The 111,838-nt window shown below is 56.6% G+C and overlaps 4 protein-coding genes across 29 annotated transcripts; 1 reads left to right on the forward strand and 3 right to left on the reverse strand.

Moving 5' to 3' along the window:
• Positions 1-2,611: 2,611 nt before the first annotated feature.
• On the reverse strand, positions 2,612-36,462 carry LLGL2 (LLGL scribble cell polarity complex component 2). Of its 15 annotated transcripts, none has more exons than XM_060135137.1 (28): positions 36,310-36,441; positions 26,808-27,035; positions 26,078-26,163; positions 25,391-25,483; positions 15,988-16,085; positions 14,729-14,810; positions 14,319-14,434; positions 13,789-13,947; positions 11,626-11,788; positions 11,359-11,491; positions 10,989-11,043; positions 10,233-10,387; positions 8,318-8,535; positions 8,172-8,239; positions 7,882-8,035; positions 7,688-7,792; positions 7,016-7,308; positions 6,767-6,917; positions 6,242-6,392; positions 5,469-5,585; positions 5,188-5,354; positions 4,554-4,818; positions 4,160-4,313; positions 3,878-3,906; positions 3,606-3,653; positions 3,340-3,382; positions 3,174-3,212; positions 2,612-2,961 (listed from the first exon to the last, which is right to left on the reverse strand). In XM_060135137.1, the coding sequence occupies exons 4-28, from the start codon at positions 25,463-25,465 to the stop codon at positions 2,904-2,906; spliced, it is 3,096 nt and encodes a 1,031-aa protein (XP_059991120.1). In that variant the 5' UTR covers positions 25,466-25,483; positions 26,078-26,163; positions 26,808-27,035; positions 36,310-36,441; the 3' UTR covers positions 2,612-2,903. The 15 variants fall into 15 exon arrangements, 13 of the variants coding, with proteins under 13 accessions (XP_059991120.1, XP_059991121.1, XP_059991112.1 ...); XM_060135138.1 differs by having other exon boundaries at positions 3,151-3,212; positions 36,310-36,440; XM_060135129.1 differs by having other exon boundaries at positions 8,172-8,535; positions 36,310-36,442.
• Positions 36,463-37,474: 1,012 nt separating this feature from the next.
• Positions 37,475-45,264, reverse strand: TSEN54 (tRNA splicing endonuclease subunit 54). Of its 6 annotated transcripts, none has more exons than XM_060135196.1 (11): positions 44,423-45,264; positions 43,933-44,097; positions 43,771-43,834; positions 43,603-43,686; positions 43,176-43,274; positions 42,142-42,194; positions 40,495-40,596; positions 39,664-40,310; positions 38,916-38,988; positions 38,497-38,613; positions 37,475-37,989 (listed from the first exon to the last, which is right to left on the reverse strand). In XM_060135196.1, the coding sequence occupies exons 4-11, from the start codon at positions 43,666-43,668 to the stop codon at positions 37,839-37,841; spliced, it is 1,308 nt and encodes a 435-aa protein (XP_059991179.1). In that variant the 5' UTR covers positions 43,669-43,686; positions 43,771-43,834; positions 43,933-44,097; positions 44,423-45,264; the 3' UTR covers positions 37,475-37,838. The 6 variants fall into 6 exon arrangements, with proteins under 6 accessions (XP_059991179.1, XP_059991177.1, XP_059991178.1 ...); XM_060135194.1 differs by lacking the exon at positions 44,423-45,264 and adding an exon at positions 44,241-44,328; XM_060135195.1 differs by lacking the exons at positions 43,603-43,686; positions 44,423-45,264 and adding an exon at positions 44,241-44,328.
• A 183-nt stretch (positions 45,265-45,447) lies between these two features.
• CASKIN2 (CASK interacting protein 2) lies at positions 45,448-59,079 on the forward strand. Of its 3 annotated transcripts, XM_060135127.1 has the most exons (21): positions 45,448-45,575; positions 46,722-46,803; positions 46,957-47,270; positions 51,299-51,350; positions 51,876-51,973; positions 52,374-52,519; positions 52,622-52,717; positions 52,804-52,934; positions 53,121-53,229; positions 53,408-53,516; positions 53,708-53,802; positions 54,259-54,520; positions 54,643-54,764; positions 54,863-54,923; positions 55,037-55,128; positions 55,327-55,437; positions 55,516-55,617; positions 55,707-55,845; positions 55,983-57,449; positions 57,541-57,763; positions 58,203-59,079. In XM_060135127.1, the coding sequence occupies exons 3-21, from the start codon at positions 47,177-47,179 to the stop codon at positions 58,291-58,293; spliced, it is 3,600 nt and encodes a 1,199-aa protein (XP_059991110.1). In that variant the 5' UTR covers positions 45,448-45,575; positions 46,722-46,803; positions 46,957-47,176; the 3' UTR covers positions 58,294-59,079. The 3 variants fall into 3 exon arrangements, with proteins under 3 accessions (XP_059991110.1, XP_059991109.1, XP_059991111.1); XM_060135126.1 differs by having other exon boundaries at positions 45,466-45,575; positions 46,771-47,270; XM_060135128.1 differs by having other exon boundaries at positions 45,472-45,491; positions 46,771-47,270.
• On the reverse strand, positions 58,889-79,381 carry TMEM94 (transmembrane protein 94). 5 transcript variants are annotated; one of them, XM_060135123.1, is made up of 31 exons: positions 79,153-79,381; positions 72,705-72,824; positions 72,225-72,352; positions 71,425-71,561; positions 70,649-70,851; positions 70,143-70,294; positions 69,656-69,758; positions 69,355-69,441; positions 68,979-69,095; positions 68,533-68,589; positions 68,128-68,232; positions 67,835-67,999; positions 67,445-67,654; positions 66,466-66,781; positions 65,844-66,017; positions 65,350-65,452; positions 65,011-65,228; positions 64,136-64,314; positions 63,909-64,047; positions 63,546-63,661; positions 63,322-63,421; positions 62,868-62,976; positions 62,484-62,673; positions 62,169-62,246; positions 61,796-61,881; positions 61,454-61,535; positions 61,041-61,189; positions 60,865-60,959; positions 60,678-60,771; positions 60,333-60,503; positions 58,889-60,156 (listed from the first exon to the last, which is right to left on the reverse strand). In XM_060135123.1, exons 1-31 carry the CDS (start codon positions 79,204-79,206, stop codon positions 60,084-60,086), a joined length of 4,110 nt encoding a protein of 1,369 aa, XP_059991106.1. In that variant the 5' UTR covers positions 79,207-79,381; the 3' UTR covers positions 58,889-60,083. The 5 variants fall into 5 exon arrangements, with proteins under 5 accessions (XP_059991106.1, XP_059991104.1, XP_059991103.1 ...); XM_060135121.1 differs by having other exon boundaries at positions 64,136-64,317; XM_060135120.1 differs by having other exon boundaries at positions 79,032-79,167.
• Between the last annotated feature and the right edge of the window lie 32,457 nt (positions 79,382-111,838).

The raw sequence follows: 111,838 nt of genomic DNA on the forward strand, positions 1-111,838 counted from the left end.
TTCCACCTCTGGATGCCGAAGGCCCTCAGGTCTAAGTCTCCAGACTGGCTGCCTGTGGTACGTCTCCAGGGACTTTGGTTTTTTTTTTCTGCGGTACGCGGGCCTCTCACTGTTCTGGCCTCTCCCGTTGCGGAGCACAGGCTCCGGACGCGCAGGCTCGGCGGCCATGGCTCACGGGCCCAGCCGCTCCGTGGCACGTGGGATCTTCCCAGACCGGGGCACGAACCCGTGTCCCCTGCATCGGCAGGCGGACTCTCAACCACTGCGCCACCAGGGAAGCCCCCTCCAGGGCCTTTGGAATTGGCAGTGACCCCTCCCACTCACTCACCGGTCTATCTGGCAGCCATCCTGGTCAACTCAACCTCTCAATACGTCCGTTTCACCACTCCCATCACCTCTCCCTGGACACCCCACTTCTCCCTCGGGGCCAGCCCAGCTTCCGTCAGTCCCCTTTCTAGAGCACGCCTATCCATAAAAATGGCTGGTCTCACACTCCTAATATGAGAACTTTTCTTCTGAACTATTTGAACCACCAACGTAAGCTAACGCTTCAGAGCACAGTGTACTTAAGGCAAATCTCGTCCTTAATGCGCGCGGGGTAACTCCATTTTCAAAGAGCCCTCTTGGTATTTTCAGGTGCGTGTGTGCGCTTGTTGACTTCTTGTTCGAGCTGATTAGCCGGATCATTGCGGCAGCCACGAAGCCACGGAGGTATTGGCTCTGCCATTTTCTTCTCATTTGTTGGCGTTTGCGTTGTTACCGTGATCTTCAAGTCTTGGTTTCTTGGCAGGAAACTTCGTGTCGCTTGTCCATTAGTGTGAGGTAATTTAGGCCAACTGGATAAAAGACATGGAAGCCCCCCTAAACTGGCAGTCACAAAACCATACCTGTCTCCCTAGGTGGGGAGCCCAGCTCTCTGGGTGTGATGTTCCCACTCCTTCCTTGGCACCCACTTTTGGCGCAGGATCCTCTGACCCACAGACTGAGGACCCCAGTGCCAACCCGAGTTAGAGAAGACATCCTATGCCTCAAACTCTAAGATGTTCTCCCTGACCCTGACAGAGGGCCTCCCCCATCGTTAGCCCATTGACCTCGACGTCTCATAGGAACCTGGCAACAGATCACGAGGGAATACTGTTATCCCATTTCCCAGGAGAAGCTGATGCAGAGCAGGTAAGTAATTTGCCTGAGTGGAACTCGGTTGCTGTAGCTGCGGTTGAAGCTACAGTAATCTTTAGAAGAATAAATCTCCTCATGGAACTTCCCTGCTTAAAGCCCTCCAGATGGGACTTCCCTGGCGGTCCAGCACTTCCATTGCAGGGGGCGTGGGTTCGATCCCTGGTCTGGGAACTAAGATCCCACGTGCCACGCAGCGCGGCAGAAAAAAAACGTCCTTCAAAGGCTTCCGCTGTCTCAGGATGGAGTCCAGACTGTCTTGCAGAGGGTGCAGTTCTCCCCACCTCCCCCACACCCGTGGCTTTGTCTTTATCTGCCCAGCATCCTTTCTCCACTTCTTCCCGGGACAGCATTTTCTTCCTTTGGGGAGCTGTCCCTCCCGCTCCTCGCGGCTCTTGGGGCTCCATCTCAGTAAGCCCCCACTATTCCTCTAAGGAGAAACAAGGGATGCTCGAGTGGTCCAAGTTCCAAAATGCAGCGACTCTTGAGCTGGACGTGCTGGGCCGGAGGGTGGGTGCGGAGGATGCTCCCACGGTGTGTCCGTCCTGGGACCTGGGCCTCAGCTCCTCCTCTGCTCCCTGAGCAATCCGTGTCCTTCCAACAGGCCCTTTCCGCGCTCAGGCCAGGGTGGGTTCCTGCGGCCCGTGGTGGTGCCCTCGCCCTCACGAGGCTCCTGGACTGGCCCTGGCATTTTCAGCTCATTTCCTGCTGGCCACCCTCAGCTCTTCACTCGTTCTACGGCGAGCAGAACACTCCCTCTCGTGCTGCTGTACCTCCCCGCCCCCAGTCCTCTGCACAGAACAGTCTGCCCAGCCAGCTCCTGGTCACCTCCCCAGGCACATTTCTCACAAGCCCCCAGATGTCCCTCATCTTAACACTTCCTGCACTTGTAAGGACCCCACGAGGGCAGGGATCACATTGTCTTGGCCACCTCTGAACACCAAGCACCTGGCATATAGCTGGTGCTCAGTGAAGACAGGTGAATAAAGATGTGGCCCAAGTTGAATCAAACCCCGGGTTTACAAAGACCTTAACTGCCCCCCACGCCTCAGCAGCACCCCACAGTCCTTCCCCGAAGTCCGGAAGAAGCCATCGGGCCTGAGATACTGTGTCCATCTTCCCCTCCTAACAGCAAGGGAAGGCCAGCCAGGGGCAGCTAGGGGCCTCCCACTGCCCCCCACCCGGGGATGCAGTCAGACTCAATTCAGTTAACTTTTACCATTTATTCCCAAAGAGAGAAGGCATATAGCGTTCGGACACAACCAGATACAGTTTGATCTGATTCAAATAGCTTAAAAAACAGATTCTCCTGAGCACCAGCCTGGTCCAGGGGATGGACCCGAGGGGCAAAGTCAAGGAACCAGCTAACGATCATTTCTATTTACGTGGAAAATCTCTGCACAATTAAAAAAGTAAAGTCGTTGGGCCAGTCCAGTGAAGAGGTAATAAGGTGTTTATTAAAAACTTTTTCACCCAGAGGCAGTTAACATTTATAATTTAAAACCCAGCCCACTACAAAAAGCGGGGAGACGGGGATAAAAACTGTGCAACATTGACAAAAGGACCGAGAGGGTCAAGGCCCGAGGAGGGAGAGCCCCAGGGGCCTGGGGTCCCTCCTCTCCCAAGGCCAGGAGCAGCAGCAGGGTGGGCACTGGGGGTGCCCCCAGCCCCTGCACGGCCCAGTGCACGGGCCTCTCCAGGTGGGGCAGTGCCCCCAGGAAGAGCCGTCAGTAGTGTGTGTTCGTCGTGCAGAAGGAGAGAGAGCCACAGCGACTCAGGAGCACCCTGGGCGGGACGGGGGCCTCAGTCACCCGCCTGAGCCCAGACAGGGAGGTTTTCGGGCAAGTGGGGGTGTGTGTCAGGGCTGGGATAGGCCTAAGGGCCTTGGGGAGCGGGGACGGGGGCTCCTGTCCCTCCTATCCCTCCCCAGGAGCGTGCCCCACCCCACCGTGCAGCAGCACCCAGAGCCCCTACCTCCCCCATTGCTGAGGCTGTACCCCACGGCCACTCGCGGAGAACGCCAATCACCACAGCTCCTGCGTGGGCAAAGACAGGGCCGTCACCGTCCACGGGGGCTGCAGACAAGGACCCTCATTCCCAGAGCTCCCCTGGAACGTCTCCCGGCACCAGGGGCCCAGCCCTGCAAGCCTGAGGGTCACTCACCCTCGGTCTCCCTCCAGCGTGCTCTGGATCTCCTTCAGGACTCCTGTGGGGCAGGGGGGCAGGGGTGGGGAGCAGAGGCGTGGTGAGGCAAGCTGGGGCTGGGCCAGACACCCCCCTTTCTGCCCCTTCTACTGATGGGGTGAACGGGACTGCCCTCCTTCAGGAAAACGGCCCTCGTTCCCAGCCTGGCCTTCCAAGCACGCTCCCACCCTCCGCCCCGCACATCCCCCCTGCCAGCCAGCCCACCAGCACCTGCCCTGACTCACTCTCGTCATTGAGCAGAGCGTGCTCCATCACGGGGCCCGACCTCCTCTCTGGAAGGCAGAGGCCAGGCCAGGTGAGCCTTGGGCCCTCCTCTGCCCCAGCTCCCTGCTTCTGGGGGTGGGGTTGCTGAAGCCTGAGCCCAGGACTGGAAGGGAAGCTGTTTCGACTCCCAGCCCGAACACCACCTGCTCACCTGGGATCCCCTTCCCTCCCCAGGTGTGCTCACAACGCCTCGGCCCCCACACGCCCCTGGCCCCCGAGAGGCCTGTCTTACCCTCTCCATCACTCTGGCTCCCTGAATTCCTGTGGAGAAGAGACAGTAAGGATGGGGGGCCACTAGGCTCCCCGTTCTGGAAAGCCCTGGTCCCGTGAAGAATGAGGTCGACTGACCAACTTGCGTGGGAGGGTGGGGCATACAAAGGGGGGCAAGGAGGCAGAGCTGGGAGGGTGGGCTGAGTTCACGGGGGAAGGGGACTCTGACCAGCCCCCAGGGGGCACCCCAGGGAGGGTGGGGTGAGGAGGGGCTGGAGCAAAGGCCACCTGGCCTCTTACCCACCTGGCTCGGCCCGAGGCCTTTTCAGGGCCCGATCTGTCGCGGAGACGGCTGTGGTTCTTCGTTTCTGTGGAATCCACCAGGCACCGGGGCTCAACCAGCCACTTGGTGGAGAGAGAGAAGCGCTCAAACTCGGAGGGTGAGATCAGGTAGAAACCTGGGGGGTGGAGAAGCCTGGCAGGTGAGGCCAGCCTGAGTCTCCCGGACTCTCCTTGCGGCTGCCAACAGAGCTGCCCCCCCAGGGGGGATTAGGGGCCAGAGGCTCCCAAAGTTCTCTGCCTGAGGAGCCTGGCCTTGACCGGAATACCCCCGACTGCCCTTCCCAGCAGCCCTCGCAGCGGAGCAGGAGCCCCAAACGCAGCGGGCAGAGGCCCCAACGTGCCCACCGCCTGCACACCTTGGCCATATTTGGTGAAGACGCAGGAGGCGATGCCGCTGACGTCCTCCCGGCGGATGCAGCTGTACCGCACCTGGGGCTTGAGCAGGGGCAGCGAGACCACCTGGATGTCGCCCAGGTTGGTGAGGACAGCCAGGTGGTGCTCCCCGTAGTCCTCGGCTCGACAGCTGCCGAAGCGGGCCGCGCTGACCCGCCGCACCCGCGAGCCCTCCAGGGCGGTCAGCTTCAGCTTCAGCCTGGCACTGACCTTGGGCAGCGTGAACACCTAGGGCACAGGGCAGCCGGTCACGCCTGAAGCCAGACCAGTGTGCAGAGCTTCATCCAGTCAAGCGAGGACTTCCCGCTTCCCTGCCCGAGGCTGCCGCTGGGCCTGGCCCTCAGACGTGTGGTCGCTGTGCTCAGACTGCGAGGATGCCAGTCCCTGTCTGTGCTTTCTGTCCCTTCCCCAGACACAGGTCCTGCTTCAGTGTCCCCACCACTGACCCTGGGGTCCGGGGCTCCATCAAGACCCTGCTTCTTTCCTGGGCCTCTGCAGCCCTCACACAGCAACTACAAACACAACGTTAAGTGAGTCCCAGCCGTTGTCATTTGTGCCAGGGATTCCTGGGGGACCCCACCTCCTCCCATAAGGCACCTTGAACTGCTCCTCCGACACGACAAGCAGCTGGTGGCTTCCCTGCATGTCGGGGCTCTTTGACAGGTCGTGGGCCACCTCCAGGGGCTCGGGAAGCGGCACGCTGTGTCCGTCCAGCACCAGGATCCCCACCACGGGCGCTCGGTGCATCAGCTGGATCTCCTTGGCTGCGGGGACGGAGGGAGGCGATGGGGCCGGTGGTCGGGCGCAGCACGAGGCCGGACACACCCTCCCGCTCCCAGCCGAGGCAGACAAGCGCTCTCCCCCCGGCCAGCACTCACCCTGCTCCGCCCGCACCGGCTCATCCATCCTCCGCTCGGCGGGGGGCACGCGCAGGGCAAAGGCGTAGACGGTACCTCCATTGGTGCCAGCCCACAGCGAGGGGCAGTGGCGGGAGCCTGCCAGGAGGCAAAGGTTTACATCTAAGCCCTGGCTCTGGGGGTCAGGGGGAGCCAGGAGACCTGGCTCACTACCTGTGTGACTCCAAGGTCAAGTCAGCAAACTTTCATAAACCTCAATTTCTTCCTCTGTAAAATGGAGCTGCTGTGGGCCCTGCCTACCTCCTGGGTGTAGACGAAAAAGGCTGGGAAGGCTCTCTGACAACCCAGAGCCCCATGCAGATGATGCCAAACCCGGGACAGCTCGGCCCTCGAGATACAGCAGCAGACAGCCCTCAGCCCACCCTTGCCCTGGCAGGAGAAGAGAAACAGCCAGAGAGCTTCTAGAGGGCCTACTGGGTACCAGCAGGCACGTGGCACGTCCCAACGCTTGCAGCCACTCTAGGAGGAAGCTATCCCTCCATTTTACAGGGGGAGAAGCGAGACCCAGAAAGGCTAAGTGACACGTCCAAGGTCACACTTCTAGAGAGTGTTGGAGCCTGGATACGAAGCCAGGGCGATCAGACTCGGAGACCCAGGCACGGGAGGGAAAGGGGCGGGCGAGGGCTCCAGTCTCCCCTTGCTCACAGGGGGAACCCCTCTTAGGGATGCACCAGCCAGCAGCCTCCGACACGCCCTCACGCCAGAGGGCCCCCCACCTCAAGCTGGCCACTCACTGTCCCGCAGGTAGGTGTCAGCGAAGTAGAGGGTCCGGACAAAGCCCGTGAAGGAGTCCTCTGCCGAGCGGGCCTCGATCTTGCGCTGCACGGGCGCCAGCTCCATGTTCTGTAGGCCAGTCCTCTCTGCCCTGCTGCTCCCCTCCTGCACCTGCAGTCGAGTGGGCCAGGCCTGAGGGTGGGCTCTCGCCTTCCTTCCCGGGGGCATCAGATGGCTCAACAGCGAGCCTTCCAGGAAGAGTGGCCACAGCCCCTGCCACCGCCTGCCTGGTAATACTGAGGACGTGGCCCTGAGGCATTACAATGACTGCCTTTCACACTTAGGGAAGCCGAGGCACAGAGAAGCAGTGCGGCGGATCCGAGGTCACAGGGTTGGTGGGGGTCGGGGTCACAGGGTTGGTGGGGGTCGGGGGTGGCCCAGAGCCCGTGTCTATGGCCAAAGCAGGCGGGGCAGGGAGGGGTGGTGGGGACCTGCCGCTGGCTGCTCCGGGCTCTGCCCGGGCTCGTGTCCGGCCCCGGCCTCACCTCTCCCGGAGGGCCGGCAGGCCGCCGCTTCCTGCTGGACACCCGGCTGCGACGTATCCGGCGGAAGGACTGGCGCAGGGACTTCTTCAGGGACTTCACACGGGACAGCGGGCCCTCCAAGGCTAGCTGGTCATTGGGGTGCAGCGTGCACCTGGGGGGACGACGGGCCATCAGCGTGGCCAGGGCCTGAGGGACCTTGCCAATCCAGGCACCAATCCCAGACCCGGCCACCCCGGGAGGTCTGCTCACTTGACAAAGACCTGCCGCCGCTGCTGGTGGTCGAAGAGGCCAAAGCCGTGGCTGGTGCCGAAGGCCACGAGCCGCCACTCGGAGTGCAGGGCCAAGGAGGTGACCACAGCCGGGGGCTGGCACTGCACCAACACGAAGGGCTGGAAGCCGGGCTCGAAGTGCACGGGCCCCGGGCGGGCACACAGGCGCTCGTGCCCCTTCCAGCGGTAGCCCTCCTGGTCCTGCAGCAAGTCGGCCTCCACCTGCTCCACCGCGTGCTCCGCCGCCTCGTCATTCAGCTCCAGCACCAGCACCTGGGCGGGGCGGCAGATGGGCTGAACCACCCCCCGGCACCAAGGGACGGACGACAGGACCTCAGGGACCCTAACGGCAGGGGCGGCAAAGGACCCAAGCTCCACGCCAAGGCCAAGGGTCAGAAGTGCCCAACCTCTGGCTCTTAACCCTGATTTCTGGAGGAGAAAGGCCTCCCTCTAATGGGATCAGGGAACTTCTATTCACTGGGAGAAATCAGAGCCACAGGGGCAGGGGATGCACCAGGGGGGGCGCTCAGGAAGCTGGTTCCTGGCCCTGCTGCCCCCCAAGACTGAGAAGGAAGCTCGTGGGCCTGGACGCTGCCCGAAGGCACCGGATCAGCCCTCCCCATGGCTCCGCATGCCCAGCCCGGCCCGCTACCTGCCCTGCTGTGCCGGCCACAGCCAGGTAGCCACTGTATCTGCAGAGGAAAATCTTCTGGATGCCCAGCCGGGGATCGTCGCTGTAGGGGTCGAAAGAGCCCACCTGACAAGGGAGAAGAGCTCCGTGAGGGGCCCTAAGTGCTGGACCTGGCCCATCCCCGCCCTCCCCGGTTCCCAGGCTCCGGGCCTCACCTTGCGGAGGGGGGGCCACTCGTCCTCACCCTGGGCACTGAGGCTCTCGCTGGGGTCTGTGTCGGTGAGGAACACCCGTACCGTGCTGAGCTTGTAGAGCAGCCGCAAGCAGACGCCCGAGGCATCCCAGAACCGCACTGTGCCGTCCTCGTGCCTGTGGGCAGAGCCCGCCTGCCGCCGTGAGAAGGATGCTGGGCCAGAGGAGCCCGGGACTGGCATGCACACCCCCCGAGCTCTGCTCCCACCCCACACGTCCCACTAGGCAGGGGAGTACGATCAACGTCACCTACCCCGTGAGCAGCAGGTCCCTCTGGGGTGGGGCCGGGGCCAGGCTGGTGCCACCGTCGATGGGCCACTCCTGGAGGAGATGACGGAGAAGTTCATGGGCGAGCCTGGCTCTGGGCTGGGGCGGGGCTGGGGCCGGGGCCAGACCTACCATGGTGGAGAAGTGTGTGTTCTGCCGGCTGCCGGCAGCGATGATGCGCTCCCACAGCTTCAGGGGGATGTTGGAGACATGGTGGGAGCAGGTGATGGCGGAGCAGTGCAGGGAGGCCAGGTAGGGAGGCTGGACCGGCGGCCAACCAGCCGTCTGCAGGTCAATCACGACCAGCTCCTCCTCAGCCAGCACTACCAGGGCATAGGGGTCATCAAGGGCTGTGGGGACAGGCCAAGGGTCAGGGGCTGCAGGAGCCACTGGGAAGCAGTCTGTCCAGCCTGGCCCTGTAGAATCTGAGGCTCTAGGGTTGGAGCCAGGGAACCCACATTTTAAAAGCAAGCTCCAGATCCAACAACGCATAAAAAGAATTATATGCCATGACTAAGTGGGATTTATCCCAGGTATGCAAGGCTGCGTCACCTTTCGAAAAACAATTAATGAAACCCATTGCATCAAGAGGCTAAAAAAGAGAAATCGGGAACTCCCTGGCAGTCCAGTGATTAGGACTCTATGCTCTCACTGCCAAGGGTCCGGGTTCAATTCCTGGTCGGGGAACTAAGATCCCACAAGCCGTGTGGTGTGGCCAAAAAAAAAAGAAAAATCACATGATCATAGCGATAGATGCAGACAAACTATTTGACAAAACCCAACATCCATTTATGATTAAAAAAAAACTCTCAGTAAACTAGGAATAGAGGAGAACTGCCTCAACTTGATAAAGAATATCTACAAAAAACCTACGGCAGGCTTCCCTGGTGGTGCAGTGGTTGAGACTCTGCCTGCTGATGCAGGGGACGCGGGTTCGTGCCCGGGTCTGGGAAGATGCCACATGCCACGGAGCGGCTGGGCCCGTGAGCCATGGCTGCTGAGCCTGCGTGTCCGGAGCCTGTGCTCCGCAACGGGAGAGGCCACAACAGTGAGAGGCCCGCATACCGCTAAAAAAAAAAAAAAAAAAAAAAAAAAAAACCTACGGCTAATGTAATACTTAATGGTGAGAAACGTGAAGCTTTCCCACTGAGATCAGGAACAAGGCAAGGTTGCCTCCTCTCACCACTCATTTTCAAGTACTAGCTAATGCAATAAGACAAGAAAAGGAAATAGAAGGCATACAGATTGGGAAGAAAGAAGTAAAACCATCTTTGTTCACAGATGACATGATCATCAATGTAGAAAACCTAAAAGAATCGACCAAAAACTGGCCCTGGCTCCCACCATGCTGTCAGGTATGAGGAGGGAAGAAGAGGCTGAGAAAGGAGGAAAAGCAGGTTCAGAGCCTCCCTCCAAAGGGCCACTGGTGAGGCTGGGAGAACACAGCCCAGGGTGTCCTGAGCAGGCCTGCCTCCCTCACCTGGAGGCCTCGGGCCTGTCAGGTCAGAGTCATCTAGGGAGGAGGCCCACCCTCCTGGAGATCTCCCACCAGGCCCCCTCTCTAGGTTTTGACACCAGCCCTTTCTGGTCTTGCCTGTCACCCAATTTAGAAAGCTGACTCAGGGCTTTGTTGGCCTGGCTGAGTTCCAGGAGGCCAGCTCAGCTGGCCCACACTGCTACCTGCCCCACCCCACAAGGAGGGCTTCACCATGTCCAGGCCAGGAGCCCTTTGCCTCAGCCAGGTGGGTGTTAAGCCCAACAGTGCAGACCTGCCCACCTTTGGGCCAAGTCCCAGCTGAGCTGGGGAAGGGCAAAGAGAGCTTGGGGTGGATGGGAGGCGTGGGCAGCAAGGACAAACCATAGGCCAGCAGGGAAGAGAGGGAGCAGCCTCGGGGACACAAAGAAGAGGTGCAGTGGGACTTAGGGACTCAGGGGCGGCAGCTCTGGGAACGCCTGCAGGCCCTTCCTCTTTGTTTATGGATGGGGGTGGGCCGGATCCCCACACCTCCTGGTGGCCTGCCCTTCACACTCACTCCCGCTCGCCTACCAGCCTCAGGGTTCGCCTCAATGAGGACAGTGAAGTCGATGACGCGGGAGGTGAAGTCAAAGGCTGTCTGCTGGCCGTTGTGGATGACTGAGATGCAGTGGCGGTCCCCATAGCTGGCCCGTGGCATGCCGCCCTGGAAGATGGTGAAGGGCAACCTGGCAGGCACAGAAGAGCAGGGGGTGGGCTGCTGACGCCGCCCCAGAAGCCAAGGGCTGAGCCAGCCGTGGGGTGGCCCTGTGACTGGCCTCTGCAGCAGGGCCTGGCACGAGGGCTGGCCTCAGTGTAAGTGCTCACTCAAGGTTCCCAGGAGGGGCTGGAGCGGACCCCCGTCTCTTCCCAACTCAACAGCCCCGGAGAACTTGGGGGCCAGCAGCGGAGCACGCAGGCTGCAGGCTCTGAGTCTCTGCCACCACTCCCGTTTCAACCAGAGTGCCCTCTGTCCCCCTTTTCTGCTTATACATCAGGTCTCCCTGTATGATTCTGTTTGAAGAAACAGGTCTGCTCCTAAGACAGAGTTTGGAACCTGCTGGTCTGAATCATCTCTCCAGGAGGGTGGAAGGGAAAGAATGGGAATGAGTTTTCAGGAATTAGTCGGAGAGAGGTATGAACGGCACCCCCCTCCCTTCCCTGGAGACCCAGACATGAGACCTAAAGGCAGTCACTAGGCACCATCTCCCCCAGGCAGAGGTTTGAGCAGCCTTTCCAGCTCCCCAGGAAAGCTCTAGAAAGGGAACAGGACAGAGCACTGATACCTACCCCTGCTTGGTGGTCAGCCAGAAGATTTTGGTAATAGCTTTGCAAGGAAAAGGGCCTAAAAGAAAAGGAAATACCTTGAACGGCCCTCCCGCTCTCAGAGGCCCGCGGGTCTGCAGCACAGATCCCGCAAACCTGCGGAGCAGATCTAGGCTCGGGAGTCTTGCTGTGAGCAGTTCCCAGAGAAAGTCACAGTGCGTCTCAGAAAACCCGCTGTGTGGCTTCGGACACAGCCTTCACCATCTCTGGGCCCCAGGTTTTGCTTCTATGAGTTGGACACCTACATCTGAAAGCAGGAGAGACCGACTGGGGCCAGAGAGGACACCGCCTTGCTCACTGGAAGGCGGTCCCAGGTGGCGGACAGAGCACTGACCGTAAGGCACACAGCTGCGCAGGGGCTCCGGTTGCAGGGTGTCACTGGACACGGGCCACTGGCAGTAGCTGCCGTCAGAATGGCAGCTGACAATCAGATGGCCGTCCCGCTGCCAGCAGACGTTCTCCAGTTGCTTCACGGTGGGAAAGGAGAGAGGGTGCGCGAAGGCTGGGATTAGGGGTGCGGTTCCATCGCCTGCACCCCCATGCCTCAGATGGGGGCTGGATGTGTTATGTGGGGCCTGGGAGAACCACGTGGCACCCCTACCTGGCTGCTGAGGAAATGACAGAGCACACAGCTGCCCTGTAGGTCCCAGATGACGACAAGGCCCCGGCTGTAGCCAATGAGGATCCAGTTGGGGTCCCGAGGATGTTCCTGCAGAGCCTCTACCATCTCAAATGCCCGCCTGTGGCGGACCTCCTCTGGCAACCTGGGCGAGGGGAGCACCGTGAGCCCACGTCACCGTCCACCGATGGGGCGTGGCTGAGAGCGTGGCACAGCCATGCCCGGCATCCCCGAAGCAGCGGGCATGGAATGTGCCGGCATGGAAAGGCTGCCAGGACACGTCATCAAGGGGAGAGAGAAGCAACGCATAGAACAGGGCAGCGATAGAGAAAAGCCCCTAAGGATGCAAACGCAGGTGGCACAACTATAAGGAAAAGCAAGGAAGTGGTTTCCAGAAAAGTCGATGTGGTGGTCACCTCTGGGGGAGGGAGGGAGCTGTGACAGAGAAGGGCAGGTGGGGGACCCTGGGGGGCTGGAAAAATTTTGTGTTTGCCCAGAGTTGGCTGCAGAGACGCTCACTTAACAAGAATCCATTAAACTGTACATTCAAACCTAGTGCATTTCGGCAAGGTGTTGGTGTTTCATAAAAAAAAAAAAAAAGTTTTTAAGACCTACAAAACAAAACTCTCTATATCAGTTGGCCTGGCCTTGAGCCTTGACCCCCTCCTCCTTTTCTGGGCCTGGAATGCTGATGTGAAGTTTGCAGGTGCTACACCAACAGAAGACCGTGAGGTGGCAGGCACAGGACCAAACGCCAATACCGAGCAGGGCGAGTAGGAAATGGAAACAGCCTGGATCCCAAGGGCATGTCTACGCTCAAACCCAAACCAAACCCTCTACATTTAGAACAAGATTTAGACCAACAGGAGGGGTTCCCAGGGCACCCAGGCTGGGAAATCCCAGCAGGGGCTCCTCCTCGACTAGACTCCCACCGGCGCGGGTACGGTGGGCACTGGTACCGCCACACACTGAGGAGCAGGTCCTTCCACCGTCCTGCCCACAGGCCAGGCGCCCCGGCTGAGCACCAGCTGGGCCTGCCACCCTGTAAACAGTCCTGCTCTGACCATGGTCACGCTGCCCTGACTCTACCATGCCCAGTGCTCAGAAGGACCCGGCCCCAAGCAGGAATCCTCCCAACCCAGCAATGCCCAGCCCTGCTTGACCATCACCTGGGGCCTGACGACTATGAGTGTTACAAGCCTGGCCCAGAGCCCTTAGGAAGGTCGGGCATGAAGCAGCTCCACAGCCCAGCACACTGGCCTCCTCCCTGCCCTTTTTCTTTTTTTGGCGGTACGCGGGCCTCTCACTGTTGCGGCCTCTCCCGTTGCGGAGCACAGACTCCAGATGCGCAGGCTCAGCAGCCATGGCTCACGGGCCCAGCCGCTCCGCGGCATGTGGGATCTTCCCGGACCGGGGCATGAACCCGTGTCCCCCGCATCGGCAGGCGGACTCTCAACCACTGCGCCACCAGGGAAGCCTTCTCCCTGCCCTTCTTCACTGCAGAACACTCCACGGCCATCAACCTGGCTCCCGTGGGCTCCTGCTGGACTCCTCCATCCCCTCCTGTTTTGGGCCCTGGCCCCCCTCCACACCCAGACCTGATCTGACTCCCTCTCTCCCACGGACACCACCATTAATGAGCAAAGATTCTGAAATGATCTCAAGAAACCTACAGGTTGTGGCCGCCAGGGATTCGGGGCCATGGACCCTGCATGCAAACGAACATGTGGCAGAGACTCCAAAGCACACGCATCAGCAGAAGCTGCCCGGCTGATGCAGGGAGGTCTGGGCCCCGTCTGCCCCACTGTGGAGCCCCGGGGCTTTGAAAGAGGTGGTATCTGTGCCAAGAACGCTGGACTGAGAGCTGGTATCATTGCACAATCATTTTGAGCCTTGTTTTCCTTTTAAATGAGGTGACAAGTTACTCCCAAGACCCCTTTTAGTGCTGGGATGCTAACTCTTTTTTGGGGGGTGAGATTCTCAATTTGGGGGACAGGTGGAGAGCTGAGAGTCTGTCCTCCCATCCCTACAGACTTCCCAGGAGAGAAATCATAAGCTCCTGAGGCATAACCGGGATGGAAAGGAGAAGGCCACTTGAGGGGACAGGTTCCTTAGGGCACGAGGGTCTCCAGGCCTGGGGCTCACCGCTGCAGCACAGCATCTGAGCTGATCGTCTGGTCCTCCAGCGCGCGGAAAGCCGGCAGCTGCACCACGAACACACTGCCGCTCTCGGTGCCCAGGTAGAGCAGCTGGCAGGAGGAATGCGGCAGGACCACGGTGATCTGCGTGGCACTGGGGGCGGCCCTGCAGAGGGAATGATGGCCCGTGAGCTGGCCCTGCCCAGGCAGGGGGGACCCACAGATAGGATCCCCCACTCCCTCAGCAGCCCCAGGGAAGGCCATGCCTGCGGTGGGGAAGCAGGCCGGTGAGGTTCTTTGATGGGGTCCAGCTACTCAGGCCCGGACAAACATACTGGTTTTTTCTCTGCCAAGACAGGAGACAGATGGCAGAGAGCTGGGGCTAAGAAGCAGAAAAAAATCCCTTGGCGCCTCCCACGTAGGCTCTGTGTGGGGATGGGGGGAGGCGGGCCGCAGCCCTGCCAGCTCCTCCCAGGGCACCCTGGAGTTGGTGCATGGGTCAGGCTGGCTAGGAGAGCAAGAAGACTGAGTTCTTACCCTGGGGGGCCACGCAGCGTGAAACTCTCATCTTCCTGCAGCTCCGACACCCCGCCTTTGACCTTCAGGCTCCACAGGTGCAGGCTGTTGTCGTCCAGCAGGGTGACCAGCTGGCACTAGGCAGGAAACGGGGCAGAAGCGTGCTGTCTCCTTAACCAGGGAGGGACAGCATTCACCGTGACCTTTACACACTGGGGCGGCCCAGCCTGTGCGGGTCATTTCCAAGAGCCCCAGAACCAAGAGACCCCCGCCTCCTGTTAGGGTGGCCGTGAACAGCAGCTGGGGAAAGACAGGTTTGTCCCGGGTCCTCCCATCAGCACCAAACCCAGGGCCACCAAACGCCTGCCTTTCCATACGTCCTTTCTGGAAGATGGGAAAGTAAGAAGGGCATGGGGGCAGGGGGGCCTCACCTGGCCAGGCAGGAAGTGGATCTGCACTACCGCATTGTTCTCACGGTGCAACCCCATGAACTCCACCCCTGGGGCACCGTAGCTGGGAGTAGCAGGCTCAGGAAAAGCTCCACAAGGCAGGACCCCACCCCTCGGCCTGCCCGCTGGGCCCACGTGGCAAGGAGTGTAAATACCCAGCAGCAGAGAAGGGCTGCTGGGGGCGGGGGTGGGGGGGGTGGGGGGGATGTTTAGGGTGGGGAGGGGACAGCGGGGGGGGGGGGGGCCTGCCCTGAAGGCACTGGGCCAGTAACCTGACCCCTGAGGGTAAAGCCAGCCAACCAGGGAGAGCTGTCGCAGCCAGGAGGGGTGAAGCATTATCCTGGCAACTGTTAGGCTGTTCACTGTCCCCCTGTCCCCCGCCCCACCGAAACCCATAACCTGAACTGCAACAGACTGTCAGCTACCACGTGGTGGCACCTGTGAGAAGACGCACAGGGCACCCGTGGGCCCACCTACGGCAGCCATGGCCATGAGCCTTGGCGCTGAGAATCGTAACCGGGATATGGCCGTGGCCTGGCAATGATTAACCACCTAAGGAAGGGCTGAGCCGATGGAAGCTGGGCCTCTGCCCTCCTGTGTACACACCCCCTGCAGCCTCGTGCTGCTGACTTGCACCCCCAGGCTCCCTGCACCTGCCCTGCAGCAGTGGAGGGAGTTACAGCTTTACTGGAGGAGGTGGCGGCTGGGCTCTCCAAGGGTGGTCCCCCACCTCCCAATTCCCCTAGGTCCCACCCTGGCTCACCCTGGGGGCTCAGGTCAGATTCAGGGGTGGGACTCCCAGACTCGTAGCGCAGCCTAGGCCAGAGGACCCAAGCAGCGATTCCCCATCCTGGGACCTGTGGGCTTGCCTCTGAAATGGACCCACTGGACCACGTCCAGCCGCAGGCCAGGGGAAGACTGTCCCCACCAACTAGGAGTCCACTCTCCTCTCTAACCCAAGGCCACCCCATCTCTGGTTTGGACTGAGCCCTGAGCTTGGACTGAGCCCTGAGCCCAGTCTACTGATCCTTTGCGGGTGGGGCCCATCCCCGGCCTCCACTTACTGCATTCGGGGCTGACTCCTAAGAGGGTATTTGGAACGTCCCGGGAACAAGAGGGGTCGTCTGCAACTTGCTTTTCTATGGAGAATTAGGGGAGTCCTTCCTGAATCTCACCAATGCCAAGGCCCCTGGCCCTTCCAGGGCATCCCTGGGTGGGAGCTGGGAGAACGGAAAGGATACAGCTTGATGGCTCCGGAGCGGGTGCCGATGGCCAGGATGCGCAGAGAGGGGCTGTAGCCGAGGGCGCTGGGCTGGTGCGGGAAGCCATGCTCCACCGTCTGCAACGAGAACCAGGCAGGCACGGGCCTGTAGACGTGTCCCCTCTGCTCCTCCATGGCCGGGGGCAGGGGGTCAGTGCCGGAGGGAGGAGCCGCAGCAGAGAGCCACCCCCAGCAGGAAGAAGGAATTCAGTCTCGTTCAGGTCCCCACCTGGACCCACCCGGGCCCCACCCTCAGTCCATTTCTGACCCGGTCCTTGGCCGCGTGATGCTCCCTGGGAGTGCATTCTCCCGGGACACCGTGCTGGCCCCTCGCTCTCCAGGAACTCTGACCTGGTTCCTCCACCACCCGTACTGTGGGCCACCCACCCAGCCCTCCTGCAGGGGTGCGGGGGAAGCTCTGGGGGGCTGGCACAGGGGAGGCACCAGGTGGCTCAGGAAGCCCAGCTGCAGTGCAGCTCCAGGAGGGGCCCTGGGGTCTGACGGAACCCACAGCTGCCCTTCCCGACTCTGAGCCCCGCGAGGCTCCCCCAGCACTGAACATCTGCTCTGTCTCAAGTGCCTCATGGCCACTGTGAGTTCTCTTCCACCATCTTCCCAGGGAGGAAGCTTCTGGAGTGTTGTTGCAGACACATGCCTTGGCTCAGTTCTTCTTACAGAAATAATACACATTGTAGAAAACTTGGAACATATAAAGGAGTTTGAAAAAGAAGACAAAATCACCCACACTCCCCAAACTGGAGTAACCCTTCCTAACAAGTGTGTGTATCCGACTGTAAGCGTGTATGGGCCTATACTTAAAAACAGACACCTCAGAGAAAGACAAATACTGTATGATATCACTTATATGTGGAATCTAAAAAATACAACAAACTAGTGAATATAACAAAAAAGAAGCAGACCCACAGATAGAGCGAACACACTAGTGATTACCAGTGGGGAAGGGTGTTAAATTTTTTTTTAGATTTTGGGACTTCCCTGGTGGTCCAGTGGTTAAGACTCGGCGCTTCCACTGCAGGGGGTGAAGGTTCAATCCCTGAACTAAGATCCTGCATGTAGCGCGGTATGGCCAAAAAAAAGAAAATTTATATATATATATATATATATAAAATTTTTTAATGTTTTAAATTAAAAATATGAATAAAATAAAATAAAAACATATAGGAAAGGACAAAAAAAAAAACCCAGAGACCTATCTGGGACCATGCCACATGAATATACATACAGACACATAGCTCTGTGGTCTGTCTTTCCACCTATAGCCAGCCCAGGCTGTTAAAAGCAGTAAAACGACTTTTATTTTTCATTCTCGTTGCACGGTATCGGTATGGCTTGCAGGATCTCAGTTCGCCAACCAGGGATTGAACCCGGGCCACGGGCAGTGCCAAGTCCTAACCACTAGACCACCAGGGAACTCCCTAAAATGACTTTTAAACGGCTGAAGAATATTCCTCAGGGGCAGGTGCCCTAACTCACCAGGCCTCTGTTATTGAACATTTACTTTGTTTTCAGAGGTTTTGTAATTGCCAGTTGCATCGATGACTATTCTTGGGCTCCTATCTCTGCCTGCAACTCAGTATTTCCTTAGGCAGGTGTCCCAGGGGTGGAATTACAGATTAAAGAGGTATGGATGTAAGCACTAGAGATTGAGATTGACAAACCATCTTCGGGCAGGTTTTCGGTTGTTTCTCAGTCAGCTAACCCCACCCCATCCAACCCGCCAGGGGATATTGAACCTGTAGAGCTATAGATTCGAGCAGGATGCCAGCCAGCGATTTCAAAGTTTTCTGTTTTTTTTTTTTTTTGCGGTATGTGGGCCTCTCACTGTTGTGGCCTCTCCCGTTGCGGAGCACAGGCTCCGGACCCGCAGGCTCAGCGGCCATGGCTCACGGGCCCAGCCGCTCCGTGGCATGTGGGATCTTCCCGGACCGGGGCACGAACCCGTGTCCCCTGCATCGGCAGGCGGACTCTCAACCACTGCGCCACCAGGGAAGCCCTGTGTTTTGTTTTTTAAACCATGGAGACTGCCCTGCAGAAAAAGGGTGTCCCAATGAGGCAGCTCTCCTTAGGCCCAAGGCTCTACTCTGGGCTTCACTTGGCCTCCAAGGAGCAGAAACAGATAAGTCGTGGTGACAGCTGGAGCGCCAGCTTAGCAGACCCAACTGCTTTGCTGCCTGCCTGCCCCCAGGCCAGTGGCTCGCGGAAGAGGGGCCCTGTGCTGGGCTTGGCCCAGGGCTGAGAGCTCCAAAGACTGCCTATTCTGGGGACACGTAGGTGTGAGGGCCCCACAGGCTTGGTTCTCTGCCAGGAACACAGTCTGCCCTGCAAATGGCTGTACCTGGAAGGGTCAGCTGGGAGGGCAGCAGCACACCAGCAGAAGCCCTCCCCCACCCCACCCCCACCCCGGCCCCGGCCCCGGCCCGGCCCCCCAGGTTTCTGTTCAGCTATGTCAAAAATGCAAAGCCTGGAAAAGCCTCGGGGAGATAGCAGGGTATCTGGAATGTAAACATTTCCCAGGAAAAGGAGGGCAGGGCTCCTGACTCCGTGTGGGACGCGCTTCCCCAGGAGCCCCCACTAGGCCTTGGCTGGCCCCAGGCTGCTGGGGCCTCGGGAAGTCAGAGGCCCGAGCTCCAGAGAAGGTTCCTGGGATGACAGCCTTCTCCCATCATCCCCAGCAGCCGCAGCTCAGGATCAGCGTCTGGAATTTGGAGGACTCTGGGGGAAACACCCAGCAGGAGCCTGGTGGCCAGCAGGGGCCCAGACCCTGATGTCCAGTATAACAGCCACAAGCCGTGTGTAGATCCTGAGCCCTTGCAATGTGGCAAGGGCCACAGAGGAACTGAACTTTTAATTTTATTTAATTTCTATTAACTTAAATTCAAGGATGGACCCTTAACTCAGTAATTAGAAAACTTCCCAGGTATGTTCTTGGGTTCCAAAGGAACAGGGGCTGGAGTCAGGCAGACCAAAGCTTTGAATCTCCTCTTTCAACTGTAAATCTTCCAAACTCTAAACATAGATCACATATTCCTAAAGAAAATTTAATGGCCAAAGTGAGATGTGCTGTAAGTAAAAAATGTACCTTTGTATTAACAACAACAAAAAAATACTAAGAAAAAAGTCTAATATCTATTGACTACATGTTGAAACGATAATATTTTGGATATATTGGATTAAACAGAATATGTTATCAAAATAATGTTACTTGTTTAAAAAATTTTATAATGCGCTTCTACAACATTTTAAATTACATATGTCTCATCATATTCCTATGGGACCGAGGTGCTACCCTAGACATTTTTACCTCGGGCATCAGCAGGAAAGTCAAGCCAAAGAGAAAACAGTCTGCAGCTTTTTGTCAGGTGCTCAGGCCACACGTTATCCTATCAACTCGCTGGCAGGAAGTTCTCCTAACATCTCACCTGAGTCATACCTGCTGCGGATCAGCTCTTTTCCCTAACCCAGAGGGAGACAAAGGGCAGGCCCATCGTTCAGTCACTCATACTCATTCCTCATTTCTTCAGGGTCCTGAGGACACTGTGCCACCCCCTCACTCCCGAACCACCTTCTTTTCCATAGGCTGGTTTAGAAAGAACAGGAACTGAGTCAGGCCCACGAAACTTAGAATCCCCAATACCACTTAAAAGGTGACAGGACGAGCTCCTTTGCCTCATTTCACGTGTGGTAACCGGGGTGATGCGAATGACTGCGCTGAGCAGGGCTGTCCTTGGCTCCAACAAGACGAGCCTCAGGACAACCACCTGACCGCCGCTGGAGGGCTCAGCTGGCCTCAAGGCGCACACAAGCCTTGCTTGCCTTCCTTCAAAGGTTCTCCCTCATGCCTTCCTTCAAAGGTTCTCCCTCACGCCTTCCTTCAAAGGTTCTCCCTCACGCCTTCCTTCAAAGGTTCTCCCTCATTCCCTCATATCCCTCGGGGCATCTTCTCCAAGTTGACCAAGGCTCCCTCAAAAACAAAATAAGGGGAGGGAACTTCATGGTGACCCTGACTGGCTGGGGCCAAGAGGGTGGATTCAAATGTAAATAGCGTGGTGACAGGGGATTCCCCAGGTCCCAGAGGGGAAGCGACCGGGCTTCAACATGCAAATAAGACCCACAATCCCTGAATGAGGCAACATGATATGACGTAAAGCGAGTCATGAGGTCAGGGAACTGGTCAAGAAAGGAGGCGCGGGGACCCCAGGCCAGTTACGAGAGGCCCAGGGGGTCTTGCTGGGAATGAGGAAGGGAGTGATTTGGACATGGGGAGAGAACAGAGGTCAGTTAATTGAGGGGAACGGGGAGGAGCTGGACACCCAGGGCCCGAGAAGCCTGGGGAAGCAGGAAGTTTCCACGAGGCCCCTCTGCCTGCGCTCCGGCTGCCTCCCAAGGTGGGGTGTCCTTCCCATCCCCTGGTTCCCCCTCCCTCCGACTCCTAACAGCCTTTTAAGACGTGGTTCCCCCCACTGGAGCAGCAGGTCCACGTGGACAGGGACCCCTCCAGGCTGGTTTAGGGCTTAGGCACAGTTCCAGGACCCCAGAGCATAGAATGTATCTGACCTCCCTTAAGGAAGGCAGCCCCCGGGGCACAGGAGGCGCTCAGCCCCGGGGGGGTCCTGCTGTGGACTTCCAAGGCACACAGCGACCCCATCAGTCCTCCGCCCAGGACAGCGGGCCCGGGTTCCAGGGCCGGCCCTCCCAGCCGGAGACCCCAGCCGCCTCCAGCTCAGGTTCAAGCTAGGAGGCTGACCAAAGTGGGGTGTCCTCCCCTACCTCCTGAGCTCAGCATCCAGCCTACCTGGCACTGCCCCCACCCTGCTACCTGGCTCAGGTGACCCGTGCCAAGGGAAGAGAGAACAATGAACTCTTTTGACAGAGAGCTGGGAAAGGAGAGATTTCTAGGAGCCGCCAAACTGCAACATTAGCCCGGTGTGGGAGAGAGAGAAAGCCCGTCTGTCTCACACCGGCTCCGGGACCCCATTTCAGGTTCCCGGAAGGGAGAGAGCAAAGGTGGTTTGTCTGAGAGCCAGGGGGCCCTTCGTCCTGCCCCCAGCAAGGGGGGACCCTGTCCAAGATGGAGGGCTGAGAAGTCCCTAGCACTTGCTGGGGGGGCAGGAAGGAAGGCTGCCCAGGGGCACGGGGTGGGAGGGTGTGCAGGGGGTGGGCTGGGGGACAGGGAGGCACTGCCCCGTACTGGGTGTGGTCAGCCCAGATTCCTGGCGGTGGCAGCAACCTGGCCCTCCCTGTGCGGCTGTCACCTGACACCAGGGGCCCAGCCATGCAAAAGCCAAGACCAAACCGCCTGGGCCTGGACGGGGCAGCTGGTCAGGAACACACTGTTTGTTCAGGGCCTGGGGTGGGGGAGGGTGGCCCAGGCAGGAAGGGCGGCCAGCGGGTTTCACCAGGGGAGGCAGGGCCTCGAGGGTATTTTCAAGGAAGGGGTTTTAATTTAACATGAGCTTACGTCCCCTTGTCTCCTCGGAGTCACTGCCTCCCTCCTGAGGCGCCCAGTGGGTCCCGCAGTTCCCTCATTTGGTCCTCAGTGGCCCTGCTGGTACTGCCAGCTGACCTCTGTCTTCCCAACAGGCCCGAGGACCCGGCATCCGGCACAGGTGAAGAGATGGAAGGCCGCGCCCTGAGGCCACACGGCTGTGGGCAGACGGAACCGGCAGCCGCATCCCCAGCCGGTGCCCCCTCCAGGTACTCAGGCTGTGCAAGCCTGGAGGCCTCAGTTTCCCCACCTGCAGAGTGGGAACAGCGCCCACCTGTGAGTCGTCAGGAGGCTGAGGCGAAGGTGAGGCAGACCCTGTAGGGCATCAGCTGTGTGTGGGTGCCATTCAAAGCAATTTAACTCACTCAGCCCACCAATCTGGGTGTAGGGGTGATTACAACGCCCACTTTACAGATGAGGAAACTGAGGAGCAGAGAGGTTAAGTAACGTGTCTGCAGTCACTCAGTGAGGAAGCCGCACAGCTGGCATCTAGACCCAGGCCGCCTGGCTCCAGGGTCCCCGCCCCAACCACTGCACCACCTGGCCCCTTTGCTCCTTGGCATGGAGCCCCTGGTGAACCGGAGCTGCCCCTCGGACAATCAGTCCCCAGCAGGGGGTTCAGAGCATCTGTCCACAGACACAGCTCCTTCCCAGGTATCGAAGCCGAAGAAACAGGACGTGCTGCTCTCGGCCCGCCGGGGGCCATGTCCCTGCTCTCTCTGAGGCACCTCCCTTGGTGCGGGTATCAAGGAGTTGGGCCAGATGGTACTGGAGGGAGAGGCCCAGCTGGTGTCTGCGAGCCTCTTGGACTGGCCTATGATGGTGCCACCGTCCCACCTCCCAGCTCACTGCCCTGCAGACCGACACTTCCGGGATGGACACTGCCTGCCTCCCCAGACGTGAGGCTCTGAGCTCCAGCTCTGTCTATCCCACTGTCTGCTGGGACCCGCCCTCACCTGAGGGTGCCAAGATTCTCCACACTGAACCTCGAGCCAGATACATTCACAGAGCTGTGCTGATACTGGAACCACTAGCCACTTAGGCCCTTCAACTCACACACTAACTCGTTTAATCCTCACACCAACACTGTGGGGTGGCTTCTGTTACCCTCTCCACTTAGAGATGAGTGACTTGTCCAAGGTCACCCAGCTGGTGAACCCAGGCAGTCAGGTGCCGAGGTTGGCGCCACTCACCCCCGGGCAAGACTGCCTCTCGACAAGTGGTCGATCATAATTGTTGCTATTCTGTCGGAATCGAATGCATCACTTTCCTCAACCCTGCTCCTCGCCCCTCCTGGGCTCCCCAACCCAGGGGGTGGCATCACTGCCCAGCCAGGATGCAGGACAGCTGCCTCCCTTCCCTCCTACGCTCCGTCTATCACCAGGTCTCATCAACCTCTCGCCCTAAATAAGCCCTCAACCAGGGGCTATTTCACTGGCCAGGGGACACTGGGCAGTGTCTGGAACAGTTTTGGTTGTCACGTCTTGGGGAGGCAGGGCCAGGGATGCTGCTAAACAGCCCCACAACTCAGTGGGCCCCAAAGGCCCCAAATGTCAACGGTCAAGCCCTGCGCCCCAACCCCACTGCTGGGCCCCAGTCAGTCAATGCAACGTCTCCTAAGTGCTCTGAGCTTACCTGCTCCTGACTGAAAGGTAGGGGGAAAAAAAAAAAGGTCCCAGAGTTACCTCCTCTAAGTCATAAATGAGATCGCTCACTCCCCTGCTCAAAACTCACCAGGCTCTGGCGTGTCAGACCCAGATTCCCAGGTTCCAGCCTCCCTTGATCCCACAGCTGACTTCACAGCCAGGGGGCCGGGGCAGGGCTGGCGTGGGTAGGACCACCCAGGCTCACAAACCTTCCAGGATCTGGACTCACCCTCCAAGCCCAACCCTTCGGGCTCCACCATTCACCCAGAACCTAGGTGAGATGAGTCTAAGCCCCACCCCTCACCAACAGCCCCCCCCAAGACGTTCCCCTCCCAGGAAGTGGAATTTTAGACCATCAGCCCCCTTCCTTCCACCAGACTATAAATGTCCTGGAGGGCATAGGTCTTGTCTGAGATTCCCAAAGCCCCAGCGCTGGGCTGTGTAGGTACTCAGTGCATGTTTCTTGGAAGTGAATGGGAGGAAGAAGGAATTCCAGGAGCCTCCCCTCCCCAGCCAGGCCTGGGGGTGGGGCAGTCCAGTTTGGGGGCACGGGGTGGAGGGGGAGGCATGATTCTTCTGCCGCAGCCCCACCCCAGCCCCACCCTGCTGCTGCACAGTTGGAACTTGGCGCGGGGGTTCATCCCTCTTCATTAAGCCTGTCTATCCGGTTTCCACTGGAATTGGCCACCTTTTTGGGGTGTGAGATCCCAGCATCATCAAGGGCAATGGAAGGCGACAGGGGTCACCCAGGCGCCGAGGCAGATGCTGAGGTTCTGAGACCCACACCCAACACGCATGGGCTGCTCCCTTGTAAGTGAGAATGGCAGGCCGCGGGGGCCCAGAGATCCCCAATTCATAACATATGCACGCCCACATCCCAAGGCCCAAAAGCCGTGCCCACAGCTTCCTTCCCCCAGTGGGAGGAGGTGTTCATTTAGGGAAGCCCTGATCCCACAGGCAGTAGCCTCACAGCCACAGGTCAAGAAAATCAGAGGAAACCGGCAGAGCAGGTTGGGACCCTGACTCGCCTCGAACAAGCCCCCGGGAGCCCTCTCTCCCTGGCAGGCAGGCAGCCCCTGAAAACAGCACCTGACACTCCTGGACCACTGTGCTTAGCACTTCAATGATCTAATTCCGTGTAATCCTCACAGCAAGCCTACGCAGTGGGTGACGGGCACAGGGTCATCCAGCTTCTAAGTGGCTAAGCTGGATTTGAAGCCCACCCGTCAGCATGTCCCGGAGGGGTCCTGGGACCCCTGAGGGGAAGAGCATCTTGCTGCTGCCCTTCCTGCAGTCCACCTTCCAGGGTGGAGGGAAGCTGAGGCACGGAGGCCAAGGGCCTAGATCAAAGCAGAGGTGAGGGGAGCGAATTGCCCCGAACCGGCTGCGGATTCCTTCCCCTTTACAGGCCAGCCCCCCGGGAAGCCCCATGATCGTGGGTAAGAGGACACCCGCCTGGGGGGCCTTAGGAGCAGGTGTGGAGCTGGGGTGGTCAAATGCCAACCCCCACCCCCACCCCCCGCCGACACCTTCTCCCAGGTGCCTCTCCCTACTCACCCAGGCCTACAGCCGGCCAGAAGGAATTATGTGTTCTGCCTGCAGGGAAAGCTGTGTTTTCCTTTGAGGGTAATTTGAGGAGGGAGGGAACGGCCATGGCCTGTGGCCCCAGGGCTCCAAGGAAACTGGCATCACAGGAACATCTTATACTTCGCAGGGTTCAACACACTTTCACCTTTCCCGGCCCTAGGCCTGCTCCATAACCCCATGAGGAGGGAGGCAGGACAGGTTGTTTTACCCCCATTTTACAGGTGGGGAAAACTAGGCTGGAAGAGGCGGGGTGACCTGCAGAGGTCACACAGCCAGCGAGAGACATGGGACAAGGAGCGCTGACTCCTGGGCGTCCTGTCACCCTTTCCCAGGAAAGCCTCTAACCAGACCCCATTTCCAAAATCCAGTTCCCAGGAGGCACAGCAGGCAGTGCCAAGTAAGCACCTTAGTCCAGGGAAAAGCGACCCCGGCGCCAGCCCCAGCCCGTGGGGAGGGTGATACCTTTTGTTTGTTTGGCCACGCAGCGCAGCTTGCGGAATCTTAGTTCTCCAACCAGGGATCGAACCCGCGGCCTCGGCAGTGAGAGCGTGGCGTCCTAACCACTGGACCGTCAGGGAATTCCCTGGGCGCGCGACACCTTCGTGCCTGCCGTAAACGCCCGGCCGGCCTTCCGCTCCCCTTACCTTGTTAAACTGGAAGAGGTCCCGCTTGAGCCTCTCCCTCGCAGGGTCATGTCCCGGCCTCAGGAACCTCCTCATCTTGCTGCGCGCAGCCCCCTGGGGAAAGGGGGGCAGCTGCTGAGCACCGGCCAAAGGAGGCCCGGCACCCCAGAGCCCGACCCGGCGCCCAGGCCCGCTCGCCCAGCTTAGGCAGCCTCTGCCCAAGCACGGCAGGCGGCCGCCCCCGGGGCCGGGCCAGCTTCACCCTCGGCTTCCCCACGCCTCACGCCCCATCCGTGGAGCGCGGTTCCCTGAGAGGAAACCGGAGGGAGCTCTGGACCTGGAGGCCGGAGCTGGTTAATGCTCTGACGCTTGCTCCCGGCCACCTGTGGCCTAATAAAGCCAACAGGAGAAGCCGGGGGAGGAAGCCATTTAGCCCGGCTTTATGGGAACAAGGAGGGCCAGAGGCCCTGAGGTTTTAAAGCTTAATTGTTAACCTGTTTTCTGAAAAACCATAAAACTCTGGCTAAACAGAAAGGGCAACTTCACAAGCCGCTGTCTCCAGAGCCGGCTAGAAGGTGGGAACGCAAAGGCTGTCCACCTGGGCTCCCAGATCAGAACCCCGATGGGGGAGGGGAAACGCGCCGACAACTCCAGGCCAGGGCCCAGCAGAACTCCCTGGGGTGGGGGTTGGGGGTGGGGTCTGCACACCTGGGCAGATTCTTCCTTCTAACTTCAGGGAAGGCTCTCCAGCGACTCGGCTTAGGCTGCTCCCACCCGCCACAGCCGTCCGGAACCTGAGTGAGTGAGGTGCAGAGCACACAGTCGGGGGGTGCTGGCCCACCCCACCCCACAGCCGGGGCCCGCGGGGGAGCTGGGTCCGCCCCCACGGCTGCTGGGGGTCTCTCTGGAAGCCCAGGCTTGCAGGCTGCCCCACCTCCCACCCTCAGCTCTGGCTCTCCAGTTCCAGCTCCCCTGGGCTCTGATGGGGTGTGCTCGGAAAGGCTCCCTTTCCCAGGGGCCCAGTGGAGAGTAATCAGGGGAGAAATCTGCTCCCAATAAAGAAACCAGCCCCAGGCCCCCAACTGTCCTCCCACCGTAGAATGCATTCCCAGTCCAGGGGGAACTATTTCTGGCTCATCCTTGGGGGAAGCGGGTGGGATCACATGTGCTCCAGCTTCCGGCTTCCAGGAGCACAACCTCCCACTGACCACAGGACACCAAGGCCCGTCCTCGGAAACACAGGGGCTCAGGCCCACCCTGGAAATGGCTCCATTCACGCCTGACACTATAAGGGAAGGAGGCAGAGCCAGCCCCTGCCCTGGAGGAGCTTACTCTGGGGTAGGGGCAGGTAAAGACAGGACAGTGCACAGTGCCGGGTACCCTGATGGGGGGGCACAGGGGCATCCGGCCCAGACTCGGCAACAGGGGAGTGTCCTACCAGAGAAGAAGGTAGTTAAGCTGAGACCCGAAGGATGCCCTGAAGTTTCTGGCTTCTTGAAAGGTGACAAAAATTAACCGTCAGGCCAGACTTTGCATATGAATGGACCCTGGCAGGCACATGCGTGGCAGAGTTGGGGGGACTTTCTGGCAGAGAGCATGTCCCAGGGCAATCCAAACATCTCCAGCTGGGAACAGGCGGAGACCAGCCCTCTGAACGCCTCACCTTCTGGGGACACCGAAAAGGCCACCACTTGTGAGAGGGTTGGAGAGTAGAGGTCTGTGCCTTCACATTTTGGGGGGGCCAGAGCAGAACGGGGAGCCCCACTTCTCCAAGGAACAGCAGGTAGTCGGGAAACTCCCAGGTGCTCACTTGACCCGAGGCCCCGCAGTGGGTTCAGGGAACAAACACGGGAAAGTCCCAGAGGCTCCTGGGCCTGGGAGTGAAAACAGACTCGGGGCCTGCAGCGACCTCGGCCTCCTGGACAAACAGCTGGGCTGGTGGCCTCGCATTCCAGCCATGGGGGAGGGTAGCGCCAGCTCATCAACCTGCCACCCCAGGCTCCTGGCGATGCCCCGTCTCCCTCTCCCGGCCCAGGTCACTGGGTCAGAAGCCAGAGGAGGCTGGGAGGGACGCCCTGGAGGAGGAAACGGGCCTGCAGACTCCAGGGAGAGGCCACCCTGGGCTCTGCCCCGGGGACCCTCTCAGGCTGCAGGGTGGGGACAAGCGGGAACAGGGCCATCTGTGCCAAGGACCCACAAAGGCTCAAGGGTGACACCGCCCAGTCCCAGGGGCAGACGTGCAGGTAGGAGTGGGGGAGACAGGATGCGGAGCTGGGTGGGAGAAAGCCCCACTCGGGGAGGGAGGGCGGGCACTCCATCCACCCGGCTGCCCCTTGGAGCCCCTGCTGCCTACCAGGCACTGAACCAAACCTTTGTGTGTTAGAACAAGGTGCACCTAAACCTCATCCTGGATGCTCGTTCTCCTTCCAGAAGCCTCCCTGGAAGGTGAGTGGAACATCCCCACGCGGCAGACATGGAAAGAAGACCACAGAAGCTGGGCAACTCATCCAATCCCTAAGAAGGTACCAACAGAACTAGATTTGACCCCAGGTGTGGTGAACTCCCCAATCTTAGGTCTCTGGGAGGCAGCAAAGGATGCACAGACAGGACAGAGGATGCCTAGTTACAGCCGTGCAGTTCCAAGGCGCAGACACATGCAGACACACACACTCCCACATGCCTTCAGCTCAGAGCCAAGCAAGCAGTGTGGGTCCTGGCCTCTGGTGAGGTCTGGCTGGGCAGAGCCGGGGGCCCTTGCCTGGACCTGCCACTCATTCCAGCCGGGGGCTGGAACACCACTGGCCTGGGGTGACGGAGCCAGGACCTTCAGCGTAGCTCCCAGTACAGAAAAGCTGCCCATGTCAAGGCATAAAAAAGTACCATCCCTTCTTGAAGGCGGACAGGTCTGGGACTGGCTGGACTTACCTCCAAGCAAACCCTCAGCTCCACTCACCCCAGGCAAGAGGTTCTCTGCGGAGAAGCTTCAGGAACCTGGGCCTGGAGCTCCCTGGTGTGGAACAGATCCTACCTACTCAACCCACTCCTGACGGGGGCGGGGAGACGTAAGGGAAAGAGCCCAGGGCTTGGGACCCACAGCCAGGGCTCAAGCACCACGGCTCGGCTCCTCCAAGCTGGGTGGCAGCTCCTCGAGGTCCGGAGAGCTTGTCTGCTGCAAGCAGTGGAAGCAACGGCAGAAGCCATTGCCTGGCGCGGAGCAAACACTGTCTGAGGACCGGGCATACGACCATGACAGACAGACAAGATCCTCCAGCTCACCAAGCTTACATCCTGGCAGGGGAGCGCGATGACTAAGAGGTACACAAATCAGTCAGCGGGACGGTTTCAGAGAAAGCTCAGAGCCTACAAGAAAATAAGGGAAGATGCTCAGCTCGAGTGACTAGGGTTTGGTGGTCAGGATTCAGCGAACCTTCCCGAGTCTGGGTCTGCGCATTTGCCGTTCCTTCTGCCTGGGGTTCTTTTCCTCCAAATACTCACGAGCCTCCCTCCCTCGCCTCCACTCCAACGTGCGCACGCTGAATGAACGAACAGAGGTGATAATACCCAGTCCTGAATGGTAGGAAGTGGTCAGCCCGCGGGAGGATTCGGGGCAGGGCGTGTCAGGCAGCAGGCTTCCGTGCAAGGAGGGATGACATGGGTCAGAAGGGGGGTCTGGTGGGCCACAACAAAGAGCTTCAGTTTGACTCTACTGGGAACCCCCTGACAGTCCTGGGCAGGGGCCTGATGTGGTCCGCCCTCCCCTCCCCCACCCCATGTCCCCTTCTGCTTGGCCCTGTGTCCATCTCCTCAGCCCCCGCACCAGCCCCATTCACTGTGGTCTCCGTGCTTTCGTCTCCACGTTTCTCTCTGACATAACCTTGCCCCTCAAGCAGCATACAAAAAATCACCTTCCCAAAATCAACTCCCCCTGACCCCATCCGGACCACGGTCACCGTGCTCCCTCAGCGCTCGACTGTGCCTTATGCTAAAATGATGCCTAAAACCACTGTGGACTCGGGCACTCGTCTACCTCTGTGGACGGTCTCCCCCGCCTTGTCCTGCTTGTCATTAAGCTGCTGGGAAAAATCAGAAGCAACCTAAGCGGCCAACAACAGGGGGCAGGTGAAGGGTGCTCAGCCCGACGATGGAAAGGGTACAGTCGTGAAAAGGGCGGGAGACGATGGCCATGGAAACATACGTCCAATGTATCCAAGAGTCAGGTAGAGTCTTAAAAATATTTACATAAGTCGACAACACAGTGGAAGGGTTATGGGATTACTGGTGATGCTTTTCTTCTTTCTGTTTATCTGCCTCCCAGGCAGGGGAAATAAGAGGATCACACGGGAGGGGCCCAGGTCCTGGTCAGGTGTGAGGGCGGCCCTGCGCTCACAGTTGGCACTCAGTCCTGCTGGGGGATCGCTCCTGCCCCGCCCACGGCTATGGACACCAAATGGGCACAGAGGCAGGGAGTAGACAGGTGGGTGGAACCAGCTGTGTGGCCTCATGTTTCAGGCGCCCCTGGTCCGGGGCGAAAGGATGTTACTGCTTTGCAGGCTATGACGGGTGAGGTGGCTGTGAGCCTCAACAGGAAGGCCTGGGAGGAGCTGGCAAGCTCTCAGGTGCTGTACGCTTCACTGTCGCTTTTACCGCGAGGGATGTGGGGTAACAGAGCTCAGGGGCCCCCCAGGCTGAGAAGCCCCCCAAGTCTGACGCCAAGAAGGGTCTGAGGCAAAGACTGGGGAAGGAAGGAGCTCCGAGGGTCCCGGCTTCCTGCGCTGGGGGTGCCACCTGGCTAGAGCACAACCCGTGCCGGGGGCGCTTCCTGAGAAGAAACACCTTCTCCATCCGCTGAACTTCTAAAGATTGCCCAACCTCGGCCTCCATTCCTGTCCACTGCGCCCTCCGTCCGTGTCCAGACCTACCTCTGAGCCGCCCTCCCTGCTCTGCCGGGCTCTCTGGTCCCTCGGTGGCGGTGGGGGGTGCGCGTAGGGTATAGGGCTGGCTGGGCCATGAGGCTTGCTGACCTGTGGCTGATTCGTACTCATTCTCCCCACAGGTCTGTGCCGCGTGCGTGGAGCTGGCCTGAAGAGTCCCCCGCGGGCAGCTGACCTGGCAATTCCCTTCGCTCTCACTGCTCTAATCACCCAACACTGTTGCCCGCCAGTGAAACATACCAGGGCCTAGAATTGGTCTCCCCACACCCTGATGCCCACCCTGGAAAAGAAAAGGAGAGCTGCGTACTTGGCAACAGGCTAGCAAATTCACACCCTGTCTTCCCTTCCCATCCTCTGCACAGACCCTGTGGCAGGCACGCACATAGACCCTGCCCCCACCCCTGCATCTCAGGAGCTCAGGGCAGAGACCAGTGGAGGCAGAGAAGAAATAAGTGCAGGCGAGTGGGCTTGTCTTGTCTCCCCGCTCTCAGCAGCAGGTCTGATTGTGTCACAGGGAGGAAGACGGGGGTCCCCAGAGCAGACGGCTCATCCCACGCTGGCACTGTTTGGGGTGCCTGGGCTAATCTATCCCCAGGAGACCAAGGCTTGGCCAAGCTGCGTCAGCCTGTGCTGGAGGTGTGTGATGGGCCAGCCCCCTAGAAGGTCCCTCCACAGCCTGGGCATTTCCACTGAGCTGCTGAGAGAGGCTACATCCGGAAGCAGGACTCTGGACATCTCAGGCCCACGGGAGAGAAGGCTCTTGGGGCCACGCTAGCACCTGCTCGTGTTCACGATCTCCGGGAGCACGCACGGCACGAGGCGCAGTCCCAGGCTCCCCTCTGCTCGTGCTTCCCACGGCCGGCTGCTGCTAAGCTGCCCTCCCTTCCCCGACATCCTGCGTGTAGCTTTGGCCTCCGTCCGCCGGCTGTGAGTTCGCCCCTGCACCTCCCACGGCAGGGAGTGGTAAGAGAGGGCTGTAAGCAGCTGGGGCAGCTGCTGACCCTTGGGCACCTGTCCGTCCCAACTCAGATGCCCACGGCTGCTTTGCCAGCGCCTGAGTTATCCTGGGAAACCCAATCTCCCAGAGGCACTGGGCAGCCCCTGGCCAGCAGCTTAGCAACCAAACCTTGGCAGAAAGGGCACCTCTGTGGAGGTGGGACTAGAACGCCGAGAGCGAGGGGGTGGGAACCACAGAATGGTTGTCGCTGTTGTTGTTAGGTAATGAAAGGGATCGAGAGGGACTGTGGCCAGATGCTACTTGAAGCACTTTACAAGCAACATCTCATGTAACTCTTACAATTACTTACGAAATAGCCAGTTCTGAGAGCTACGGAGGCTGGGCAGTAAGAGTCCACGTCCCAGTCTGAACGCCAGCCAGGCTGCAGACCGTCTGCTCAGTTCAAGCCTCCCTCCCAGGACAAAGGGGCTCGCCAAGAGCAGGCTGGATGGGACCACCTGGGGTCAGCAACTAGAGCCTGACCTGGCCCTCCACCCCTCACTGTCCGTCCCACGGAGCCACAGGCCAGTCCCACAGCCCTGGGAGGGCCCTCCTGCCACCCCCAGGCTCTTCCTGCAGGGTGAGTGGGAAGTCGGAATGCGTGCGTCCTCCCCACGTCCCCATCCTGGGGGCCTCGGTCCCCTTCTGCAATCCAACACCAGACTCTCTCCAGGGAAGTGACAGACTGGATGTGGTCAAGCACAAGGAAAAGCAAAGCAGTTCTGGGGAGAACACTGACGACTTGCCCGGGGTGGGCGTGGGTGGGGGTGGGCAGGCTGCCTGGCTCATCCCATCAAGCTCCATCCCACGGCCTCCGACTTGCCTCAAGACGTGAATGGCTGACCCAAGCAGCTTCCAGGCTATGTCATCTCCAGGGGGGAGGAACCGGGCCCCACCTGACCTGTCCATGGTTGCATCTCCAGTGCTTAGTGCCCTCACACCTGAGAGGCACCCAGCATTTACTTAAAGAACTCCCTCACCTCCTGCAAGTCTGTGCTGAAATGTGACCTTTTTGACGAGGCCCATCCTGACCACTGTTTAAAGTTGCAACCTGCCCCCCTCCCAAGGGGTCTTGATCCCCGGCTTTAGTTCTTACTCTGTAGCTCGTATTGCCTTTTAACAGATTATTTACTACCTACACTCATTTCCAGTCACTCACGCTTCCCATCCTTTAGAATTTGAGTCCTGTGACGGCAGAGACCTTTGCTTGGTGCAAGGATCAGGCCTGGTGTCTAAACCACACCGCACATACAGAGGCACCAATAAATACTTGTTGAATAAATGAACAGCTGGGACTGAATGGGGATCAGGTAGGCAAAGGTGTTCTCCAGTCAGGAGCCGCTGACCCTCAAGAGTACTGGGCTGGGGCCCCACGGCGTCCTCAGGGAACTTCCCCGTCCTGTTCTCAAGTCTCTGACCAAGGCCAGGGCCGTGTGCCTATCACGCCTGACATACCTTACAGGTCCTGCCTCAGCCCCAGGCTCCAGGACACCCAGCTCCTTGGCAAGTAGAGCCAACAATAACATTATTTACTAGAATCAAACAGTCCTGTACCCAGTCCCTCTCATCAAACCCTGGGAACACCGAGGCAGGTGTCTCGAGAAAAGTCTCCTGTCTCTGCTGAATTCCTGAAGGGTACAGTCAGGTATCTAGCAGCTTCCCTGTCCCCACGCCCAGAGGAGCCTCTCCTAGCTCACAAGAATTCACTGTGGTCCCTGGGAAGGGGAAGAAGGGGAAGGAGTGGGGTGACTCTTCAAAGGACCAGTTTCCTCTGAGAGGCAGGGCGGGGAGGGAAGGCCACCCCCAAGGGAGCTGGGCAAGCCCCATGCTGACAGGGCACAGGGAGAGGAGGCTTTCCCGGGGGATCCTAGGGAGCCAGGGCTGGAGAAGAGCGAATAGTACTGGTGGCCCTACTGGGGGACGCCCATCTTCCATCCCATACCCCACTTTCTCCCTGAAAACTACTCCTGGGCAGGGGAAAACAAAGTTGCCAAACAGACCTGGCATGCCTCAGGAGACCCAGGGGGAGCCCTGATAGTGATATCGCCTGATGAGATAAGAAGGCCTCTCCGAGCTGAGTACTCAGGATAAGTGAGTCCAGGCAGCCAGTGCTCTTCAAGGCAGCCAACCCAGGAGCAAGGGCCATTGGCTTCTCGGGTCTCCACCCTGGCCCCCGATCCAGGTGTCTCAGAAGCTGCCTCTGCACGTCAGGAAGGACCCCCTTCACGGAACACCACATGGCCCCTGGAGACGCTTGCCAGGGATGCTCAACGTCTCCAGTGCGGTAGATAGGGGGTCACAGACTGATGGCAGAGAAGCCAAACTTTCCAGCTCCGTGTACCATTTTCTCTATGGGAGGGAGGGTCCTGGGGCCAGGAAGTCCTGGCAGGAGAGGATACCCCTTCCCTAAATGAGGTTGAAAGGAGGCACTGTGGCGTTCACAGAAAATCTCCTTAATTACAACAGAGCAGTGCAGGAATGTGCTACCCCAACCTATCCGCCCACCAGGGTGCAGAATGTATACAGCCAAGCCTTCCCCCCGAGCAGAAAGCAAAGCAGATTAGATTGTACACACACACTCCTCCCAGGAAAGGCCTGCCAGCGGGGGTCCGGCCGTTAGGCCTCACTCCTGGCTTTTCCAAGGAGCAGCAGAAGTCCCAAGGGCCCCTGGAACCCGAAGTGAGGTTAGGAGAGGCCACTGCCCTCTACCTCTGCTCTCCAAGGAGCAACATCCTCATTCTAAAAGTTCTGATCTCCAGAGGCTTTCAGAAATCAGGATTTCTGGACAGAGAAGCCAAATTCCCTCACAACCCGTCAGGCACATCCGAAAAGGCCCAAGTTCCCGCAAGTGACCATGCTCTGTATGCTTCGTGGGGACGCTAAGCAGCCCACCCTCACCTGGCGCCAGCTATGTGCCAGGCCACACGTGTTTATGACATTTTTCATCCTCTCGTCAACAACTGTAAAAACAAGGCTTGCTGAGGTTTGGTTAAGTGACAGAGCCAGGGTCACCCAGCAAGAAACCGGCAAGGCACAATTCAAAACTACACCTGAGTCGAAAAACACTAAAAAACTTAATGAGCACTATATCTGAGGAAAGACCGTGAGGCTCGAGAGAGAAGTTGTTTTCTGTCTTATTTTACACTTTCTAAAACACTTCATTTGCCCCAGTGGGCTCCTATTACCTTTTTTATTTTTTAAACCAATGGGGTCAGCTGGGATTAAGGGCCTTTTTCTTTCTTTTAATGCTACTGTGCATGAAAGCGCTACTAAGTGCTAAGTCACTAAGTGATTAAAATTATATTAATCTGGAACTTCCCTGGTGGCGCAGTGGTTAAGAATCCACCTGCCAATGCAGGGGACACGGGTTCGATCCCTGGTCCGGGAAGATCCCACATGCCGTGGAGCAACTAAGCCCGTGCACCACAACTACTGAGCCCACGTGCCTACAGCCTGAGCTCTGCAACAAGAGAAGCCACTGCAATGAGAAGCCGGCGCACCAACAAACAGTAGCCCCCGCTTGCCGCAACTAGAGAAAGCCCACACACAGCAACAAAGACCCAGTGCAGCCAAAAATAAATAAATAAAAAATATAAATTAAAAAAATTATATTAATCTGCTGCTAAAGGGGATACTCCATTGCCTCAAGGAAAAGTAGGGATGCAGGATGACCCCAGACCTTGGAAACACTGCCCAGTGGCTCCCACAGACAGTGGCCCAGTCTAACTTCAGAGAATAGGAGCAAGCACTGGTCAGAGCCCCCAGAGCTGGGTTTGAGCCCTCACTGACATAAGTGAGCACTGGGGTCAGATAGTTGAAGAAAACCAAATCTGAATCCCCTGTGCATAAAATAAAGAAGTTGGACCATTCCCATGCTTCAGCTCACAAAGACCCAGACTGTTCCTCAGAAGCCACTTCTGACTTGGGCTTCCCCTGGGCTGGGCTAGGGCTCTTCTGTTCTGCTGCTCTATTCCTCCCACCTGGGGTTTCCTGTCTCCCTGACACACTCCTCCCCTCCCTGCTCAGAATGCCCTCTGCAGCCTGACAGGACCTTGAGTTGTAAACTCTGCAGAGGCTCCCTAGAGCCCAGGTTAAGACGCCCTGCATCTGGCACATGGATCCCCATGGGGACGGCGCCGAGTCTACGCCCCGCCCACCTCACCCAAAGCTCACCTGTCTCAGGTGAGAGCCTCAGGAGGCCACACCACGGCTCTCCTAGTTACAGTCAGTTCTCCCCACAGCCAAAGCTTGGTGTGTCTGTGAACCGTCCAGCCTGAGCAAACCAAGAGCAAACTTTGCACACTTTCTTTGGCAAGACGGTATTTTTCACTTCTTGCCAAGCCCCAGTGTCCCGCAGCGCAGCCCAACCCCCGTGGTCTTGGAAAAGAGACTGGGTCTCCGTAACGTCCCCTAAAAGTATCCAAAGCCACCTGAGGCGGAGAAAGGCCCCAAGACCCAAGTCCCTTCCGCGGGCTTCCTGTGTCTGGGGATTAGGAGGCACAAAGGGCCGGCAGGGAGAAGGCCCAGATGGCAGAAGCAGGGGCTAAGCCGCCAACGTAAAGCGCTCCGGCCCCCGCTCGCGGAGAGAGGGCCACTCTGGAGACGCGCGTCGCCTGCCTTTCCGGCCAGGCGCCTTACACGTGGGGCCCGAGACCCGGAGACTCCGTCTCCGCCCGCAGTGACCCTCGCGCCCAGCCGGGCCGAGCACCTGTTTCCCTGCTCTCCAAAGCCAACACTATTGTGCAAACCCGAAACCCAGATTCTGTAATCGCGGGCGGATCAGGCACAGAAAAGTTCCCAGCGGCACTTTCTACAGGTGTTTCTCCCAGACGAGCGGAGCGACGGGATCCGGAGCGAGGCGAGCGGATCTGCGCGCAGCCCTCCCCGCCCAGCCCGGAGAAGCCAGGGGTCCCGGCCCTCCCCTGCCTCCCCGCCCCGAGTGGCGGGCGCCCCAAGTGGCGGGCGCCCCGAGGGGGCGGGCTCGACTAGGTGGGTCCCGGCCCTCACCTCACCTGGAACTCCAGGCCAGCCCCCGTCCGAGGCCTCCGCGTCCCTCGGCGCCGGCCGCCGGCTCCGCTCGCTCCGCCGCGGGCCCACGGGATGCTGGGCGACAGTCTCCTTCCTGCTCACCTCCGGCGCGGCGAGCAGGGGGCGGAGCCGCCGCTATTTACATAAAGGGTGAGCCGGCCGGGCCGCTGAACCCGGAGCGCAGTGCCCCAGCGGCCCGCCCCCCGGGCCTGGCCCCGCCCCCGGTAGCGCAAAGCCTTAGAGGCCGAGCGCAGCGCGGGCGCCCTCGGGGAGGGCGGCGGCCGTGCTCCGGCCAATCCGCGGCTCCGTGGACCGCGGGGGCGGGGCCGAGGTCTGCGTGAATATGTACGAGGCACTGCCGGCCCGCCCTCGGCCTCACCTGGGCTCACCTGGGCGCACCTGATCGCAGGACGCCACGCCGCGCCCAGTGTCCCGCCGCCTCCCAAAGGAGGAAATAGTTCCCGGAACGCGCGGCTGCCCCGGGCCACCTCCTAAACCAGGCGATCGGTTCCTCCCACAACCTGGCCCCGAGCTGTCCCGGAGGGAGGGGCATAGCCCGGCCGGCTCTTCCTGTCCGGGTCCCTCAGAGCAGACCCCAATCAGAGTGGGTGACCGGCGAACACAGGGCCAAGTTTCGGGACCCAAGAACTAGGGGGTTTGAAGACTGGGGTGTCGCCGAGGCGCCTCCTCTCTGGGCGGCCTCCAAGCCTGGACCTTCTTCCGAGTCACCGGCAGCAACAGCGACCGGAGTTTTCAGCACGACGAGGGAGGGGATTAGGAACGAGGAGACAGGAGCAGAAGGGGCGCGGCCCGCACAGCTCAGAAAGACTAGGATTCAAGCCACACCGACATGTCGCCTCTCGGCCGCCCCTCTACCCGGACCTGGCTGCGTTCAGGGAAGGAGCAGTGGAATGCCATCTTCCCTCTTCGGACCACCCTTCTGAAAGCCAAGCTAGCTAGACGTCAGTGACTTCCCAGAGAAAGGGTCGGGTCGCATTCCTGCCCTCCTGAGAGCTGCTCTTAACTCTAGCACCAGAGGACGAAGTACTCTCTGTGGGTGGATACAGCAGGGGCGAGTGCCTGGGGGCCAGTTCCACGGACAATGGGATGCTGGGTAGGGAGGACTCGTCCAGTATATCCAGCCACAGCAGAAAAGGGATCTATTTTTTAATGGCTTTGGCTTTATCGCAAGAAGCAGGCACCCTCTCATTTAAAGGCACAGAGTCCTCTCTTCTGCCCCGCCTCGCTGGTCTCTGAAATCTAGTCCTGAGTTCCAAGGGGATTTACTGCAAGGCAGCAATCTCAGGCCTGGGGCATGGAAGTGCTGCAGCAGCCAGGTAGGGGGGGCAAAGCTCCCCTCTCCTGCAAGCATCAGACACCCAGGGCCAAGGCCCAGACTAGCCTCTGAAGCTACAGGTCAGAGTCTGGGTGTAGGAGGCAACTGAGATGGTCCCTGAGAGCAGACAGTCCAGGTCCCTCAGAGCAGACCCCTGGCCCGGCCAGAGCTGCGTGGTCAGTGCTCCAGATCCCTGGGTAGCGTGAAGTCCCTGAAGCTGTAGAAGGAGATGTCTCCGTGATCCACCAGGGCAAAGATCAGAGGAACATCCCCGCTCTGGTAGGACAACCGCTTGAGGGTGCAGAGGTCTGGGACTGGCTCATCAAATCTGCAAGAATCAAGGTTAGACTGAGACCTGAACACAGCCCACCCATAGGCTTTGAGAACCCAGCCCTCTGAGGCTCCCAGGGAAGGGTAATTGTAAGACAGGAGTTGGGGGTACAAGAAGTCTGGCCCCTGGGCTCTCCTGTCTGCAAACTGCACGGCTCTGATTAAGTTCTCCAAGTAACACCCAGAGCCCTGGTTGGGTAAGGGGACTAGGAAGAGTAAGGTTCTCGCCACTCTTGACCTGGAAATCCCTCTGATTCACATCCCTTCTGCTGGGTGAGCCTGGGACTAATGTGGCACAGGAGAGAGACTACTTGAAAATGCCAGGAATGAGAGGTGAGGATTGGGAAGCCTGGGTTCCTGTAGCACTAACTGGCTATGGGGCCTCTCTCTGGACCGCTGGTTCTTTTCAGGGACTGACGAACTAGCCAGGGGCATGGAGAGGAGGTCCAGCTGGTTTACAAGAGAACTGGCAGCAGCCCGGGGGAAGTGCTCGCTGGTCCCGTACCCACTAATGCACATCCGGACATAGGGCTTGCCAGGGTTATTCTTTCGGAAGGTGGCCACGGCATCGGCCTGGTAAACATCAAAGCTGATCTCCAAGCCCCCAGACTTCTCCACCAGCCTGAGGACAGAGTGAGAAATCTTAGGAAACAGGGGCTCTCCTCCCCCATCTTTTCTTTCCACACCACCCTTTCGCTCCCCCAGTTCCTCCAGGGGGACTAAGGAGGGACAGCTACCTTATCTGAGAACCTGGGGAAAAATCTACTCTTGTCTCTCACTCCTCCCTCTCCCCTAGATATACATGAATATTAGCCAGGGTAGGGGTCTCTAGAATGATTCCCCCAGCTCATGCCCAACTTCAGGAGTAAAATCCCAGCTACCAACTCCTGCCGGCACCCGAAGTACTGTGGAGACAGGCACTACCTGGAAACTCGCCGCACGCCTCCATCAGCAAGGTGTGTCGTCTGCAGCACAGAGATATGCTGAAGGACTGTGGCTAAAAGGATGGTGAAAATAAGGCGTTGGTGAGGGGAGTCAACTCTCCAGACTCCCCCTGACATTTCTGAATCTGCCATCTAGTTTAGGGTTGCCAGATTTAGCAGATTTCTTTTTTTTAGTATAGGTATGCCCTATGCAACTTTTGGAATATACATATACTAAAAAAATTAGTTGTTTATCTGAAATTCAAATTTAACTGCTCTGACAACACTACTCTAGTTACTTACAACTCACCATGTTCCCATTAAGGACGGTAATTCTGAATTCATTAACACAATTCTTGCCTATTAGTTCTCTATTCTTAACATGCAGGGCATACAAGAAGCTTTCTATTTATTTGACCAATATATCACCCCCTTGTTCTCCTCTGACAGAGCTGGGAGAACAGGGAACCACAGCCAGTTGGTGGCAGAGCCACTCCACATGCATCTCGTTTATGATTTTAAGGATGTGGTTGTAGTTTGCATTCCTCCTCGCCTCTCCTTGGGCACTGACTTGCCATTTCTAAACCTTCCCACCTGGGTCTCTTTGCTGCCTCCCAGAATGGACTATCCTTGTGGGTTCCACTCCACTGACAGCTCTCTCCTCCCCCATCTTCCTTAAGCCTCCATCAGTTGTGGTCAATCCATGCCCCCTTCAAAGTCTTGTGGCCTATGGCAGGATGAGGGGGTACCTGGGGAGTCTGCCTGACCGGGACTCAGCAAGGGCGTGACAGGCTGGTCCCACAGGTGTGGGGGGCGGCTCTGGGTCTTCTGCAGGTGCCGCCTCTGCAGCAGCTGCTTGTACTCCTGCCAGCTGGAGCAGCGCTGCACCTCGGGATCCGAGTTTACATCCTCCCGGAAGTGCTGGGCCTCCTCTGCCTGTTGCTCCCGTTCCCGCCTGGAGAGCTTCTCCTTCCGCTGGTTTAGCTTCTGGCACCAGGACTCAGCGTCTGTCTCCCGCCCTGCCACGTTGGCCGGGAGCAGCTCTGGGGCGGGGGCAAGCAGGAGGGTATGGCGACTGTCTGAAGCCATGTTGGGGAAGGAGATCTGCTCAAAGTTCCAGCGTGGCTTGCAAGCCCCCTTGACCCCGTTCTCCATTTTGCCACTCTCCTGGCTGCACCGCACCCCCTCCCTGGCCAGCCCAGGGCAGGGCTCCAGGGACCCCAGAAGCTGAAAGGGGCCCATGGGGCCCTTTACGGGGCTTGACTCCTGGGATTTCTCCTCTGGGCATCGGCTGTTCTGGTTGCGGGGAGGTGGGCTGGAGGTCGCCAGGCTCTCGGGTGTCCCATCCACCCCCTGCAAGGGGTTCTCCAGGGCCTTGGGCTTCTTAGTAATGGACCTGAGGGACATGGGGAGGAAATGCAGCACATCTGCTCCTGACTGCTGAGGTGCACGCGACCCACACGTGCCCTACTGCCTCCCTGAGCCCCAGCCCAGCTCTTAAGCCCGGGCATTCTCCAAGGCCCAAACACCAGCACCCCCTCAAGGCTCTCCCTGGGGAGTGGCCATGTGGGGAGCATTACTGAGAGCTGGAGCTCCTCCTCTTCCTCTTGCCATTCCGATCCTCCAAGCGCTGGACACTGCCATCCAAGTTCAGCTGCCTCTCGTAAGGGGACAGGACAGAGCTGTGGGTGAGAATGGGGCAGGCAACAGAACCACCTCCTCAGTCTGGTGCTCCCCGTGGAATGTGTGAGGGACTGACTCAGAGTAAGTCATGGGCCAGGGCTAGAGCCATAACCAAGGGCTAAGGCCCCAGGCAGACCTGCACATGGGGTACGTGGGGGCAGACACAGGGGCCTGTCCATGCAACTCTGTCCAGGCCTCTGGGTCTCACCAATGGCACCTCTGAACAGAGGTTCCCTGAAACCAGGGCTCCTGCAGAGCCAGCAATAAATAATTAATCCCTAGTGAGAAAAATCAGGGGGACGAGAAAACTTGGAAAATCAAGAAAAATGAAAATAAAACCCGTAGATACTACTGTAACGTTGTTTCTTACAAACACGCATACTGTCTTTCTCCATGTTTCTCCCTCTCAAAAATGACATTGTACTAACATACTACTGTGTAGTCTTTTCTTACACTCAACAGTATATTATGGACATGATCCATTCTTCCCTGCCGTGATTTTTTTATGCCTGTGAGGCTGTACTGTCCAATATGGTAGCCCTAGACAAAAGGGACTATTTAAGTTAAATTTAAATCTATTAAAATTAAACAAAATTAAAAATTCAGTCCCATGGTTACACAAGCCACGTATACTGGATAACACAGACACAGACCATTTTTTTCACTACAGAAAGTTCTATCAAATAGCGTTGCTCTAAGGGATAAACTTTAATCTGTATGACCATGCTTTCCCTGTTGGGCTTATAGTATGTTTCCAAAATCACTGATTTTTGCAAAGTGATGGTGTTTCATGTAAGCTCCCCACTAAATACAAGTTCTGTGGGGGCAGTGATTTTGCTCTCTGCTATTCCTCAGCAACCAGCATAGGGCCTGGCACCCAGTAGGTAGTCAATAAATATTGTTGAACAAACAACTGAATGAATAAACACGTTTCACAGGTGAACTTACACACACATCTGTGACTGTTTCCTTAAGATATGTTCCACTTTCAAGAATTAAAGGATGTGCTTGTTCTACAGCATGTGTGACATACTGTGAACCTGCAAAGGCTGTACCAGTTTCTCCTCCTCAGTCTGAAAGTCTCTGTGGCTCTTAGCTGTGCTGGATTACTAAGGTGTTGATGCTCAGAAGACCCAGAAGGAAAGAACCTTTAACCTAGCAAAAGGAATGTGAAACCCTACTCAGCTGTTAATTCCTCACTTGGTCCTTCATTCATATTTTCACTTAACAAATCTGCTTGCACACCTACTAAGTGCCAGGCACTGTTCCGGTACTGTATCTCCATTCTCACGCTGAGCTGTAGGTGCTCAGTTGTTATCTGTGGAGTGAACGGGATGAAGATGGGGCTCAATCTGATAGCCCAGGATAAGGTGAAATGACCCAGATTTGTCCCAACATGCTTCTCGATGGAGCACCTCCAGCCTGTTCAGAAAGCTGCAGTTCCCCAAGGATTCCAGGTAAGGAGAGGCCACTTTCTACTTTGGGGCCAGTCAGCCAGGTTCCAGGACTAGAATAAATTCGAGGGCAATAAGATAGGGATTTACCTTGCTTGGAATCGTCGAAGCACATAGCCCAGTCTCTTCAGGTGACTGAAGACCTCAAAAGATAAAAAAGTAGAGGTCAGACGTCCACTTTTGAAAACAAGTAGTTTCTCCAGACAGAAGCCATTCACCACACCCCCAGATTCCAAACCCTGGGACTGGTAGGACCACACTCCATTATAAACGCTTTCCCCAAACTAAGGTCTCAAGTCTCTGAATTCCTGTCTCTCACTTACTGTGGGCACAAACGACATTTAGCGGTTTCTTAATTTAAACACAAATCCCAAAACGCTGATAGTTGATGGACCAGGAAAAAAACTACACCCTAGAATATTCTGATACCAAAGCTGTCACCAGTGAAGCTCCTGACTACAATAAAGACAAGATAGCAGAAGGTGGTGAACACCTGGCCGCCCCGCAGCACCTCCATAGATGGGTGGAATGGGGGGAATAGTCTTTGGATGAACCACATGTTCATCCTTGTGTCCCTGTATCCACATCTGAGAGATGTAGGCAGGAATGCCCCCAGCTTGCTTGATCTCTCAAGCCTTCAACATAGCCAAGCACTTCTTCCTGGAAAGACCTTCTCTTGGCGTCTGTGATGCCACCTCTCCTGGTTTTTCTCCTGCATTGCCAGACCCTCTTCAGTTCCCTTATCTTCCCCCTGACCTCCTCAGGTTAGAGTGCCCCAGTTCTCAGACACAGCCCTCTACTCTGGCCACACCTCTGTACAGCCCAGTGGGGTTTGAAATACCATCCATGCCATCATGGTGTCCACATTTCTGTCTCTAGCCTGGTGCCCCTCCACCTCTTTGTCTTTTTCCTGGCACTCAGCTGTGAAGTCAATCATCCATTTGCTTCCTTACTTATATATTACCCAAGTGCCACCACTAGGATGTAAGCACCATGACAACAGAGCCCTTGCAGGTCTTGTAGCCTCAACACATGGCTCTGTGCGTAGCACCTCGGAGGTACTTATAAATACTCATTAGTTCAGTGGATGGGTGGCTTCTGTCCCACGAGAGGGTGGCAGATACCTGGTACTGCAGGAAAGTCACAGTGTCCTCAGTCAGCAGCAGCTGGTAGGCCTCTTGGATAGACAGTGGAAGGTCTTGGTGGAAGAGCTGGATAGAGCCCTGGAAGCGGGGCCAACAGCTCAGCTTGTGAACCGTCCCTGCAGTGGCACAGCCAATGAGGCAACTTCCCTGCTCTGATATCCGCGTGCTACGCCCCCCTCATCACAGCAAGAATAGGGCCAACCAGGAAGGGGAGGGGGGAGAGGGAGGCAGCACCAATAACTTCGACTGGAATGCCTGCTCCCTGCGTGGTATTCTTGTCTCCTGCTCTAGAAATCAGGTTACAAGCTCCCTGAACACTCAGTTGTATATACTTTTTCTCCAATAAAAACGTCCTTCCGGTTCCTTGGTCCCAACCCCTTCTCCACTCTCCCAGGGCCCCACTCACACACTCCAGCAGATACAAGGCCTCTTCCGGGTGAAGCCGCTGCCGGCCCTGCTCTGAGAAGCCCATAGTCTGCCAGAATTTACCCTGCGTGGGATCCAGACCAAATGTCACAAAAGAGCCAGGAGGGCAGAGAAGGCGGGTCCCCTGTCTCTGAACCCCACCGCTCACCGCAGGAGACTTCAACTCCACGAAGCCTTCTTCCGGTCTCCACTCGGCGGCCACCAAACTGCCCCTGGCGAGGAGTAGGGAGGGGTCCGTCTCAGTCTACCGGATTAGTCTACCGGGTCCGTCCGCCCCGGCTTTGCCCCCGCCCCGGCCCGGCCCCCTCACAGACGCTCCACGCGCTCCTCCGCCAGCAGCTGCCAGAGCTCCTCGCGGCACACTCGCAGTCGCTCAGCCTGGGCCGCTGAGCCGTCGGGGAGGAAGTCCTTGGGGCCATGCGAGCGCTGGGGCAGCTTCTGGGACCTGGAACGGGCAGCGAAGAGCTCCGGGGCACTGGGGAAGGAAGGGACGCGGGGTTAGCGCCGCGCAGTCGGGGCCGCTCGGCCCAGGCCTGGATCCCCGTCCCGGGTGCCCGGGCCCTTCCTGGCGCCCACTCTGCTGTCCCGGCGCCTCCCCCGAGCCGGGCCGCGCCGCACCTGAGCACGCGCCCGGCAGGCACCTCCACCGAGGCTGACTCGAGTTCGGGCTCCATGGGGTTGCGGTCTGCCGCTGCGCGCGCGCGCGCGCCCCGCCCACGCCCCGCCCACCTCCGGAACTCCGCGCGGCCCTAGCGCCCGCGGATCCTACCTCTGCTCCTCGGGTCTCCGGATCAACCCACCTGCTTTCCACCTTCCTGGGTGTCCTGGGTCCTAGAGGTTGCCCACAAACATGTGCCTCGATTCCGGGGGCGGAGAGCTTGCAGGTTTCTGGATTGGGAGGCGCTCCCCTCTCCTATCCCCAGCCCGCCTCTGGGCTTCTCTCTAGTAAAACTTGAGGAGCCCGGCGTTAGAAAAGTGTAGTATGAAGAGTCAAATGCGTGACCCTCCCCTCCGCAGCCCTGGGCTGCTTAGTCCCCACCACCCAAGCTGGACAGGGAGGTTAGAAGAGGGGGTTTAGAGAAGGGAGAGCTTTGGGTTCCTGAATTCCACCTTCACAAACTGAAGGTCACCGAGGGCTGTCAGGTGCAGTCTAGGGAGGTTCGGAGTTCCTTCAGGGTCTTCCGTTAGGCCCCTTCCTAGGGGGTCCGAAGCCGGGTTTCCAGGGCCGGGGCGGGTTGGGGGGAGGCGCTGTCCGACCCACGATGGTGCTGAAGCGCCACCCCAGCCCGTCATTAGCACCTCCTCAAGGCTGGGGTCCCCGCCGCCGCCACCGTGGGTCGTTCCGACACAGTCCGCTAGGTGGCACCATTGCTCCGACCAGTGGCTGTCGGTCGGAGACTCTGGCCGCGGGCGGAGGTCGCCGCGGGAGTCCCGGGAAGGGCGAGGGTCAAAGAGTAAGGGGGTCTTCCCAAGTGGGATTCCTGGGTCTCGGTTCCCAGATCCCTTCACATCACGTCTTCTGTCCCACCCAGTCACAAATAGGGTATCTCACCATTCGGTCTGAACTCTAGAGCCCCGGGTCGCCCGGGGCTCCACAGCCAGGAGGCAGCTGCGCGCACTCTCGGCCCCACCCACGCCGCTTCACCTGGGCGCATGCGCTGACCCGGCCAGCGTCCTCGGTCCGGACCAGAGAGAGGGGGCGGGGCCTGACGCAGATCGGGGCGGGGCCGTAGGCACTGACTGACAGTCCGACTGCGCTGCCGGGACGGTCCCTCCGCTCCCGATCCGGCCGGAGGGAGGGGGGAGGGGCGGGATTTCCTGCGGGAGGCGCCGAGCCGGCCTTGGAAAAGGAGAAGGAGGAGAAAAAGGGTAAGGGGGGCAGTGGGAGCCGCCGTCCAGAGTGCCAGGGACCGAGCAGGACCTGCCGGATCCCCGGCGGGGAGGCTGGGAGAGGTGAGACTGCGGGGACTGATCTGGGGGTCAGCACCGTTGAGGGCGGGCACAAACTAACTTTTCTTGCGGGATCCGCGGGCGCCTTCATCTGTCGTGTCCTTCCGTCCTCCTCGCTCCCCTGTACTGTCTTCCCGCATCAATTCCTCCAGCGCTTGGCCCTCCCGGTCCCTCCCGCCGCTTTGTTCCCCGGTCCGCCTGGGCTGGGCTGGGTTGGGGGGTTGCGCGGCGCTGGACTGGCATTCCGGGGGGCGGGGGAGCCAGCCCGACCCCATGCACTGCCAGGGGCGCCCTCCCCCAATGTCGGCCGCGGGCCTTGAGCTGGAGTGCCATCTGGTTTGGGCTTGGGACTTTTGGGGAGTAAGAGGACCCCAGCTAGGGCCCCAGGCCTGCACAGGTCTCATGCCACAGGACTCGGGCAACAAATTCTCGGCCACCTAGGAACTGACGTAAGCTTTTCCAAAGTGAAGTCTGGGCTCTGGGCCTCAGATTCAGGCTTGGGAGGGCAGGCAGCCCCATTTACCAGCAGTGCCCCGGCTCTCACCTCTGTTCTCCGCCCAGCTGCTTCCCCATCCCACACAAGGGGTGAGGATGGGTCAACAACAGGTGCTGTAAAGCCTCCCTGTCCTGCAGGCAGACACCCCGCCAGAGATGGGGGGCCCTAACTCCCCAGTCCACCCTCTGAATTCATAAAGAGCCCTGGGGCTAGGGCATCCAGCTATTACAGCAAAGCTCAGATAGGGGAGGTTCTGGGGGCAGGCACCTTCCACAGGGAGTGACCCCTGCCCGTCTGCCTGTGCCTGACCCTCCCAGGCCCCACCTCCTGGCCCAGCAGTTGTCTGTGGGTGTCAGAGCCTCAGGCTGTGGAGAACAGGCTGCTGGCCCGACCTGCCCCAGTGTCGTGCTGCCAGGGCCCCTCCTGCCCCAGGTTGAGGTGCTGCCAGGCCCTGGGGCCTCAGTGACTCAGCCTCCCCCTCCCAGAACACCACCTCCCCGCTTCCAAATACTCCTCTCATGCATGGCGGCTCCCTCCCCCTTTTGAGTGGCTCAGCCCCTCCCTTGACTCAGAAGGGCAGCCAGGGTGATTGGGGGACTCCCTGGAAGCCCTGTCTATTCTTTCTCTGAGCCCTGCTTCTGGGACCCTTACAGACTCTGGCCCAGCCTTCAGCAGACCTTCAGCGGAACACACCTTTTGCAGACCCCTGAGACATGTCCACCGCTGCTGACTGAGGTGTGAGGGAATGCTAGCTGCTCTCTGGGTGGGCACTGGTGCTCCTGAGCCACGCTGGAAAGATTGGCGCCCCCAGTCCTGGCCCATCCCTGGGCTGTCGGAAGCTGCAAGCTGATATCCGTTCAGATTTCCACACAGCCTCTGCCCCCTCAGAGATCAGCTTTCCTGCTTGTGGTGGCAGCTCACGAAGCACCTTGAGGGGGTACCCGTCAGCGCCTAACAAGAAGCCCACTGCCTGGGACATCAGACACGCTCCCCCTGGACGCCTGGCCCTCCAGAGGGCCAAGGGATGGCACCCTGACACCTCGGCTTAGACCCGTTTCCCTGCCTCTGCCCTGGACTCCTGAGCTCAGAGCCCAGCCCAGGGACCAGGATGGGTCGAGAACAGGACCTGATCCTCGCCGTCAAGAATGGAGATGTGACTGGTGTGCAGAAACTGGTGGCTAAGGTCAAGGCCACAAAGACCAGTGAGTACTTGACGGGGTGACTCTCCAGCTAAGACCCTCCCCAGAGAGCCAGGCTGTGGAGAGAGGCCTGGGCGGTCACTCCGACCTGGGGACTTGGGGTGGGAGTGCCTCTGTGTGGGGGAGCCAGTGAGGAAGTTGGGTCCCCCTTGCTGTGAACCCTTAGGCAAGTCACTTTACCTCTCTGGGCCTCAGTTTCCTCACCTGTAAAGTAAAAGGATTGAAGTACATTCATTCTAAGTTTTTTGAGTGCCTATGGTGTGCCAGGCTCTAAGCACTGAGCCACAGCAGTGAACAAGACAAACTAAAAGTCCTGCCCTCGTGGAGTTGCCTTTAGCAGGTGGTTTTTCCAATGTGTTCTTTGGAGCCGTGGGGTTTCTGGCAGTGAGTTGGGAAAGACTGAACAGCTAGAGCTCAGCCTCCACGCCCACCCCCAGTTCAACCAGCGCATCTCTGTGTTTCTGTCAGCTTGTGGAGATATCTGTAAGAGAGCTTTTTAAAGGGAATTCTGCTTAAAACAAAGTTCAACATTATCTAACTGCTTACCAAAGCCCCCATCCCCCTGACTTATCTGCCTGTGTCCCCTGGGGGGGGGTGTCCAAAGTTAATTTTCTGGAGGTCTCTCTGCAGCCTGGGGTCTCTAGTCGACAAGGTTGTGGGAGCTCTGTGCACAGGTGGCTACACCTGACTTCCATCTCCTGAGTACCTCTGCAGCGAGACCCTGCAAGGAGAGTAGACCTCTGGGCTTCAGGGCAAGCTCTCTGGACTGTCCCAGGAGGACACTGGACTTGTCCCCTTGAGTTCCTGGACCTGCAGGGACAGGAGATGGCTCCTGCCACCAGACTTGGGCTGGGGGAGAGAGGGTCCTTCTGGAGTGCTGGGGCTCTAGCCCAAGACACAGCTTGGCCCTCTGCACAGGAAGGAGTCCCCCAGGCTACCTGAAGATGTCCAATTATCCCCACCCACACCTGGGAGTGTGGGGTGCCGGAAGGAAGGATTTTAAGGGCCTGGGAGTTGTGTACGTGTGTGAGTGTCCCCACTTACACGCCAGGGCAGGACACCCGGGGTGTAGGGAGATGGAATCCTGAGGGGTGCTCTCTGTGCCCTGGGGGAGTGGATGCAGGGTGAGCCCGATGGGGGAAGGTGCCAAGGAGGGTCCAGGGAGGGCCCTGGAGGCCCCAGGGTGGGAGCCACTGCCCCTCCTCCCCTCACCTCTGTGTTGCTTTTGGCAACCTGCCCAGTAGGGCCTTGGTTGAGCTGCTGCCGGCCTCACAGCCCTGGGCCTCAGACCTCAAAGTGAGGCCCTCAGGAGGGCAAGTGGCTGGAGGCTGGTGGCAGAAACCTTGCAGCCAGGCTCCTAGGCTCCGGGAAGGTCCCCTGTGCCCAGAGGGGGGAAACATCTGTGGAGGAGATGATCCTTCCCCCCACTCCCCAGGGGACTTGCACAGAGTGTAGGCACAGAGCGATAGGGTCCTGGAACCACCTGTCCCCCCTCCCAGTCCTCTGAGGAGCTGGGAAAGCTGGTGACAAAAAGGAGATCACAAGGTGACCTTTGCAGACCCTACAGTTTATGAAATATTGTAATCCCCTCCATTCCCTGGGAGATGGGTACTTCTACGTGCACTTTACAGATAAGGAAACTGACACTCAGAGAGGGTTAGTGATTTGCCCAAGGTCACACGGCCATTGTGTGGCAGATCAAAGACAAGCCTGAGCCCTCTGCCCTGTGCTGCCGCACTTGGCTGCCCATCAGAATTACCTAGGGATAGTTCTGCAAGTACAGACTCCCCGGTCTCTCCCAGAATTACAGAATCATCACAGAGAGCCTGGGACTCTGCAAATCCGAAAGTTCTTCAGGTGATTCTGAAGCAGTTCTGAGAAGGGAGGCTGGAAACTCCTGCTCCATACCCAGAAAGGCAAAGGAAACTGCTGGAAGGGAGGTGGCAGGGCTCCCTCTTTTCCCTCTGCCGGTGGCTAAAGCTTTCTGGCTGTCCAGAGAGAGGTGCTCCCTCAGCCTGCTGCATCTGATATGTGGTCACTGGGGGCCGGCTTTCCCTGCCTACCCAGGTCCTCTTCAGGGAGCAGGTGGCTGGGAGGAGAGGGCTACAGTTGCCCTGGCCTTGCCTCTGCCCTTCCTCCCACCCTCCCCTGCCCCCTTTTTTGAGCTGTCTCCTTCTCTGGCCAGAGGAAATGGAGTGGGCTGGGGGCGGCCTGCTGAGCTCACATCCTCTGCCCGAGCCTAAATCAGGAGGAGCGACCCTTCCACCCGCAGAGCCAGGCCTGGGAAGAAGGTTGTACCGCAGGGGAAGTGCCGGGAGCCACTGCCAAGAACCTAGGACCCTCCACCCTCCCACCAAGGTCCCCAGTTCAGTCACTCTGAGCCTCTCCCCACCGCCTTTCCGCCCATTGTTCTGGAAAGAACAGAGCCACCCAGCCTGGCCCTGCCCCTGTTCCTGTCCCTTCTGTCATGTTGTCCTGCCACTCCCCGGAGGGGCTGCCTCTCACCGCCGAGCTGCCCCAGCCCAGGCTGTCCAGGCTGGCAGTAGCTGGAGGGACTTTCTGTGCCTCTTCCCTGCTTGACCTCGTTGTCTTCACTGAGGCTCAGAGAGGTACCAGGGCTGGCCAAGGTCACACAGCCAGTAAGAGGGAGAAGAATTTGAATCACGCACTTCCTGCTTCTAGGGCCCCTGTTCTTTCCACTGCCCTGAATGGTTCTGTGTGACAAGGACTTTCCAAGGGGGCTACAGGAAGGCTGGGAGGCCTGGGTTTCTTTCCTGTGGCCCCCGCCCCCTCACCTCTTCCGTCACTCTTTGACTCCGTATTTACCTTTTCGCTGTAGCGCACTCGCCTCAGCCCTAAGCGTAGCTGTCTCCCCCTTCCCATCCTGTGCTCCTCACTGCAGGCTTGGTCCCTCCCTACTGGAATGAGGCCCTGTCTTGCTGGGGTATTCAGGGGCCCACCAGGGCCTGGGGGGCAGGCCTGGACCAGCATGCTTGGCGCCCTGCCCAGCCGGGTTGAGCCAGGCCTCCTCCTTCCCGGCAGGGGTGGGTTCCAGCAGGAGGCAGGGGCCCGCCTGTGACAGGCACTCTCCTTCCCCTCTGCAACACTCCTCGGGTCCCACCCCCTCCCACCCCCTGGCTCACACGTGGAGCACACCTGTCTGAACCCCGTCCCTGTCACCGAGAGGGGGATGAACCAGCATCCTCCCCTTGCTCCCCGGGGCACAGAGCTCTCTGCTAGGAGCCTGTGGGTGCAGAGTCAGCAGTTACTCCCCTGACAGGGGCCCTGGGGGGACTGTACCAGCTTTCGCTGGAGGACAGCCTCTTGGTAATAATGGCTAACACGTAAGGAGTGCTGAATGGTGAGAGCTCCCGTCTTTCACAAGGGTCAGGCATTGTACTCACAACCCCCGTGAGCAACTTGTGTGATCAGCCCATTTTACAGATGAGGACACAACCCGAGAGGTCAAGTGACTTGTCCAAGATCACACCGCTAGTATGTGGCAGAGCCAGGGCGTGGTGAGGTCTGTGTGACGCCACCTTCCCCACTATGCTCCGCTCAGGGATGACCCAGGGCCGGGCAGTGTGGCCTTTGAGTCCAGCCCTGGCATCCGCCCTCTACTCTCGAGCTTCTGGTACCCTCTCCTTTCTCTCCCAGCCCCCTCAGCCCGTGGGACAATGAGGCTCACTCCTTGGTCCATTCAGGCAGGAATGCCAACCATGCGCTCGTGGGACTGTCCTCTGAGGGCACAGCATGCCAGTCCCCCCCATCTCCGCCCCCTTTGACCCTATAAACAAGCGGGGCTGGGGGCCCAGGGAAGCCAGGCCACTGCTGCAGCGGCGCCCTCCAGCTGATGGGCCAGGGTGGGAAGCCATAGGGACCGACAGCTAAAGGGCCATGGGGCAGATGCTTTCCTGCACTCCAAGAGGTCAGCTGGAGGCGGGAGGTGGGCGGGGAGGGGGCGCTGGGTCAGGTGTGGGCAAGGGCGGCTCATTCGAGGGTGCCCTGATGCCTCCCGCTCTGACCCCCAGAGCTCCTTGGCTCCACGAAGAGACTCAACGTCAACTACCAGGATGCTGATGGGTGAGCGGGAGCCCCCGTCCCTCTTGAAAACTGTGGGGGGGGAGGGGCAGTGGAAAGACCTGGGGCCTAGAGTCCCTTCCCTTCTCAAACTTGGCCCTTGAAGCGTGTTTGCCGAGAGCTCAGGGCCCTGCCCGCGTGCCTGCCCGTGGAGCTATCCCTGAGGGAGGGGAGGGGGCCCTGGTGCCTCTCTGAGAGGCCGCCTTGGGTCAGATTCCTGCTGGGCCCCCCTTTCTCCCTGGAGGGTAGGAGCCCTCGGGCTCCTGCTCCCACGGCCCCCTCCCCTGGGCCGGCTGTGAGGGAGGCCAGACAAACAGGCCTGTCAGCGCAGACACTGAGCCCTTTCATGCTGCAGCCCGGCTGCTCTGCTCCCGTGGCAGGGCTGGCGGGGGGGGGGGGGGGGCCGGGGGTGCAGTGGCAAATAACTCATCCCTGACGGCCCCCAGGATGGGGCTGCTGTGAAAGACCAGGATTTGGGGGCGGGGGGCCGCTCCCTGACACCCCCGACCTTGTGTCCCACCACACCAGGTTCTCGGCTCTCCACCACGCCGCCCTGGGGGGCAGCCTGGAGCTCATAGCCTTGCTGCTGGAGGCTCAGGCCACCGTTGACATCAAGGACAGCAATGGTGAGAGCCCCGTGTGCCCGCACCCCAGACCCTGTGGTCAGAGTTTGCCCCTGCTACGTCGTAGCCACGCCAATAGATGTTGGCATAGCTTCTCTGAACTTGCAAACGCTTCACCTCTTCAGTCTTCACAGCCTTCTGGGGTAGTGGGTGGTACTGACGTCCCATTATCCAGGTAAGGAAGTTGAGGTTACGTCACCGTTACAAGGTCACCAGCTCACCCGTGGTGGACAAGGTGGGATTCTGGCTTCAGCCCCAGACAGCCGGACCTCTCCCTGACCAAACCCGGGTGAAGCCAGCTTCGCTTCTCCCCGCCGGCTGGGGCGGCTCCAGACTGCTCGCTTCCCTCCTCCGGCCCCACGCCATCCCGCGACCTCCTGTAGAACCCCCTTCCCTCTGGCAGGCATGCGCCCGCTGCACTATGCGGCCTGGCAGGGCCGGCTGGAGCCCGTGAGGCTGCTGCTGCGGGCCTCCGCGGCCGTGAACGCCGCCTCGCTGGATGGGCAGATCCCGCTGCACCTGGCTGCCCAGTACGGACACTATGAAGTGGTACGTGACCCTGCCAGCCTACAGGGGCGCGGGGGCAGGGAGAGGGGGGCTGGCACGGGGGGCGGCCAGGCCAGACCCCTCACTTGGCTCCCTCCACCCCAGTCAGAAATGCTCCTCCAGCATCAGTCCAACCCGTGCCTGGTCAACAAGGCCAAGAAGACGCCCTTGGACCTGGCCTGCGAATTTGGACGGCTCAAGGTAGGGCCTGCCGCCCTTGGGGTACTGGGTTCTGGCGGTCTCTGGGGTCTCAGGAGGAGGCCCTACCTGAGTGCTGGTTGCTGCAGGTGGCCCAGCTGTTACTGAACAGCCACTTATGTGTGGCACTGCTGGAGGGGGAGGCCAAGGACCCGTGTGACCCCAACTATACCACACCCCTGCACTTGGCTGCCAAGAACGGCCACAGAGAGGTCATCAGGTACCCACCGGGGCCCCCCCAACATCCTCATCCTCTTCCGCTGGGACTGGCGATGTCCCCTCAGTGCCCCGCCCTGCTGCCCTCTTCACCCTCGCTCTGGGTCTCTCTCCCAGCCCCCAGCAATCGGCTTCCTCTCCTTCCCCACCCCCTGTCCTCTGCCCCAGTAACTCACCCTCCCCTCCACAGGCAGCTCCTGAGAGCTGGGATTGAGATCAACCGCCAGACCAAGACAGGCACGGCTCTGCACGAGGCCGCGCTGTATGGCAAGACCGAGGTGGTGCGGCTGCTCCTGGAGGTGCGTGTGGGCCCCTGGTCAGCCCGCGGGTGTGGACCCCTGTGACCCTATCTCTGAGCTTCCACTTCCTCATCTGTAAAATCTGAAAATAGTAACTACCTGCTGGGTAGCTGTGAGAATTGGGAGACGCGACAAACCAGGCGCCCAGCACAGGCTTACCCCGCACTGTTGCACCCAGGGTGGGGTGGACGTGAACATACGGAACACGTATAACCAGACGGCGCTGGACATCGTGAATCAGTTCACCACCTCCCAGGCCAGCCGTGAAATCAAGCAGCTACTGCGGGGTGAGCGTGTGGGGAGAAGACCCAGCCCAGGGCATCCGGAGCCGCTCCAGAGGGTCCCAGGGAGCGGAGCAGGAGAGGATGCCACGCTCCTGGGCCCCGGGCTGGTCTGGGGGGTCATGAACAGGGGACTGGAGGGGTGGGAAGATGCCCTAAGGACCCTCAGATGACACCTGTCCTCCTCCTTCTTCTAGAGGCCTCAGGGATCCTGAAGGTCCGAGCACTCAAGGATTTCTGGAACCTCCACGATCCCACTGCCCTCAACGTCCGGGCAGGGGACGTCATCACGGTGAGGACCCAATGCAGGCGTTCCTTTGAGACACAATGATTGCTGTCACCTCCTTGGGCACCTACTGGGGATCAGGCTCTGTGTTAGGGTCTTTATAGGCACAACCTCGTTGAGTTCCTCCCAATCCAGGTAAGGTAGGTGCTCTTACCATTTCCTTTTTGGCGCTGACAAAATTGAGGCTTAGGGAATGAAAGCAGTCTGTCCAAAGTCGCAAGCCTGCAAGCAGTGGAGCTGGGACCTGAACCCAGGCTGACTCCAGACTCTTGTTGGTATGCCCTGGAGGCACCCAGGGGATTGGGCTGGATGCTGGCGGCAGGGCCAGAACTGTGGGCCAGCTTGGGCACCAGAGGCCAGCTCCCCGGGGGGAGGGGAAGAGCTGGACCGCAGCTGCAGGGCTGGGCGCTTGGTGCAGCACGTGACCGTGGCCTCGTCCGTCCCCCGGCCCCTCTGCCACAGGTGCTTGAGCAGCACCCCGACGGCCGCTGGAAGGGCCACATCCACGAGAGCCAGAGGGGCACGGACCGTGTGGGCTACTTTCCCCCGGGCATCGTGGAAGTGGTCAGCAAGCGGGTGGGCGTCCTTGCACCCCGCCTCCCCTGTGCGTCCACCACCCTGCGCCCAGGCCTCTCCAGGACACCACAGCCCCCTGCTGATGACTCCCTGCACCCCCTTACCTATGGCCAGCTGCCTCGGGTGGGCCTCAGCCCAGACAGCCCAGGTACCTCCTCCTGGGGGGGGCAGTGCTGGGTACTGGGGTAGACATCTGGCTCTGGCAAGCTGCCAGTCAGCTGTTGGCAGGGCCAACTGGGGCTCTAACCCCTTGGTTTCTGCCCCCCACAGCAGGTGACAGGAACAGTGTGGGCAGCGAGGGCAGCGTGGGCAGCATCCGCAGTGCTGGCAGCGGACAGAGTTCCGAGGGCACCAACGGCCACAGCACCGGCCTCCTTATTGAGAATGCCCAGGTGGGGGGGCGGGGGGGGTGTTGGTTGGGACCAGGGCCGGGCCCCCCACACCCGCTGCCAGTTCCCCAAGTGAGAGTCAGTTCCTTCCCTGTCTTCAGCCACTGCCCTCTGCTGGAGAGGACCAGGTGCTGCCAGGACTGCACCCCCCGTCCCTGGCAGGTAGGAAGGGAGACTGGGACCTGGGTGGGCTAGGAGCGGTGCAGGTGGGGAGGCTGAGGGCTTGGCACCCCTTTGTCCTGCCACCCTGATTCCATTTCTCTCCCTCCTTGAAGACAACCCAAACCACCGCCCTCTAGCCAACTACCGCTCCGGGGAGCAGCTCTTCACCCAGGACGTGAGGCCGGAGCAGCTGCTGGAGGGGAAGGTGTGACCTGCACTGGGGAGTGGGCTGCGGGTAGGGGTTGGGATGGGCCTCAGTGTGGACTTAAGTCCCTTCTCAGACCAGGCCCCTGGGGAGGCTGGGGTCAGTGGCAGGTCTGTGGCCTTGGCACCCCGCCCCTGCCCCTGCCCCCGCCCCAGCAGACTCAGCTCCATTACCTTCACCCCTCCCCCCACACCACAGGACGCTCAGGCCATTCATAACTGGCTCAGCGAGTTCCAGCTGGAGGGCTACACTGCCCACTTTCTGCAGGCTGGCTATGACGTGCCAACTATCAGCCGCATGACACCCGAGGTAGGTGTTGCAGCGGGAGGGCAGTGCAGGAACCAGTGGGCAGAGCAGGAGGCCTGATGGCATGACTCTGTGTGGCAGGACCTGACGGCCATCGGGGTGACCAAGCCCGGGCACAGGAAGAAGATCGCCTCAGAGATCGCCCAGCTCAGCATCGCCGAGTGGTTACCCAACTATATCCCGGTGAGTGGGCGACGGGCACGGGCTCCCACCTTCAGCGGCGGCTTTGCACTGCCTTCCTGGCTCGGGGGCCGACGGTGCTGCTTTTGCAGGCAGACCTGCTGGAGTGGCTGTGCGCGCTGGGGCTGCCGCAGTACCACAAGCAGCTGGTGAGCAGCGGCTACGATTCCATGGGGCTGGTGGCCGACCTCACTTGGGAGGAGCTGCAGGAGATCGGAGTCAACAAGCTCGGTGAGGACTGCCCTGGGCCTCTGGCTGGGCCCCCGCGTGCCCTGGAGGATCTCCAGAATGTTTCGGGGGTCCAGGAGGGATGAGGGTGACCCTTCCCAGCCCCAGCTAACCCTTCCGCCTCTATCCCCCCCTCCCAGGTCATCAGAAGAAGCTCATGCTGGGGGTGAAGCGGCTGGCCGAGCTTCGGCGGGGCCTACTGCAGGGGGAGGCCCCAGGTGACGGCGGCCGCCGGCTGGCCAGGGCCCCGGAGCTGATGGCCATCGAGGGGCTGGAGAATGGGGACGGTCCGGCTGTGGCTGGCCCGCGCCTCCTCACCTTCCAGGGCAGCGAGCTGAGCCCAGAGCTACAGGCGGCCATGGCAGGGGGTGGCCCCGAGCCGCTCCCCCTGCCTCCTGCCCGCTCCCCCAGCCAGGAGAGCATCGGGGCACGCTCACGGGGGTCTGGGCACTCACAGGAACAGCCTGCCTCCCAGCCCAGTGGCGGAGACCCCAACACCCCACAGGAGAGGAATCTTCCAGAGGGGACAGAGCGGCCCCCTAAGCTTTGTTCCCCACTTCCTGGCCAAGGGGCCCCCCCTTATGTTTTTATGTACCCCCAGGGCTCGCCCTCCAGTCCAGCCCCAGGGCCGCCTCCTGGCGCACCCCGGGCCTTCTCCTACTTGGCCGGGCCCCTGGCCACTCCTCCAGACCCGCCTCGGCCCAAGCGCCGGTCCCACAGCCTGAGCCGCCCCAGCCCGGCCGAGGGGGAAGCCGAGGGGGAGGCCGAAGGGCCGGTGGATAGTGCCTTGGGCAGTTACGCCACCCTCACTCGGCGACCAGGACGCAGCGCCCTCGCCCGGACCAGCCCCAGCCCGACGCCAACCCGAGGGGCGCCCCGCAGCCAGTCCTTCGCCCTGCGGGCCCGCCGCAAAGGCCCCCCGCCCCCGCCCCCCAAGCGCCTCAGCTCCGTCTCCGGCCCCACCCTGGAGCCGCCGCCGCCGCCAGATGGAAGCCCGGCGCCCAAGGAGGGGGCCCCAGGGCCCCGGAGGCGAACACTCAGTGAACCCACGGGCCCCTCGGAGCCCCCCAGCCTGCCCGCCCCGGCTGGCGCCGCATCGGACACAGAGGAGGAGGACCCAGGGCCCGAGGGGACACCCCCGTCTCGGGGCAGCTCAGGGGAGGGGCTCCCGTTCGCGGAGGAGGGGAACCTGACGATCAAACAGAGGCCCAAGCCGGCGGGCCCCCCACCCCGGGAGACGCCTGTGCCTGCTGGCCTCGACTTCAACCTCACAGAATCAGACACTGTTAAGCGGAGGCCCAAATGCCGGGAGAGGGAGCCACTGCAGACGGCACTCCTGGCCTTCGGGGTGGCCGGCGCCACGCCCGGCCCCCCTGCCGCCCTGTCCCCGCAGACCCCCGGCGAGTCCCCCTCGGCCTCTGCCAGCCCTCCCCGGCCTGACCCTAGCAGCCTCCCAAACCCCGGAGCTCCAGCCCCTCTCTCTCCCAGCCCCCCGACCCAGCCCCCCATGGCTCCCTGCCCGGGGCCGGCTCTGGAAAACAGTCGGCGGCCCGGGGAGATGGAGCCCCCGGCTCCCCCTGCTGCCCTCCTCAAGGTGCCCGGAGCAGGTATGAGGCGGGACCCGCGGGGAGAGGGTGGTGTTGGCAGGGCTCGTGCCCAGCCCAGCTGAGTCACAAGCCAACCTCTTTGTCTCTGCAGGAACAGCCCCCAAGCCTGTGTCTGTGGCCTGCACCCAGCTGGCATTTTCTGGCCCTAAGCTGGCTCCCCGGCTCGGCCCCCGCCCTGTGCCCCCTCCAAGGCCAGAGAACACTGGGGCCACGGGCCCAGGCCGGGCCCAGCAGAGACTGGAGCAGACCAGCTCATCCCTGGCAGCTGCCTTGCGGGCCGCGGAGAAGAGCATTGGTGCTGAGGAGCGAGAGGGGTGAGGGGTGCTGGGTGCTTCGGAGGGGGAGAAGGCGGCGTAAGAGCAGCTCCGCCCGAATCCTGAAGCCTTTTCCCAGGGTTCCGGGAATGACGGGAGGGGGATGTCACCGTCACGTTGGGCAGATCCTCAGGCTGGGGGGCCCCTATTGGGATGGGAGGAGCCTGGGCCTGGGGTCACCCGGATCTGACCTGCAGGGAATCCTGGTGGCTGCCACTTAGAGGCACGTGAGCTTGGGCAAGTCACTTCTCCCTGTGAGCCCCAGCGTCTCTGTGCAAGGAAGGGAACGGTAACTCCTACTGCCTCGGGAAGTTGTGAGAATTAGGAGAAGACGCACTCAAAGTGCGCACCAACCACGCTCCCGGTAGCAGCCCCCTTGCCCCGGGCCGGCAGGGTGCGGACCGCTGGCTGATCTGACCTGCTCCTTCCCCTGCTGCAGCCCCCCGGGCACCTCCACCAAGCACATCCTGGATGACATCAGCACCATGTTCGACGCCCTGGCTAACCAGCTGGATGCCATGCTGGACTGAGCCGGACCTGCTGGCAGCTCGCAGCAGTGCCCACCGTGACCTTCCTCAGCCACTGCCTTTCCCCCGGCATGGACGCCGCCCCTGCCGCCGTAGCGGGGTCCCTCCTGCTGCTGCAAGCCAACGGCTGTCGGCACCAGGGCTCTGGGAGGCGGCCCCCAGGGGAGCTGAGGGGACTCGTCAGAACCTGACACCTCAGCAGAGCCCCCTCCCAGTGTGTAACCTGACGGGACGGCCCTGCCTTTTGGGCAGGGACCCTGGTGAGAGCTTCCTCTCCAGGAAGAAAGAGGTGGTGGCCGGGCTTCTGGGGTACCTCCTCTGTCCCCCCAGTGTCTCAAGCCCCTGTGCCAAGGCCCTCTGGCCACCCACTGTGCTGTCCTGGCGCCCAGAGGCTGGAGGAGGCGGTGTGTCTGGCCTGGTCCCCCGCAGGTGTTCACAGGACATGTAAACAAGCGGCCAGGCCAGCCTCCGCCGCCGCCCCTGCCTGCCCTCAGTGAGGCAGAGCTGGCGGGGGTGGGAACAGTGGGATTCACAGGTCCCCCAAAGTCCAGACGTTCCCAACTGTAAATGTTATTTTTTAAGCAGAGAGAAATGCATATATTTTAAATGGAATTTATTCTATCTATAACTGCCTGAGAGGACGCAGTGGGGGAGGGGCTTCGGACCACAGCAAGAGCACCCACTGCCCGCCTTGGGGCTGGAAGCCTGACCTGGTTGGCCCAGGCCCCGGCTCTGTAACCATTAACCTCTTCCCCCAACTAACACCAATGAAAGTGTCATTCCACGTGATCGGGCTCTGTGTTTGGATCTGCACCACGGACCTCTGAGCCAGGGGTCGCACCTGAGCCGGACCCGAGCGCTCCCACTGACGCGCAAGGAGGAAGGCTTGGGCCCTCCCCTCCTCACCTTTGCGGAGGGGCTCCGTCACTGGCCGAAGCCCTGGGTAGGTCCGTTAGTGGCTGCCTCATGGACCAGCCACAGGTTTTTCTTCAGGAATTTATCAGTTTTAATACAAACCAGTCTGTATTCATTCCTAAAAGGCTCATTTCCAGTAAAAAATAATAATACACCAGTGAAAACATTCTCACAGGATAACTAGGGCCGGGGCTGAAAGGAGCCCTGGGCTGTACCCCAGGACTGGCTCTCTCCGTCAGCTTGAGGGCAGGCACAGGAGGAGGTTCCAGGGCCAGGCGGGGGCTCTGCTGCATCTTCAGGTTTCTGTGTGAGGCTCCCCCCTGACCACAGAGGAAGGGAGGGAAAGTACTCAGGGCCAAATCCAGGCCCCTGCCCCAGGAATACAGGATGAGAGGGGCACAGGGAGGATGAACCACCACCCCTGCCTTCAACAGTGGCCTAGAGAGCTGTTCGGACCTCCCACGGCTGCTCTCCCACAAAAGGTGGAAGCTCAGCCCCATGGCTCATAGCTCTGCCTGCAAACCCAAGAGCAGAGGGCGCTGCATTCGGTGACCCTGAAGGGGGGCGGCCCACAGGTGGAGGGGGCTGAGGGCCCCTCTTTTAAGCGCACGAGGTCATACATTCAAGAGTCCAGGGGTGCTCCCCCTGGTGAGGAAGAGCCAGACTGTCCTGACACCAAGGCCACAGCTCAGCATCTCTTCAGTAATTCCCCGGGGGGCAGGACGACAGCTGGGTCTGACGCCGGGAGTTGGGCCTCCAACGCCGTAGGGCGCAAGAGCAAACCCTGAAACATTCATGATATCAACTCCCCAGACTCAGAAATGGGTCTGGCTTTAGCCCTACGATCCAGAGCAACTATGACCACCACGGCCAGTGGCTCAGAAGGGAGAGTTCATGCCCAGCTTAGTTTCAAACTGCAGTTTCTGTCGCTTCTGGTAGCGGACCCGGACCCTGGTAGGGTGGGAGATTGAAGTCCAGGTTAGCGCAGACCCCCAGACGAGGGGACGGGCAGGACACCCGAGGAGGAGGGCGGGACGGCAGTGGGAAGGCAGGGGAACGGTGCCCCGGAGGTGACGGGCTTAGGGAACACACCCAGGCCCAGAGGGGGCACCCAGCCGGTGGCTCACCGAATCTCGTGCAGCTTCACGATCTCGTTGGTGACCACCACGAGGACCAGGGAGAGGCAGCCCAGGAGCCACGTCAGCAGAGGCACGTCCTCCAGGCCAAAGTGGACGCGGCTGTCCCTGTGTGTCCACAGCTGCAGGTCCACTGCTGTCTGGACCACCTGCCCCAGCAACCTGCAGGAGGTGGCAGCCCTGCGTCAGCGGGGTCTCCTGCTTCCTCCCCTGCTTTTCTCAGCAGGGACAGCTTAAGGAGGGCACCCTTCAACCTCTGGCCCAAAGCCCGCCCTCAAATCGCAGCCCCACTGCAGCCACTCCCCTGCTCCCACCCTCCATCCCAGAAGGACTCACACCACGGGCACGGTCACCGCCCACCAGAGGTTTGTCAAGGGGCTCTTTCTCCACAGGGGCTTGGTGCGATGCACGTGGGTGATGGAGATGAAGACTGGAGAAAATGGGGTCAGTGGTGGGTGTCAGACTTCTCACGGCCCGAGGCCTGGTCCCCAGGGTGCCTCACCAGCCCCGGGGAGCCCCTCACCAGTGTGCAGGACGGTCAGGGCGGCGGCGAGCTTCTGAGCCGGCAGCAGCCCGTTGGCGAAGTCGTCAAACCAGGCTGGAGCCGTGTCGGCGTGGCTGCCAAAGCAAGGTGTGGGCTCAGCTTCCTCTGGGCCCCGGGGAGGGAAACCAGGGCGGGGGTGTCAGGATGGGACCCACCTGGGCAGCATGATGGAGGAGCAGTTGGTGAGGTTACGGACCCGGGAGCTGTCGCAGAAGCTCTGCAGTGTGAAGCCAAAGCAGATGAGGCACGAGCTGATGGTGAGGCTGAACTTGAGCAAGAAGCAGAGCAGGAAGTAGTGCTGCGTCTGCGGGAAGAGGAGGCCCGTCACCGCTGCGGCAGCCGTGACACACGGCACACGGATCCAACGGGGTCCTCGGTCGGTGGCGGGCGCGGGGGTAAGGAGCAAGGATCTTGCCAGCTCTGTACCACCCCTCCCCCTTGGTCTGGCGAAGTTCGGATGGAATTCCTCCCCCCGCCCCAACCGCACTTCCCTCCCCCAGGGCTCAGCCCCCTCCACACCGACATTCCTCAGGAAAAGCCCAGGCTCCCAGGGCTCCACGGTGCTTACCTTCTTAGGAATGGACTGGAGGTTTTTCCCCGTTGCCATAGACATGATGGAGCTATGGGGGGGCTTCCCCAGCAAAGAGATGCTGAAAAGCAGGAACTTCCGTGAAGGGTGGTGACTGTGACCCTCTGTCCCCCAATTCTCATGTGGGAAGGACTTCGGGAGTCCTGAGAGTGAGGGCAAGTCTGCTGGGCAGATGGGATAAGACAAGGGAGAGGGTGCCCCCGGGCCTCCTGTACCAGAAGTGAGCACTGAGCATGGCTTCCTGAACCTGGGCTCCTGGGGACACTTGGTGACATCCCAACCCTGCCTGCCTGGGCACGGAGGGGCGGCCCGGCCTCTCACCTGAGCAGAGGGTAGCAAAAGCAGGACAGCCACAGGATATCGGTGGTGCTCAGGATTGGCGGCAGCTGGACGAGGCAAGAGAGGAACTGAACCAGGAGAAGCCAGGAAGCACGATGAGATTCTAGCAAAGAGTAAGACACTGGGAGCCCCAGGGCTGACTCGCCCTGTGCCCAGACGGAGACTCACGTCCTGGCTGAGAGGAGACGGCGCTGGAGGGGACACTATTCTGCCGGCGGGGTCATCTCCAAAAGCCCAGGGGGTTCACAGAGGCTGTGGGGGCCCCCCAGGCTGTGCTGCATCCTCCCAGCCTCTCAACCGGCCCTGAGTGAAGGAGTGAGCAGGGAGGGGCGGTGCCCGTGCCGGCCCACCTCACCTGGATGACCACGAGAGTCAGCTGGCACTGCAGCAGGAAGAGGAAGCACTTGCGAATGCCGTAGGTGGCGTGCCGAGCCTAGGGACCGGGAGGGGCAGGTTGGGGCCTCTCTCAGGCCCCACAGCTGAGATGGCCCCAAGAGCCAGATGCCCCAAATGTTCCCGCGAGGGAGGGGCGGAGGCAAACTCCACTGCCTGGGAGAGCTTCGCCTGGAGGTGAGCCACCCTTGGGAGCTCAGGCCGGTCCTGCGTCGCGACTGCCCGCCCCAAGCAGGACCTGCCCCCCTGCCCCCGAGCGCCCCCCCCGAGCCCCCACCTGCTCGATGAGCCGGATGACGCTGATGGTCTCCTCCTGGCGGAAGGTCAGGGAGCAGGGCAGGCTGTTGAGCTGCCCCGAGAGCTGCAGAGGAGAAAGGCCGTCCGAGGCCTGGGCCATGCTGGTGCTGGTGGCGTAGCCAAAGGTCTCCCAGGAGCAGCGGGACGGGTACAGGGGATCCAGGGCAATGCTGCTCAGCGTACGGGGGGAAGCGTACCCATCAGCTGAAGCGTGCCAAGACCCCGTCTCCCACGGGACTGAGCAAGCACCCACTCCCTCTTCTCCCCGCCAAGTCCAGGTTCCTTGGTCCCGACCAGGGCAAGATCCGTTGTGGGGTCTCCAGGAGGAAGAGGCTGGCCCCCGGCTCTGGGGTGTCACCCTGACCTGATATCGCTCTGGAGGAAGAGGCAGCTGTTCCGCAGGTTGGCAGAGCTGCCCAGGCAGCAGGTCACCTCCCCATATTCCTGCATGATCTTGATCATCTCACACATGGCTGAAGGGGCAGAGTCGGGGGGCACGAGAGTCAGGCAGGCAAGCCCCACGTCGGGTGCTGGGCAGAGACCCCCAGGACAAAGCAGGAGACAAGGGAAAACAGGCCCCTCTTTGGGACCATCCTGCCCCCAATTTCGTGAACATCGTATGAATACTGTCACTTCTGACTCCCTAGAACGGGCCACCAAGGCTCCAGCCCGCAAGACCCCCAGCTCCTCCCAGCCCAGGTTCCTCCGCTCCCTGCGTGGGAAACCAACATCGCTCCGGAGCCCGCGGGGTGCCCATGCACTGGCAGCGCTCCACACAAGGGCCGGGCTGGCCGAGTAGCCGCCACCACGGTACTCACTCTCGGGGGTGCAGTCGGTGAAGAGGGGCACGAGCAGGGGCACATTGTCGATGTTCTGCAGGTGGGGCCGCACCTGGTGGATGCCCCGGGGCAGCTTGGCCTGCAGAGAGCAGAGATGCCAGTTGCCTCAGGGTCCCTCCTCCCTCACTCCTCTGCCCTGGACAAGCCACGGGCCAACCCCAGGGCTCTGGGGACACAGACACCCCACCACCACCACATCGTACCCGGTTGCAGTCCTCCAGGAAGCTGGGGAGGTCGCTGTCGGTGGGCTGGAAGCTAATGAGGTCCGAGTGACCCTCCTCCTCCATTAGGAGGAGCCCTTCCGCATCATCTCGGGACACTGTGGGGACAAGAGCCTGTCCCTCACCTTGGGGCCAGACTTCTGGGGGCCCTTCCTCGCCTTGCAGATGACGCAAAACTTCCTGTTTCGAGGTGTCCTCCCCCCCACCCCGTTGACTGCCGTTGCCGCAGGGAGATCAGAGCCATCTTGCAAGGGGGGGATCAGTGGAGGCTCTTCCTAGTTGTAGCCCCAAGGAAGGGGAATGACTCACACCCGCCTCGTGTCCACACCAAACCTTTGCCCTCACCCTGATTCAGGTCATCGTGCAGGGATCCAGTGTGGCTAGGACTGGAGGGGGGGATCTCAGAGCCGGGCATGTCACCATTGGGCGTGAGGGAGATGTGACAATTCCAGCCCGTCTCCAGGCCCATCTTTTCTGCAAACACCTGCACCGGGAAGATGGCAATGAACAGATGGGCCCAAAGGGTCGCGTGGGGAAAAGGGTCAGTGGGAGCATTGGGGGTGCTCCCCCACCTTGCTTTTGAGCTCATCCTCCAAAGAGAAGTAGACGAAGCGGATGCAGGCGTTGACCAGCCCGTCGATGAGGCGCACGATGTCCAGCCGGGCCTGGTACTGGGAGGACACCATGCCCATGAAGATCTGCCCGCTCAGGGCCTGCATGCAGTCTTCCTTCTCCAGCACCTCCCCGATCCCTTCTTCAGGAGGCACAAGGCACAGAGCCCGGCCAGGGCACGGCCCAGGCAGGACACCCAGGAACCGGCAGATGGCAGGAGGCAGCCCGGGGCCACACATGCAGATGCCATGCCCAAGTCAATAAGCACGCGGGCCCCAGGGGACCACACACGCAGCCACACACATGCACAACCAAGACATAGAGAAGCCAACAGACACAGGGGAAAAGACAAGGAAAGGTACTCATCAGTCAGGTGACAATCCCTGGTCCAGGGCTAGGGGGCGGGGGGCGGGGGGCGGGGGGCGGGCCCCACCCTCAGCAATGGCTTCAGTTCATGGTCTCTGGGGTCATGAGACCCTGGAAGGCTGTGTGTTTGGCGGAGTGGGGAGGGGTGGGTGGAGCTCTGAGTCCCTCTGCTCCAGCAGGCTTTGTGACCCGGTCCTTTGTCTGACTCAAATAAGGCTAATGCTCTATACACGCTACTGCTTTATAACCTTCAAAGAAAGCACTTTGCTATCTGTCATCCCACTAGAGCGGCACAGTGAACCCGTGAGCAGGGCAGACAAAGCACCTGGTTATAGATGAGAATAAGGGACTCGCCCACGTCACCAGACAGTGAGAGCCACCGCGGTGTTCCAGGTCCTCTGCTACGATCTGGTCCAGGCCGCTGGAAGCCCTCCCGGCCCCCGGCCCCCGGGCACAGGGCCCACGGTACCGTCTGAGCTCCAGCTGCCGCGGCGGGCACTCAGCTTGATGGGAACGGTGCTGGGCAGCTCGCACGTGGTGAAGATGCTGCTCCGGCCGGGCGCCTGCACCAGCTCGATGCACTTGCCGTTGAGCTGGGACGACAGGGCACAGCTCATGGGCTTGTAGGCGAAGGCAGAGCAGTAACCAGACAGGCAGGCTCGCTGGTAGAAATCCAGCACTTTCTTTCTGCCGGGGAACCGGGGTGGAAGTGAGGTGAGTGGTCCTGGGATGCCCCACCCCTGGGAGCCGGGCAGGCAGACCACCAGAGCTGACTGCTCCCGCCCCTGGCATCTGCTTCCTTACCTACCTGTCGGAACCCGAAAGAGGGTAGATGTCGGCTCCATCCCAGAAGTCTGTGCAGGCCTCCAAGACCACGTCGGCCGTGCCGTGGGACAGCATCTGTTCTGTGCCTGAGGGCAGTGGCGGGGAGAGGAAGGCCAAGCCATGAGTGCCCAAGCTACCTCACCTCCGGGGACATACTGCCACCCTTGAGAAGGGCACTAAAGGAGCCCCTGGGGGATGGGAACTCCCCAGGCCTCATGGCAGCAAACCTGTAGGCAAGGCCACTGGGTGCATAGCGCAGGCTCTAAGCTGCCGGTCCTCCAGACAGTCCCAGCATCTGTGGCCACCACCATCCCAGCCCCCGTCCCCGAAGCCAATCTCTGCCACGTTTGAGATCTCGGCAAGAATCTAATGCTCGTCGGCCCAGCGCTCCCTAAAAAAAGACACCCTAAAAAGAGCCCCGCCCTGCCCAGCTCCCGGGAGGTTTGGCCTGATGCGGGCGGAGCCGGGGAGGCTCACAGGTGGTGGTGTCCTTGATGAAGAGGCTGATCATGTGGCTGAGCGGGGGCCGCCGCTTGGTGACACAGGAGAGCCTCCCCAGCGAGGTCTCCTTCATGGTCTCGGCGCTGGGGAGGCGGTAGAGCGCAAGGTGGTTCCCCTGCTTGAAGAGCTCCTTGGCCCCGGGAGTGAAGCCTGCAGGAGGAGGGACGGCACGGGGCCTCTGGGAGGAAGCCCACCCCCACACACCACCCTCCCTGGCGGGGAGGGAACCCCAGGCAGGCTGGGCGGCTTCCCTCCACGCGTCCATCCCGCAGGCAGTTATCTTCCCGGATGAGGAAGCGCCGTCAAGCGGCGGTGCCTGGTTAAAGGGGATGGTCAGGGAATTCCCTGGCGGTCCAGTGGCTAGGACTCTGCGTTCTCACGGCTGAGGGCCCGGGTTCAATCCCTGGTCGGGGAACTAAAATCCCACAAGCCTCGTGGCACGGCCCAAAAAAAAAAGGGGGTCGATCAGAAGCCCAAAGGGTTGCTGGTGCTCTTGAGCGAGGCCACGCCCGGGCCTGGCATGTTTGGAGCCGGGGGCCCAGCCTCTTGGAAGAGGCCGGCAGCTAGCCCAGCCGCCACCCCTGCGGTGGCCACGTACCAATGAGGCGGGCGAGCTCGCAGAGGCCCCAGGGCACGTGCACGGGCAGCACGGTGCTGTGGCTCTCCTGCAGGGCGATGTTGCACAGGTGGTCTGAGAACCGGCACAGCCGCTCGGTGACGCTGGCGTTGCACAGGTTCAGCAGCACGTTGAGGCCCAGGGGCTTGAGGGAGGTGAGGTGGAGCTGCCAGTTGGAGTCATCGAACTGGATGCAGGAGGGATTCTGCTGGTCCTGGGACAGGCTCAGCATCTCCAGGTGGTAGTCACACACGAAGTCCTCGGCCTCATAGGGCTCGCCCTCCAGCCCGTGCTGGGTCTGGAGGAAACGTGGAGGGGAAGAGGGGCCTCAGGCGGGGAGGGATGCGGCGGGTGCCCCCGAGAGAAGGCACCGCCTCCCAGCAGGGCGTGCTCATGCTCGCGCTCTCCCATCCCTCTCGAAACCCCTTCCCTGTCCTTCCCGGCTCCTGGCTGCTTCTAGGATCTGTGCCCAACAACACTGTCACCAGCTCAGAGGAGGTGGTCCAGACCGAGCAAGAAACAACGAAGCACCTTTCTCGGCCACGGGAAACGTTTTTAGAAGGAGCCACTGGCTTTCTGTCTTTTGTACTTTTTTTTGTTTTTGGCCGAGTGGCATGTAGGATCTTGGCTCGATGGGACCCGCGACTCCTGCAGTGGAAGTGCCGGCACCCCTGGACCACCAGGGAAGTCCCGGCTCTCTGCCTCTTGAAGGTTGTGATTAGGAGGAAGGGCCTTGCCCCAACCAATTACCACCATCAGAGAAACACGGAAAATGGGGAAGGGCCTACTTCACGGAAAAGCCGTGGGCGAGGCCTCAGGAGGTCCCGGAACAGAGGCCAAGACGGCTGTGCTTCGGGCTCCATCCGTCCAGGCCGGGCTGCACCCCTGTGGCCCCTTCGGCAGGGGAGGCCAGGACGCCCTGCGGCTGACAAGCGGGCTGCTCTCCGCCCTCTCCCCTCACCTTGCCGGGGTCTTCTTCACCGCCCTCTGTGTCCCTGCTGAAGCTCACGCTGGAGCCGGACAGGTGTTTGCTGCGGCCGTGAGCTCTGTGGTGAGAGGAGGGCTCGGGGGCCTTGGGGCCATCGCCTGGCCAGTTGCCGCTCTCCTGCTCATTGGAAAGGTGCAGGGTAGGGTTCAGGGAGCCGGCCAGGAGGGCGTCTCGTTCACGGGGCTGAGGAGAGCAAGGAACACAGGCCTCGGACCGGCGTCCCGACGGCTGCCACGGGCCAGTGAGGCAAGGCTGCTTCGTCCCCTCAGGGCGTCATCTCTGAAGCAGATCCTGAGGCCTGAGCCCTCCTCCCCGCTCCTCGCCTCGCCCTCCCTGAGGCCACCAGCCAGGCCCAGGCCATACCTCCTCCTCCACCTCGGGATGGCAAAAGGAGCGCGTGGACAGGTCATCCGTTAGGTCCTCATGGCTGCTGTGCGGGGGCTCCACCTTTCCGCTGAAGAACAGCACGGTCTCCGGGCTGGGGTTGGGCCATGACAGGATCCCCTGTTTGTCCACACAGCACAGGACCTGCAGGGAGAGAAGAGGACTGGGAAGGGGCCTTGGAGGTCCCCAAGCCGCCAGGGGCCGCTTAAGTGACCAGACACGGCCAGAGAGCAGCCTGTCGAGGCCAGGTCCTCCCACGGGGCCCCCCTCACCGTGACGGAGCCCAGGCTGTGCAGCAGGCTGGAGCTGTGGCTCAGCGTAGGAGACGTCCCCTGGATCACCCGCAGGAAGTGGCCCCAAATGCAGCGCAGCATCTCCTGAGGGCAGAGACAAAGCCCGCGAGGCCGGCTGGGGCTTGGCCGTATTTCCCTGGAGATGGCCTCTGGGGCCGACAGAGGAAACGGTCCGGGAGCACCAGGAAGTTGGGTGGAAAAGCCTGTGTCCAGCACGGCAGTGACACATTACCCATGTGGGACGGGTGGACTGAGGGGCTCCAGGAGCCCGTGGGAGGCTCAAAGGCCATAAAGTAGGGGAGTCCCAGGGTTCCAGCAGGGGCCCGAGGGAGCGCGGGCTGGGGGTACGGGGCCTGGAGCAGAATCCATCCTGGGTGAGCGTACCTGAGAGGAGACGGCTTCGGTATAGCTGCTCAGAGTGTCCTCCGAGAACTTGGCCAGCTGTGCGGAGAAGAGGGTGTGAGCCTCGGGGAGGAAACGGCCAGCCAGCCTCTCACAGGCCTCCGAGCTGGCGGGCGGGGCCCCGTGCCAGCAGGGCTCCCGACGCCTTTGGGGAAGGACTCCCGGGCAGCCCTTGAATCCCCCGTCCGCTGACAGCCCGGTGGACACTCAGCCACCCCCGGGGCCTGGTCTGGAGACCCTTCTGGCTGGAGAGGGCAAAGCCCTCGGAGAGCTGCCCAGGCCCTGCCTGTCGCTGGGCCACGGGGTAGGGGTGGGGCTGGACTCCTGCCCTGTCTGCTGGGCACAGCCGACTCTTTTCATTCCTGTCTTTGGTTCTTTTTGCACTGTCCCCCGACCCCCACCCGCCCCGATGCCTCGGAACAACCTACCAGGGAGCTGGGGGAAGCCTTGCTCATCTGGGCCAGGACACGGGCTTCTCCACAGGCAGTTGCCAGGACCCAGAGCACAGGGAAGAGCAAGGGGAGGATGGGCAGGACGCCATTCACCTGGGAAGGAGCGAGCCACACAGGCTCCCTGAGATGTGCTGGCGGCCGGATGGAGGGAAGGGCTTCCCCGGCCCTGGGGCCCTCCCCTGAGTAAAAAGGACAGCTAGGGGCAGGAAGGGAGGAAGGGACGCAGGCGTTCTGAAGCTAAGCCTAAGAGACCCCTGGGCTGCAGAGAGGGAGGGGCAGTCAGGGCACCACGAGGGGACGCAGTCTCAGGGGAAAGAGGAAAGCGCTACAGAGAGGAGAGGGCTGCCGCCACCTGCAGCTGGAGGAGGGTGTACTGCCAGGTCGTGACACCAGGGGCATTCAGCATGAAGCGCAGGGCGTTGGTGATGAGGAAGCCAGCCTGTCGGGAACAGGAGAGACGCTGCCTTATCCCCCACAGAGAGACACAGGCTCTAAGCCTCCCCGTCTTCTGCCCACTCACAGCCCCACCCCTGGCACTGGCCGGCTCACACTGGGACCCTCTAGTCTTCACTCACACGCTCGTCCGAGTCTGGCCCCCAGGCTCCCCCATTTCCTGGCCCTCCCCCTGCCCTGTGCGGCCCCGCCTCACGCACCAGGACCACGGGCACCGCGTAGTGCAGCATCACTGACTGCACCGTGAACCTCTCGTTGTCCAGAGCGGTGACTGGGCGGGACAGGGCCATGTCCAGGCACCACCTGCAGAAAGAGGGGATACTACACTCGGGCGAGCCCTGCTCAGGGGAGAGGCCAGAAGCCCACCCTTTCACCTAGCATCACTGGGTCCTGCAATTCCCTCCTATTCCTTGGCCCCGGCCAAGTGGCCTCCTGGTCACTGTGGCCAGGAGCTCGTGGCAGCCTCTGAAGCTGCCCCCTCGGAGTTCAGACTGAGAGGGGGTCAATCACCCAGTCGAAGAATTCTCACAAGACACTAAAGAGAAGACCTTCCGGAGATGCCTGTGCTAAGGGACCTCAGTATGGACAAGGCGTCTTCCTGTCACCGGCCCCACCACGCCCCCTGCTCACAGGAGGCACCGGGCCGAGAAGTCAGGGGACAGGAGTAAGGCAGGGCGGCGCCCTCACCTGATGTTGTCAATCACAGGGGTCTCGAGGACGCGGAAGAGCCGGTGCTGCTGGGGGTTCTGTGGCCCTTTCTTCACTTCTCCCCGGGGGGAGGGGGGCGGAGAGAAAGGTGGAAACAGGTCTCCCGGCTCCAAGACGATGTGCTCATCATCCTGCCAGCGACGAAGGGGAGGAGGTCGAGGGTAATTAATGGTTCCATGGAAGCCACTCTTCCTTGACCGTTCTGGCTAAGTGGAGACATCTCATTGGGTTAGGGACCATCAGTTAGCACAGAGTCAGTTAGGGTGGGGCCTAGGGGACTGGATTCCTAGCAGCTTGAGGACCAGACGGAAGAAAGAACAGGACAAGGAGAAAGATGTTCCAGCTTTTCTCCATTCTCCTGGAGCCCTTGCCAAGAAGCCCAAGAGCTGGGCTGGAAGCATCAGGATTAAGCCCAGGGACCCTCCCACCATTGCCGGTGGACACTCCCACAGCATTTCCAGGGAAGGAGAAAAGCCTCCAGCTACCTTGATCCCCCTCAGAGAAGCAAACGATTCTTGGCCAGGCCTCAGAGCTATGATGTCTCCTTCTACCAACAGGCTAACTGGCAGGTTGACGAGATGTCCATCTCTGTAGGCCCAGTGTAGGGACCAGGATGGTGCAAAGGGCATGTGGAGGTCTGGGTACATGGCATCTAGCCACTTGATCTCCTTGCCATCCCTGAGGGCATCTGATGAGAATGGAAAGAGGGAAACAGCCTCACCCACTGGATCCACACACCAGCCAGATCCAGCACACAGCTATGAAGCGCTGTCTGCTCTTCTCCCTTCCCCAGACGGCCTGCATCAACCCACGCCGCTCATTCCAACACTTCCCCTCTCCGAGGCCACCTCCCCACCACCCCAGCGCGGGCACTTGCACCTCCTCTGAACACCTGAAGCTCTTATTCTTTGTACCCTGCTTCCATTCAAATACATTTTGCTAACTTTGCTAAGGGCTTTGAGGGGTGTGCTGAGCTTCCTGAGGGGTACAAACGTCAAAGATTAAGCCGATTTGGCCCCTGGCTTTGAGGAGCCATTAGCCTTTCTGCCCGCCCCAGGCCACTGCCTGGGTACCCATAGCCGTCCCACGGCTCTCGCTGCACCACTGAGAAGAAAGCAGGGCATCCTTATCCCCCGAATGCTGACCGCAGGCAACGCCAATGTGCTGGGGCTCCTGGCTGGGGCTCGGGACGGGAGCTCCAGGGCTCTGACACACCCCAGGGCACCTTTGCCCACCTGACTCGCCTGCCCCTTGGCCTCACCTTGGATTTGGTCAATGATCCCTCGGAGTCTCCGTTCTACCTCTCGGCGCTTCAGGCGATCTTGCCGCCCAATGAGGACAAGGTTGAGGAGCAGCAAGAGGAAGAGCGCAGAGGCGTTCACCAGCTCCACCCCGTGGCTGGCAGGGAGAAGAGGGGGCACTGGTGGGGGGCGGGCCGGGGGGTCTCCAGCCCACCAGCTCCACCCCGTGACTGGCAGGGAGAAGAGGGGGCACTGGCGGGGGGGCGGGCCGGGGGGTCTCCAGCCCACCAGCTCCACCCCGTGGCTGGCAGGGAGAAGAGGGGGCACTGGTGGGGGGCGGGCCGGGGGGTCTCCAGCCCACCAGCTCCACCCCGTGACTGGCAGGGCGAAGAGGGGGCACTGGCGGGGTGCGGGCTGGGGGGTCTCCAGCCCACCAGCTCCACCCCGTGACTGGCAGGGAGAAGAGGGGGCACTGGCGGGGGGGGGGGCCGGGGGGTCTCCAGCCCACCAGCTCCACCCCATGGCTGGCAGGGAGAAGAGGGGGCACTGGCGGGGCGCGGGCCGGGGGGTCTCCAGCCCAGCCAACCCAGGGCCCCACACTCCCCTCCCCAGTCCCTTCTGAAAAGAGGGTCTCCTTCTGGTTCTGACACCAGCCGGCCAAGGGACTGTGGATCCCTACGCAACCCAGGCGCTGACTCTGGGGGCAGCTCCCCTCTCCCCGGGATGTCCCAGGCGGGTGTGGAGGCGGGAGGGGGACAAGCCCAGACCCTGCGCTGGGAGAGGTGGGAAGGAGCCCCTCCCAGGGCCTCGGACCGCGTACCTGCCAGCCGGCTGGCCCCCGTAGCAGCCCAGCAGCAGCAGCACGGCCAGGAGCATGAGTGAGGCGCCGGGCCAGTGGAAACAGGAGCAGCGGTTACTGTGGTGCAGGAAGCTGCTTCTCCACAGCTCCTGAGGAGGGAGGGGCAGGAGGCCAGGGAGTGAGAGGCCCCGGGGGGGGGGGGGGGGGGGGGGGCAAGCGAGGAGGGAGGAGCCAAGATTCTCTGCCCCGCATCCTAGCCGCCTTCCTCCCTCACCCACCCGACGGAGAGCCCAGGCGGCCACCTCTGTCTTCTCGCTTTGGTCTCGGCTGGGGTCAGGACATCACTCTGAAAGGAACCCCGGCCTCTTTCTGATTTTTAGTGATGCCTCAGTCGGGTCACACCGTCCAGGGTGACAGGGAGAGTCATGGCCCCGAGAATGTGCTTCCCAAGCTTTTCCACCGCCCCAACTAGGCTCTGGACTCCCCATGAGGATGTGTCACCTTCCATGTGAGACTTTTCTTCCGTTCTTTTAGGTGTCCGTCCAGCACCGCCTCCAGCTGCTCCTTCAGGATGCTGAGGGCCTTCTGGGTGGACAGGCCCAGGGCCAAGGGAGCCTCGCCCTGGAGGGAAGCAGGAGGCACTCAGCATCCCTCAAGCAGGAGGCACTCAGCATCCCTCAGGAGGCCCTCCCCGCCCACCTCCCCAGAACCTTCCTCCCTTCTCCCAAATCCTCACCCTCCCTCCCTCCACTAGCCCTGACTCCTCAGGGCGTGAGCATGTTCAGATCTCCACCAAATTAAAAGACGTTCAAGTACACAGTGCCCTGCTCCTCAAAGCCAAGTTTAAAACAAAACCAGAGGGCTTCCCTGGTGGCACAGTGGTTGGGAATCTGCCTGCCAGTGCGGGGAGCACGGGTTCGGACTCTGGTCTGGGAGGATCCCACATGCCGCAGAGCAACTAAGCCCGTGTGCAACAACTACTGAGCCTGCGCTCTAGAGCCCGCGAGCCACAACTACTGAGCCCACGGGCCACAGCTACCAAAGCCCGTGTGCCACAACTACTGAAGCCCACGCACCTAGAGCCCGTGCTCTGCAACGAGAGAAGCCACCCAATGAGAAGCCCGTGCACCGCAATGAAGAGTAGCCCCTGCTCGCCGCAACTAGAGAAAAGCCCGCACGCAGCAACAAAGACCCAAGGCAGCCAAAAACAAAAATAAATTAATTAATTAAAAACAAAACAAGGGCTTCCCTGATGGCGCAGTGGTTGAGAACCTGCCTGCCAATGCAGGGGGCACGGGTTCGAGCCCTGGTCTGGGAAGATCCCACATGCCGTGGAGCAACTAGGCCCGAGAGCCACAACTACTGAGCCTGCGCGTCTGGAGCTTGTGCTCCACAACAAGAGAGGCCGCGACAGTGAGAGGCCCGCGCACCGCGATGAAGAGTGGATCCCGCTTGCCGCAACTAGAGAAAGCCCACACACAGAAATGAAGACCCGGGCTTCCCTGGTGGCGCAGCGGTTAGGAACTCGCCTGCCAATGCAGGGGACATGGATTCAAGCCCTGGTGCCGGAAGATCCCACATGCTGTGGAGCAACTAAGCCTGCAAGCCACAACTACTGAAGCCTGCACGCCTAGAGCCCGTGCTCCACAACAGGAGAGGCCACCGCAATGAGAAGCCCGTGCACTGCAACAGAGATCCAATGCAGCCAAAATTAATTAATTAATTAATTAATTTTTTAAAAAAAAAGCAACAAGAAGAGAGAGTCTGGTCTTATAAAAAATTTTTTAAAAAAGAAACGAAGACCCAACACAGCCAAAAATAAATAAATAAAATTAAAACAAAATAAACCCCAAAAAACAAAACCAGAAACAAACCTTTCTTTACTCAGTGTCTTCTAACTCACCTTTCACTCAACTCCCAACCCACCACCAACAGCATCCCCCAGCCCCACTCAGACCGTGCTCACCACTGAGCTCCCGACTTACTGCACTGGGGCCATCTTTCGGATTTCCCGGGCCAGAAAATATGTATTGTTTACATGGGGAGAAGAGAACTAACCTGGAGATTCTGGCTTCACGTTGTTCCTAGTAAAAAACATTAAGGAAAAAACCCCACCGACTTCTGTTACCACCATTTCATAAAAGGGAGGCTACTGTAACCCTACAACATTGGGAAGGACACAGTCTCAGAAAAAAAGACAGCTGCTGCCAGGAAAGGACCTGCACTGACCGCACCGCACTCTCATCTCACCGCGGGTGGGTGGAACGTGGCATGGACCGGGGTGGTTCCCAGCACATTGTCCTATGTGACCCCATGGCCTGACCTCTCCCATTGAGACCCCTTGTTCCTGGGCTTCTCTCCTGTTTTGTCCTGTCCATCTACCCCACAGTCCACCCTACGACATCTTCTCCACAACTTTATGTACGTTTCCAGGGCAACCTCAGCCACATGGATTCATGTGCCACCAATAAGCTTACAACTGCTAAATTTCACCTCTAGCCTGACCGCCACCCCGAATTCTGACCCGTTCCCTAAACTGCCGCACAGCTGTTTCATGGGTACCTATGAGTTGACACGTCCAAACCCCCGAAATTACCACCCGGCCCTCCCCGCCCGAGCCAGCACCCCTCCTACAGTTACCATCACCCAGGCACCCCAGCCCCTCCCTGCAACCTCTGCCTCCCCCTCCCACCTCCCAGTCCCCACCTTTTCCAAACCAACCGCTGCACCCCAGCCAGTGAGCGCATGTCTGATGAACTGACCCTGTTTACCTTTAAAATCTAGCCCAGACTCCTGAGCGTGGTCTGGGATCTGTCAGCTTCTCCAGCCTCCTTTCCTGCCATTCCTGTCACATGCCGCACTCCCCCAGCTCATGTGTCAGCACCTTTATGGATTTTCCTAGCCAAGAACACACTCTCTGCCCCAGACAACTCTTACTTCTCCTTCGAGACTCAGCTCAAACACCACCCGCTCTGCGAAATCTTCCCAAAACCCAGGGCTGCACATACAGGGGGAGGTTTGTATTCCAAAGGCAGCCCGGGCAACCTCGCTCACAGGCGGCATCACGGAGGACCGTCGGTATAGATTTGCCTGTCTGGCTCTCCCACCAGACTGCCAATGCCTTGAAAAGGGTACTAAATTCTTCCATCTCCACACCCCTCCACCAACCACTAAGACAGTACCTATCACAGGGCAGCAGCTCGTGAATGCTTGCTGACTGACTGAATGAACGCCCATAGAGTTTCACTGGTCCCCATGACACCTTCGTCAGGGTTGTCAACCCAGGATCTGTAGCAGAAACACCTGGACCTTTTACAAACGTGGCTGTCCAGGCCCCACCCAGACCTAGTGAATCAAAACTTCTGGAGGTGAGGCCCAGTCCAGATTGGATCTGATGCACAGACCCCAGTTGGGGGTCCTGGAAAAAGAAGGCCCCCAGGAAAGGCAGGGCCTGGGGGAGGAGTGAGTGTTTCTCAGGGGCCACCTGAAGAGCACCCATGTGGGCTTCCTCCAGGGAAAGTTCCTGAGCAAGAGGCACAAAGGCCTGGACCTGGGGCACCAAGAAAGGGACCGGGCTTATCTACTGAGTCCTGGCCAAGGGTCACTGAGCCAGCGATGCCCTGGCTGCCTGGGCTCACGCCCTACCCTCTTCCCTCCTATCCCCGCAGTCCTGCCCCGGCTTTGCCCACCAACATTCTGGATTTCCTCCTCCCTGCCGGTCTCCACGTCCACCCACCCCCTTGGCAGGCTTGACCCTCGCCAGACACACATCTCCACGACTAGGAGTTGACGGACTGGGGGCCATATCCCCTGGCTGCAGACCCGGCATGGTGGGAGGCCCCTGAGTGGAGACCCCATGCTGGCCTGTCGCCAGCTCCCTCGGCCTGAGGAATGAGGACGGGCTTCGGAGTGGGCCCGGCCCAAGACCTCCCAGAGCCCTTGCCTAAGTCTCACCTAATCCCTGCTCTCCACGGTGGCTTTGGGGGATTATGAGGATGAGAGCTGCTGCTTCTCCGAGGGGATAACTGGTTATTTCCGCTCGGGAAGAAATGGCCCTCCGGGCAGGGAGCCGGCACCCGCAAGGGTAAATACGGTACTCCAAAGCACCCACCTCCCTCTGGCAGGGATCCGGGGCCTCCCTGAGAGGCCGTGGTCCAGGACAAAGGAGTGTCGGGCAAGGCCTGCATCTCTGCCTCCTTGGCTCCTGGCATGAGGGAAGAAAGCCTCCAGGGGCGGGAAGGAGGAAGAGAAAAGCAAAGGGGGACCACAGGCCTTCTCATGTCCAAGGCAGGATGCCTGCCCCTCTCAGCCCAAGAAGGCCCAAGAAGAATAGCGTTTGGGAGGCCCAGCCTCCCCTCCCCTTTCCGCTTCCTCCCTCAGGCTCGACCTGCCGAGCTCCCTCCCCGCAGTGGGATGTGCAGGTTCCCAGGGTGGACTTGCCTAGGCCAGGTCTCCAGAAATGATAAAGTGAGCAAACCTCCTGCGGGCAGGGAAGGGCTGGTCCGCAGAGGTGGAAAGGCTGCACGCCAAAGGGCGGGAGAGAGGAAGAGCTGACAAATCCCACGGGGCTGCACAATCACCCGGGAAGCTGCTCGGTCTGGAATGAGCGCCAGGTTCAGGAAGGCAGGGAAAGGCTAAGGGGAGCAGCCAGAGAGCCCGGGTGGCGGCCTCCCTCCAGCCAGGCCTTTAGACCAGGACACTCAGGAACTGCCCTCTGCTTGCCCTGTGGCTGCCCTGCCTCTGCTGCCTTATTTCCGGCACCCCCAAACCCCCTGGGCAACCCCACCCAGCAACTGTTTCTGCTCCTTCTCTTCCTCCAGGGTCTGAGAACCTGTCCCGTGCTCCTCTCCAGGTGTGGGAGGAGGGGCCAGAGGGTGGCAGATGCTCCCGGGGCAGGGCCGGCAGAGGCGGGAGGGGCCCTGCAGAGCTGAGGGCGTGCATCTGCCCCCGCACGTTGTGTCTGGCTTGGAGCACCAACTCCAGACTGGAGATTAAAGACAGCACAACAGAGGCAAAATAAGCCATTCTGTAATTATACGCCTCCTGAAGAAAGCGCCTGCCTGCACAGCGCCCCGGGGCCAGGACACAGCCCTCAAGGCCAGCCAACCCTCCACGGCCCCAACCCCACTTATCCAACTGCCGTGGCCGCCCGCTGAGGCCTGATGGCCACTCTTCACTCAGTCTCCGGCAGGAGGGTCCCGGGTATGGGTAAAGTCACTGTTTCTCTCATTACCCCATGGCTTTCCCCCACGCGGTATGAGAACTGAAGCTGAGGAAATTGGTGAGAGACGTTCACGCTTTCCAAAGGAAATTCAGAAAGGGCTCATGCGTGAGCTAGGTGGCCTTTCTCAAAGCATAGAGATAGGCTGGCACCCAGCGTGCCCGGGCACCCATGGCAGGGCGGGCGGGGGGGGGCGGTCTGTGCAAGGACAGGGATGGTGTGAGAAATAAGAACGCCTGTCATACACGTGCCATCTGAGCTCTGCTCTTCTTGCCTAGCAGGGCCAAGAAGGGTGAGGAAAATCTGCCCCAGACTTAAGTACCCAAAGGCAGGAAGCAATTCTTCCTACTTCCCAGGTGCTCAGAAACTCCCACTCCCCAGCCCCAGGCACCTCCAGGAGATTCCTGGAGCCAAGGAGCCAAGGCTAAGCAAGGCCTCTACACCAGAGGGGAGGCGTGGCCCTGCTTCTCCCCTGACACTGAAGCTTTTCGGGTAGAAGCAACCCCATCCCACTGTTTTAAGTGCTCAACCTCAGCTGAACCCAACAGAGGAGCTCGAGGCCATAGGAGGCGTAGGCTCAGGAGAGGCTGCCAGCACGTGCCCATCGCGCCCCGCTTCATTGTCAAAGCGGGACACGGGCGGGGCCTGGGGGCTGGAGGAGCAGCAGGTGGTGACAAAATTCTACTTGCTAAATCAGAACTGCAAGGAATCTGCTACCGAACAGAACCAGATCCCCAGGGCCCAAAGCTAAGCATCTGGGTCCGTCTAATGAGGCTTTAAGAGCCAACACGCCTGGGCTGTCCTGTGCCACCTCGGTCAGGTTTCCCAGGTGGCCCAGAACCGGAAGCCCCCAGCCCCCAGTCCCTGTCCTTTCGGGACTCCCCTGAGGTTCCCTCAGCACAGCAGCTGTTTTCCTTCCCATCCTACCTGTTTCGGGAGAAAGTGGAATCTAGGTCCCCTAGGCTCAGGTAGGCAGACTGTGAATTGGCCTTGGCCTTTGGCCTTGGCAACAGCAGGTAACCACTAATTAGAACCAGCTGGCCCCTTCGCCAGGTTTCCCCACGGTCACAGCCTCCTTGGCCAGTGCAGGTGAGCGGGACCCACAGCTGGACTCCACGAGGCCTGAACCAGTGAAGCAGAGATTCGGCCACTATCCACCAGGGTCTATCATAGGCGTCACCATAAATCTCTTCCGAGTTTGGCCAGACACAAATCCACTCTGTCTACAGACAAGCAGCTCAAAGCCTCAAGCAGAGGCACCTCCTCCTCTTCCTCACTCTTCCCAGCTCATGCTGACCTGGGCACTTTCAACTGTCTTCTTTCTCACCTCCTGCAGCCAAGACCTAGGAAGAAATCACCCCAGCCCCGTTGGCTCCCGCCTCAGTGACTCATGTGGTCCGGCGAGAAAAGCCTCCTTAATGGCCCCGAGGAGGGGTGGCATCCAAGCCTTGTGCCTGGAGACCCGGGTCCCAGCACACCTTGACAGGATGCCCCACGGGGAAACTTGGGCTCTGGTCCCGCTCTGGGTGACTCAGGAGCCTGGCAGGCAGCTACGCACACGGGCTTTCTGGCTCCCATCCCCAGCCTCCTTCCACGGTCCTCACTACCTCGTAATCCAAGCCGCCTCCAGCCCAGCTTCCATCTTCAACCGTTAACCCAAAGCCTCCGACACAAAGCGGGGAAGCGGGTGTGTGGAACGGGGGCATCAAGCCCAGCTGGCATACTCACTTTGCTGCCTTTGCCCTGGTGGGCAATCCATAGCTCTGCCCGTTTAAAGAGCATGGGGTAGAGCCTGAGCCACAGCGAGTCAGCCACAGAACTGCCAACACTGCTCTCCGAGAGGAAGAGGAGACAGAGAAAGACAGAGAAGGAAAGAGTGAAGAAAGAGAAGAGAGAAGAGAGCTGGAGCGCGTGTGAGCGAGGAGCGGGGCGGCAGCGGCAGCAGAGTGGAGCTTCAATCTGCTGATTAATTTAGCCTATTTCCAGTCACGCTGCAGATTTAGGGAGGGAGGAGGAGGAGACCGGCTGCCGGTACAGGAGGGAAGGACGGAAGGAGGGAGAGGCTGCGCAGAGGGTGGGAGGAGGGAAGGGGTTGAGAGGAGAAAGTTGGTAGGGGCTCTGCCAGCTGTCCAAGGGCTGGGCCCATTCATCAGAGGAGGCGCCGGAGGGTAAGCAGAGGGCGACGTGCCTCCCAGGGGTTCGGATGCGCCCACCACCCACCCCCACAGGAGGAGAGGCTGTGCAGGAAGTGGCTGCCGCCGGCCCGGAGCCCCCAGGGCACCCGCCAGCACCGAGGAGTACTTGGCCTCTCCCCCCGGACTCCCTTTCCTGAGCAAGGTGAGGAGCCCCACTTGGGGGAGCCCCCCAGATCCCTTAGAGACTCCAGCATGGAGTCACGCCAGCAACAGCTCTCTCCACAGTCAGAGCTGCGGGAGGCAGGGGGGCTGCTTATTAATAGCAGCACATCCTACGTGGAGGGGGAAGGACCGGCAATTGAGAAAACTGGAGCAGTGACTTCTCGGAGGGCAGAGCAGGGGGCTGGGAAGTGAGAGAGCAGAGGAAGCCAGTGGAAGAGGGAAGAGCCAGCTGAAAGGAAGGGCTCTTCCAACACCTAGGACCCAACATCTTCCCCCCAGGTGGCAGGGGGCTCCAAGAGCCGCTAATCAAGGCGAGTGCAGAGCTCAGCCAGGAGCCAATACCGCCCAGCCGCATCCAGACACACCTGCCCAGGTGCTGCTGGGACCAGGACACTGCCCGCAAACGCCGGGCCTCATCCCAGGAAGAAAGAGGAGGCTGGTGACCTGGGCTCCCATCTCCTCCCGGGGCTTCAAGCAGAGCCTGGGCATCACTCTGCGACCCCGGCTTTGACATACGGGAAGCTGTCAGAACAGACCCCCTGGGTGATGTTGGGGCAGGAAACTTCTGTGGCTCCATCCAGGCCACCCTGAGGATGGGGCTGGAAAACCTCGAGGGAGAGGAAATGGCCTAACAGGTCCAGTAACCGGAGCACGGGCTGGAGCCTGAGACCATTTCTCCAGGGCCCTGTTTCCTAGACGACACCATCTCATCGGCAGGAAAGGGAAGAGAGAGCCTCTGCCGAGTTCCAGCCGGCCTCTCCCCTCCCCCTTCTCCAGCACAGCTCCCTGTGGGCGCGGGGGCGCGCGCGCGCGCGCACACACACACACACACACACACACACACACACACACGCACACACCGCCAAACCCTGAGCTGAATGGGAACAGGAAAGGAGGGGCCCAGGCAGTCCAGAGGTTAAGGGCAGGAAGTCTCCGTGAGGCCAGGGGAGGAGGGGTCGGCTTCCGAGACAGTCACTCTGAGGACAGCTGCCACCTGTGTAGTCGGGCTGCAGCCTCAGCAAACTGCCAAGGAGACTCCTGTCCCTTGCTCCCAGGTCACACTCCCCTTTAGCTTCCTACCAAGGCACTGCTCTGGGGGAACCACACCCAAGCAAACACTCTCCCTCCTGTGCAACAGGCCCTAGAAGAACAGCTCATAGGGTCTAACCCAGGTATTCCGCAGCGCCCCCCAACACAGCCCTCTGGCGTCTGGCCCCCCTCTGACACTACCCACTTCAGCAAGTGAAAAGGGAAGCTCTGCATCTGGGGAGAAACCCAGACCATCACTGCCACGGCACATCCACCATGGGCTGGAGGACGGGAGACGGGAGAGGAGGGTCTGCAGGGGACACTGAGGACAGGTAGGTCACAAAGAGAAGGGGGGCAAGGTGCAAAGGATCAACCAGCAACAGCCAAACTGATCCTGGGCTGTAGCCAGGTGACGAAAGGCCACCTTACCATCAACTCCCAGCACGCCAGCTTGCCCACTCCTACGCCTCCAAGAAGGCTTCCACTGTTGGAGGCCCCAGGGATGCACTTTAGAAGCCCATATTTACACAACGTGCAAGGTACCTCAGGTAGAGACACCGTCAGATCTGTTACTTAGCTGCTTGTCCTATTAATTCCTCAACTAGACAGTAGCTTCTCCAAGCCAGAGGCCATCCCCCAGGGCCTAGGGTTCTACCACCCGAAGGAAGCATTCCATAAATACGGCTGACGATGGTGGTAATGGTGCTTTCTAGGTCAGGAAAGCATCTATCCAGAAAGAAAAAGAAGAGGATGAAGAAAAACCCTCCCCGACAAATGCCCCTGAGAGATATCCAGCCTGGGTTCACAAGTGTTCTTCCTCGGGCTTGAGAGAGAAGCCAGCTGCTGGACCACAGAACTTTGTTTCCCCGATTCACTAGGAATGGGTGATTCAGCCACAGGCTGGAACCGGAGGACAACACTGTCCTTTGTTTTCGGGACATTCAGCCCCACCCTAGGCAGGCCACCACATTGCACAACACCATAGCCTTTGCGGCGGGGGGGGGGGGGGTGCTCCCTGGAACTGAGCGGTGCATAGCTCTTGCAACTACGCAGCAGCCCTGCACCCAGGCTAGGGGACGGGCAAGTGTAGCTTTCCCTGTGTTCCAATCACGGCTAGGATGGATACCTGCAGAGCAGCCAGAGGCATCTGTGAACAGGAGGCTGAACACCTCAGCAGTCAGCTGGGCACCAGGTCTGTGTGGACCCTCAGCTCCTTCCCCAGTCCTCCCCAGACCTCCCCATATCTCTTTGGCAGGAAGATCGCTATCCATAAGTTCAAGTCGATAAATATTTACTAAGCCCTTGCTACATGCCAGGCTCTGTGCTAGGAGCCAGGGACACTGAGATGAAGTGGGACAGACAGATGGTGCCAACACAGCGTCGCAAGTATGATGGTGGAGGCGCTGCGGATGCTGAAAGGAGTGACCCTGGAGGGATGAGGAGGACGTAGCTGGAGAAGGTCATGCCTAAACCGGGTCTTTGTTTTTTTTTTAATTTGGGCTGCGCCGGGTCTTAGTTGCGGCATGTGGGATCTAGTTCCCTGACCAGGGATCGAACCCGGGTCCCCTTCATGGGGAGCGTGGAGTCTTAGCCACTGGAGCACCAGGAAAGTCCCTAAACTGGGTCTTGAAGAAAGAAAAGTAGGAGTTTGGCAGGAAAAAGGGTGGGGGGGGGGATTTGGGGGTAACGGCCTAAACGTGGAGCGTGTGCCCAAACTCTGAAGCGTTCAGAATTACCAGTGGTAAAGGCCGAGGCAGGGGAGATGAGGGATGCTGGGCCGACGGGCAGGAGTCGGATTATGGAGGGCTCTGGACCCCACGCTAAAGGTTGCGGCAGGTGGTGTGATGCCTTTTAAGCAGGGGCAACGAAAGGCCAGCTCTGCGTGTTGGAGAGCCTTCCCCGCCCGCCTAGTGGAGGCAGGGGGTCAGAGACAGAGGGACCTGTTAGGAAGATGTGGCAGAAGGCCAGGCAAGGTGGGGACTTCCCTGGCGGTCCAGCAGTTCAGACTTCGCGCTTCCACTGCAAGGGGCACGGGTTCGATCCCTCGTTGGGGAACTACGATCCCACATGCCGTGCAGCCAAAAAAAAAAAAAAAAGAAGGCCAGGCAAGGACCTAGAGGAAGGACGTCCCCTAGGGCAATCCTCGTCCCAGGAGAGGGGTGCTCTGTTGGATGACAAATCTAACTCCACGTAAAGATGGTATGCCTGGAGGCTGGGGTGCCTGAGCCAGGCTTGGGGAGGATGCCTGGACCCCCGGGCTGCTTACCCCCAGCTGATTCAGCAGTGTGTCTGGAGTCTGACAGGGGAGCTCTTCTCTAACCACAGAGAGGGTGCCCAACTGAGTACTCAACCCAGCTCAGCAGGTTGGAGCAGAGCCCAGCAAAGGGCAAACACGTGAAATTACACACCCCTGGGCAGTGAGTGGAAGACTGGCTCAGAGCCAACCCCAATCAGAAACCGGCTCCCATGCGGCTGTGTTAACTGGTCCACCCTTTGTCCTTGAGTCCCAGCTCCCTGAGCCTGTGTGTTCCACCCAAGCAATAGTACCGTCCAGGGATCAGACCACGTACCCCAAGCCTCAGAGCTGTGCCCCCTCCCTCACTTTTGGTGTAAGGCCTCCACATGAGGACCTCCCAGGCAAACACAGGTAGGGAGAGTCCAACAGAGACACACAGACAATCCCAGTTAGGGAACCGATCATGGCCTACCACATGCTTCTCCTTCAGGTCCATGGGCCCAGGGTACTGCAGGCATGCCCAGAGGAAGGTGGTCACCCCCGAAAGGAAGGCTCCTCCCCAACATGTACGAACCCCAGTGACTCTGTCACAGTCACAGCATCTGGGGAAAAAAAAGAAAGAGGTCCCATAAGGCCGGGTTGCTGGAAGGGGCAGCTACTGTGAAACAAAACAGTATCATCTAAACAGTTGAGCAGGACATGGAGAAGACGGTGCTGGTGACCTCCAGGGCCCCGGCCTGTCCTGGCAGCAGTCAGCTTTACAAATTCCACTCTCTGTGGCCAGGAGGGAGAGGGCTACAGCAGGGATGCTGGAGAGCTGCAAGCTTTCCCTCTTTTAACCCTAATTTTCGGAGGCACGTATGTTTTGTTCCCTGTGTACTCTTTGACTTGCTGACTTCCAGCAAGCAGGAAAAGCCATGGCTCATCAGCTCTTTATTTATTTATTTAGGCCACATGTGGGATCATAGTTCCCCGACCAGGGATCGAACCCATGCCCCCTGCAGTGGAAGCACGGAGTCCTAACCACTGGACCGCCAGGGAAGTCCCATACCTTCACTTTTAAAGAGGTGATAAGGGACTTCCCTGGCGGTCCAGTGGTTAAGACTCTGTGCTTCCACTGCAGGGGGCACAGGTTCGATCCCTAGTCGGGGAACTAAAATGCCACAGGCTGGGCATGGCGCGGCCAAATTTTTTAAAAAGTGAAGGTAAATTGGAATCTAGATACAACTTGAATAATCAGGCAAATGGTGGGAAGAGCAGCAGAGATGATCAAAGTAGAGACATGCTCACTTCACCACCACCAGGAGCACAGCTGGGAAACACACGCCACACATGCCAACGCATACATGCCCACAGTCAGCGGGCCTCTCGAGCGGCTGGCCGACAAGGAGTGCTCAACGGGGACCTGGACGGGTGTCCACGAGGATGGGGGATCCAAGGCGACAACAATCTAGCAAATGAAGATTAGCCTAACCTCCCCACCCACCACTCCCTCCCCACATAACCCCGACTCTCACCCATCCATCCTGGCGGCCAACACACCTGAAATGATTTCAGATCAGTGTTTGGGTAAAGAGTGCCACTGAGTAATCTGCTTCGGTGCCACCTGACTACTCGAGGAGTAAGAACTAACCTGCTGACTGGGGCAGTTCTTTTGGGGGCCTGCAGCAAAACCTACGTTAAGAGAAGCTGCTCAGAAGCCCAGGAGAACTGATCCATAAAAGAGCTGTCTAGAAACAATTAAAAAAAAAAAAAGCTGTGTCCAGAGGACCCCAGGCAGGAGGCCCAGGCTCTGCAGGCACTAAATCCGACCCACGATCCCGTCCAATTCCTCGCAAGACGTCACAGCCCTGCACTGCCAGGTCTGTCCCTACCTCTGCTTTTCCAGCCAGGGCCCTCAAAGCTGAGCTAGCCCCGGAGGGTCAGAGACAGACAGTGGCGCTGGGAGCAGCACCGCAGTGCAGTGACATTTGGTTTTTGGCAGCCGACTGAAATGGGATCCTGAGAGGCCGAATGCACTTCTGCCTAAGGCCGCTCTGACTCAGGCCCCCTGGCCCTGTTTACAAGTACAGCTCAAGGTCCCCATGACATCCCACGCCAGCAGGGGCTGGATGAGGCAGTCACCACACAGGGAAAGGCACCAGGAGCCAGATGGGGACCATGCTTAGCTCCTTCTGCCAACACTACAGGAGTGAAATAACTCTGCGGCCGGATGGGACCACAGCCGTTCCAAAAGGGCAGCCAGGAGCATGACATTTTTCTAAGAGTCTCTGTTTTCCCATCACTCCATACATGGGATTCTGGGAGAGAGTTGACCTTAGCTGTCTGATCTGAAACCAGCAGCTGTATCCTTAAAGGGCCAGGTCCCCTCCCCGCCCACTGTGAAAAAAAGCACAGGCTTCAAAGCCAGACACTCGTGGGTTCAAATCCTGGCTCCATCACGTATCTAGTGCCAAATGACCTTGGCAAATCACTTGTCTCTCTGAGCCTCGGTGTCCTTGTTCATTGAATGGAAGTGATGATACCTATCTCACCGCTATGCAACAGGAATTATGTAAAATCCTATGTGCAGAGGGCCTAATACAGTATTTGGTACATGGTAGGTCTTAATAGTCGCCACTACTATCATCTACTATCATCAGCAAACAAGAAATATGAAGAAAGAGTCACCAAACTCAAGAATGAGAACTCAAAAGTAAGGAGAAAAAAAAGAAATAAAAGGCATAAAGATTGTAAAGAGGGAATTCCCTGGCGGGGCAGTGGTTAGGACTTGGTGCTTTCACTGCCAGGGCCTGGGTTCAATCCCTGGTCAGGAACTAAGATCCTGCAAGCTGCGGGCATGGCCAAAAAAAAAAAAAAAAAAAAAGATTGTAGAGAAATAAGTAAAACTGTCTTTATTTGCAGAAGACTCGATCATACATGTAGAAAATCCTAAGGAATCTACAAATAAGATATTAGAACAAATAAGTGTGCAAGGTTGCATGATACAAGGTCAAAATATAAAATGCAAATATAAATTAAATTTCTATATGCTATAATGAAATATAGGAAAATAAAAATGTGTAAATATCACTTATAGTACCAAAAAAAGAAATACTTAGAGATGACTTTAATGAAAATACACATAAGTCCTATACACAGCTGAGAGAAATTAAAGAAGACCTAAACAAAGAGAGAGCTATACCATGTTTATGGAATGGAAGACTTAATGTTAACAGTAATGTTTTAATATTTAAATTAAATAATATTCATATTCATACATTTCTATTTATCAGTATTAATATTAATAGGCACCCATCAGAATGACTAAAATGAAAATGACCGACAGTACCTAGTGTTGGTGAGGATATGAACTGATAAATTGCTGGTGGGACTATAACATGGTATAACCATTTAGGAAACCATTTTGGCTGTTTCAGATAAAGTACAGGTGACTCTTTAACAAGGCGGGGGTTAGAGACACCGACCCCTAACACCACCCTCCCACCCCCCAAGCACAGTGGAAAATCCACATGTAACTTTACAGTCAGCCCTCCAAATCTACAGTTCTGCATTTGTGGATTCAACCAACCATGGATCGTGTAGCATTCTGGTACATATTTAGTGAAAGAAATCCACATATAAGTGGACTCATGCAGTTCAAGGGTCAACTATATACACTTATTATATGACCCAGTAATGGAAACATATGTCCTCAAAGAGAATTACATACAAATGTTCATAGCAATTTTACTCAAAATAGCCCCAAACTGGAAATAATCCAAATGTCCACTCAGGTGAATGGATGAACATTATAAATCCATACAATGGAATTCTACCCAACAACAAAACAGAATAAAGTACTGATATACACAACAATATGGCTGAATCTCAAAAACATTTGATGCGTGAAAGAAGCCACACATAGGGCTTCCCTGGTGGTGCAGTGGTTGAGAATCCACCTTCCAATGCAGGGGTTCAAGCCCTGGTCCGGGAAGATCCCACGTGCCACGGACCAACTAAGCCCGTGTGCCACAACTATTGAGCCTGTGTTCTAGAGCCCACAAGCCACAACTACTGAGCCTGCATGCCACAACTGCTGAAGCCCGTGCACCTAGACCCCATGCTCCGCAACAAGAGAAGCCAACACAATGAGAAGCCCGCACACTGCAACGAAGAGTAGCCCCCGCTCACCACAACTAGAGAAAGCCCATGCGCAGCAACGAAGACCCAACACAGCCAAAAAAAAAAGCCACACACAAAAGAGCGCCTAGTGTATGATTCAATTAATATAAAATTCAGAACAGGCAAAACTAATCGATAGTGGCAGCAAGCAGATCAGGGGTTGCCTACGGGCAGAGGAGGGAATGACTGAAAAGGGCACAGGGATCTTTTGTTTAATATCTTGACTGTGGGTGGTGACTACAGGGATATGTACATTTGTCAAAATTTTTTGAACTATATACTTAAATAGGTGCATATCATTGTATGGAAATGGCGTTGCCTCCATAGAGCTGATTTTCCAAAAGTACAGGGGAATCCGAGCTCAACTAACCTCTAAAATGCCTAGCACGTGCAAGATTTGGCAGATATAAAAGAGAAGGGACAATGAAGCAAACATTTATCCAGCACCTGTAGTGTGTTACAATAGCAGATACTTAGTAAGTATAAGGAATGGTCCTGTTTTCAAAGAAGTATAAGATGCGGTCCCTTCCCTAGAGGGATTTATAATATAGTGGTTTGGGCTATTATGAAAAAAGATAACAATTCGAGTTGGCATTGACATACTAAATGAGAATTGTAAACGGGTGCTTAGGAGTAGGAAGAGGAAGGGCTACCCAAGCAAGAGCCACAAGTCCCAACCAAGGCACCAGGGAAGAAATGCAGGAGCCTTTTTTTTTTTAAATTGGGGTATAATTTACAATGTTGTGCTAGTTTCAGGTGTACAGCAAACTGAATCTGTTATACATATACATATATCCACTCTTTTTTAAGCTTCTTTTCCCATACAGGCCATTCGAGTATTGAGTAGTGTCCCCTGTGCTATGGAGTTGGTCCTTATTAGTTATCTATTTTATATATAGTAGTGTGTATGTGTCAACCCAATCTCCCAATTTATCCCTCCCCCCGGGAGCCTTTTTGAAAGATAGTGATCTGACCTATTTGGTTAGAGCAGAAGGCCTGAGTAGGTCAGACTGAAGAAATAAATGAAGAAATAAATGACCACATAGGACAGGGAATCAGGGGCCCTTGAAACAAAGACACCTGAGGAGTCACTTAAGGTTTCTGAGTAGGTCCCAGGATTTTAAAAGGGTGGAGAATGGATCAGAGGGGAAAGGGAAAGAAATTACAGGCAGAAGAGTTAGAAGAAAATTACAATAACCCTGGTTTGCCATGACGGGTATCTAGACAAAGGCGGCAATGAGAACGAAGGGGTCGATGCTTCCTGCTGCCAAGCTCAGAACCAACATCAAAAAGAACTAGCGCGGGGACTTCCCTGGTGGCGCAGTGGTTAAGACTCCACCCTCCCAATGCAGGGGGCGTGGGTTGGATCCCTGACCAGGGAACTAGATCCCACATGCATACTGCAACTAAGAGTTTGCAAGCCACAACTAAGGAGCCCGCCTGCTGCAACTAAGACCCGGTGCAGCCAAATAAATAAATATTTTTTAAAAAAAGAAAACAAAGAAAAAAGAATGGGTGCCCAAGGTTCAGGTTGAGGGCGAGCTGAGGAGTTGGCTGTCCTTACCTCTTCCAACACAATCTTCATTAGCTCTGCTGGTACTCTAGGCACGCCCAACACACCAAAAACACAATTTGGTGGACTCTACTCCGCTGAAAGTGTGCTGATGGATGCATGGATATTCAGTGGGAGGGAGGTTTTAATCACAAGTCTCGGGGTTCTATCCTTGGTGGCATCCTAGTCAATATCTTTATCAATAACTTGGGTGAGGAAACAGATGGTACGCTAAACAAATTCTTGGATAGCACAAACCTGGAAAGGAGATCAAAGTCAAGCTCCAGGAAGAGCTCGACAGGCAGAAATGATGGGCCAAATCTAATAGATTCAATTTAACTGTAAGATGTTCGATATTAACTCCTACCCTCAGGTTCAAAAACTACTGTAGTAAACTACTACAAATGGCTTAATTAAATGCATTTTCAAAATAAACAGCATGGCCGCCCAGAGTTCACTCACATTTAGGCTGCATTGACAGATATGCCAAGTCCCCCCAAAGACAGGGCTAAGTCTCATTCCTGTGCATTTAAGAGCACACCTGAAATATCTTGTTCATTTGTGCAACACACACTTTAAGAAGGACACTGACTAAAATGCAAGGCTTCCAGAAAACAGCAACCAGGTTGGAGAAACTATCACATGAGGATTAATGGAAGGGACAGAAGGTGCTTGGCCCGGACACCTAAAACACATCAGGTTAGAGCAGAGACAGAAGGGCATGATGGCTGCCAGGGGAAAGAAGGGCCAGGCTTACTCTGGGAGGCTCCAAAAACAGGGACTAGATTAGGGGGAGGAAGCTATACGGAGGCCGACTGGGACTTAATATGAGCAATATCTTTTTTTTTTTGGCTGTGTGGCTTTTGGGATCTCAGTCCCCATTAGGGATTGAACCCATGCCATGGCAGTGAAAGCCTGGAATCCTAACCACTAGGCCACCAGGGAACTCCCAAGCAATATCTTTTATACATATTAGAACTGCATAAAAAAAATGGAAGAGGCCACCCTGAGAGGCAATGAGCTCCCCATCACCAGAGGGATCCAAGTAGAGGTGGGGAATTATGGAGCTAATAAATACATCAGGTAGCAAATAAGAAAGAGATGGCTTTTTATGGTCTCTTCGAACTCCGAGAGACTATGAAATCAAGAAATCCAGTAGCATCTACCCATGAAAAGATGCTCAACTCTACCCACAATAAGAGACATTCAAATTAGACTACCCCAGGGGAACAAAGCTGGAATATTTTCACCACTGGACATCAAGGTTTTATAAAGCTACAGTAATCGATGCAGTGTGGTGTTGGTCTGGTAATGGAGTCTAGAAATAGACCCAGACATATATGGTCAATTGATTTTCAAAAAAAGGTATAAAGGCAATTCAGTGGGAAAAAAGTCTCTTCAACAAATTGTGCTGGAACAATTGAATATTCAGATGCAAAAAGAAAAAACCTTGTAAATATAGCTTGCACCACATACAAGAGTTAACTAAAAATGGATCATAGACCTAAATGGAAAAGTGAAACTATAAGATTTCTAGAAGAAATAATGGGAGAAAACCTTTGTAACTTTGGGTTGGATTTCTTAGAATCAATACCAAGAGCATAACCTACAAAAGAAGATATTAATAAACTGTAACTGAGTGGCTGAGGATAGGAGTGGGAGGAAGAATTTTCACTGTATATACTTTTGCACCTTTTGATTTTCAAACCATATGAATGTACCAAATGTTTCTTTAAAGAATCAGCAACCTCTCACTCCTGGGGATATATACCCACAAGAAGTGACAACGGGGACCCAAACAGATATCTGTACTCTCATGTTCACAGCAGCACTATTCACAATAGCAAAGGTGGAAGCAACCTAAGTATCCATCAACAGGTGAATGGATAAAAAACATGTGGCCTATACATACAATGGAATATTATTCAGCCTTCAAAAGGAAGACAATTCTGACACATGCTACCACATGGATGAACTGTGAAGACCTTACACTAAGTGAAATAAGTCAGTCACAAAAGGACAAATATTGTATGATTCCTCTTATTTGAGGGTCCTAGAGTAGTCAAATTCCTAGAGACAGAAAGTAGAATGGTGGTTGCCGGGGACTAGAGGAGGGGGGAATGGGAAATTAAGTGTTTAATGGGGACACAGTTTCAGTTTGGGAAAATAAAAAAGTTCTGGAGATGGATGGTGGTGACGGCTGTGTAACACTGTGAATGTACTTAATGCCACATAACTGGTTAAGATGGTAAGTTTTGTATTACGTATATTTTACCACAATAAAAGAAAATCAGCAACTTCTGGGAATTCCCTGGCAGTCCAGTGGTTAGGACTTGGCGCTTTCACTGCCGAGGCCAAGGTTCGACCCCTGGTTGGGGAACTAGGATCCCAAAAGCCACGCGGTGTGGGGAAAAAAAAAAAAAAATCAGCAACTTCTGATTTTGCAATTGGTTCTGGCTTACATTACAAGGAATATTCACCCACTGCATTCCATGTCAACTTTAGGGATGTTTATGGTTTTTTTTTCAAATATTTATTTATTTAGGCTGCTCCTGGTCTTGATTGGGGCATGCGAACTTCTTAGTTGAGGCATGCATGCAGGATCTAGTTCCCCGACCACGGATTGAACCCAGGCCCCCTGCATTGGGATCATGGAGTCCTACCCACTGGACCACCAGGGAAGTCCCTATGCTCTTTTCAATACACCTTTGAGTCTCTCTCCAGTATATATCTTTTTGCAGGTGTTTCCCAATATTTTTCTCTTCACCTTCCTACTAAGGAAGACTGCTATCAGGAATCTCTTTTTCAAGATGATCCTGAAATTAAGAGAACTGGGTTCATATCATTACACTATTTCTAGTTTCCCAAAGGCCGCTGTGAGCCCTGAAAGGGTCTCCTTCCCTTGGGCACCCCTCATTCCCCATCACTCTAGGCCTCTGGATGCAGGCATCAGGCCGGGTCTAAATCGGGTCCTTAACCTACTTGCCACGCCACGTGATCCTGTTTACTACTGGCTCGGCAACCACAGGCAAAGCAAAGCTTATTATTACACGAACCCCTGGTCACCAAACCACACATTTCTGGCTGGCTGGTCCCTTCGGAAGAAAAACATTCCTGCTGCAGCCCCGGCTTAGCCTTTAGTTCACCTGTGTACTGTAAACAAACCTGGGCCTGCTCAGAAACCAGAGTTCAAACAATATTTTTAAAGGAGCCTGGCTTTTAGGTCAAGAAAGATGCTCTCGTGAAACCAACGCTGATCCAATACCCAGATAAAAAAGACTAGCACACGTTGACTGGCAGAGGAGTGCCAACCACGACTGGGAATCTTCTCGCTTAAACGCCAGGAATGGATTTGAGAAAGGCTATTCTCAGAGCTCAAATCGACTCAGGTGAGGTTAAGTCAAGCCTTGGGTGTAGGTCACATTGACAATAGCGCTAACTCCCTCGCCCCATAGAAATTGTTTCCCAAGCCCAACACTGGGGAAGCAGCAGCGGGAGGAACCGAAGGATAGCGACTTTCATTTCTCCTGAGTTCTGCAGGAGTTAAGCTTTCCGAAAGGCTGATTTTCAGCACTTGGAGCTGGTACTCCCTAGCAACTTCTCAAAATAGAAATGTGAAGGGCTTTCTGTTTTCTTCCATCTCACCGCCCAGCCCTGGCTCTCCTGGACTAATCTTCTGATGTCAGGTCACCACAAACAAGGGGTGGGAGTGGGGGGTAGGGTAGGGGTTCAAGGGCAGTTAACTCTCAATTCTTTGCTGTTTGGTTATCCAAGGGGATGGTCTGTACTCCAACTCCCTGGCCAATGCACTTCTCCATGGTCTCCACCAGTTTCCCTGTCTGTCGTTCTGACAAAAACCAGCGAGCAAGGAAGTTACAGCTGACATGGCAGTTGAAATAAGCCTTGCAGAGTACATACAGTATGTGGATTTTATGTGAACATTTACCCCCAGTTCCAGTTCCAGTTAATGACAGTCTACGTTCTGATGTCTTCTGATCTTTACAGGTTTTTTTTTTAACTCCATGGATCATTTTCATTTGACTTTTTAGAAAATGAACCTTACTTGTGCCATTTAAAAAAAAATTAAAACTACCTCGTTGGATTACTAAGATCAGCTCTTCTTTTACCAAGATCACCATAAAGACATACCACCATGGTATTTCTTCTTTCTTCAGTGCTTCTTAACCTTTTTCTGCCTCTGCACTATTCTTAAACACAATCACACTCTCATTCATAACACCTCTAATGACACTACAGTGGTTCCCCCAAACGGAGGAAGGGCTACCTTGTCCTGACTCTGCCCCTCCCTGCCTTTCCTGAGAACCACTAATTTACACCCACAGAGACTACAATAAATATTAATACAAGAAATCAGCCAGTGAACTACCTGCTGGTTACTTAAAATTTAAAAATGCAAAAATATATTGAGAACCTAGTAAGTCCTAGACGCCATCCAAGGGATCCTTATATATAGACCACCTCATTTAATGTCCACAACCGCCCTGCAAAGGCTGAGAGAAGTTAGGGTACTTGGTTTTCTCAGATCACACCTAGGAAACAACCGGCTCTAGTGGATAAAGGACTCAAGAATCTGGACTTCAGAGTTCCAGTCCTGGGACCTTGATGACCCTGGCCCTTTGCCTCTCCCAACAGTTAGTCTCCACATCTGTAAAATAAAACGTTAAAATTCCCTCCTGACTTCCATCTTCTAAGAGTACCCAGGCTTAACTGAACTGTGTCACTACAGCTGAGGTGAGGGTCTTGGATAAAGCATGAGAAAACTATCATCGTCCCCAGTACACAAAATCACACACAAGAAGGAAAAGGGATTCGATACAGAGCTCCCTCCTTTTCTTCCCCAAGAGCCACACACACAAAAAAAGAGGGTGGGATGTAGCAGCACGTGACCAAATCAACGAACACGCCAAAGTGCAGCCCGTGGTCACACACCAATGAAAGAGCAGGGTTTCCCTCGTAACTGGCACCGGGCAGGGGCTCACACAGCAGCACACGAGGGACTTTAAGAACTGGCTTCAGCGGTGAGCAGCAGAGGAACGAGAGCACAGCAGAGAGATCAGTTTATAGGGTAGGAAGTAATGTTCCTCTGGTTGCTTCTAAGGACTCTTTAAACAACTTTTTGGAAAGGCGAAAGGGGGCGGGGGCTGGTGGGGGGGTGGCAGGCAGGGCATGCTCCAAACTGCAACGTCGCTGCTCAGGGTTGAAAAGCCCCTCCGGCTCCATCCACCTGGACACAGGGGACGTAGTCAGCACGAGGGCCCGGACGGCAGCTGAGAGCGCGCGCAGGGGAGGCAACCGTATGAACTGGGGGCGGGATGGGGACTCCCAGAGACCTATAAATAAACTGAACACCAGCGCTGGAAGCCTTCTGGGCCGGGGCCCAGGCACCGCAATCCTGGGGCAGGGAGTCTTTGTTGGCGGGAGGCTTCGATTTCCGACGCCGGACCCCCAGAGGGCCAAGCAGGGCCGAGGGCAAGTGTGAGCACCTGGGGGAAGGAAATGACCAAGAGCTGGAGGCAAGAGCCAGTCCCTTGACTCCTCCACCGAAGGGATTCCCCCGAGACCGTTACCTGGGTGCAGACCCCAGACTCCCTCCCCTCACCCAAGAATCACGAGGACGCGGAAGGCCGAGCCCCACGCCCCTTTGCTCCCCTTGCTTCGGGCCACGGGCCTTCTAGTACTTACCGGGGCCCGGGGACCAGTCTTCCTCGCCCGCGTCCTCTCCCCTCCCTGCCCCCTCCTCACTTCGCGTCCCCTCCTCCAGGGGCCGCAGCCATGTCCGTTACTGGCAACTCCAAGGGGGTTTGCCTCCTTTCTCGGACAACGGAGTCGCGGGCTCGCTAGCTAAAGTCCTGGGTGTCGATTGGTCGCAATCCGAGACGGGCGGGGATTCTTGGCTTTTTATTGGCTGAGCGGAGCACTGGGCTGTAGCCACAACCTCCCCTCCGGGAGCCTGGCGGAATTAAGTGCCAAGTGATGCCAGTGGGAGAGCGCGCAACCACTGTCCATCCTTTTTTTTTTTTTTTTTCCGACTGTCCATCCTTGAACGTCATGCCGTAGCGTTTTCTGATCCAGAGTTCCTGACCAGAGGCGAGGGCACGGCTTTCACCTAGGTTAGTTTTCCTATGGAATTATCCTAAAAAGATCAACGGGCCGTCCCGCCCCCCCCGCCTTTCTTTTTAAAATAAGCCCTTTGCAGAGCGCCTGTGTCTCCAAAGCTCCCTCCTTGTTGCTGGGAACAAATACCTCGAGACACCTCGCTCAGAGACCTTGGAGGGAGTCCCTCTGGGACCAATACTGCTTCCAAACCGAAGCTGGAGAATCTAAGGCAATACTGCAGTTTTTCTCCTCAGCTCGGCTGAACTCTAAAGGGAAAAACAAGTTTAAAAAAATTTTTTTTCTAAATAATTAGAGAAGTCGCCTGGGAGACCTCTCTTGGGAAAACAAAGCAAGCCTGTGTCAGTATTTACTTCTGTTTTCCCAGAGATCTAAGTCTGGAGAGTTGTTTTTTTGCTTTTTAGGCTGTTTATAAAACTAGAAGAAGGTCATGGCTGGTCCTGGGAAGTAAGAGCCCCTTCTCCCTGTTAATGAATTTGATTATGTAATTAAATCTCTCTTGCTTTTCAGCTGGACAAGAAGGTGCCATTTCAGTGCCTAATCTTGTATGTTTGAACTGTTTTAGCTGTTGTCTAAAACTGGTAGAATCATGTCCCTTTCCTGAATACAAAAATCTTCTGCCGTTTATCTTCGCCAATAGAAAAAGTCCGAATCTCTCTGCCTGACATCCAAAGCCCCTCATAAATCGACTTAGGCATACATTTCCAGGCTTAACTCCCCACAAACCAAACTACTCCTGCAGCCACATAGATTCACCACCATCCCCTAAATGCCTCTGGGACCCTCCCACCTCTGCTTCTTTGCCCAAGAGTTTCCCTGTGCTTTGTAGGCTCCTTCCTACCAATAAAATCAATGTTCAAATCCACACCCATCCTAAAAGTCTACCCCAAACACTACCTGCCCAAAAGCCTTCCCTGACTTTTAGTCATTGAAACTCTGTAGCACTGAGCTTTTCTTTGTGTCTCCACTGCTGCCTTTACAAAAGTATGCTTTGCACAGAATTATTTTTGTAAGACTTCAAGCAACCTGAAGGCAGCTGGCTTATTCTGGCAGTCCACACAGCACCTTATTTGGGGGCTGGTACCCAGTAAATGTTTGCTGAACTGAACTAGTCAATTGCCTGTATCTAATGTCTTTTCACTTCATCCCAGAAGGTTTATATGGCTGCATTTGGAAGGTTAGCAGGTGTAACATAGTCATTCTGCCCTGCTCCACTTTGTACCCCAGTCGCCTCTGGCCATCCTTTTTCTCTGTTCCGTTGGGTTTTATGAATATCACTCAACAAATTTGAACTGAGTGCCTACCAGTTTCAGGGGCTGTGCCACAGTCCTTCACTGTGCACTGACCATCCCCTCTGTCAATACCCCCAGCTATAAAACTGCCTAAGATGGGACTTCCCTGGCGTTCCAGTGGTTAAGACTCCTTGCTTCTACTGCAGGGGGCACAGGTTCCATCCCTGGTTAGGGAACTAGGATCCAGCATGCTGCACAGCATGGCCTAAAAAATAAAAATTTAAAAAAAAAAAAAAAACTTTGCCTAAGAAGTAAATCAAATCACTCGATCCAGGGCTTCCCTGGTGGTGCAGTGGTTGAGAGTCTGCCTGCCGATGCAGGGGATGCCGGTTCGTGCCCCGGTCTGGGAAGATCCCACATGCTGCAGAGCGGCTGGGGCTGTGAGCCATGGCCGCTAAGCCTGCGCGTCCAGAGCCTGGGCTCCGCAACGGGAGAGGCTACAACAGTGAGAGGCCTGCGTACTGCAAAAAAAAAAAAAAAAAAAAAAAAAAAAATCACTCGATCCAAAACATACTGATACACCCACTCTAAATTCACCCTGGCTAGACTTTTTGTGGCTTTGAGGTCTCTATGGCCATGTCTTCTTGGTTGTGTAGTAACCCCAGGCAGCTGTACCAATCCTTCTTCACTTTTCTGGAGCTTTCCCTATCTCTCCCTACCAAAATGACCTTGATGGGAAGACCAAGGGCTTCCAGTGGAGATGTCTCATCTACTTCATCTACTCCTATTCCCCTTTCAACATTCTTCCAGGGAAGAGATACTCCTCTTCCTTTCCCCATCTGTATCCTCAATCCCTTGCCTCACCCCAGCCTATTTCCCATCTCTAGGCTTAGCTTATGCTGTTTGCGGTGCCTGAAATGCCCTTCTCCTTTCTTTCGAACTCCCGATCATCCTTTAAGATCAGATTGGCTTGTCCCTGCTCTGTAGATAACTGTATCATTTCACTTACCACGTTGTTTTATATCTTCGACAGCAAAATAATATTAATAATACATTAGTATCCAAGGTCTCTTTCTCTCCTCCTGGATTCTGTCCGTGCCTGTTAGGTTGCCAGATCATTGCACAGTATCAGAAGAGTAGAGGAAAGGTAGGACTGAGAAAGGCAAGCCTTGAGTGATTGGGTTTACTTTGGATAGGATGCAGAGTTACCGGCAAATGAGAGCAGTTGGGTTTGAAAAGGGAGCAGGAGAAAGTGAAGAGAGAAGAGCCAGGATGGTACGGGGTTAGGGAAGAGCCGGAGGAAGTTTGGAGAGAGGAAAAAGAGAAGCTTTAGAGCAGAGTGAGAAATGCCTTAGGGGAGTAGGTGGAATACCTTTCCCCCGTTAGTCTGATACTGTACAGTGAATGACCTGGGAACCGAACAGGTAAAGACAGAATCCCCCTTAGCAGAGAGGAGGAGGGAAAGAGAAACGAAGAATAGGATTTTAGGAAGGTTTCTCGTAAATCATTTATGTAATTCCCCCTTTGACGTTTTTCTCAAGAGACTACAATGAGATCTGAAGGGCTTCCCTGGTGACGCAGTGGTTGAGAGTCCGCCTGCCGATGCGGGGGACACGGGTTCTTGCCCCGGTCCGGGAGGATCCCGCAGGCCGCGGAGTGGCTGGGCCCGTGAGCCGTGGCCGCTGAGCCTGCGAGTCCGGAGCCTGTGCTCCGCAGCGGGAGAGGCCACAGCAGTGAGAGGCCTGCGTAACGCAAAAAAAAAAAAAAAAAAAAAAAAAAGATCTGAAGTTGCTTTGCAATTACTTTTGAATGCCAATTATCATTTCTTTGTATGATTCTGTATAGATACTGGACGTATCCATCCCTGGGCTTTATGTAGTTAATAACATTGTCTAATTATATGTCATTTCTCTTCCTGTGAGCCCCTTGTGTCCAAGGACAATGTCTTCTTCATCTTTGTGTCACTGTTGATTAACAGAGTGCCTGGCACACAGTAGGTGTCAGATAAATGTTTGTTGAATAAGCGAGCTGGTGCTCAATTATCCTCTCTAGCATCTTTAGTTGCTTCCTGTCCATTGGATCCTTTCCCCTAGCTATATAAACTTTCATAGTTCTCATCTCTCCTTAGAACAAAAGAGGGAGGGGGAACAGTAGAGGGAAAAGAGAAGGAGAAGGGGAGAAGAAAGAGAGAATGAAGGAGGAGGAAAAAGAGGCCTTCAATACTAAATGGTCTGGGCTATGTGACGCTCCTCTGCCATACAGCTAATGAATCAACGAGCAAGAGATTCCCTCTCTGTGAACCTAAAACTGCTGTAAAAATATGAAATCTTAATAAAAAATGAATTAGAAAAGAAGGGGACTTCCCTGCCAGTCCAGTGGTTAAGACTCCATGCTTCCACGGCAGGGGGCACGGGTTCACAGCACAGCCAAAAGAAAAAAATAAAAAGCTCCCTCTCTGTCTGTGATGTTATGTCTCTGTTAGACTAGCCAGTGTAGTAACACCTGATGACTTCACCTTAGCTACTACAGTCAACAGAGAATCACTGCTTCATTTATTATATTTTGTGGCCCTGGGGAATATTTAAGAGACGTAGCTGAAAAACTCAATGTCGTGTGACTCTAAGAACCATGTTTCAAATATTGTTAAATCAGCCTGGAATAAACTCCTTCAAGACTGACCAACGTGGGCTTCCCTATTGGCGCAGTGGTTAAGAATCCACCTGCCAATGCAGGGGACACGGGTTGGAGCCCTGGGCCGGGAAGATCCCACATGCCATGGAGCAACTAAGCCCATGCGCCACAACTACTGAGCCTGTGCTCTAGGGCCCATGTGCCACAGCTACTGAGCCCATGTGCCACAGCTACTGAAGCCCATGTGCCTAGAGCCTGTGCTCCGCAACAAGAGAAGCCACCGCAATGAGAAGCCCACACACCGCAACAAAGAGTAGTCCCTGCTCACCACAACTGGAGAAAGCCTGCATGCAGCAACGAAGACCCAATGCAGCCAAACAAAAAATACTGACCAACGACGTCATGCTGTGTTGGTCTACCTGCCAATCCGTCAGCAGTATTTACTGAGTTCCCAGCATGTGCCAGGCCTGGGGCTGGATGCTGGGCATAGGTGGGAAAAAAAACTGTCAGGATCACTGCCCTCAAGTGGTTATATTCTATTAGAGGAGACAAGACCTTAAGCAAGTAAATAATTGTGTCATCTCAAGTGTGCAAAGTGCAGCAAATGAGCATCTCTAATGGGATCCTGGTGACCACATCTTGGGTGGCTGGGGAAGGTGAGGGAGGAGGTGGCATGTGCAAAGGCCCTGAGGAAGGAGGGTATGAGACTGAGGAACTAAAGGGGATTCCTGCAGGAAAGGGGAAGAGTGGAGTGATGAGAGATGAAGCTGGAGAAGGAGGTGGCAACTCATTCGGGGTCTTCTGCACCACGTTAAGGGTTTTGACCTTTATTCTGAGAGCATCAAAAAGCCATTGGAGGGACTTCCCTGGTGGCGCAAGAATCTGCCTGCCAATGCAGGGAACATGAATTCGAGCCCTGGTCCAGGAAGATCCCACACACAGCGGAGCAACTAAGCCCGTGCGCCACAACTACTGAGCCTGCACTCTAGAGCCCCCGAGCCACAACTACTGAAGCCCGCGTGCCACAACCACTGAAGCCCGCGTGCCTAGAGCCTGTGCTCCACCACAAGAGAAGCCACCGCAATGAGAAGCCCACACACAGCAATGAAGACCCAACGCAGCCATTAATTAATTAATTAATTTAAAAAGGAAAAGCCATTGGAGCGTTTTAAGCGAAAGAGTACCTGCGATCTGATTGGTGTTTATAAAAATACTCAGGTTGGCTACTGAGTAGAGAATGGATCATAAGGAAGCAAGAACAGCTTTGAGAGGCCCAGAGAGGAAGCCTGGCAGTAGTGTGAGCAACACTGTCCCTGTGCTAAACTGGTGGCTGCCTGGGTGGTGAGTAGATGTCTTAAGAGATCTTTAGCAGGTGAACTAGGCAAAACTTAGTGATTGATTGGACTTAGGGTCTGGGGAGAAAGAGGGAAGGGTGACTCCTAGGTTTCTACGCCCTTGACCTCATATAGTGTCAGTTATAACGACAAAGCACCTGTTCAGCTCCAGGTGCTTCAGAAAGGCTAATTTAGAGCAAAGAACTGAACACAACATCAGCCAGAAAACATCGCTGTTTGTTTGTGACTTCACTTCACCTCGATGGAAACATGGGAGATGAGTAAGAAAATGTGAGCAACTCAGCAGGGCTGATTCAGGTTCTTGAACGAGGAGTGACACGCTGAATCCCATCCACGCAGAAACACGCTCCTCTCCCTTCGCACTGGAGCATCCTTCGTCTTGCACCATCCTTTCAGCCTAATCAGGTGTTTAAAAGTGACAGGGTGAAATGGTGATTGTTTAGATTCCTGGGCTGAAATTCTTTTAACTTGTCTGAGCTAAACGCCACAATCAATTAGAGTCCCTTGCCAGAAATCATACTTTCAGGGTCGACATTCTGCAAATGGCTAAGTGTTGATTGTTGCTGCAGCCGAAGCTTCAGACCCACCTATGGACACTTCCAGGCTCTTTGAAAGGAGGGACCAAATGATCAAAGGACGTGAGCAGACAATTTACATAAGAAGAAACCAAATATTAGGAATTGTTATTTTGGAAGAAAGATTCAATCTCACTAATAAGCAAAGAATGTTAAATTAAAACAAATCCAAGGAACTCCCTGGTGGTCCAGCGGTTAGGATTCGGCACTTTCACTGCTGAGGGCCCAGGTTCGTTCCCTGATCAGGGAACTAAGATCCCGCAAGCTGCGCGGTGTGGGACAGCCCCACAAAACAAGAAAAATGAAAACAAATCCAGAGGAGCCATTTCCCATTTGTTCAATTAAATAAAATAATAAAATTTAATAATGCTGAAACTGTAGTGAAACTGGTAGGTTTAAGCATTACTTTTTGATTGCAATCTACATTCTTGTAATATCTGTACTGGGCAATCTGGCAGCAGGTGATAAAGAACCATAAAATGATCAACTCTTGATTATCTCTTTTTATGGCAGTACAGCTTTAGGAAATAATTCCAAAGCTTTGTTTGGGTGGGTGGCAGATACAGTAACGAACAAGTAGATAAAAATCCCTCCCCTCACGGAGCTCCCATTGTAGTTGGAGACATGGGGGAGAGTTGCTGACAGATGAGTGTGTCAGATGATGGTAAATGGTATACAGAAAAATAGTTGGGGAGGTGAATGGAGGACACCAAGGGTTGGGATAGTTTGAGATGCGGTGACAAGAGAAGGCTTCACTGAGAACATATATACAACCTTCTGGACTTTATTAGAAGTTATTTTGAACAGTGTGTATGTGTGTGTTTTAACATAGTCGTTTCTCTTGCAGGATCTGATGGCCAACACCTTGAATCTGTTAGCAGAGTTGGGTGGATATGGGGGGGGGCTTGTGGTATAAGTGGGGGCTTGACATGTCTCAACTCCTAAATATATTTGGTTTTTTGTTTCTTTGTTTATTCAAATGATGACAAAGTCTGGGGTGTGGCATGGGAGTCAAGGGCTGAAATAACATGGATGTTAGGGATTCTCATCTAAGAGGGCAGGAAACTTAGTAGCTAACCTGCAACTACAAGATAGTTGAGTTCTAGATATCGAAAGCACAACACCATGATCATAGTCAGCAATACTGTGTCATACAATTCCAATTGCTAAGAGACTAGATTTTTTTTCTTTTGGCCGAGCTGCACAGCTTGCAGGATCCTAGTTCCCCAACCAGAGGTTGAACCCAGGCCCTGAGCAGTGAAAGCGAAGAGTCCTAACCACTGGACCGCCAGGGAATTCTCTAAGAGACTAGATCTTAAATGTTCTCAACACAAAAAAAGAAATGATAATTATGTGAGTTGATAGAGGTATTCAGTAACGCTACTATGGTGATCATCATCGCAATATATAAATGTATTAAATCAACATGTTGTACCCTTTAAACTTACACAATGTCATCTGTCAAGTATATCTCAATTAACAACAAAAAAAACTTGACATCTAAGCTCTTGGATGGGTTGTCCATACAGGGTCATGGTAGAACTTGAAGCAGAGTATGAAATGTGGGGTCACAGATGATTGCCAGATGGCATGCACCTCGAGAGAGAGAGTTTTCATGAGGAAGGAACCAGAATGGCCTGGAAGGAGTCAGGAAAAAAAAGCAAGGAAAACCATGCATCTGCTTCCCTTCCCAACTTGAGTTTGGGAGAATTCCGCCTCCCCTCAAGAGCTGCAGGAAAAGTGCCCTCTTCATGGGAAAGCCACTCCGTGGGTGAAGGAGGGGTTAGCACGAGCATCCTTTGAAGATGCTGAGGCTGTTAAAGATTTCCTCCTCAAAGAAACAAGGGCTTCAGATCACACAGGAGGAAGGTTTGGAGGGAGGTAGCAGTGGAGGAAATGGCTCAGACTGGTATTTGGGGTCGTGCCTGAGGATAACTGGTATGTGAGGCCAGGTAAAATTATCTGGGATGTTGATTCTTGAGTGGGAAGCTCCTGTGTTCCTTCCTCAGCTGCCAAGAGCCTTTTGCCTCTAAGTTGTGAGTGATATTTTTAGGAGAAGCTGCTCCTCTAATATCTGCAGAAAGCCGTAGTGACGTCTCACTGACGAGGACCTTCTCTTGAGCCCTTTGACTCACTCGAGAGATCCTCTGGGGAAACTTTGTTGTAAATACTGAGAATGAGGCAATTCTGACACTTGTTTGTCCTCCTGAAGAGCAATCCTGAAACAGGGACACAACTTTACAACACAATATGAACATCTGGCTGCATTCCCTTCCCGAGACTTAAATCTCCGGATGACGGTGAATATCCACACAAAGACTTGGTTCATAATACAGCAAATCCCCTACATACGAACAAGTTCCGTTCCGAGAGTGCGTTCGTAAATCCAATTTCTTCATAAGTCCAACAAAGCTAGCTTAGGTATCCAACTGACATAACCGGCTATATAGTACCGTACTGTAATAGGTTTATAATACTTTTCACACACATAATACATAAAAAACAAACAAAAAATAAAACATTTTTAATCTTACAGTACAGTACCTTGAAAAGTACAGTAGTACAGTACAACAGCTGGCATACAGGGGCACGTTCACATCTTTGAAAGTTGCATACAACTTGAAGGTTCGTAGGCAGGGGACTTACTGTAGCTCCAAATGGGAGACTACTCAAATGTCCATCAGCAGGAGAATGGATAAACAATGGTGGCATGTTCACAAAAGGGAACACCCTGCAGCAGTAAAATAAACAAACCACCGATACACAATATAAATGAATTTCACAGACATTATAGTGAAAGCAAGAAGTCAGACAGAGAAGATTACATACCATACAGTTCCATTTATATGAACATCTAGGACAGGGATGGGGGTGTGGATGAGGACCGACTTCAAAGGGGCATGAGGGAAATTTGGGGGGATGAAGCAAATGTTCTATATCTAGATTAGAGTACAGAGTTACATAGGTTTATCTATCAAAACTCATCAAACTACACACTTAAAATCTGTATGTTTTAGTGTATCTAAATTACACCTCAGTAAGAAATACATATATATGTATATATTCTTATTGAGGTATAAGTTAATATATATAGATATATATGTATCTATAGATAAAGATACATTATAGATATATACATATCTATATCTTTAAATACAAATATATCAATATAGCTAGAGGTATACGTATATATATATATATGCATATGTATAAGTATATATATATATATATATATAAAACGATCTCCTCAGCTGGGCGTGATTGTTGCCCCCAGGGTCATTTAGCAATGTCTGGAGACATTTTTGGTTGTCACGATTGGGGACTGCTATTGGCATCTAACGTGTAGAGGCCAGAAATGTTGCTAAGCAAGCCACAAGGCACAGGACAGCCCCCAAAACAGAGGTATCTGGTCCAAAACGTCAGTGGTACGAAGGCTGAGAAATCCCGTGTAGGCTTAGGTGAAAAACCATCATTGTATCATCTTACTGATCTCTGGGTTTCCACGTAGGAGAGGCTTCTATGTTGTTTGCTTTCCAGAAATAACAGCAGTTCACTGACGTCCAGGTCTTCTGTGTGCCGCAAAGCAGCCGTTTTAATCTTCCGGAGTGAAGGCCATATTTCACTGCTTAGCGGTGGGAATTGAGACAGATCTACTCTGCCTGTTGTGGTCAGAGAGTCTGGTGCGTTTCGTGGAGGGGCTGCAGCAGAAAATCCTGTTAGAGGAGGTTGGGTCCGTTTTCTGAGGATCCATGAAAGTTATTATTACCTGAAGAAGAAGGAGAATGCTCCCTCCCCTCAAGCTTTTAAACAGAGAAATGAGACGGTCAGGTTTGGGAGGAAGAAAGATGAATTTGTAGAAGATGAACTCGAAAGAGGAGCCAGTGGAGACAGGAAGCCATCGGAGGTGGTCCAGACGTCAGGTGACAGGGCAGCCACCATCCTTACCCCCCACCCCAACCCCAGACACCATCACCAGCCCTTTACTTCCCAAACACCAATTCCAGGCTTCTCTGTCTGGCATTCTAGACTCCTTTTTGCACTGCTTCTTAGCACTTTAGGTGTAAATATCATGTCATTAACTAACTTTTAAGCTCTCTGAGAGCATGGACAGCACCTTACTGCTTTATAATTCCTCACAGATTATCACAATGACTGTTTACATGTACATTCATGTCCTTACAGTGACACCAAAAGTCCTGAAAAGGAAGGAAACTGTCTTCGTTTAGGAAAATACTTGATAAATATTTTAAGGAAAGATGAGACCCATAAGGCCTAGGTCAGCAAGGCCAAACAATAAGAGAATGAACCTAAATGCTCTGCATTGAAAAAAATGAACATCAAAATTGGAGCTGGATGAGAAAGAAAGGAAAGAGCAGAGAGGAAGGCTGAACGATGTGAAGGGAGGTTGGAGCCTGAGAGGGCTTTTAGGAAAAAAACATACCCTGGTATGGATTTAAAGTTGCTCGTGTTTCGGGACTTTCCTGGTGGTCCAGTGTTTAGGACTCCGTGCTCTCACTGCTGAGGGCCCAGTTCAATCCCTGGTCAGGGAACTAAGATCCTGCAAGCCGCATGGCGAGGCCAATAAATAAATAAATTAACTTAAATAAAGTTGCTTGTGTTTCTACAATGTAAACCCCTGCATCTCCCCAGTCCGTCAACAGAGAGATCTACTCATACAGATGCCTGTGTGAGTGTTTGGTTTAGTGAAAATTAAGGTGCAAGTGTATGGGTAACAGGAAGTACACCAGTGGGATTGTGGGAGAATCCCTGAAGTAAACCAGTTCAGCTGGGAACCAGAAAAGCTCATGAGAACATAAGACCCTGCAGAGAATTCTTTCGAATGGGGTTCAGGTTAATGTTGTCTAGATCTAAAAGGACCAAGGAAGCCCCCTGCTGATATCTGAACTACATTTCCATCGCTGTCACAGGGGTCCTCTACCCTGGTAGGTATGCTCACAGGAGAAGGCAGCCAGCTTCCACCCAGTCCAAGAGAACATTGGCTTACCAACAGAGGGGGCCATATTAGTCAAACAGAGTGGAGCCCGTTAAAGAAACAGTAAAACATCTTGCAGAGGAGTGCTCTCTGTTAGTGAGCAGTCAGGACTGCAGAGGATAACAGACATGCTTCCTGGAACATAAACAGCTACTCCTGGCCCTCTCCTCTCTCTCGGAAGAATACATTTTTCTGCTGGCTTCTGGGTCACTCTGGTTTACCTCCTGCCTCACTTGTTACTCCTTCTGAATCCCCCTTACCAGCTCCTCCTCTGATCAGCCTCCAGATATTGGAGGGGAGGGCCTCCTCTCTTCTCTGCTAGAGTATCTCTCTAGGTGGCCAAATTCAGTCTTATGGTCCTAAATACCATGTACATGCTGATGAGTCCCACACTTATATCAGTCTTAATCTCTACTCTTAATCCCAGCTTCACTTACTTGACACCTTCACTTGGATGTCTAACAGACATCTCAAATTTAAAGCATCCAGGGACTTCCCTGGTGGTGCAGTGGTTAAGAACCCGCCTGCCAATGCAGGGGACACGGGTTCAAGCCCTGGTTCGGGAAGATACCACATGCTGCGGAGCAACGAAGCCTGTGCGCTACAACTACTGAGCCTGCGCTCTAGAGCCTGCGAGCCACAACTACTGAAGCCCACACGCCTAGAGCCTGTGCTCTGCAACAAGAGAAGCCCGCGCACCCCAACAAAGAGTAGCACCCGCTCGCCGCAGCTAGAGAAGCCTGCGCAGGAACGCAGGCCCGATGCAGCCAGAAATAAACAAATAAATAAATTTATGGAAAAAGATAATAAAGCCTCCAAAGTCAAGTTCATAGCCTCTTCCCTATACCAGCTTCCTTCTTCCAGTCCCCACCACCACAACCGTGCAGTAAGTGGTACTAGCAAATACCCAGCTGCTCCAGCCACAACCTATCATCTTTGATTCCTTCTCTTTCCTTGCTTCCTGTATTTGATTATCAGCAAGGTTTATGGGCTCTAACTCCAAACTACAACCCTAATCTGTCTACTTCTCACTTCCAACTCTACCACCCTGGTTCAGGCCGCTATCAACACCTGCTCTACTCCTGCAACAGCTCCTAATTATTGATAGGACCCTGCTTCTTCTCCGGCTGCCCCCACCAATCCAGTCTCTGCACAGTGGCTAGGGGGATCTTTTTTTTTCTTTTAATATTTATTTATTTAGGCTGCGCCGGGTCTTAGTTGTGGCACGCGGGATTTTCGTTGTGGCGTGAGGACTCTTTAGTTGTGGCATGCAGACTTCTTAGTTGCAGCATGCATGTGGGATCTAGTTCCCCGACCAGGGATCGAACCCAGACTCCCTGCATTGGGAGCACAGAGTCTTATCCACTGGACCAAGAGGGAAGTCCCTAAAGGGATCTTTTTACAACGTAAGTCACAACATGTTGCTCCCTTGCTTGAACTCCTTGAATGGCTTTCCATCATACTTAGACTAAAATCTCATGCCCTTACTATGATGTATTAGTTATCTATTGCTGTGTAACAAATTGCCCCCAAATTTGGTATTTTAAAAACAATAAGCATCTATTATCTCAGACAGTTTCTATAAGTTGGGAATATGGGAGAAACTTGGCTGCATGATTCTGACTCTGGGGTCTCTCATGATGTTGCAGTCAAGATGCTGGCCAGTCATCTGAAGGCTTGATCGGGGCTACAAGACCCAAGGTGCCTGACTCATGTATCTGGTAAGTTAATGCTGGTTGTTGGCAGGAGACCTCAGTTCCTCATCACATGGACCCTCCATAGGGCTGTATGAGTGGCCTCAGGACATGGCTGCTGGCTTCTCCCCAGAGCAAATGATCCAAGGCAGAACAAGGCAGAAGCTCCAATGTCTTTTGTGACCTCTCCTTGGAAGTCATGCTCCATCATTTCTACAACAGCCTACAGGTTACACAAGATAGCCCCACTCAATGTGGGGGGGACCACACAGGAAGTTAATACCAAGGTGCAGGGATCACCGGGGACCACCTTGGAGGCTGCTGTCACACATGTCCTACAAGACCTTACATACTCTGATCCCTACTTCTATTTCCAATCTTATTTCCCACCACTGCCACCTTGCTGTTCAGCATGCTCCAGCCACACTGGCCTTCTTTCTTTTTCTCCGACACGCCTAGTATGTTCCTGCTTCAGGACCTTTGCACTTGCTGTTCCCAGAATGCCCTTCCCCAATAGGTTTTCTTTTATACATTTATTTATTTATATTTACTTTTGGCTACATTGTGTCTTCATTGCTGCACGCAGGCTTTTCTCTAGTTGCAGCGAGTGGGGGCCACTCTTTGTTGTGATGTGCGGGCTTCTCATTGCGGTGGCCTCTCTTGTTGCGGAGCACAGGCTCTAGGCGCACAGACTTCAGTAGTCGGGGCACGTGGGCTCAGTAGTTGTGGCTCATGGGCTCCAGAGCGCAGGCTCAGTAGTTGTGGTGCACTGGCTTAGTTGCTCCGCAGCATGTGGGATCTTCCTGGACCAGGGCTCGAACCTGTGTACCCTGCATTGGCAGGCGGATTCTTAACCACTGTGCCACCAGGGAAGTCCCCCAAGACGTTGTCATAACCAGAATGTCCCTTTCTCTGAGGGGACTCCCCTGACCACCAATTTAACATGCCCCCAGTCACTATCCCACTAGCTTTTTATTTTTATTTTTTAGAGTACTGATCTCTATCTGCTATATTTTCTTGTTTATTTGTTCATTGTCAGTCTCCTCCACTAGGATACATGCCTCATCTGAACAGGAAATTGAATCTATTTTGGTTATCACTGCCTTCCCAGCACTTAGAACAGTGCCTGGCACATAGTCATGACTTTGACAAATGAGTGAATGAAGGGCTTTCCAAGGTCTGATGAAGTATCCACAAGAATATCCACCTGCTTCTGACTTCATGCTTTCTAAGCATCCTTCTGACAGCTTCTTGAGTCTCAGAACCAGCTAGGGGATGTCCAGGGAGACACATGTGACTAATAATAATATTAGCAATAGTTAACCCTTGTGTAGGGCTTACTATGTACTTTGCACTGTCTGAAGTTCTCTACATAACTCATAATAACCCTATGAGGATAGAAATACTATCATTCCCATTTCAGAGGTGAGAAAAGTGAGGCCCAGAGGGTCCAAGTAGCTTACCATCAGATCACCTAGCTAATAAGTGATAGAGCAGGATTCAAGCCAGGCAGTCTATCTCCAGAGGCCAAGTTTGTTTTTTTTTTTCCAAACAGCTTTATTGAGATATAATTCATATGTCATGCAATTCAACCATTTAAAGGGTATCATTCAGTGGCTTTTAGTATATTCACAGAGCTGTGCAACCATCACCACACCAATTAGAGAACATTTTCAGCACCTCAGAAAGAAACCCTGGGGCTTCCCTCGTGGCTCAGTGGTTAAGAATCTGCCTGCCAATGCAGGGGACACGTGTTCGAGCCCTGGTTCGGGAAGATCCCACATGCTGCAGAGCAACTAAGCCCATGTGCCACAACTGCTGAGCCTGTGCTCTAGAGCCTGCGAACCACAACTACTGAGCCCGCATGGCACAACTACTGAAGCCTGCGTGCCTAGAGCCTGTGCTCGCAACAAGGGAGGCCACTGCAGTGGGAAGCCCACGCACCGCAATGAGGAGTGGCCCCCACTCGCCGCAACTGGAGAGAGCCTGCACGCAGCAACGAAGACCCAACGCAGTTAAAAATAAATAAATATATATATATATATATTTTTTTGTGGTACGCGGGCCTCTCACTGTTGTGGCCTTTCCCGTTGCGGAGCACAGGCTCCGGATGCGCAGGCTCAGCGGCCATGGCTCACGGGCCCAGCCGCTCCGCGGCATGTGGGATCCTCCCCGACTGGGGCACGAACCCATGTCCCCCGCCTCGGCAGGCGGACTCTCAACCACTGCGCCACCAGGGAAGCCCTAAATAAATTTTTTTAAAACTTATAAATAAAGAAACCCTGTTACCCCCTAGCACTCAATTCCATTTGTCCCCAACCTCCTCCCCCAGTCGTAGGCAGCCCCTAATCTACTTCCTATCTTCATGGATATGTCTACTCTGGACATTTCACATAAATGGAATCACATAACCTGTGATATTTTGTGACTGACTTATTTCACTCAGCACAATGTTTTCAAGGTTCGTCTGTGTTGTGATGTGTATCGGCACTCCATTCCTTTTTTTTCCTTTTTAAATATTTATTTATTTACTTGTTTGCGCCGGGTCTTAGTTGCGGTATGCGGCTCCTTAGTTGTGGCATGCGAACTCTTAGTTGCGTCATGCATGTGGGATCTAGTTTCCTGGCCAGGGATCAAACCCGGGCCCCCTGCACTGGGAGCATGGAGTCTTAATCACTGCGCCACCATTCCACCATTAAAAGTCCCTCCATTCCTTTTAATTACTGAGTAATATTCTAGTATGGATAGACCCCATTTTGTTTATCCATTCATCAGTTGGTGGCATTTGAGTTATTTCCACTCTTTGACTATTATGAATAATGTTGCTATGAACATGTGTGTTCATTTTTGTGTGGATGTGTGTTTTCATTTCTTGAGTAGATAGACACCTAGGAGTGAAATTGCTGCGTCATGTGGATACAGAGACCAGGCTCTTAAATGCTTTGCTGTACAGCCTCCTGTAGCAAATGAATACCTCGAACCAGATGGTCAGTTTGGCTTAAACTCTATCAGTCTTGAGGGTCTTAGCACAACTGACACCTGCCAGACCCTAGGGCCTGATCACTTCTGGGTAACCTAAAACCGAAGTGGTGAGGGGTTGGCCTGAGAATGACAGAAAATTCCCCCAGAGGAAAAACCATTGCCAGTTGCAGATTCCTATGTAAGGTCCTTCCCCCACTTCCTTTTCTGAGGGGAGAAATGGGTTTGTATCCATTCACCTGCCATCTTCTCATCCATGACTCTTTATGATCAAAGGCAGAAGCTTGGGAGGTGACGGGTTAGTGTCTGGAGGTGCTGTCAATACCTGGAAATAGAATATTCCTGTTCCAAAAAAATCGGTCATTTTAGGGATCAAGTTCAGCTGAGGTCTTTCCCAGCCCTTCAGCTCAGGCTCACACCACCTTTCAGCCCCTTAGGAACGAGGCTGCGTCCACTCACAGTGATGGGTCTTTCTCCCCAGGGAGCTTGTTCCAGCTTCCAGCATCAGGATGTACAGATGAAAGGAAGCTAGCTACGCAATCCGCAGGACCCACCAGCCTTAAAGAAGGGGCAGGATGGATTTGCCTGAGGGCAACACCTGGGACTTCCCCTTCAGGTGTCCCTGCTGAGCTCCGCATAATCCCTTGCCAGGCTGGCGGTGTCACATGCTTCAGCTGTGACTGCCACCTTGCCCACCTGAGGGGGCCAGCCTCAGGGGCTTAGTGGCACAGTGAGGACTGAGTGATCAATGGCAGCTCATAAACACAGGTGCCCTTCCTGGGGAGGCACTCCGGGGCTCAGGAAAAGACAGCCCCATGACTGAGCAGTTCATCTGGGGTGTAAAGGTCAACAAACACAGGCTGTTGCCTTGGTTTTGTTTTGATTTTATCGTGGGTGTGGTGAGCGTGCTGTTCAGAACCAAACGAACTTTAGTATTCCCTGAATGTCTTTATTGGACTGAAGTTCAGGTCTGTTTGCAGTTCTCATAATAAACCCTTGAACTCACTCGTCACCTTTCCTTTGGGTCCTCACAGAGCTTTTTACTGATGACCTAGGACATCCCTGTGAAATGGCCTGCAGAGTCAGTAACATCTTATCGTATACATAGCCTAGAAGGCAGAAATGTAGGACAACCGCGCTAAGTGGTTTTGCTCAGGATCGAATAATAAATGGGCTGTGGGATGAAGCTGAAAACAAGCCCTAAGCTTGTCATTCATCACACCCTTCCCACAGCCGGAGAGCTTAAGCCGAGTTTGCAAGGGGAAGGGGCACGAGGTGTAGGAGCAGATGCCTGCTGCGTGCACCCGCACATGCCCCGGATCCCAGCTGATTCGAACGTGCCCTTCCAGCTTCTAGACCATAAGGGAAAATCCCAGCTTAACTTGAAGGTACAGTATGTAGCTGGGTTTTTTTGTCTTTATCCTCGATAAACAGCCAGGTGATTCCAGGCTATTCCAGGATCGCAGAGGAACAGTTCGGTTC

The sequence above is a fragment of the Lagenorhynchus albirostris genome, chromosome 20, assembly GCF_949774975.1.
Source record: "Lagenorhynchus albirostris chromosome 20, mLagAlb1.1, whole genome shotgun sequence".
NCBI classification, from domain to species: Eukaryota; Metazoa; Chordata; class Mammalia; order Artiodactyla; family Delphinidae; genus Lagenorhynchus; species Lagenorhynchus albirostris.

Excerpts from the sequence above, each read along its gene's own strand:
- LLGL2 (XM_060135132.1), bottom strand. The coding sequence starts at position 25,465 with ATGAGGAGGTTCCTGAGGCCGGGACATGACCCTGCGAGGGAGAGGCTC. Across the intron at positions 14,435-14,728 it reads TCCACTTCCTGCCTGGCCAG|TGCCAGCTGGTCACCCTGCT; the intron begins GTGAGGCCCCCC and ends TTTCCTGCCTAG. Across the intron at positions 5,355-5,468 it reads GCCGGTGCGGGCGGAGCAGG|CCAAGGAGATCCAGCTGATG; the intron begins GTGAGTGCTGGC and ends CCGTCCCCGCAG.
- TSEN54 (XM_060135190.1), bottom strand. The coding sequence starts at position 44,296 with ATGGAGCCCGAACTCGAGTCAGCCTCGGTGGAGGTGCCTGCCGGGCGC. Across the intron at positions 42,195-43,175 it reads TGACTTTCCTGCAGTACCAG|GTCTTCAGTCACCTGAAGAG; the intron begins GTATCTGCCACC and ends TTATCTTTTGAG. Across the intron at positions 40,311-40,494 it reads AGGAGGAGCTCCAGCTCTCA|GTCCATTACTAAGAAGCCCA; the intron begins GTAATGCTCCCC and ends CATGTCCCTCAG.
- CASKIN2 (XM_060135127.1), top strand. The coding sequence starts at position 47,177 with ATGGGTCGAGAACAGGACCTGATCCTCGCCGTCAAGAATGGAGATGTG. Across the intron at positions 52,718-52,803 it reads GCGAATTTGGACGGCTCAAG|GTGGCCCAGCTGTTACTGAA; the intron begins GTAGGGCCTGCC and ends TGGTTGCTGCAG. Across the intron at positions 54,521-54,642 it reads CCTCAGCCCAGACAGCCCAG|CAGGTGACAGGAACAGTGTG; the intron begins GTACCTCCTCCT and ends TGCCCCCCACAG.
- TMEM94 (XM_060135119.1), bottom strand. The coding sequence starts at position 79,130 with ATGCCCCCGTTCCACACACCCGCTTCCCCGCTTTGTGTCGGAGGCTTT. Across the intron at positions 72,353-72,704 it reads AGAAAAGTCTCACATGGAAG|GAGCTGTGGAGAAGCAGCTT; the intron begins GTGACACATCCT and ends CTCCCTCCTCAG. Across the intron at positions 60,157-60,332 it reads GTGAAGCTGCACGAGATTCG|GGTCCGGGTCCGCTACCAGA; the intron begins GTGAGCCACCGG and ends CCACCCTACCAG.